The following is a 144,179-nucleotide window of genomic DNA, read 5'->3' on the forward strand; positions in this document are numbered from 1 at the left end:
ACCCGATGATACTGTAAGCACCCACGCTCGGATATCCCAACCACCCAGACTAATCCATGATGCTCCTGCATTAATTTGACTAGAAATTAAAACAAAACAATATGGAAATGAAAGATGCTCAAGCTAAATAATCAAAGAAATTCTGTGATGCTCCTGCATTAATAGGGGAGAGAAGAAAAAGGGGAGAGACATAGAGAAGAGAGGAAGAATACCTGACAAAATCAGAGATAGACCTGCTGGAGCTGGAGGCTGCAATGGAGACAACGACAGTGTTGAGGTAGTGGATGCGACGACGGCGTTGAGGTAACAGATGTGACGGTGGCGTTGAGGTAGCGGATGCGGCGGAAGCACTGACAGCGTTGAGGCAACAACGAGGTTGCGACGGAGACAAAGCTGGAGCAGGAGACGAAGAAAGAGATGGAGGTAAGATGCTGCAGCGAAGGAGACGGAGGTGATAGAGAGAAGGAGACAGAGAGGAAGATGGAGATGGAGGGAAATGGGGGCGGGAGAGATGAGGGAGGCAGAGATAAGGGAGGGAAATGGGGACGAGTAATAAAAACATATTTTTGTTTATTTTTAAAGTTTTATAAATAATTTTAAAATTTAAAAGTTATTTTTTAATTTTTGTTTATATTTTGAAAGAAAAAAAATAAACAAAATATCTTTTTCTATTTTTGTAAATTTTAGATATTTTTTAAACTTTTGTTTATATTTTAAAGAAAAAGAAAAATAAAAATAAATAAAATATCTTTTTATTTTCTTGTAAATTTTTCAGTAGTAAAAAATATACTTTTTAAGAATATTGAAAGAAGAATGAAATAAAAACATACTTTGTTTTTAATTATTAATTATATTTTATATTTTTAGAATATAAAAATATATTTTTTAGAATAAGTATATTATTAATAATTAATTATAAAAGTATATTAAAATAAAAATATACTTTTTAAGAATATCAAAAGAAGAATGTTATTAAAAAATAAAAACATAATAGAAGAATGTTATTAAAAATGAAAATATTTTTTTATTAATTATATTTTATATTATTATATTTTTTTATATTAATAATTTACTTTTAGTAACTGTCAAACCAAGTATATTATGCCAAAAGTTTTTAGTGGCCACCATGTTCGGTTGTCATAAATAATTCACTTTTAGTGGCTACCACATTATGCCGTCACAAATAGTCATCTTTTAGTGGCCACAAGTCTCGTCCCTCACAAATAAGCATAATGACTTAAACCCTTTACGAAACTTTTAGTGGTGGCCACTTTTAGTCATCATAAATAATATACTTTTAGTGACCGCCAACTCTGACTGTCACAAATAATGAACCTTTAGTGGCGGCCTTCACTGGCCATCACAAATAAGTTTGTTAGAGTGTGTTCGCCATCCCCAAACTTTTAGTGGCCGCCATCCGTGGCCGTCACTAATAATATACTTTTGGTGGCCGCCTGTACTAACCCTCACAAATAATCTTATTTTTTTTGTTAGAAATAATCCACTTTTAGTGGCCACCACACATGGCCGTCACAAATAATCCACTTTTAGTGGCCGCCACACATGACCCTCACAAATAATCTTATTTTTGTTAGAAATAATCCACTTTTAGTGGCCGCCACACATGGTCATCACAAATAATCTTTTTTTTTTGTTAGAAATAATCCACTTTTAGTGGTCGCCACACATGTCCGTCACAAATAATCCACTTTTAGTGGCCGCCAGACATGGCCGTCACAAATAATCTTCTTTTAGTGATTGTAAATTCCACCCCTCACAACCGACTGTCATAATAATGCACTTTTAGTGGCCACAAGTCGTGGCCGTCACAAATAATGAGCTCTTTAGTGACCAATTTTTTTGGCCGCCACTAAATATGCTTTTTTACTGACAAACGGTTTATGATCGCCACTAATAGTTGTATTTGTGACAAATATCTTTTGGCCGTCACTAAAAATGGCCACTAAAAACTACTTTTCTTGTAGTGACTACCCGAACAGGAGCGCCTACGGAAGGAGAAAGAATGAAACACAAGATAGAAACTACCTTGGCATGTATACACATGAATTAAAACAGCGGAAGCTAAGCTATACACATGCATGCACTACGAGTACTCTGCTAACTCAGCGGTCACATGATAAATAAATAAATACAGACTTTTGTGCCGATATACACGAGACATGAGGAATGATCTGGCATAGTTAAAAATAAGAGGGTAAATCCCTCTCAAACATCAGAGTTGACGGGGACTGACGGAATTGCCTATACACCATACCGACTCTTTTGCTAGACGCTAACTCCCTTGCCCTTGACCCACGCTGCCACTACCTAGAATGATGAAAAGCAAAGTGAGTTGAGAGACTCAGCAAGCACAAAGAAAGAAAGGCTAAAGGTTGAACATATCCCATAAACTCTCCCCAGAACACCAACCCCCAAGCACACACAAGCCATGAGACGCTCAACACAGTATAAAAGCATAAATAAAAACACGTATCAGTCATTGGGACCCACATAAGACACATGGCACCTAAGTCCCATACTAACCTGTCGCTGCCTTGAAAGGCAACTTAAATCTCCAACAAACCTACGCGCGCCATCTCGGGTCGGTGCTTCTATCACCTGAATACTCATGTCAGTCCTCCCGACACCCGAGTTGTAGAATAACCGAGCCGTAGTCTCCCTAGGAACGGTCCTCTCATCTGAGACTAGTGAACTGTCGGTAACCATGCAATGCACATAAAAATGCAATGGCGTAGTGAGCATTAACTAGATACACTGGCGCCCATACATCCAGGCATCAAGCCATTCTTCGCCCACATAGTAAACCACACGTCAACGGTCAGTGACTAAGAGTGTTCGCCCGACGGTCCACTTCAGGGCCATACAATCGTCTACTCCAACGTCACCAAACAACCGACCCCTGCCCTACTGCTCGATAGCTCTAGCCTATTCACACCCAAGAAATCCACAATCAAACCCACATATAGTAACATCCCGTTTGAGTGATAGGAATGACCGGAACAACTTACCCTTATGGGCCTACGCGAACTTCCCAGGGGGGTCACCCATCCTTGGATTACCCCAGGTTAAGCACGCTTAACTTGAGAGTTCTTTGCCAACATTCAGCCCAAAAAGTATCCAGCTAGTGTTGTTTCCTTTCTTACACTATCCTCGATATATACTAACTTCTCTGCACTCTCGGGGTATTACATTCTCCCCCCTTAAGCACATGACGTCCTCGTCATGCGACCTTACAACCAGTCCCAAATCTCCCCCCTTGCATGATCGATGTGGGATTCGCCTAAGGTGCCTACATGCACCCCCCATAGGGGCCTACACACACCCCCCTCGTGACTCAGCCTCCTCGCTGAGGTTTGCCCACCATCGAGCTCAGAGGCTCGGGGGTCGGCTCTGATACCACCTGTAACATCTCGTTCGAGTGATAGAAAGGACTGGAACAACTTACCCTGATGGGCCTACGCGAACTTCTCAAGGGGGTCACCCATCATTGGATTACCCCAGGTTAAGCACGCTTAACTTGGGAGTTCTTTGCCAACATTCAACCCAAAAAGTATCCAGCTGGTGTTGTTTCCTTTCTTACACTATCCTCGATATATACTAACTTCTCTGGGCTCTCGGGGTATTACATTAAATGTAATACCCGATTTTATATAGTATTGAAAATAAATAAATTTTGATTATTTTGGACAGGACCCCGGGTGGTCCGAGAAGCCCAAGAGTCGGTTTTGAGTAATTAATTATTAAGAATTGTCGAATTGGCGACTGGAAGTGTCTCGGGACTTGAATGTCCAAGGAAGAGGGCAAGGGATTGGTGAGCGTCTCGAGATGAGGATAATGATGCTGGTAGCGGTCCGACCGGGAATAAATTCTGTATAAACACGAGTGGGTGCCAATACCGAATAGTCAGACGGGATCTCTTGGTATAATACCCCATATTTTTGTGAAGATGCCACGTATTTTAAGTGAGTTTAAAATACCAAAAATATGTTTGAATTGGCAACGAATGAACAAATCAGTCGTAGGGAGTACCCTATAGCTTAGATACCTAAGGTTAAAGGTATATTTTTGATGAGCGTCTCGAGGCAAGATTTATGACGCTGAAAGAAATCAAATCAGAAATGGTTTTCGGTTAAGCTAAGTTGTAGCCTAAAAAGACCGAATGATAGTAAGAGGCTTCCGAAAAATTGTGTATATTGAGTAATTTTGAGTTATTAATTTTGGGATTTTAAGTATCTCGATAAATTTGATGTTTGAGGGTGTAATTGTAATTAGAAAATTATCCAAACGAAATAAGGATGAAATTAAGAGCTTATGTGGTAAAAGATTGAAGTTGAGGACTTGAAATAAGGGCCAAAGTGTTATTTGAAAGAAGTTTGGGGTTTTAGCTTGGATTCCAAAAGTTCAATTCATTCTAGTTTTGGATTTCAAAAGCCACTCAATTATGGCTTTGAGTCTTTGGAGTCCATGGCTAAGATTTTGACAAGCGGCATAATGTGATTGGTTGGAGAAATCTATAAAAAGGCACCATGGGTTCTTCACAAATCATTCCAACCAAGTTTGAAGAGTGAAGCAATCTAAGAGGAGGAGCTTGCTCTAGAGAGAGAGAAGGGAATTCGGCAAGAAGGCAGGAAGAAAGTGGCGGAGAACGAGCCTCGTCGGAGTTGCGGGTCTTTGCCAGAATTCGCCAAAATCAGTCAGCAAAAAAGTGAGGTAAGTCCCATTTTTTTGATAATTCGATAGAGGGGGACGAGAGGGTCGCGTAGGTTCAAACAGGGGTCGAATCAGAGTTAAAACGAGGGAGATATGGCCGAAATACCAAACCGAGGCGTTGCTGTCCGAAATCTGCTGCTGTGCGTGAGTTACACGCGCCGAAAAATGCCTGCGCGTGAGGGCACGTGGTCCGACTTTCCAGGGCGCGTGAGGGCGCGTTAGGGGCTTATTTTTCTCCAAATTTTCTAGTTATACCCCTAATTTAATACCCTTCAACCTTATGTAAACATATTTGAATTTAGGTTTACCAAAACGTGTGTTTTCTGTAGAGACCTAGGCCGTTTGCAGTGAAATCGTATTGTTTAAGACATAAACCAACAAGGTGAGACTCCTATACTCCAAATCCTATTTTTTATTCTCTTATGAGAGACTTCTATTGCATGAGACGTGTTTCGTGAAGTTCTTACACAAACGCTTGTTATTCTCTTACGTGAAATCATGTTGCATATATGAACTGTACTTTTCTGAAAAATATATGTTGTTGGCTTTTTTTAACTGTTGCATTTATAAAATTTGTGTGACCATACTGTTGTACCTATTTGATGTTGACCGAGGGTAAAAGTCGGATATCCCTCGAGAGGCGCTATGCGTGCGCCATCGAGAAAGCTCTCATGGGGAAGACCGCGAGCCTAAGGGACAATGGATGTGGTGCTTGCATGAGTGCTATGAGGTCGGGCCGAAGTGACATGGTTAGGGACCTCGCGAGAGGCGCTATGCATGCGCCATTGAGAAAGCTCTCGTTGGAGGAGGCTAACGTGTTCACGAGGCACTTCGGAGTAGTTCTTGTTGTCTTCTCATATATTTTATACCTGATCATGCATCGATATAAACTATTTTTTTTTGGGAGTTTCTCACTAGAAGATTAATCTTCTAATTGGACTATGTCCCTGGAATATTCAAACGTTCCAGATTCGACGAGCGACTCTAAGGGAAAGAAGGTAGCTGAAGAATAAGTTTAATTTGTTGTCTATAGCATGTTTAGAATATTTTCATTTATATGCGAACCTATGTATGTCTTGGATATGTTTAAGACGTTCAGTTATATCTTATGAGAGATGATGTCCATGTAATTCATTTTGTAAATGTCTTGAACAATTTTATGATAAATAAAGTATTATGGTTGTGAACCATATCAGGTTCGATCTAGCTTCCGCATTAGAGATTTTAACACCTATCTTAGCTATTCGATTATTGGGTTTGTTAAGCTGAGAAGGTGTAAATTTGGATTTTTGGGATATTGTGTGATGTATGATAGCTATTGTGATATGAAAACTTTTTATATTCCCGAAATCCTAAGTCATAACACGCTCAAGAAATTTAGGGTGTTACACTTGGAAGTTGAGGGGACCCTAGGGGTGGTTCGGTTTTCTAAGTAAGGCAACTCTTAAGTGTTTTTGGGTCGAATAAAGCTTCCACACGGGCGCAGGGATGAAATCAGGATTCCCGAGTAGGTGCCCGTTATTAATTTTCAAACAATCAAGAATTTGTGTGGGTTAATGATAATTAATTTAGGTCTTGGAGGGCCCAAATGTCATCATTAAAATTTTCAAGTGGAATTATTAGAACTCTCAAGTGATATTATTGAAATTAAGGGGTTAAATGTGTAAAATTGCATATATATATATATAGGCGAGGTGAGCTTCGAGGAAGCTTCGTGCCTTCCTCTGCCATTTCAAAAGCAGAGAGATAGCATGGCCGAGAAGGCCATCCGCGCGCGAGGGAGAGAGTGATCGAGAGAGAGATCACGAGAGTGTGAGAAATTGCGAGAGAGAGACAGAGAGAGAGAGAGAGAGAGAGAGAGATTGAGAGAGATCGGAGGAGGAGGCCGTGGCTGGCAGCAGCGTTGGAAGCTGCCATGGCCAAGGAAGCAGCAGTGACGGAGGAGCTGGTCGAGGCGACCGACGGCGATCGCGGCGTGCGGTGGCTGATGCGACTCCTGAGGCGGTGCTCGGAGGCGACTGAAGCATTGGCAATGGCGGCTTGAAGCTGCTGGTTCGACTATGGTGATGGCTGGTGCGAGCAGGGAGTCGCGGGCCGCGGTGGTAGAGGCCGATGATCGATGGGTGCACGCGGCATAAAGCGGTCTGCGGGTGGCGGCCGGAGAGGCCAGCGACGGTGGTGGCCAGCGCGCAGGTGCTGTGCGCGCAAGCTCGATGATGAAGAAGAAGAAGGAGCGTGCGCATGAAATGGAGAAGGAAGAAGAACAGTAGAAGGAGAAGATTAAAAGAAAAAGAAAAAAAATAAAATAAAAAGAAAGAAGAAAATCTGGAAAAATAGGAGAAAATCTTGAAAAATTTCAGAAAAATGGGGGAAAAGTCTGGAAATTATTTTGGGGCCCAATGAGCGTGTCGAAAGCTCGAAAATGGAGATTTTGGGGCAAGATGGCAGTCAAGAAGCATGGCCGATGTGGGCAGTTGTCCGATTTTCTTCTCCAGATAGTTTGAGGTAAATGAGTTATTTTCTTTGAATTAATTTATTCAGAGAGTTAATAATTAATTGTTGGATTAAACCCTGGGTCGGGGTTGTTTGGAAATTATTGACGCCTGGTGTATGTCGTGGTTAGTGTTGTTTTGTTGTCGGGTGGTTTTGCGGTATACGGCGTAGTTGAGGGCATTGGATGAATGCTGGATGCTAATGGAGTTGAGGTTTGGTGTGTTTGCCTCTAAGTTCGACCGGGAAGGCGGTGATCCTAGAAGAGCTCAAAGTTTAGGCTGGCGTTCGTGCTGAGGCAGAGATGAGACTTCGAGCTAGGTAAGGGATGGCGCCATGTGGAGGTGGCCTTGCAAGTTGGTAAATATGTTTGATAATGTTTTTATGTTACATTGGCATGTAGTGGTTATATCTTGTGTGATGCAAGACCTAGTGTACCTATGGCCATATGGAGGACTAGTGTGGTGGGGGCTGATAGGTTGATGCCTCAAACCTTAGTGGGTTTTGAGGATGAGTGGACCTAGCCTCATTTGCATGCATTCGTCATACATAAACATGATTATATTCATATTTACATGCATTTCACCCTCACTGAGTCTTTATGACTCATGAGGTTTTACCTCATGTGTAGATGTTGCAAGTCCAGATTCAAGCAGGGGTGGTGCAGGGAGACTGTTGTGGAAACTATCATCGTTGCCCAAGATGTGTGGATATGTATTCTCTTGGATTCTCTTATATGTATTTATGTGCTCGAATGTAAACGTTATTGAGTACTAGTGGTATACCCTTGTGAGTAAATGTATGTGTTGTTGAGCGTTAAATGTATTTAATTGTTGTAATCATCATAGCGTGATAAATGATTGTGAGAATGTTCATTGTATATGGCTTAGTTGGAGAAGCCGAGCTTCGGACCTAGTAAAGATTAGTGAGGTATGTTCTCATAAATCCCTAATACTCAGCGAAGTGTTTGTTATGCTAGCTTTGTGCCTGGGTCATCTCTGGCTTGCTATGAGGCGAGTTGAAGAGAGGTGAAGCTCACTCGGGTTTCGGGTCTCGGTCTGCTGAATTTTTCTTGTTTGAGTTGGGACCGATTCCTGAGTGGAGCGAAGGGAAGGACGAAGCCTAGTTCCCACCTAGGGCGTTTCCTATTAAAACATAGTCCAACCCTTCAATTGTGGTATGTCGGGTGAGTAATCCGGTCGATTATTTACCGGTGGCGCCCGTAAGTGGGAGCGGGTCGTTACAGTTGGTATCAGAGCATGGCTAGCTATAAGAGTGGGGAAGGCTAGCGTGCTAAAATGTTATGTATGGTCGGTTAAGTGATTGATGCGAGCGACTACCAGAGTGTTGAGTCGGGGATTGTCTGGCATGATTTGAATGTAAGTCAGAATGTCTTAATTGTTGAGTCGAGGTCGATAACAGTTGGTTTGCAGTCTCAAGATTTTGAAGTGAAATTGATCCGATGACCTTGAAAGTTGGACATGTATTCCAAGGACCCTAGGGATTGGGTCAAGGCGTTGAGGCCTGTGATGATCTAAAAGGTATACAAGTTGAGTAAGAGGAACCAAAAACCCAAGTGTGGGTGTTAGTGTCAAGAAAACTCGAATGTGGCATTTCGGGGATATGAAGTGTTCTAAGGATGAGGACTCCTTGAGATTGAAGTGTTGAGGCTCGTGTGGGGACATGAAGCTGAGGCATGACTAGTCTGGGAAGGGGTTAGTGGAGCGTCCCTATGTTAGGGATTTACCGAGCATGTTCGAGGGAATAGAGTTATCCCTTCGAAGTGGTGCAGTAAGGCTTGTGCGCTTGAGATAGAGTGAGCTAAAGTGGAAGTTAGCTCGGGGCTCAAGGAAATGAGTCGACAGCGGGTGTTTGTATGAGATGGAAATCCCAAGTAAGTCAAGCTGGAATCCAGGGGAATCCAGATTGGGGATTAAAGAGTTGGTCATGAGTTGATATGCGTGTGAGAGCCATTGGGTTAGAAGTTCTAGTTGTGAAGAGCCAAAAGACCATTCATGTGGTTGATGGATGATGGGTCAATCAAAACTCTCATTATGACGCTTGGGGTCTGGTGAGACGCCTAAGGTCGGGAGATGAGAAGTGAATAGACCCTCATTGTGATGCTTGGGGTCGGGATGACGCCTAAGGTCATGAGACCCTTAATGGGAGACGCGGAGGTCACCCAATGAAGGGTATGAACGTGTGTGTGTGTGGTCCGAGGGCGATGAGTTGTGACAACAGGACATCCATAGGCTATACGCACGATGGAAATGCCAACTTTGGATGCCTAGGTGGGCAGGGGCATGGTGAGTGTGTGGAGGCCCCGAATTTTAAATTCTAAGTTATGGAAGCCCGTGCGAGGCGTGCTGGAAGGCCAGGTCGGGCGTCGTGACTAAATGCACTGTGGGTGTGCAAGGAGAGACGGGAGGTCTCGAATTACCTGGAGGGTAATGGTAGGTGCTCTATGGTTATGAGTGTCGGAGCTTGAGGTAGGCTCAGCTTGTCGGGTGTGGATTGAGAGTGTTAGTGTAGGTGCTCTAGACCCAATCAGATTAGGCATGTTGTACACTGACAATTGTAATCATGTTTATTATTTGAATAAGGAGTTATTCAAATTCACAAGAAGTCATTCTATTAGTTTCTTGTTATTATTGTAATAACCGAATGAAACTAGATAGAAGTCCATATGATGTATATTGTGATTAATTTGTAAAGATGTGAGATGATGCATCACAGCTTCTAGAAACCCTAGGATATTTCACTATAAATATCCCTTTATGGGTTGCCCAAAATTGAAGTAGTTTGTGGTGTCGTTTTTCAAGAGTTGAAAAACGTATTACTGTTCACTCTTCCCGTTTCTTTTGGCATCAATACGAAACTAGGACGTTCTTTTTCCATCCATACACAAGCCGCGCAAAGGAGAAGGAGCTAGCACTCCTATTCCACTCTCCTTGCCAACGGACGCGTGCCGTGTATCACGAATTAGAGGCCGGACGCTTGGACAGCTCGAATCCGCGAATGACTCGATAATCTAAAGGTTAGATTTATTTATTTGTATGTGAATGATTTGATTTCAACGTTGATCCAATCACCGGGATCGGGGTAAGGTTCAAAATTTTGAACTACACTGCTTGCCCCGTAGCGATCTTGCTTTACTTTCAGTGGTATCAGAGCTATCGTCGAAATATTTCAATTCCTTACGTGCGGATTCGGTTATGTTGTTATTTATGAAATAATTAAATAATTATTGCGTTTGTATTTTTGGATTGCAAAACATTTTTGGTGAAAGGGCAAAAGTTCATGTATGACACGAAAAAGCCAAAAATGGGGTTCGAGGTGCATACGGATGCACCGGGGCATTGAAAGACGCGGCTAGGCAGGCCCCCGCGCGCGGGCATGGGGTGGCCAAGCGCGAGCGCGAGCCGCGCGCCCACGGACGACCCGCGCACGGCCTTGCGCAGCCCCTACCGCCCGCACGGGCAGCGGCCGCATGACCCAGCCGCGCCCAGCGCGTGCCTGATGCGGGCCAGCCACGCCCAGCACGCCTTTTGGCCCAGCAGCATGTACAACATGCTGCCCAGCCGCCTCCCGGCCCCTCCCGCTCCCCCGGGCTTTGGTTTGACCCTTCCTCGGGGTACACGTGAAGCACCCGGGCCGACCATTCGGTGGCCCAATGCGTTCCGTACCCTCAGGTGGGGCCCGGCCAAATTGTTTGGCTATTTTTATTCGATCCATGAGTGTATGACACATATGGGCCGTGATTAAAAAATGGGCCGGGGCTGTTAATTGGATTAATTAGTAATTATTGGGCTGCTAGTGTATGTTTGACATGCATTGGTTGATCCAAGGCCTGTTGAGCCTTGTTAATTAGACTAATGGATGGAGCCCAAGCCCAACACAATTAAAACAATTTTGTTTTTCCAAAATTATACAAATTTTCAATTTATTGAAAGCGTTTCATTAAGATTGAAATAGATGAAATAATTAATTAACATAATTATGAATGAATCAATTAGATTGATTGCATGGGTGTATGGTATGGATCGAGTCGACCATTTATTTATTGTTGGGAATGAATGCTTGTAAATTTGATTTTTTGAAATAGGGCCTGCGTGTCCTGCCTCTCTTATACTCTAATGTACATTCTCTTCTCATCTCACTCCCCCCGAATGTAACTCGGGGTTTCTGATTCTATGTAATGTATGTAGAATATAATAGAGTAGTTATAGTTGTAGTTTGTATGAAGAGCAAGAGATGGAGCCAAATTGAAGACAAGATTCGAAGACCAACGAAGGCTTGGAGAATGTTCTTGAGAACCAAGATGTGATTCTTCACTTAGGTTTGACTCGCTAGCTTCCCTTCTATGGCTCGAGGAGGCTAGCCGTAGTTATCAATACCATACACCGGTTTGAGTCGTTTATTATGCATTATTATTTGATTAATTGCATGTGATGAGACCTAAGTAAATAAATAATAAATCCTCATTAATATTAGGCTAACTTGCCTTCCATCATTATGAAGCATTAGGTTTCTAGCTGGCACTTGATTTGTTGAGTCATTCAAGGTCATGTGTCACCTATGATTCCTATGCTTCATGGGCCATGAGATGTCCCTGAATGATAGGTCCGACTTAACTAGAAAGATGGGGTTTGTTGAGTCACTCAAGGCCTTACTGGGTATATAGGCAAAGATTGGGAGTCACATAAGATGTGCTTGACAAGGAGTTGTCAACCCAATGAATCTAGGAGTTGCATGGAGATGCAATTGGTAGCAAGTACCTACCTAATCGATCCTAGCACAATTTGTTGAGTCACTCAAGGTTGTGCGAGGGGAGATGGGATCCTAGCCCGCTAGGAAATCTTCCAACATGATTTCCCGAGTTATGTCTTGAGGGTGGCAAACTCGTAGAAAATAGTGGAAGCAATCATAAAATGTTACTTCTTGCAATTTATGATTTCGTAATTTAATATGATTATAATAATATCTCTATTTAGTTGTTGATCCAGAATGTCTGGAAACATGTCGATAGTTAAGGAAATAGTAGCACATTAGGCCTAGACGATGCACAAGGGTGATATGATCATCGCTTGGTATATCGTCTTGGCTTCCATGACCCTAAAACATAGGTCGCAACATAAGAGTTATGATGCATATGAGATCATGGCTAGGCTCAAGGATTATCTGTTGAGAAGCATGTCATGGAGATGATATGTTTTATCAATAGGTTGCTAGAGCTGAACTTGGGTATGGATGCTGAAACTTACCTTAGATTTGCTGCTATAGTCCCTCCCTAAAAGTTATGGATAAGACTCTTGGAGAGTGGCTGTCCATACTAAGGGAGATCGAGCCTAAAATTGATTATAGGCCAAGGGAAGTGTTCTCTTAGTTGAAGGGCCCAAGGCACACAGGGGTAAGCCTAAGAGTAAACAAGCCAAAAGGAAGAAGAGTTCTTCCATAGCGCAATCTGGAAAAGTCCAGAAGACTAAAACCCGAAAGGGCAAAGAGGATGCAACTTATCTCCGCTGTGATAAACCAAGAAGTGTAGAGTAAGAAGAGTTCTACTCAAGGCACTTCAGGTATTTATGTTATTGGAATTAATCTATCTACTTCTAATCAGTCCACATGAGTATTAGATACTGGATCTAATGCTCATATTTACACTTTCGTGTATGGGCTTAGGAGTACGAGGAGATTAATAATAGGAGAAGTGTACCTACACGTGATAAATGGATCAAAAGTTGTTCCATTAATTGTAAGGACCTATTTATTGACATTGCCCACAGGGCTTGTATTGGAATTACATAATTGTTACTACAATCATAGTTTGACTAGGAATATAATTTCTAATTCTTGTTTGACAAGGATGGATATTCATTTTTATTTAAGGACAATAGTTGTTCATTTGATAAAAATGAGTTGTTTTATGGTAAAACAACAGTATGTAACAGTTTGTATGTCCTTGATGTTGATACTCCTATCAATAACATAAATATTAAGCGACTTAAATCAGGTGATTTAAATAACACTTATTTATGGCATTGTCGTATTAGCCATATAAATGAGACTTGCATATCCAACTTGCATAAAGTTGGATATCTTGGCACATTTGATTATGAATCATATGGTGCTTGCAAATCTTGTTTGCTTGGCAAAATAACTAAGTCTCCTTTTAAAGTAAAAGGAGTGAAGGCCACAAAAGTGTTAGGGCTTGTGCACATTGATGTGTGTGCACCCATGTCCACCCAAGCTAGAGGTGGATATGTCTACTTCATAACCTTTACTGATGATAGATCATATTTTGGTTATGTGTATCTTATGAGACACAAATCTGAGGCTTTTGAAAAGTTCAAAGAATTCAGATTTGAAGTAGAGAAACAAACTGGGAAAAGTATCAAAATACTTCGATCAGATCGAGGTGGTGAATACTTGCACAGTGAGTTTCTACATCATCTGAAGCAGAATCTGATTCTCTCACAATGGACTCCACCTGGAACATCAGAGATGAATGGTGTGTCTAAAGGAGGAATAGGACCTTGTTGGACATGGTCTGGTCCATGATGAGTTGCGCTGAACTCCCTATTTCATTTTGGGGATACACACTCCTCACCGCGATCTTTGTTTTGAACAGGGTTCCAAGTAAATCAGTTAGCCAGACTCCATATGAGATATGGAAAGGAAAGAAGCCAAATTTGTCTTTCCTTAAGATTTGGGGTTGTCAAATTTATGTTAAACGTGTTGACAGTAATAAGCTACAACCCAAATCGACGAGATATCTGTTTGTGGGATATCCAAAAGGATATTACTTTTACCACCCATGTGAACAAAAAGTGTTTTGTTGTCGAGCATGTGGTATTCCTTGAGAAGGAATTCTTAGATGCTGTGGCTAATGGGAGAAATGTTAAGTTCGAAGAGATTCAAGGCGAACCACAAACAAATATTTCCCTCCAGGAACCTGAGAAAGATCAGACACAAGATGTTGTGTTAACTCCCAACCTTCTACACAAGAATCTCGTAGGTCGACAAGGGCTCGTCGTGAGCAAGAGAGATATGGATTTCTCATTTCGGCACATGGAGATGTGCTTCTAGCTGAGAACGATGAGCCTACTACCTATGATGAGGTAATGTCTGACATTGACTCTGGGTTATGGCAGATGGATAACAAAACAGTTTTTCTTAAAGGAAACCTGGTCAAGGATGTGTATATGACACAACCTGACGGTTTTGTTACTTATAAACATGCAAATAAGATTTGCAACTTGCAAAGGTCCATTTATGGACTAAGGCAAGCATCCCAGAGTTAGAATCAATGCTTTGATGAAAAGATCAAAAAGTTTGATTTTTCACAAAAGGGAAGTTGATCCTTGTGTTTACAAGAAGGTTAATGGGAGCGTGGTGGTCCTTTTAGTCCTATATGTGGAAAATATATTGCTCATAGGGAATGGTGTTCCCATGATGCAATTAGTTAAAATATGGCTTTCAAAATATTTTCTCCATGAAGGATTTGGGAGAAGCAGCCTATATTCTGGGAATAAGGATCTATAGAGATAGATCCAGGAGGTTGCTAGCACTCTCCCACAGCACATACATTGAAAGGGTGCTAAAGGGGTTTAGCATGGAAGATTCTAGGAGGAGAAGTCTTCCCATGTCACATGGAATACATCTCTCTAAGGCTATGTGTTTGAAGACACAAGATGAGAGAGATAAGATGAGTCGAGCACAATATGCCTTGGCTATTGGCTCGATCATGTATGCCATGTTATGTACGAAGCCTGATATCGCATATACTTTGAGCATATGTAGTAGATATCAAGCTGATCCAGGTGAGAAACACTGGATTGCTGTGAAAAACATTCTTAAGTACTTGTGAAGCACTAAAGAGATGTTTTTTCCATATGGAGAATGAAAGCATACAATGAAGGGGTTCATGGATGCCAGTTTCCAATTCGACCATGATGATTTTAAATCACGTACAGTCGAAATTCATATTCTGCCTATATGGCTGGGCCATGAGTTGGAAGAGTTCCAACAAGAGATAGTGGTAGATTCAACAACTGAAGTCAAATACATAACAACCTTCGAAGCAACTAAGGAGGTTGTATGGAAACGTAAGTTCACTGATGAACTTAAAGTGGTGTCCAGCATTGTTGATCCAATAACAATTATTGGGACAACAATGGAGCCATCGCGTAAGCGAAGGAACCAAGGTCTCATCAACAGACCAAATTTGTATTGCGACATCACCATATGATAATGGAGATTATCAGCTAAGGTGACATATATAGAGAAAGTGTCGACGGGTGATAACGTCGTAGATCCCTTGACTAAAGCTTTGACCCAGGAGAAACATGAAAGTCATGTTCGATCATCAGGTATAAGATACATGAGTGATTGGCTCTAGTGCAAGTGGGAGATTGTTAGTGTAGGTGCTCTAGATCCAATCAGATTGGGCATGTTGTACATTGACAATTGTAATCATGTTTATTATTTGAATAAGGAGTTGTTCAAATTCACAAGAAGTCATTCTATTAGTTTCTTGTTATTATTGTAATAACCGAATGAAACTAGATAGAAGTCCATATGATGTATACTGTGATTAATCTGTAAAGATGTGAGATGATGCATCATAGTTTCTAGACATCATTAAACGTCCCAAGTCGTAGCAATGTCAAGAATGGACATTGATAATTGCGGTAAGACTTGTATGTGCTATGTTTTTGCTATTTGATAGCAACGGGGGTCTTACACCCATAGGCATGGGGATGCCTAGACAAGTACATAGGTGACCAATGTTGGAGAACGTGTCACTGGACATGACTCGCCATGAGAATCCATTTTGGTTATATGTTGATGGAATTCTCATACGAGATGGGTGTAACTAATCCTTGGACTTGAGGTTGTCACGGTCATCTCATAAGAAGACTGATATGCTTTGACATCGTTTCGATGGGCCTAGATAAAGGCTGCATGTGAGCGATCGTTGGGCATATCGTGAGGCTTATGGAGATGAGTGCATAATCAAGATGGGACTCGTCTATCCCTTGATAGTATCTAAGGCGCCTTCAGTGGATATTCATTTTAAATCCATGGCCATGGTGAAAGAGATCAATAAGGAGTTATTGATTTACTTTCTAATTAACTGAAGATATCCAAAAAATCAAAGAAAAACTCATGTGATCGTTATCAAGCAACACATCGCCATACTTGAGATCACATAAGATACATTGACGAGAGGATCGAATTACACGGTAACTATGCTCGTGAAAGGTTATTTGCGGATTATGAATCTTTCTGAATAATTGGGTAGGCATGATACCTTGCTAGAGGTCAATCTTGTCTTATGTGTTTGTACCGACACATTGCCAACATATTTGGAAACCTAATGAGTCATACGCAATAGGCACGGTCCCTGGCTTAAACTAGGAAAGTAGACGTATGGTTAAGTGGGACACTTCGGCAAGAAGTTGTGCCGTCGTAGGTTCTCACGGAAAAAGAACAAATAGACGTAATGACGTCGATATGGCGAGGGGTCGTCATAATGGAAAGAGTTTCCTAAAATGACAATTGATTAAATTAGGAAGGAGTTTCTAATTTAATAATTTTCTATTTGTTTGAGTGGCAAATAGGAAATAAAATATATTTGTGCTTAAGTTAATATTTGGACTAAATTAGATTTGGGTCAAATATTAAATTAAATATTATATTTGGACTAAATTGGATTTGGGCCAAATATTAAAATAAATATTATATTTAGACTAAATTAGATTTGGGCCAAATATTAAATATTATATTTGGATCAAATTAGATTTGGGCCAAATATTAAATAAAATATATTTGGGCTTGAATTAGATTTGGGCCATAATATTTTATTTAACCTATAAAAGGATTGGGCCATTTAATTATATTTCTAGTTTGATTAGAATAAGCCCACTTAAGATTCTAATTAAATTAGAATTAATGGGCTAGTCCAATCCATTAGGGTTTTAGAAACCCTAGGATATTTCACTATAAATATCCCTTTATGGGTTGCCCAAAATTGAAGTAGTTTTTGGTGTCGTTTTTCAAGATTTGAAAAACGTATTACCGTTCACTCTTCCCGTTTCTTTTGGCATCAATACGAAACGAGGACATTCTTTTTTCGTCCATACACAAGCTGCGCAAAGGAGAAGGAGCTAGCACTCCTATTTCGCTCTCCTTGCCAACGGATGCGTGCCGCGTATCACAAGTTAGAGGCCGGACGCTTGGACGCCTCAAATCCACGAACGACTGGATAATCTAAAGGTTAGATTTATTTATTTGTATGTGAATGATTTGATTTCGACGTTGATCTAATCGTCGGGATTGGGGTAAGGTTCAAAATTTTGAACTACATTGCTTGCCTCGTAGCGATCTTGCTTTACTTTCAGAGAGATCGTTGATAATCAAGCTGTGAGATGAGCTAGGTGGTGAAGTGAATCATGATGGACTCAGATTCATGGTTTTGGAAAGTTGGAACTTCCATATATTGATTGAAAGCGGTGAGGTGTGATCTTGTGGGGTAAGATCATGAGGCCTAAAAAATTGGAGTGGTCTGTGATTCTCATAGGTGGTAAGAGATGTAGAGTTTTAAGGAGCAAAGCTCATGGTATGAGCTTGGGGTTATCAAGGCAAGAATAACCAAGTAAGATGGCTTTGGTAAGATGGTGGTGGAACCATCGTAGCTCGGGGAGGCTTTAAGTAGCTTAATGCTACGAGTGCAAGGCTTGCAATGACGGATCTGATGCTATGAACCGTGTGGCAGAGGACTAATGAGTTGGCTCACGTTGAGAGCAAGTGGCCCATGGGCCTAAGCAATTTAGTGAACTGTAGGTGATGGTCAAATGCCGAAGATCTGGAGTAACACCTTAAGAGATTTGGTCAGAAGAGGCCAATAATCTCCTACAAGGGATAGGACATCTAGAGTAGTCGTAAGGAGGAATCTTAGAACACAGTAACGTTCTGATGGAGTAGTAGTCGAGTAGGAAGCTCGGTGGGGTGATGCTACGGGTGCGAAGCAAGTCAGTGTTGGACCTGAGCCATGCTGTTGGGAACTGTTGTTAGGCCAGTGTAAGGGAGCAACACGGTAATGATGATTTGGTGTTGACTCTCCGAGGCACAGGGCAACACGATGGGGAACCAATGTTGGGCTAGTGTATGGGAATGACACGGTAATGATGACCAGGTGTTGGGTCGTCTAAAGCACAGGGCAACACAGTGATTATGCAGATGGTCAGGGGCCTAAGAGTTGTGAAATGCATGGTAGGGGTGACGAAAGCAGCTGCGAGTAATAAGAGAGGTTAGGGCGTTGCACCTGAGTCAGGGGTTAAGCCCTTTATTTCGGTAAAATGTTGTTGAGGCGATTTAGCGAATGTTAAGGTGTTGTAGCACCTTGAGATGTTTGAGAAAGAAACCTAGGAAAAAGAAACGGGTCTAGCATGGGAATAACGCTACGGTTGATACCTACCGTTGACGGGTCTAATGCTAAGGATCACTGGATATAGACGGTTAGTTCACGAGAGGGACTGCAGCCCTCTATGTGGAGTAACTTGTCTGCGATGGAGACGATTAGATGCCGAAGACTTAGGGTATGCTGTAGGTTATGTCTGGGCCAGACCTAAATTTCCGCGAAGGTTGAAGTATTGTAATGGTGCCTTTGGTTATCATGGCAACCAGAAGGTTTGTGAATCGATTGAATGATATCTTGTGGTGTGAAAACAAGATGTGTGGCGATGCTCCTTGTTAAAGGATGCTAACGCAGTTGTGGTTAAATTTAATCGAAGTTGACCGGGTAAAAATTTGAGATGATGGACCTTGTGTGACCTTGCAGTGATGCAAGAAGATGGGTCGATTGGAGGAGTCGATAAATGACTCGAGAATGTTACGTAAGTGCCGTGGAGGGCGAGACTTATGAGTTAGAAGCCAACCATGAGATGGGAATATTGAGGCGTGCGAAAGTTTCAAGTATGGGGATCTCTAATCCTGTGATGTGAGTTATGGCAGGCTGAACGTGTGGCTGAGGCACGGTTTGAAATTCGTGAAGGCTTGCAATTGCACGGTATAGTATTAGTCCTGATGTGTCGATGCAAAAATGAGGAAGTACCCTCATGTAGCACCGGATGGATTTCCGGTTGATGACACAGGATCAGTTGCCAGGTGGTAGCACCTGATGGCAATGATGGGAGCGTGAGGCTCGAGGACTATGATATAAAGACTTGTTGATTGACCATGTACATAAAGGTTCAGCGGGTCCTGGTGATCAGACTAGGCGGATTTTTAAAAAGAGATCCAAGTTGATAAAAGATGGTTGATCAGGGCAGAATTATGCTGCTTAAAGGAGCACTACTCAGTAGCAAGAGCTATAGATGGTAGTGTTGAAATGTGGCTGGGGAAGAACTTGAGATGTTCTCCCAATAAAGGTTGGGCATGGGGCAACAACACTAGATGAACTTCTTAATGCACTACAACTCTATCAGGGTGGATCACCCGGAAAAGCTAGCGTAATGGCGAGTGCCTGAGTAGGAAGGTGAGTCCTACGGCATCGAGTGGAAGTGTGAGTTCCACATGAGTGGGATAAGTGATTTTCAATAGCTGGAGTTTCTATTGAAGCGGTAGTCGATGATTGCAAATGTAGTGCCTGGAGGAAGGTTGTGTTGGTTGTGAGCCGGGCAACCCGGCTAGTGCTAATTGAGTTGGTTAGCTGAAAGTTGAGGGTGAATTTGAGATGTCACCAATGGGTGACTAGAGCTCAAAGGAAGAGCTTGTGGGACGAGATTGGTTTCTAGGAATGGTGTTGAGGTGATGAATTCACCTAATGCCTGTGAGTGATACAGCTAGAGGGATGCCTTAGTGTGTGGGCCATTGATGAGATTCAACTTGGTGGTTAGAGATTAATGGTTGAAAGGAAATCAGCTAGTGGAGCCGATTAGTGACCAGCTGGGGGTAACCGATGGCGACCGAAGACGTTGACTGGTGATAGCGATAGCAGTAATGTAGCGTCTGGCCATGGTGGTGTGACATCGTGAGAGTAGTCAGTCAATGGCGTAGGTGGTTCCGGAGTTGCGATTGCGGTTGGATGTGGTGCAAAGCGATGGCGAGAGGTCGTCTTAGCTGATGATGATGGCATTAGAGCCAATGTGGTTGCTCACTGAGAGGTGTGAGCTGATTGAAGAAAAAATTATAAGAAATCAGGGAGAAGCCAAAGTCTCTCAGGGAATTACCTAGCCGCTATAAGCATAGAAAGTGATGTGAGGAAGACGGCCTAAGAGTGGGGTCGTGCTGGCTGCGATGACTAGTGAGATTCAAGGAGCAGCGAGTCTTTTCAGATGACATGGTGGTGTCATCGTCGCTGTCAGGAAAAAAAAATGTGTTGTTAGGAAGGTCAAAGGTAACCATTATGCATGGTTTAGGTCAGGTGCTGAATGTGGATTGAGAATGAATCTGATTTAAGATGGCTGAAAGGTTTGTGCCTCTAGAGTAAGAGGCTCTGTCGAGAAATGGCGGAATTTGAAAGGTCCTAATGAAATTGAAGCTGGGAGAGTGAATTTGGCTAGAAGACCGCTACAAGAGTGGGGGGTGTAACCATGTTAGCTTGTTGTGGTGCAGACCAAAGGCACGAGTCATCCTATAGGTGCGATGCAATAAGTGATTGTGCAGATAGTAATAAGCCAATCACTTGTGCCACGCACCGTGGGTGATGACGAGGGCTGATTAATGGTTCAGCGACCTTAAGCGAAGTGATAGGATCCTTGACTCGCAGTAGGGTTTAATAGCGAAGGTAGGGCCTAGGATGGGGACATGATTGTAAAAGCTGAAATGGGGTGAAGAATTGAAGAGGGGTTGCTCAGTGAAGAGTTCCCTTGTATGGGTATGAGACCCTTACTAGTGTGCAGTGTCGGCCAGAAAGGAAGGCCAAGGTATTCTATGTACTTATGCGAAGAGCTCTTGGTTGAGAGAAGGTTGTGGTCCGAGCATGGTTAAGCTCGAGGTGAGATTGTAATAGTGCGTGCATCGCTAAGCTCGAGGAGGACTCGAGTAATGCACGTATAGTTGAAATGAGAATAACCTGGCATGGTGTTGAGTATATCGATTATGCATAATCATATCGATAAATGAGGGTCGACTGGTCAAGGTAATAGACCATGTATGAAATGGTCGAAGTTGGCAGGGTGGGGCCAAATGATTATTTCCCAAGTAGTGCTAGCATGGTAAGTTGATCAGTAACGAGAAGTTGCCATGAGGATCAACTCAAGCTATGCGTGTATACGATTAATGTCGCAATGCCAGGGTGGCATAGGTGTCAGGGTGTTTTGGATGGCTCTAGAAAAGACATTGCGGCCGATGATCAGTGCTAAAACGTTGCTGGTTGGACCAGCGTAAAATCGTGGCCATGTGTGATTGGCAGTGGAAAACGTTGCCGTGTGAGATCAGCATAAAATCGTGGTAGACTGATCAGTGAAGCAATGTTAGCGAGAGTTCATTTCGATTGATGGGAAAATGGGAAGTAAACTGCAAAGCGATGAATCGAGGAAGAGAAAATCCATCTGGAGATGGATATCGTTGTAGTAAGCATGACCAGCAACCAGTGGTGCGATTTGGCTGGAAGCCAAGGTGGTATTCGGTTGGTGAATGTCCTCGAGAGGCGGAGGACCAAATGCCTAAGTGAAGCAGGTGGGTATAACCCGAGGTAAAGGAGGAGAAATGGTTCAGCTACGAGATTCTCGAGCAGGGGATTTAGAGAGTAGCCTGAGAACGTGATTATCTTGGGCAAGAGATTAGGACAAAGTGAATTTCGAGGACGAAATTCTTTAAGGGGGGTGGAATGGTTCGGCTACGAGATTCGCGAGAGTGTGAGAAATTGCGAGAGAGAGAGAGAGAGAGAGAGAGAGATTGGAGGAGGAGGCCGCGGCTGGCACCAGCGTTGGAAGCTGCCATGGCCGAGGAAGCAGCAGCGACGGAGGAGCTGGTCGAGGCGACCAACAGTGATCGCAGCGTGCGACGGCTGATGCGACGCCTAAGGCGGTGCTCGAAGGCGACTGAAGCATTGGCAATGGCGGCTTGAAGCTGCTGGTTCGGCTATGGCGATGGCTGGTGCGAGCAGGGAGTTGCGGGCCGCGGTGGCAGAGGCTGCTGATCGATGGGTGCATGCGGCGAGAAACGGTCCGCAGGGCTGCAGGTGGGGGCCGAAAAGGCTAGCAACGGCGGTGGCCAGCACGTAGGTGTTGTGCGCGCAAGCTCGATGGTGAAGAAGAAGAAGGAGCGTGCGCGGGAAATGGAGAAGGAAGAAGAACAATGGATGGAAAAGATTAAAAGAAAAGGAAAAAAAAAGAAAAAATAAAATAAAAAGAAAGAAGAAAATCTGGAAAAATAGGAGAAAATCCTGAAAAATTTTAGAAAAATGGGGGAAAAGTTTGGAAATTATTTTGGGGCCCAATGAGCGTGTCGAAAGCTAAAAAATGGAGATTTTGGGGCAAGATGGCAGTCAAGAAGCATAGCCGATGTGGGTGGTTGTCCGATTTTCTTCTCCAGATAGTTTGAGGTAAATGAGTTATTTTCTTTGAATTAATTTATTCAGAGAGTTAATAATTAATTGTTGGATTAAACCCTGGGTCGGGGTTGTTTGGAAATTATTGATGGCTGGTGTATGTCGTGGTTAGTGTTGTTTTATTGTCGGGTGGTTTTGCGGTACACGGCGTAGTTGAGGGCATTGGATGAATGCCGGATGCTAATGGAGTTGAGGTTTTGTGTTTTTGCCTCTAAGTTCGACCGAGAAGGCGGTGATCTTAGAAGAGCTCGAAGTTTGGGCTGGTGTTTGTGCCGAGGCAGAGATGAGGCTTCGAGCCAAGTAAGGGATGGCCCCATGTGGAGGTGGCCTTGCAAGTTGGTAAATATGTTTGATAATATTTTTATGTTACATTGGCATGTAGTGGTTATATCTTGTGTAATGCAAGACCTAGTGTACCTATGGCCATATGGAGGACTAGTGTGGTGGGGGTTGATAGGTTGATGCCTCAAACCTTAGTGGGTTGTGAGGATAAGTGGGCCTAGCCTCATTTGCATGCATTCGTCATACATAAACATGATTATATTCATATTTACATGCATTGCACCCTTACTGAGTCTTTATGACTCGTGAGGTTTTACCTCATGTGTAGATGTTGCAAGTCCAGATTCAAGCAGGGGTGGTGCCGGGAGACTGTTGTGGCAACTATCATCGTTACCCGAGATGTGTGGATATGTATTCTCCTGGATTCTCTTATATGTATTTATGTGCTCGAATGTAAACGTTATTGATTACTAGTGATATACCCTTGTGAGTAAATGTATGTGTTGTTGAGCGTTAAATGTATTTAATTGTTATAATCATCATAGCGTGATAAATGATTGTGAGAATGTTCGTTGTATATGGCTTAGTTGGAGAAGCCGAGCTTCGGACTTAGTAAAGATCAGCGAGGTATGTTCTCATAAATCCCTAATACTCAGCGAAGTGTTTGTTATGCTAGCTTTGTGCCTGGGTCATCTGTGGCTTGCTATGAGGCGAGCTGAAGAGAGGTGAAGCTCACTCGGGTTTCGGGTCTCGGTCTGCTGAATTTTTCTTGTTTGAGTTGGGACCGATTCCTGAGTGGAGCGAAGGGAAGGACGAAGCCTAGTTCCCACCTAGGGCGTTTCCTGTTGAAACATAGTCCAACCCTTCAATTGTGGTATGTCAGGTGAGTAATTCGGTCGATTATTTACCGGTGGCGCCCGTAAGTGGGAGCGGGTCGTTACACATATCTAGGAATCTAGTCCCTAAGTTGGGTTCAGTATCATTCCGAAAAGAATAGGGGCGATACAAAATACCCCATAGGCACACAACAAATAAAACCCCTAATGAGTCTCATATTTAATTTAAATTAAATCATGCTAATAAAATCTTCGATTAGTATAATTAATACGCGAAACCAAAAAGAATTAAGGGAAGGCGTGGGGTTCATAAAATGGAAAGAGATTGCAAAGGTAGGAGGGAGCTTGCCTCGTTTTAGCAGATTACAACGTTTTTACTCTTGAACACCACCAAATTAATACACGCTGCAAAATAGAATAACCTCTCAAAATTAACAAAATTGGACCTAAAATTAAATTCCAACCATACAAAATGATTAATACATAATTCTCTACTCACTTGGCTAATTAAAACTTGATTAAAGCGTGTTTAATCTTAGATTTCCCCCAAATTTCCTCCATTTGTGCTCATTGTGTGTGCTTCTTCTCCTTCCATTTTTTCCTTGCTATTTGCTAGCTCGGAGATGCTCGATTTGGGCTTTAAATGGTACAAAAATAAGTGGCTGGGGAGGGGCCACATGGCAGTAGCGGAGGCAGCCGCTAGAAGCACTACCGCCTCACATGAAACGGCACCGTTTTGGGTGCCTCTTTGCTGAAAAATCAGCAAAATCCTCCCAGTCTCGCGCACATGCCCCCGCGATTTGAACCCGCACCCCTTACTTGGAAGCCCTCACACGCGACTACTCACGCCACCGCACGCCTTCAACATATATATGCCCTACATTAATTTTAAAGTGACCCATGGCCCTTTCTCCGAAATTATAGCAGTGCCCAAAACTTATAGAAATTGACACTCTTGCCCCATAACCTTCGAATTCAGCACATACACCCCTAATCTTAACTTCCACTTATTTCACTTCCATCCCGAAATTTCCAGAAATCACCCAATTTAATTTGCTTTAATCTTTCTTTATTTCCATAAATGTTCCCAAATAAATTAATTAATTACCCTTAATTTCCTATTTCCTCAAAATAACATAAATTATTATTCATCTCCAAATAATTTAATGTTTTCTTTAAACTCACAAATAATCGTAAATTAATAACTATTAGCTACTCCCGATTAAATTAATAATCATTAATTATTCTCGAATTATCGGGATATTACAGATACCATCCTTTGTGAGTCTTGGAAAATTTTTGGATTGTCATTGAAATTGTCTTAATCCCAGACGTTTGGTTTCAGTTGCACATTTAATTCCCTTTTTACTAAAATCAATTGAATTGGTCTGACAAACCCATTCAACACATACAATTTTTTGTTATTTTTATTCCGTCTTAATAAAGATCTCCTAGTGAATCGACTTGAACTCCCATCAAGTAAATAAATTTGTGCTATAACGCACACTCGTACACTGGCGAGTATAAACACTCTATACTTGCATGTTTTATTTTTTTATTTGTTTTTGTATTTATTTAATTAATTACACAATGTTAAGCGCAATCAAAATTTTGGAGCCATTGCCGGGGAGATCGGTGACGAAATTATTGCTGTAGAAAAAACAAATTATAGTTTAGTTTCTTTCATTTTTACTGTTGTTATTAGTAATGCATGAGACCACAGTCATGTATCCTTATTGAACCATTAACTAATTTTATCATTCATTAGCATCATTATCTACCACTAAATTGTCATTTCCATATTCTTTATGTCTTAGTATTTTAGCATGTTTGTGTTTTCTAATGCATTTGGCTATCCCAATCCCATAAAACAAAACGATTCTAAACCTCTTAGGGATTATTTGCACCTTCCCATGCAACCAACTCCACCATGCATCAAACATCCAATCAGTTCTTATCATCTCAAATTCCACTCGTATACTACCCAATTGTCATCCTTAGATCATTTAAGAAATCATGTCAATTCACAATCGAGTTTAAATGAGGATGATGATCTTAGTGCTAGGTTGGATTCTTTAACCCAGAAGGTGGAGTGGTTAGAGTTAGAAAATTTTCAAAATTCGAGTGAGGTTAGATGCTTGGTGTGCGACTTCAAATCATCAAATAGATGATTGTCCTTCCATACTAGCTCTTAAGAAATTTTTGAATGGGCAACCATCTGATTTTTAGTCATATCACAGTGAGGAGAGGTTTTCTTTTAACCAGAGTTAAGGGGAGGATTCTTATCTGTCGGGCTACGACCCAAATTTTTACAATTACCCCAACTCACATGACCATCTGAATTTTTCTTGGAGTGATGATTCTCCACTTGAATCTCATGAACCTTTTCCTCCACCACCTCACCAATTCGAATTAGAGCAAGGGGTTAGATCCAATGTTTATCAATCTCAGGATGAGAAATTTTTAAAGGACACCCTTCAAGGGTTTATGCAAGGTTAAATGAGCTTTAATGCAGAAATGGCCGAATTTTTAGAACAAACCACTAGGGCCATGAATGATATTAGTAAACAATTGACCGAGCTACCACAGACCTTCAGTGAAAGTAAGTGTAATACCCAGTAATCCTAGTGTTATGAGAATGAGAAAGGAAGTAAGAAAACTTTCAAAAATGCCTTTGAGAATGTGTTAGATCCTTGAGAATATTGGTGCCCTATGAGAGGAGCATTTTGATAATTTGGATAGTGAAGTCCAATAAAAGGGTATTTTGATAAATTAGAAATAATTCCTATGTGGAGTTAGGGATGTAAGTGAATTAAATCCCAATTTGGTATTTATGTGGAGATATATTGGATTAATAATTCACAAAAGGTATTTTGGTAATTTGGAATGAAATTCCATAAAAGAATTAAATTGTGGAAAATATGGAAAATGGAGAATATTCAAGTATATGAGAAATAGTTATGTTTTCCCTAAATTGGTGAATAAATGTGGAAATGCCATATGGATGGATGAGATGAGAACTTGGGAGCCAAGTATGGGTTTAAAAGGTGACACTTGGCAAAGTCTTGTTCAAGTATAAATGGGGTGATTTAATTAAATGCAAAAAGAAATGATTTTGGTCTTTCAAGCATTTAATGGGAAGCATGCTGGTGTTGGATTAAAAGAAAAATCCAGAATAAAATAAATTAGTCATGCATTAATAGTGGAAAATGGTCCCATTAAATTAAATGGGAAAGAAATTAATTATGTCTCTCAAGTGTGATGGTTATGAAATTAGTCTCATTTAAGTAAATGAGAAATAAATGAAAAATTCAAGAGATCTAATGGGTGAGATGTATTCTTGAGAAAGAGAATAAATCCAAGGGTGGGGATTTAAAGAGAGGAAATGGCATGGATTGCCAACATATTAAAAGTGTGCTTTCTTTTAATGGTGGAGATTAAGTCTTGAAAAGGGAAAATAATCCAATGGTTGAGAATTAAAGAGACCATGACATGGATTGTGTTTTCTTCCAAGGGTTGAGATGGAGCCTCAAAAAGAAAGATCAAGGGCTAGGATATGCTCTTGAGTTTTGGGATACCAATGTTAGATTTGAAGAATCAATGGCAAGTACCAAGAGGGGGTGAATTGGTATACTTTAAAAATTCTTTTGATAAGATGAGTTATCGTCTATGAAGACTACGGTTTCATTAAACCTCAAGACTTTGAAATTGCACAATAAGGTATCAACCGTATTAAGACACTCTTGATTTGACAAAGAAGAATACAAGACTAAAAGCTATGAACTATTTCTTAATGAAGAACTTTAAATCTATGGACCAAGAAGGAAATAAAGAAATGCCTAAGAGAATGAAGAGGAAGAGACACAAGCACAAAAGAACACAATGAGTTATAGTGGTTCGGCTTGACTAAGCCTAATCCACTACCTTATCTCCTCACTAAGGATTTTTTAAGCAAAATATTATAACTCTCCTATCACACTTGATAGGCCCTCTAGCACTAAGCTAGGAAGATATAAACCTCTTGCTTGAACCAGCAAGTCCTCTAGGAAAATCTAGGTATTCTAAACCTCTTACAAGCAAAGTAAGCCCACTAGCAATACAAGCTAGGATGATATAAAATGTTACAATATACAAGAGGATCTGAGAGACAATCTTCTCAGTTACAAGTTCTCTCAAAGATTAAGACAAGGCATGAAATAGAATTGATTACAAAATAAACCCAATGCCTTAAAAAGGAGAACAACTTTACCAATGAAGCATAATAACGATTTCAGCACTTTGGAGCTTTTAGATTAATTTCCTTTAACTCTTGAAATCCCCAAATGACTTGTATATATAGCCTCTTGAAAGCCCATGATTGAATCAACCCGTTGTTAGTGGAAAGAGCACTTGGGAGCAAAAGTTGAACTAGCCGTTATGTGTCTCTACGAAGAAAACGGTCGACAGATGCAAAGCATCGGTCGACAGATAGGTAATATTTCAAATTCCGGTCGACAGATTATTTGAATCTGTTGACAATTCCTTGGGCGAGCATTCTGCGGGTCGACAGATGGCTTGATTGCAGAAGAAAGCAACAGGGATTTGCATTTTGTCTGTCAACAGATGCAAGAGCATCGGTCGACAGATTCTTGCAAAGATTTATGGTCGGTAGACAGATGTTTGAACATCGGTCGACAGATGAAGCCATTCTCAAAAGACCTTACTACCAGTCGACAGATGCATAGACATCGGTCGATAAATTAAGGATAGAACAAAGGATCAGTCGACAGATGACAAGTAATCTGTCGACAGATGAAGGTCTTTTAAGAAACACTAATACTGTCGGTCGACAGATGGAAAACCATCGATCGATAGATGATCCAATATTTGAAAACCGGTTGACAGATCTTATTGACCAGTCAACAGATGGCTTACAGAATTTTTAAAGCACAAGCTTCTTTTGGAACAAGATACCTAACGGCTTTTTATAGCCTCTTTAAAAAAGATTACACTTTGATTTTGGAGATGACAAATCACTTTTAATATACAAAATTTTGCAAAAGCGAGAGATTGATTTCATCATTAAAATTAAAACTTTATATTTGAATCAAAGAATTATCATGTGATTCATCATTCTCCCCGTTTTTGATGATACAAAACCTTTACTTAGATTTTGAAAATTTTCCATTTCCAAAGCGATTTTATATACCCATCTCCCATCTCATCTCTCCCCCTTTTTGTCATACTTCAAAAAATCAAAGACAATGAGGTATCCAATATTAAGCAAAGCTCCCCGTTAAGCTAAAATATGGTTTATTTCCAAAGGAGTGGAAATTTCAATTTTTAACCAATCACTCATTGAAATAGGCATAAGTAGGTTTAATAAAAAAAAGCATTCACATAATACAAAGAAATGAACCCTCCATCATAAGGATAAACACAAAACATTGTTTAACAATAGAAGATAGCAAATATCATAAGGATGAACACAAAACATTGTTTTAACAATAGCAAATAATAAATGTGCGATACATAAGAGAAACGTTCAAATGTCTTCAGATGATGAAGAGGATGATGAGGCAGCTGGAAGACGAGATGAAATGAGATTAAAAAGGTCGTCATGGCAACGATGAAGCTCCCGTAGCTCATGTCGAACTTCTTCTCTAAAGCTTGAAAATTTTGACTTAAGTTCGGCTAAGCCATGGATAAGATCATCAGATGAAGATGAAACTGAGGAGGGCCCAGCTAGAGTGACAGTTTTCCTTTTCTTGCTTGCTTTGCCTCAGACCCAACCTCCCCCTTCTTGAGCCACAAACCCTATTCTTATGGCTGTATTGCTATTTATATGCTGTGCGGGGTTCAAATAAATCTTTCGTGCACCATTAAGACTTCCTACTTCTTTTTCAAGAAGATCACTCAATACCATTCCATAGGGCAGTGATCGTTTACTTCCTCTAAATGATTCTATCATGTGATTCACAATGAGAAGTGAAAGATTTGGCCTTCTTTTAGCCATAATGCACTGCATAAGCCATAGATCCATCCTAGTAACTTTCAAAAAATTTCCACTTCTAGGAATCAGCATTTGACAGCAGATTAAATGCAGTATCCTAGTATGCAAATTCATTCTAGTGGTTTCATTTATATGGGACTGGATGGAGTCATCTTCATATACTTCTCTACAAGCTTTAATGAGATCTTGTGTCCAAGAAGTATAATCCTCTCCTCCTTGAGGGATTCCAAAGCGATTTTGAATTAAGGGTAGGTTTACCTCAAAATGGGTTTTGCCTATGTTAGTTCTAAATCGAATATCCGATCTTCGGCCATTAAATAGGTTATCAGCATTTTCATAAAAGGCTCGAATAACATCCTCTAGAATATCCCTATGTGTAGTCAAAAAATTTCACCATCCAAAATCTTTGAAACTGGTGAGGTAGGGAAACTTAATTCCTATCAAAAAGTCGATTTCCAGATAGCATCCAAGTAGTACCTCTCTAGATTCAAACTTTTGAAGATACCTTTCATTTTGACGGTTGCTCTCAAAGAGTTGGGGCTGAGGAAGAGAACGCGGAGGATGACTTGAAGAGGCCTTCTCCTTTCCCTTTTCTGGATTCTTTGTGTGCGTCATGATGATGAATGAGAGAGTGATTGATGAATGGAAGAAGAAATCTTGAGGAAAAGACGATTTGAAGAGAGAAATCGAGAGAGGGGGAGTCGGCTTTGAGAGAAATTAGGGCTTAGAGAGAAAATGGGTGGTCGCCCGTTCTTTTTAAAGACCAATCGAAATGGTCGATAGATCCTTTAATCGATCGACAGATATGCAAAAATGACGAGAACAGTCGACAGATAAACTGAAATTGGTTGACAGATTCTTTATGTATCACAGTTAACTTTAGCCAATTGATAGAACGATCGACAGATAAGAATACGTCAGTTGACAGTTTGCACAATTTTGTATAATCGATCGACAGTTAAATATCATTTGTCGACAGATTTGTACTCTTGGCCATTATAAAGATCAACAAAAAGAACCTCAAGCACACACACAAGAAATTCAGTTAATAATCAGATTTATGAATAATCATTCCTGTATTGATGTTCTACCCTTGTGTTTAGTTTTGATGATGAAAAACAATATCGTGTTTTATCCCCAAAGTCATGAGTCAAGTTTATGGTTTTCAACAAAAATCAATTTCAAATACTTTGTTAAAATGAAAACCAAATGATTTATATTCTTATACATGGAGATGTGAATAAACATGTATTATGATAAAATCTCCTAAAATGTTTTTTGAATTAGCTTTGAAGTCATTGGTCAACATAGAGCTAAAATTGTTCTAAGGCAAAAGACCAACTAGAAATTCAAATGAAAGGTTTTCAATATAAGTTTTTCATATTTTAAAACATGCATGAAAGGTTTTGGCTTGAAACTTAATCGTATGAAAAATCCTTTAGTTCATGCATCATGTCTTGAAACTCATTTTGACATCGTTTCAATATTTTTCTAAGTATAGAAAACTAGCACCTTATAAGGAGACATATATGAAAATGTTTTCTTTTTAGAAAACTAACTCCCGGTAATTCAATAACTAACATTCATTAGTGATAAAATGATTTTTAACGAATTTTTCAAGAAATGAAAAGTGTATATCTTGGAGGTGGTAAAATAGCAAAATCCTAAGTTCCTACTAAAATCCAAATTCTACTTTTTTATTCTTATGGATTTTGATTTTCTTGATATTTTTATTGAATCCAAATGGGGGGTACTTTCTTATTTACATTTATGTATTAAAGTAAATGGAAGATATAAAATATAAATTCAACAAAATGTAAATATGTGGTGATGTTTTGTATTAATCAAGTGTGCTTCTCATGTTATCTGTCAAGTTTCCAGATTTTCCAAGAAGATAGTCGACTATGTTGTTTAGTGCTGTCGACTATGCATAAGGATAGTCAACTATGCTTGTTCAGTCTGTCGACTATATCTTGCATCTGTCGACTATTGTGAAAGGATAGTCGACTATGCTATTTCATCTGTCGACTATGTTTGTTCATGAATTTCAAAATTTTCTTCGTAATTTTTGATCTGTCGACTATGTAAAAGGATCTGTCGACTATGAGATTTTTGTGTTATAAGATAGTCGACTATGCTTTTCTGTCTGTCGACTATGGCTAGCTTTATTTGATAAAATAGTCAACTAACCTATTTGATCTGTCGACTATGTGTTTCACAGAAAATTACAACGGCTAGTTTTTGGCGCATTTAATGCTCGCCCAACCACCACAACGGTCGGATTTTTGGATCTATCTACCATCAACTATAAATATGGGTTGGGAGAATCGATTGAAGGTTGTTGGAAAACATTTAATATCTTCAACCACCGAGCTTTCATTTTTACATCGAGTGATTAATATCTTCTCTCTCTGTATTTACATTTCTGAGGCTTTGTATACACTGTTACATTCATTGTAAGCCTAAATTTATCAGTTGGAGAGAGCTTGTAACTAAGAGTTTGTACTCTTAGACTCTCATCTTCACGATTACTGTAATTGTCCTAGCGTAAGCTAGAGGGCCCATTATATTGGGAGGTTTGTAAGTTTTTCCTAGTCACGGACTAGAGGACCTACTCGGGTTGAGTAGGGGGTTGATAGTAAATTTGCTTCAAAATCCTTAGTGGGTAGCTAAGGTAGTGGATTAGGCTTGGAAAGCCAAACCACTATACATCTTTTGTCTTCTGTGCTTCCTGTTTTTATTTGTTCATGTTAGCATTTTTATCCCTACTTACTTCATTCATTCATTCATAAGATTTCATATTTACTTTTCACAAAACAAGATTGTTTTTACACGGTTGATATCTCTGTTTCTCTACTTCAATTTTTAATATAACCAATTCACCCCCCCTCTTGGTGTGTGCCATAGCACCTCCTGTTCTAACATAACACCCCAAATTTCTTGAGCATGTTATAACTTAGGATTTCAGGAATATAAAATTTTTCCATATCACAATCATTGCCATACATCACACAATATCCCAAAACCCCTAATTTTCACCTTCTCAATTGAACAAATCCAATAATCGAATAGCTAAGATAGGTGTTAAAATTTTGAAAGTGGAAGCTAGATCGAACCTGATATGGTTCACAACCATAACACTTTATTTATCATAAAATTGTTCAAGACGTCTACAAAATATATTACATGAACATCATCAAGTGATAACTGAACATCTTAAACATATCCAAAATTACATAGGTTTGCACATAAACAAAAATATGTTAAACATGATACAGACAGCAGATTAAACTTATTCTTCAGCTACCTCATTTCCCTTAGAGCCGCTCGTTGAACCTGGAACGTTTGAATATTCCAGGGACATAGTCCAATTAGAAGATGAATCTTTTAGTGAGAAACTCCAAAAACAGTTTATATTGATGCATGATCAGGTATAAAATGTATGAAAAGATAACGAGAACTACTCCAAAATGCCTCGTGAACATGTCAGCCTCCTCCAACGAGAGCTTTCTCAATGGCGCATGCATAGCGCTTCTCGGGAGGTCCCTAACCATGTCACTTCGGCCCGACCTCATAGAACTCATGCAAGCACCACATCCGTTGTTGCTTAGACTCACGGTCTTCCCCACGAGAGCTTTCTCGATGGCGCACGCATAGCGCCTCTAGGGGGATATCTGACTTTTGCCCTCGGCCAACAACAAATAGGTACAACAGTATGGCCACACGAATTTTTATAAATGCAACAGTTAAAAAGCCAATAGCATATAATTTTCAGAAAAATACATTTCATATATGCATCATGATTTCACGTAAGAGAATAATAAGCGTTTATGTGTAAGAACTTCACGAAACACGTCTCATGTAGTAGAAGACTCTCATAAGAGAAAAAAATAGGATTTGGAGCGTAGGAGTCTCACCTTGTTGGTTTATCTCTTCAACGGTATAATTTCACAGCAAACGGCCTAGGTTTCTACAGAAAACACACGTTTTGGTAAATCTAACCCCAAATATTTTTATATAGGGTTGAGGGGCATTAAAGTAGGGACAAAACTGGAAAATTTGGAGAAAAATAGGTCTCTCACGCGCCCTGGAAATGTGGGCCATGCGCCCCTCACGCGCAGCTATTTTTCAGCGCGTATATCTCACGCGCTGCATAGCAGTTTCGGACTAAATTGCGTCGTTTTCGTATTTCAGCCATATCTCCCTCGTTTTAACTCCGATTCGACCCCCGTTTGAACCTACGCGACCCTCTCTTCCCCCTCTATAGGATTATCAAAAAAATTGGACTTACCTCACTTTTTTACTGACTGATTTTGGAGAACTCCGACGAGGCTCGTTCTCCGCCGCTTTCTTCCTGCCTTCTTGCCGAACTCCCTTCTCTCTCTCTAGAGCAAGCTCCTCCTCTTAGAGTGCTTCACTCCTAAAATCTCTCTTGAATGGTTTGAGAACAACCCATGGTGCCTTTTTATAGATTACTTGAACCAATGATATTATGCCACTTGTCACAATTTTAGCCATGGACTCCAAAGACTCAAAGATATATTTGAATGGCTTTTCAAATCCAAAACTATAATGAATTCAATTTTTGAAATCCAAGATAATTCCCCAACTTCTTCCAAATGACACTTTGGCCCTTATTTCAAGTCCTCAACTTTAATATTTTACCACATAAGCTCTTAATTTTATCCTTATTTCGTTTGGATAATTCTCTAATTACAATTGCACCCTCAATCATCAAATTTATGAAGATACTTAAAATCTCAAAATTAATAACTCAAAATTACTCGATAAGTATAATTTCCCGAAGCCCCTTACCATCATTCGGCTATTTTAGGCTATAACTTAACTTAATCGAAAAACCGTCTTTGATTTAATTCCTTTCAACGTCATAAATCTCGCCTCGAGATGCTCGTAAAAAATATATCTTTGTCCTCAAGTATCTAAGCTCTAGGTCACTCCCTGCGACTGATTTGGTCACTTGTTGCTATTTCAAACATATTTTTCGATATTTTAAACTCATTTAAAATACGTGGCAATTTCAGGAAAATATGGGTTGTTATATTCTCGCCCCTTAAAAGAATTTCGTCCACGAAATTTGAAACATACTCAAAATTATTGAAGGTTAAATAATTATTGCATTCTGGAATACAATTTCTGGAAGAAAATATAAAAATTCCCTATTCTATTTCCATTTCCTCAAACAGATGAGGATATTTCTTCCTAATTGTTTTCTCAAGTTCCCATGTTGCCTCGTCATCCGAGTGCTTTCCCCCACTGAACCTTCACTAACGTCATCTTTTTATTTCACAACACTTGAGTTCGGTGATCTAAAATTGCTCCAGGTGACTCCGAGTAAGTCAAGTCATTCCTTAACTCAATTGTCTCCACCCGAACTCCGAGGGTTGGATCTGGCACATGCCTTCGAAGTTGGGAGACGTGGAACACATTATGAATCCTAGACAAGCTAAGCAGAAGCTCCAATCGATAGGCCAAAGGTCCGACTCTTTCCACAATCGGATATGGTCCTATATACCTTGGTTTCAGCTTTCCTTTACCGCTTTCATGCGTCACCAAATGCTGGGGTGACACCTTGAGATACACTAGATCCCCGACCTCGAACTCTAGATCCCTTCTTCTTTGATCAGCATAGGATTTTTGTAGGCTTTGTGCAGCTCGGATCCTCTCTTGGATTATTCGAATCTTATCAGTAGTTTGTTGTACAAGCTCGGGCCCCAACATCTGTCGTTCCCTTAGATAGGCGACCAACACTTTCTTCCATACAAAGCCTCATAAGGAGCCATCCCAATGCTGACGTGGTAACTATTGTTGTACGTGAATTCTACTAATGGCAGATGCTCTTCCCAATTTCCTCCAAAATCAAGGGCACAAGATCTCAACATATCTTCAAGTGTTTGAATAGTCCTTTTCGATTGCCCATCAGTCTGGGGGTGATAAGCCGTACTCAATTTCATCTGGGTCCCCATGCATTCTTGCAAACTCTCCCAAAATCTCGAGGTGAACCTCGGGTCTCAATCTGAAACTATACTTACCGGCGCACCATGGAGTCGTACTATTTCCTTTATGTATTGCTCTGTAAATTTTCGTACCGGTTGATCCATCCTCGTAGGTAGGAAATGCACTAACTTTGTCAACCTGTCTACCACCACCCAAATGGCATCATAGCCCCTTTGACTCTTCGAAAATCCTGTCACGAAATCCATCATGATATGTTCCCATTTCCACTCAGGAACTTCCAAAGGTCTCATCAACCCTGCGGGTTTCTAGTGCTCAATCTTTACCCTTTGGCATATATCACATTGTGCCACCCTTCTAGCCACGCTAGCCTTCATCCCTGGCCACCAATAAATTTACCGAAGATCTCTATACATCTTTGTGGCTTCTGGGTGTACAGTATACTTAGCTCTATGGGCTTCATTCAGAATTTTCTGCCTCAACTCCCGAAGGTTTGGCACATACACTCTACCCCGAAACCTGAGAATGCCATTTCGCATCTCAAAATCCGAACTCCTGGGGTGGCCTTTCTCATCTACCCATAGACGTATACGTTGGTCACTTCCACTAGCCTCACGTATCTCGGTCTCCAAATCCAGCTGAACCGCCAAGCCAGCTATTAGGATAGAAGATCCCTTCGGCACTACACTCACCGTCATCAGGCTAAAAGCCTCAATCAGCATCCACTCTTGGGCCATCAACCCGGCCATAACAGTAGGCACAGTCCTACTCAAGGCATCAGCTACCACATTGGCATGCCCCGAGTGATACAAGATGGTGCAGTCGTAGTCCTTCAGGAACTCCATCCATCGTCGCTGTCTGATGTTCAACTCTTTCTACGAGAACACATACCTTAGACTTTTGTGGTCTGTGAATACATTGAACGTCTCTCCGTATAGGTAGTGCCTCCATAGCTTCAGAGCATATAAAACCGCTGCCAGTTCCAAGTCATGCGTTGGGTACTTCACTTCGTGTCTCTTCAACTAGCGTGATCCATATGCGATCACCCGACCATGCTACATTAATACACAACCCAAACCAACCTTTGAAGCATCAGTGTATACAACATATCCACCCGGCCCACTAGGCATTGCCAGCACAGGTGCCGAGGTCAGTCTGTCCTTGATCTCTTGAAAGCTTTCCTCGCACTTTGCAGTCCATTCGAACTTGACCTCCTTCCGTATGAGCTTCGTCATAGGTGCAGCTATCTTTGAAAACCCTTCCACGAATCTTCGATAGTAGCCTGCCAATCCCAAAAAGCTTTGCACTTTGGTCACACATGCCGGCTGCTTCCATCTTTGAACAGCTTCAATCTTGGTCGGATCCACTGAGATTCCTTCGGCTGAGATCACAGGCCCAAGAAACACCACTTGGGATATCCAGAACTCGCACTTCGAGAACTTGGCATACAATTGGTGTTTCCTGAGGGTTCCCAGCACTATCCTCAAGTACTCCTCGTGGTCACTCTCATTCGAAGAATACACCAATATATCATCTATGAAGACGATCACAAACCGATCTAGATAGGGCTTGAATACTCTATTCATAAGATCCATAAACGCTGCTGGAGCGTTAGTTAATCCAAATGGCATTACAAAATACTCAAAATGGCCATACCTTGACCGAAATGCCGTCTTCGGAACACCATCTAGTTTAATTCTCAGCTGATAATGTCCAGATCTCAAATCAATCTTCGAGAACACCTTCGCTCCCTATAGTTGAACAAATAACTCATCTATCCTTGGGAGCGGATACTTGTTCTTTACAGTGGTCTTATTTAGCTGACAGTAGTCAATGCACATCCTTAGACTCCTATCTTTCTTCTTTACAAATAGCACCGGTACGCCCCATGGTGACGTGCTTGGCCTAATGAACCCTTTATCAGTCAACTCCTATAGCTGACTTTTCAATTCTTTCATCTCCGTCGGAGCCATTCGGTATGGCGGAATTGATATCGGCTGGGTTCCTGGTACTAACTCAATTGAGAACTCAATTTCCCGAGGTGAAGGTAGTCCTGGCAGTTCTTCCAAAAACACGTCCTCATATTCTCGTACCACTCGCACCTTATTGGGCTTTGGTACCTCTCTTTCTTCTAACTGAGCATAAGCTATAAATCCATGAGCTCCTCGGCTCAGCAACTTCACTGCCTTTATTGCTGAAATCATCTTTCCAATCTCGGTGTTGCCTTGCCCCTAAAATTTGACCCACCCTCCCTCGGGTTTTCTTATGGTCATTATCTTCTTACGACAGTCTATATTGGAATCGTACTTGGACAAGAAGTCCATCCTCAAGATTATGTCGAAGTCATATACTTCTAACAGAATGGTACTCAGGTTAATTTCGCATCCCCTCACCATTTCAGAGGACTTCATACTCTTACCCATAAGTGTCGAAATCACCATAAGACACCCCATAGACTTGGTTTCTACTGTCAAACTCCCAGCCAAAGCATGCGATATAAAAGAATGAGTAGACCCTGGATCTATCCATGCATGCACAGGAGTATCAAAAATGAAGAGAGTACCTTGAATAACTGCAGGATTTGTCTCTACATCCTCCTTGGTCAAGTTATAGACTTGCCCCTGTCTGGTCCCTTTTCCCTCTTCAATCTTTAGCGGCTGCTCTTTCTTTTTTGGGCAATTCCTTGAGATGTGCCCGTGCTGGTTGCAATTGTAGCAGATCACGCTCATTGGTGTTGCTGCATAGCTTTACCTTCTTGGACCATTCCCTTCGAGCAATTTCTGGAAGTATGCCCGGGTTGTCCACAGGTGTAACAGACAATGCTTTGGCCATCGCACCTCTTGCCCAGGTGCCTCTTCTTGCATTTAAAGCATGCCTTATGCTTTTTCATGATCTTCCCATCCCGAGATCCCATATTCGAGTGGGATTTCTCTTATTGTCCTCCAGTTTGAACATTTGTGGCCTTTAGTTCTGCCACCCTCGTCATATTCTCCTCGGCCATCATAGCTTTGAAAACTATGTCTGCATAAGACTCCACATGGACCAAGCTCATCAGCTGTTGAAATTCGATTCGCAAGCCTTGCAAGAATTTTCGTCCCTTCTGAAGGATCATGAACGAGGAAACAAAGCATGCAGCGGAAGCGGTTTAAAATCAAAACCGTTCCTCGTATTGATAAGAATCTAGGAGACTTACTTTTGCGGCGGATTACCGGACGGAATGGAGCGATGGGAGCTTCTTCGCGTTGTGGAGACGACGGCTGTCCTGCTAGCCTTCGACTTCGTCGCATCAGAACTCAAACGCACCCTTTCGATCTTCCGGAGTATGACTCGAACTCGTGGCCTTTCTTCGGTGAAGAAGAATGAAAAACGACTTAGATGAAAAAACAACTAAAGAGAGATATATATAGGGAGAACCCTAGGGTTAAAACCCTAGTGGGCCAAACCCTAATGGGCCAAGACCTTTTAATTAATTTTCTAATTGGGTTAGCCCAATTAATTAATTAAAAACCCTAATGAACTATTATTTTATTCTAGCCCAATGGACCATTCTGAATAAAATAATTCTCTCTCAATGTAATTCATCCAACAAGCCAAATGTATTAAAAAATACATGAGTTACATCGAGCTACCTCGGGGACCAAAAGACAAATTATTCACGGCTACTAAAATGACCAAAATATCCCTGCTACCTAGTAGCTATATTTTGTCATTCTAAGTGTTCCAATTATCACCATATGGTAACACTGACCCCACGAATAATTTTGCATATGCCATGTCTTTGACCTACTAGTGTAATGACGAAAATACCCCTCTGCGTAACACCCATCATTTAGAAAGGAATAATGTACTAACACCTTTCTAAATGACTTCTACCATCCTTAGATCACTAGTCCAATAATCCGTGACTACTCGAATGTACTTGCTTATCACTGGGAGCTACCCAGAAGCACACACTCTTAAGTCACGTTCCCAGGGCCCTGGATTATTCGATTATTCTTGGACAATCACAAGGGGGTGAATCACAGAAACTATCTTGTATTAGTCTGTCTTAGCTAATTAGAAACCATACTCCCAACTCAAAAGGATATTGATCTTTGACAGACCTCACCTACAATGAATCTAAGAATATAGCTCTAGGTTCACTAGACCACCAACTAATACTCAAGTATTAGAGTACTCGTCCACGTAGTAGCAGTGATAGACTAGCTCCATGATAATTAGTACTTTGTCATTAGCTTCTATCACAGGTCCACTCTACGCATTCCAAATGCGCTTGTACAATTAGAGTAAACGGACTGTTTACTGGCTAAGGCAAGCCATCCTCCATTAGGATCTATTGCACAATGATCTTATCATGATAGAATGCCCAGTTCTATCAAAAGATCAAGAGTTATATTTTCTTGCTTATTAAGTACCCATGATTCATGCCTAACTGTGAAGAACGACCCATCACATGAATCACTTACTTAATAGCATGGACACCTTTCCAACAATTAAATGCAAATAATATATGTGCCATAAACTGAATAAAAGAAACATCATTACCATAAATTAAACAAAACGTGTCTTTAGGGCATACATTTCCAACACCTTCTCCACATCATCCATCCCGTACAACGACATATACTTGATTAATCGCAAAAATTCAGTCTCGTATTGGGCCACAGACATATTTGGCTATTGGCGTAAATTCATAAACTCTCGAGCTCTAGCCAACTTCGAGCAAGTGGGAAAGAATTTTCCATTGAACAATTCCTTAAACCGTTCCCATGACATCTGGGGTGCCTCCCCCAATTCTACATCTGTTGCTGACCCTTGAGATCCTGTCTAGTTAGGTATCGCTCGCTGCATAGACCTCCACCATTGGGAAACTTCCTCTTCCAGCATATAGGTCGCACACTCGACCTTGTCTTCATTTAGGATTCTCAATCTTTGTAGGATCTTTTCAGTCTGGTCCAACCAGTATTCACTAATTGCAGGGTCATTTGCCGGTTTTCCTCAAAATACTGGCGGGTTTTGTTGTAGATACCTTTCTAAGGAATCTACTCTTCTTTGCTCGGGCTGCAACTCCAAAATTCGCCCAGCCACGCCTTCTAGGATTCTCTCGATCCGATCAATCCGGCCTTCACCGAGGTTGGCTCGTGTATCTCTTTGACCTTCCACACCACCTCCTGGGTGTGGGTTGGTGTTGCTTTATTCACCATTGCCTCTCTCGCGCCTGTTACTTCTTGTATTCACCATCTCGCAAGAAAACAGGGCGATCTATTAAATCATCACGGCGTGGCACAATTCAATTTGAATATGCAATAAGAGTATGCCATTAAATATTTCAAAAATCCTAATCTAATTCCCAAAACTTACGGTGGCTTTACTCATCTAGCCACATGCGAACTTTTCCTTAGGTTCGCTCTGATACCAACTGTAACACCCAAAATTTCTTGAGCGTATTATAACTTAGGATTTCGGGAATATAAAAATTTTCCATATCACCATCACTGCCATACATCACACAATATCCCAAAAACCCTAATTTTCACCTTCTCAACTTAACAAATCCAATAATCGAATTGCTAAGATAGGTGTTAAAATTTTGAAAGCGGAAGCTAGATCGAACCTGATATGGTTCACAACCATAACACTTTATTTATCATAAAATTGTTCAAGACGTCTACAAAATATATTACATGGACATTATCAAGTGATAACTGAACATCTTAAACATATCCAAAATTACATAGGTTCGCACATAAACAAAAATATGCTAAACATGATACCGACATCAGATTAAACTTATTCTTCAGCTACCTCCTTTCCCTTAGAGCTGCTCGTCCAACCTGGAACGTTTGAATATTCTAGGGACATAGTTCAATTAGAAGATGAATCTTTTAGTGAGAAAATCCAAAAATAGTTTATATTTATGCATGATCAGGTATAAAATATATGAAAAGATAACGAGAACTACTCGGAAATGCCTTGTGAACACGTCAGCCTCCTCCAACGAGAGCTTTCTCAATAGCGCACGCATAGCGCCTCTCGGGAGGTCCCTAACCATGTCACTTCGGCCCGACCTCATAGAACTCATGCAAGCACCACATCCATTGTTGCTTAGACTCACGGTCTTCCCTACGAGAGCTTTCTCCATAGAGCACGCATAGCGCCTCTCGGGGGATATCCGACTTTTGCCCTCAACCAACAAGAAATAGGTACAACAGTATGGCCACACGAATTTTATAAATGCAACAGTTAAAAAGCCAATAGCATATAATTTTCAGAAAAATACATTTCATATATGCATCATGATTTCACGTAAGAGAATAACAAGCGTTTATGTGTAAGAACTTCACGAAACACGTCTCATGCAATAGAAGTCTCTCATAAGAGAATAAAAAATAGGATTTGGAGTGTAGGAGTCTCACTTTGTTGGTTTATCTCTTCAAAGGTATAATTTCACAACAAACGGCCTAGGTTTCTGCAAAAAAACACACGTTTTGATAAACCTAACTTCAAATATTTTTATATAGGGTTGAGGGGCATTAAAGTAGGGACAAAACTGGAAAATTTGGAGAAAAATAGGTCTCTCATGTGCCCTAGAAATGTGGGCCATGCGCCCTCACGCGCAGCTATTTTTCAGCGTGTATATCTCACGCGCTACACAGCAGTTTCGGACTACATTGCGTCGTTTTCGTATTTCAGCCATATCTCCCTCGTTTTAACTCCGATTCGACCCCCGTTTGAACCTACGCGACCCTCTCTTCCCCCTCTATAGGATTATCAAAAAAATTGGACTTATCTCGCTTTTTTTCTGACTGATTTTGGGAAACTCCAGTGAAGACCTATAACTCAAACGAGGCTCGTTCTCCGCCGCTTTCTTCCTGCTTTCTTGCTTAACTCCATTCTCTCTCTCTAGAGCAAGCTCCTCCTCTTAGATTTCTTCACTCCTCAAAGCTCTCTTGAATGGTTTGAGAACAACCCATGGTGCCTATTTATAGATTACTTGAACCAATGATATTATGCCACCTGTCACAATCTTAGCCATGGACTCCAAAGACTCAAAGATATATTTGAATGGATTTTTAAATCCAAAACTATAATGAATTCAATTTTTGAAATCCAAGCTAATTCCCCAACTTCTTCCAAATGACACTTTGGCCCTTATTTCAAGTCCTCAACTTTAATATTTTACCACATAAGCTCTTAATTTTATTCTTATTTCATTTGGATAATTCTCTAATTACAATTACACCCTTAATCATCAAATTTATCGAGATACTTAAAATCTCAAAATTAATAACTCAAAATTACTCGATATGTACGATTTCCCGAATCCCCTTACCATCATTTGGCTATTTTAGGCTATAACTTAACTTAACTGAAAAACCATCTCTGATTTAATTCCTTTCAGCGTCATAAATCTCGCCTCGAGACACTCGTCAAAAATATACCGTTGTCCTCAGGTATCTAAGCTCTAGGGCACTCCCTGCGACTGATTTGGTCACTTGTTGCCATTTCAAACATATTTTTCAGTATTTTAAACTCAGTTAAAATACGTGGCAATTTCACAAAAATATGGGCAGTTATAATTCCTAATTTGCTTCTAAAATACTCAAGCTTTCCTTTGTCAAGAGGTTTGGTAAATATATCGTCAATTTGATGATGTGTATCTATAAAATCAAGTTCTATATCACCTTTCTGCACATGATCTCTAATGAAGTGATGTTTAACCTCGATGTGCTTAGTTCGAGCATGGAATACAAGATTTTTGGTTAAGGCTATTGCACTTGTGTTGTTACACTTTACGGTAATATTATGAAGCTTTATGCCATATTCTTCTAATTGATGTTTCATCCATAAGATTTGAGCACAACGGCTTCCAGCTGCTACATATTTAGCTTCAGTGGAAGAAATTGCGATGGTATTTTGCTTTCTACTTGACCACGATACTAGAGAATAACCTAGAAAATGGCATGAGCCACTAGTGCTTTTTCTATCAATTTTGCACCCATCATAGTCGGCATCGGTATAAGCTTCAAGATAGTATTCATTTGATTTAGGGTAGAATAGTTCTAGATTAAATGACCCTTTTAAGTATCTAAAAATTTGTTTTACTGCATTCAAATGAGACTCTTTAGGATCAGATTGAAATCTAGCACATAGGCAAACACTAAACATAATATCGGGTCTACTTGCGGTTAAATATAGTAGAGATCCAATCATGCTTCTAAATAGCTTAATGTCTATTTTTTGTCCTATTTCATCTTTGTCTAAGTATACTGAACTGCTCATGGGAGTAGCTATGGGTTTGCTATCTTGAACATTGAATTTCTTAAGAAGATCCTTAATGTATTTTTGTTGAGATATATAGATCCCTTCATCTTCTTGTTTAATTTGTAATCCAAGGAAATATTTCATTTCTCCCATCATACTCATTTCAAACTCCCCTTGCATTAGATTTGCAAAATTATCACATAAAGATTTGTTAGTTGACCCAAAAATAATGTCATCAACATATATTTGAACTAATAAAATATCTTTGTCTTGTAATTTTATGAATAACGTTGTATCTATTTGCCCTCTTTTAAATCCTTTTTCAATAAGGAATTTGCTAAGCCTTTCATACCAAGCTCTAGGGGTTTGTTTTAAACCATATAACGCTTTAGATAGTCTTAATACATGATCTTCAAATTTTGGGTCTTCAAAACTCGGGGGTTGTTCTACATATACTTCCTCATTTATGTAACCATTTAGAAAGGCGCTTTTAACGTCCATTTGATATAGTTTAAAATCTTTGTAACATGCAAATGACAATAGCATTCTTATGGCTTCAAGTCTAGCTATGGGGGCATAGGTTTCATCATAATCTATTCCTTCTTCTTGACTATATCCTTGAGCTACTAGCCTTGCTTTATTTCTTGTAACAATTTCGTTTTCGTCCATTTTGTTTCTAAATACCCATTTTGTTCCTATGGTTGGATGATCTTTAGGTCGAGGTACTAAATTCCACACTTCATTTCTTTCAAATTAATTTAATTCTTCTTGCATAGCAATAATCCAATTTTCATCTTTTAAGGCATCCTGAATGTTTTTAGGTTCTATTTGAGATATAAAGGCAGCATATTGACATTCATATCTAATAGATGCTCTTGTCCTAATTCTTTTAGAAGGATCTCCTAAAATATCATTATTCTCTACATATTTTCTTTCTGTTGGGAATAATGGTTCTTTTTCTTCTTGAGATAACATTTCTTCATTTTGACCTTTGCTATTTGAAGGTTAATCTAGTGAGAGTTTTCTAAGATTTTGACTTAATTCGTTTTCATCTTCTTCTTGAGATTTTTGAACAAAAGAGTTTGTATCATCAACTTTTACTTGAATAGACTCTTCTATTGTTAAAGTCTTTTTGTTGAATACTCTATATGCCTTACTTAGAACTGAGTATCCTAAGAATATGCCCTCATCACATTTTGAATCGAATTTGCCTAAGGCATCTTTATTATTTAGAATGAAACATTTGCTCCCAAAAATGTGGAAGTACGAGATATTAGGTTTTCTCCCTTAATATAGTTCATATGGAGTTTTCTTTAAGATAGGTCTTATGGAAACTCTATTTAGAATATAACAAGTTGTATTTACAGCTTCTGCCCAAAGATTTTTAGGGAGATTTTTGTCACACAACATAGTCCTAACCATTTCTTGTAGAGACCTATTTTTCCTTTCAACTACTTCATTTTGTTGAGGGGTTCTAGCACAAGAAAAATTATGTTCAATACCATTATTTTCACAAAAATATTTGAAGTATTCATTTTCAAATTCTCCTCCATGATCACTCCTAATTTTTTGAAATACATATTCCTTTGTCTTTTTGAACTCTTTTGCAAAAGATTTTGAATTGTTTGAATGTTTCATTTTTGGATGCAAGGAATATTACCCAAGTAAATCTAGAGTAGTCATCTACAATTACAAGAGTATAGTGTTTACCTCCTAGGCTTTGAGTTCTCATAGGTTCAAAAAGATCTAAGTGAAGCAACATTAAGGGTCTAGATGTAGAAACTTCATTAGAAGGTTTGAAGGATATACTTATTTGCTTTCCTTTCATACATGCATCACAAATGTGATCTCTTTCATATTTTAACTTAGGTAACCCTTTAACAAGATCATGCTTAGATAATTTGTTTACAAGATTCATGCTAGCATGACCTAGTCTACTATGCCATAACCAAGTATTCTGAGATATGGAGGTTACTAGACATCTTTCTATACTAGATAAGGATAGGTCAAGAAAAATTATGTATACGTTATCAATTCTATTTCCTACAATCTTTAGTTCATTTGTTTTTAGACATGATACTTCACATGCATAGGTGTTAAAACATACTTTATTTCCATTGTCACACAATTGACTTATACTAATTAAATTGTCTTTAAGACCATCTACCAAAGCAACATTTTCAAGTATAAATTTTGGAAAACAAATAGAGCCAATACCACAGATTTTACCTTTTGAGTCACCATAGACAACATTACCTCCTTGTGTGTAGGTGATGTTGTTGAAGAGTCGTTCATCTCCGGTCATGTGTTTTGAACAACTACTATCAAGAAACTACTTGCTCTTCACAACATTTGTAGCAAGAGCAACCTATCACACAAGCAATCAAGTCGCTTCCTTTGGTACCCAACCCTTTTTGGGTCCATTTACATTAGCATATAACTCTATTTTTGGTACCCAAATTTGCTTATATCTATGTGGATTGTTTCTTATGAAACATTTGTTGATAGAGTGATTATGTCTCCCACAATAATAACATATGATCCTATTCTTTGAAAAGTATGGTTTACGAAAATGATCTTTTGGTTTTTGACACGAAACTTTTACAAAAATGGTTTTGTTTTGATTATTTAGACATGGATCAAAATCCAATCCCTGTTTGTCTCCATAGCTTCTTTGAGCTCCTAGGATCATCTCAAGTTTCTTTTTCCCTTCAACAAGTTTTTCTAAAGATTCTTTTAAGTCAATATTTTGTTTGATGAGAATTTCAGTTTTACTTACTAGGTCCTTTTTCTCATTCACCCAAGAGTCTTTTTCTTCTTGTAATATTCTTACTTCACTATCTAATGATTTAGATTTCTTCCTTAGAACATTGTATTTGAAACTAACTTCTTCAAACTCATTCATGATTTCATTTAATGCATCTTATAGTTCTTCAAGAGTAAAGTTTGAAGGTTTAGAAAGACTTACTTCTTCAATATTGGCCATAAGACAGAGGTTGGAAACTTCTTCATTTTGGTCTTCATCTTCTGAAGAGAAATCATTCTCACTCCATGCGGCTAAGGCTTTCTTCTTTCCTTTCCACTCCTTTTTCTTCAAGGAAGGACATTCGGATCTTACATGACCTGCTTTCTTACATTCATAACATTTAATTTCTTTAGTACCTTCTTCCTTTTGTTCATTATCTTTCTTAAAGCGCCATTTTTGATTGAATTTTCAATTTCTCATGAATCTATTAAACCTCCTAATAAACATTGCAAAGTGTTCGTCCTCACTATCTTGCGAATCATGGTTGTTGGTTTCTACTTTAAAGGCTATATTCTTATTTTTCTTTGATTCATCTAAATCATTTCTTTTCATCAAGATCTCATGAGTCATTAGTGATCCTAACAAGGTATCAAAAGTTAGAGTGTCCAGATCTTTAGCTTCCATTATGGCGGTGACTTTTGGATCCCAATTTCTAGGAAGACTCCTCAAGACTTTTCTAACTTTTTCTGCATTTGAATATGTTTTTCCTAGAGATTCTAAACTTGAGACTATATCATTAAATCTAGTAAACATCTCTTTTATAGACTCGTCATCCTTCATAGAAAATAATTCATAATCATGAACGAGCAAACTAATTTTTGTTTCTTTTACCTGTTTTGTGCCTTCATGTGTTACCTTTAGTTTGTCCCATATTTCTTTGGCAGTCTTGCAAGTAGAGATACGGTTGAATTCTTCGGCACTTAGAGCACATATCAGGGCATTCATTGCTTTTGTATTGATTTCCATATTTCTCCTTTCCTCTGCTGTCCAAGTCTCCATTTTCTCTATGTCGGCTAATGTGATTTGCTTCTTGATGGCTTGCATAAGAGAGGAACCCTGCATAAGATAGATTTGTATTCTTTCTTTCCAATAGTTATAGTTAGTACCATCAAATAGAGGAGGACGAGTGGTACTTTGACCCTCGGAATTGGATGAACTAGCCAAATGAGCCATAGATGGATCTTGTCCCTAGGTTGTTAGACCTGTTTAAACTAAATAGGCACTTGGCTCTGATACCAATTGTTAGATTTGAAGAATTAATGGCAAGTACTAAGAGGGGGTGAATTCGTATACTTTAAAAATTCTTTTGATAAGATGAGTTGTCGTCTGTGAAGACTACGGCTTCATTAAACCTCAAGACTTTGAAATTACACAATAAGGTATCAACCGTATTAAGACACTCTTGATTTGACAAAGAAGAATACAAGACTGAAAGCTATGAACTATTTCTTAATGAAGAACTTTAAATCTATGAACCAAGAAGGAAATAAAGAAATGCCTAAGAGAATGAAGAGGAAGAGACACAAGCACAAAAGAACACAATGATTTATAGTGGTTCGGCTTGACTAAGCCTAATCCACTACCTTAGCTCCTCATTAAGGATTTTTTAAGCAAAATATTATAACTCTCCTATCACACTTGATAGGCCCTCTAGCACTAAGCTAGGAAGATACAAACCTCTTGCTTGAACCAACAAGTCCTCTAGGAAAATCTAGGTATTCTAAACCTCTTACAAGCAAAGTAAGCCCACTAGCAATACAAGCTAGGATGATATAAAATGTTACAATATACAAGAGGATCTGAGAGACAATCTTCTCAGTTACAAGTTCTCTCAAAGATTAAGACAAGGCATGAAATAGAATTGATTACAAAATAAACCCAGTGCCTTAAAAAGGAGAACAACTTTACCAATGAAGCACAATAACGATTTCAGCACTTTGGAGCTTTTAGATTAATTTCCTTTAACTCTTGAAATCCCCAAATGACTTGTATATATAGCCTCTTGAAAGCCCATGATTGAATCAACCCGTTGTTAGTGGAAAGAGCACTTGGGATCAAAAGCTGAACTAGTTGTTATGTGTCTCTGCGAAGAAAACGGTCGACAGATGCAGAGCATCGGTCGATAGATAGGTAATATTTCAAATTTTGATCGACAAATTATTTGAATCTATCGACAGTTCCTTTGGCGAGCATTCTGCCGGTCGACAGATGCATAGGCATCGGTCAACAGATGGCTTGATTGCATAAGAAAGCATCAGGGATTTGCATTCTGTCGGTCGACAAATGCAAGAGCATCGGTCGACAGATGAAGCCATTCTCAAAAGACCCTTACTGCCAGTCGACATATGCATAGACATCGGTCGACAGATTAAGGATAGAACAAAGGATCAGTCGACAAATGACAAGTAATCTGTCGACAGATGAAGGTCTTTTAAGAAACACTAATACTGTCGGTTGATAGATGAAAAACCATCGGTCGACAGATGATCCAATATTTGAAAATCGGTTGACAGATCATATTGACCAATCGACAGATGGCTTACAAAAGTTTTAAAGCACAAGCTTCTTTTGGAACAAGATACCTAATGGCTTTTTATAGCCTCTTTAAAAAAGATTACGCTTTGATTTTGGAGATGACAAATCGCTTTTAATATACGAGATTTTGCAAAAGTGAGAGATTGATTTCATCATTAAAACCGAAACTTTATATTTGAATCAAAGAATTATCATGTGATTCATCAACCAAGACTTAGGGAAAATCTCTCAAAGGAGGAAAGAAAGAAAGAAAGGGAGAAGATGAAAGAAATGAAGAAGAAAGCGAAGAATGGAGAAGAAATGAAGAAGAAATCAAGGTATGTTTCATACTTCTTCTCTTTATTTAGTATTCTTATATGCAAAGCGAGTTCTTGTTGGAATGTCATCTTAGATGGGAGAAGATGATGATGGAAGCTCTCTTGAGAAGAGGATTTCAAGCTTCAAAGAGAAGAAAAGAGGTAAGCGATGGCCCCATGGGAGGGTGGCCTTGCAATGTGTAGTAAGTATGGTTCATAAATGTATATGTTGCATTTGGCATGTTCTTTTATGTTCATGAGACTTATGGCCATAGGGTAGTTTGGGAACATGGTTGAAATGGTGGGTTGATGTCTCTAACCTTGGTGGGTTGTGAGGGCAAAGAGACTTAGCCACACTTGCATGCATTTGGCATCATATAATCTTGTTATGTTCATATTTATTTTGCATTGCACCCTTATTGAGCTTAATAACTCATGAGGTTTTTACCCTTACATATAGGTTGTGGAAGCATGGGAAAAATCAAGACAAGGTGGAATGGCTTGTGGAAGCATGGAAATGAAGATTGAAGTGTATTGTATGGCTTAGGGTAGCCTATTTTGTTGCTTTTGATTTATTTAATGTAATGTATTGGGTTGGTAATGGCTTGTTAAATCCTAAGATCATGTGTGTATTTTATATTTTGGGAGTTTTTGATTTATTTTTAAAATGAGATATTAGCTTATGGCTTGAAGAGGCCTAAGTATGGATGTAAATTTCTCATTTGGTATGAGTTGTAGGAAGCATCAAAGGGGTTAAATAAGATGGTTTTTGTTGAAAATGTGATGCTTTGGGGTGCTAAATTTTGGAAGGAGAAATCTGGAAATTTTGGGTTTGGAAGGCCTAAGAAAAAAAAAAAAAAAAGTAGTGGAGGCAGTAGCAGCAGCTACCGGGGCCCGCGCGTGGCCTGCAGGGGGCCACAGCGGGCAGCAACAAGTGCTGGGGCGCGGGCGCAAGCCGCGCCCGGCAGGAGCGGCTTGCGCACGGCCAGCGCACCGCGTGGGCCCTAGGAGTGCCAGCAGGCCCCGCTGGCCAATTTTTTTAAAAAATTTGGAATTTTGGGGGATTTTGGGGCAATTCTTAATTGATTTTGGGCCCCGCATGAATTTTCAAAATAAAGGGATTTTTCGGGCATTTTTGGGAAAAATGCCAAAATTTTGAAAAATTGAAAATGATGAGTTTTTCCTCCAAAATTGGTACAATCAATGTATTGATTGAGCTTTTGAATTTCAAGGAGCCCGGTGAACTTCTTGGAAAGAAGAAAAATTAAAACAAGTAAGAAAATGGCGATTGGGCATCTTAATGAGATTTTGTTAGCCAATGCGGTGTGGTTAAAGCCCAATTCAGCTAGTGAATCCTAGAGTTGAGAGAAGGGAAGGATGGGCCTAGTTCCTACCTAGGACATTTCGTCTTGAAACATGGTCCGCCCTTCACCAAAGGCTGGGCAGGTGGACGATTCGGGTAATTGTTCATGAGTGGCACCCGTAAGTGGGAACATGGCGTCACAGTAAGCCTAGTGAGTTTCCAACCCAACCCAATCAAAATTTTGTAGGTTAATGTCTTAGGGAGGAATTTTCATCCAGCAATGATATAGGTTATGACTTGGTCTAGCCTATGCTCGACCCTAGGAGTGATGAATCATTTGAAACACCTGAAGACCTTTGGACGGAACAAGCCATTATTGAAGAAAAATTGGACCGAAATGAATCAAGTTTAGAAGAAGAAGCTTGGGAGGAAGAGGAGGATAGAACCTAAGAGTCGAAATGTGAAGATACCACGGGTCTATCCAAACTTGAGCCTAAATGTATGTCCCTTAGGCTGGTCTGTTTAGAGAAGGATCACATAAAAACAGACATGTCTGATATGTTTAAAAAAGTGAGAATTAACATTCCACATTTAAATTTAATAAAACAAACAACTCCAATTTATGAGTTTTCAAATGATGTATGTGCTTTAATTAGAAAAATCAATTTACATCATCATTTTGAAAATAATTTTATAAGCGGTTTAAAGCATTTGATAATTGTTGTGATTCAAAGTGCAACCACTTATTTGATCCTTAACTGGAAGAAAAGGAAAAGGCAATAGAATAAAAAATAAGAATAAAAGGCTAGTGTTTTTGCCTTTATGTAGTTTATTTTAATTTCACATGTGTTTGTGATGCTAACAATAAGACTTTCTTTTGTAAGCTTGAATTTTCTTGAGGAATCTTTTCTCACCTTAACGCTCATCAGGTATTCCCTATCCCTATTTTTTAATTGCAATCCAAGTTAGGGGGAAATCGTATATAAGTGGAATGATTTGGATTATATTAGTGTCACAATTTGTCTTTGTGTTTAATTCAGTTTATGTTTGAGTGTGTTTGGTTTTGTTAATTTTTGATGTTGTGTTTTGTTATAATAATAATAACAATATAATAATAATAATAATAAATAAAATGAACAAAAGTAAAAAAAAAAAAAATTCTTGGGGATCCCTTGCTATCTTTTTATCTTTTATTTAAATATGCCTGCATTTGTTCTAATTATCATAAGCTTTTTGTTAGGAGTTTACTGTGTTCTAATGATGTTAGTCTTGGTCTTGCTAGGAGGAGGCTCTTGTCGCAAGGTCCATGGCCCTGCAAAGACAATTGGGCGAGACAAGTCCTTTGTCAATAGGATTGCCATGAGCGAGGTGCTTAGCCGCAAGCCTAGACAACCTCAAGCTCTCGTTGCCACGAGGGCCTTTGCAGCGAGGAATCTTGCTGCAAGGCCTATTACCACGAGGCCCTTTGCCACAAGGCCTATTGCGGTGAGGCCTTCTATTGCGAGCCATGATGTTGCCAAGCCCTTTGTTGCAAAGTTGATTGCCACGACCCACCTTTCCATAAGGCCCCTTGTCATAAAGCCTATTGCCGCAAAGTTGATTGCCATGAGCCCCCTTATCGTAAGTTGATCGTTGCTGCGAGCCACCTTGTCGTAAGGCCCTTTGCCGCGAGGCTTTGGACACAAGGCCCTCTCTTTGTGTGGCTTAGAGCACTCTGCCGGAAGCTTTAATCCCATTTTTACTTAAAAAATCCTCTTTTTTCTCCATCCCGATCCTTATAGTACAACAATAACTTATTGGGGGATTACAGTACACAGGAATCGAAAGCCCAAATATGTTCTATTCTAAAGTAAGACTTCATTACTAGTAGGATCGCCTTGACATAATGCTAGTTGTCACTTAGGGTCTTTAGGGGTACATCGGGGAGATGGACAGATCCTCATTGCAGACCAAAATATTTTGTCAACGTCAAAGAGTTTGACGTGTCATGATTGCTACTCAATAGTGAATCTAGAAGGTTACACGCATATCTGGACATGATGGTTGACTAAGTGATTAAGGTTGAAATTGTCATTAAGAGTTAATGACGTTGCTGTTAAGAGTTAACAGATTGGGCTAAATGATTAATTAATAAGGAGGAATCATCAAAGAGTTGACATGCATGTATTTAGGAGTTAATGGGGGCCTTAGTGTCATTATGGGATAATAAAAGTGCTATTAATAGTGAGCCTAGATGCAATTTCTGAAAGTTTGTATAAAGGGGCCAAAATTGATCGATAATCTTTTGGAAACTGTTGACAATTTCTGTCGATGATGCTGGTAGAATGCATGACTGTTTGTCATCTTCTGCAATGAAAAAGGGACGCATAGCAGTGTCAGATGATGGTAGGACGAGGACGGACAACGTGCATCCTTGGCACGCTCTCTTCTTCTCTCTCCCTTATCCCCTCCTGATTCCCTTATTGGAGTTCCCCTTTTTTGTGTGTGCCCTAGGGTTTCCAATTTAGGAGATATATATGTTTGCGTTTGTGCAGAAAAAGAGAGAGTCGATTTTTTGTGTGTTGGCTCATTTTTCTCGCCTATCCTTGTTGTACATCTCCCATATGAGAAACCCTAGCTTCCATTGCTCATTTTGCTTCTCTCATGCCTTAATCTCCCTTATTCTCTTTGTCTAACACAAAGAGAGAGTTGAGGTATTCAGCATCTCATCAGAGCGTGGACTCGATAGGCCCCTTGTAATTTTAGGGGACAATAAAGGTTAATCGGGAGCTGTTCGAAAGCAATGAGGTTCTGCCATCGGGAGGATTTTAGCCTCTTCATTGGTCTTCAAGAGTTGAAAGGTATATACACTAAACCCCCTATGGCATGGTTGAGTTTTAGTTAGCATATGGACATTGAAAACGAGTTTTGCAATGTCATTTTTTGTTTGTATTTTCGCTGCCCTCTTTGACATTTTTGAAAAAAAATTTCTAAACCAATTAAAACCTTGGATTGGTACACCTAATAATGGCATTCCTTATCACTAGACAAGTGGAGGAAGAAGAATGGGTAGACATGCTTATAAATAGGCCATGGGATTAACACTCAAAAAAACCAGTGAAAATTAAGCCAAATCTAAGCCAAATTAAGGGGATTGAGAATGTTGATTAAGATCTTGGGGAAGATGGGAAGATTATGCAAGAAAAGGGAGTGAATTTCGTCAAGAATCGAGGGAGAAACAAGGTTTTGCCAAATTTTTTAGCTTCGCCAAAATTTGGGTTGAAGTTGCTAAAAAATGGATAGGAATGGGTGGCTTTAGGTTATATTCGGGTACAGGGGAGAGAGAGGAAGGTGTAGGAACAAACGGGGGTGAAACGGAGTTAAAACGAGCGAGAAACAACCAAAAAATAGAAGGCCTATCAAGTTCATGTCGCCATCACTGGAGAAGACAACTGGTGCGTGTGATACACGCACTAGATCAGGTAGCATGTGAAGAACCTTTGGAGGTGCGTGCGGGCTCGTGGTAATGTAATACCCAGTATTACATGGTGTTGGAAAGAATATGATTTACAGCTTTTGTTTAAAAAAAAAAAACCTTGAGTGGTCCGGGGAGCCTAAAAGTTGGCTTTGAGAAAAGAAGTAATAAATTGTTGAATCGATGACAGGGAATGCCCTGGGACTTGGATGTTTAGGAAAGAGGGCATGAGATTGGCAAAAGTCTCAAGGGGAGGCTAATGATGCTGAAAGCAGTAACATCGGGAATCTTTTCTGTGCAAGCTCGAATTGTGGCCAAAATCGAATGTTCGTAAGAGACATCCAAGAAGTCAGTGGGACCCTGAGAGTGGTCTGATTTTTCAAGTGGGATAATGCTAAAGCATTTTCGGGAGGAATAAAGGTCCCGTGCAAGCGTGGGGACAAAATCAATTTTTATCGAGTAAGGGTTAGTTATTAATTTTTGGAGAAATCAAGTCTTAGGGTGGCTTGAGGGTAATTTGTTTTTCCCTAAAATGAAGAATTAATGAGAAATAATGGATGACTAAGATGGATGATTGGAAGCCAAGATTAGTGTCTAAGAGTGACACTTGGAAAACTCTTACCCAAGAGAATGGGAGAGTTAAATTAATGCAAAAAGAAAAAGAAAATGGTCATTCTAGCATTTATGAGAGGCATGATTGTATTGGAATAAAGAAAATCCAATTGAAAATAGAAATTAGTCTCTTGAAAATGTGGAGATTTATTTAAATTGGAAAATGTTAAAAATGGTCTTTCAAAGGTTATTCTTGAAATTAACCAAGAATGAATTAATTGAGAAATTGGATATTTTATGAGAAAGTGAGACTTGATCCAAGGGTGGGGATTAAGTCTTGAAATTGGAAAAGATCCAAGGGTGGAGATTTGAGTCTTCGAATGGGCATGGATTGCCAAATGGGTTTAGTATAAATCCAAAGGAAGAATGAGGTCGATGGTGGAGATTTAATCTCCAAAGAAATCCATAGATGTGATTTAATCTTCCATAAGCTCATGGATTGTGTTTCTTTGTAGGGTGGAGATTCCATCTCCATTTTTAATCAAGTGTTGAGATTAAATAAGACTAATGGCTTGGATTGTGCTTCTTTGGAGGGATGAGATTTACTCTCATAAGCTAGGAAGGAATGTAGTCACTGGAAAATAAGTTGGATGCCACTATGGAAGGTTTGACTAAGAGGATGGATAATTTCCTATAAATGTTTTCTAAGATTCCACAAGTCTACTGGAGGATTTTCTGCCTGAGGAGCATTGAGATCCTATCTTAGAAGGTAATGGCTCAAGTCTTAAACAAACTAAAACTCATGTAGTAGAGGTAGAAAACATGACTGAAGTTACCTGGAAATTGACAAAACTACCCGAGGATAATAAAGCAGTTAAATGCAAATGAATATTCAAGAAGAAATAGGGTAAATTGGCATTAAAAAGCGTGGTATAAAGTTAGACTCGTAGCAAAGGGGTACAACCAGATTCCAAGTGTTGAATTTACAAACATATTTTCTCCATTTGTAAAATGCAGTTCAATTAAGGCACTACTTGGTATTGTGGCTATCCAAGATCTTGAACTTGAATTGATGGATGTTAAGACAACATTTTTGCATGGGGAACTTAGTGAGGATATCTATATGCATCAACCAGAGGACTTTGAAGTTACAAACAAAGAAGACTATGTGTGCTTGTTAAAGAAATCTCTATATGGCGTAAAATAGTCTCCTTTGTAGTGGTACAAAAGATTTGATTTCTTTATGATTAAGCATAATTTTAATAGATGCAGTTATAACAATTGTGTCTATTTTAAAAGGAGCAAGGACAAGTCCTTTATATATATCTACTTCTATATGTTGATGATATACTAGTAGCATTAAAAGATAAAGATAAGATAAGGAGATTGAAAACACAAATTAACAAAGAATTTGAGATGAAAGATTTGGGAGTAGGGAAAAGATACTTGGAATGCAGATTTCACGAGACAGGGAGGCAGGTAAATTATATCTAAGTCAATAGGGATACATTGAGAAAGTTCTACCTAAATTCAATATACAGAAGGTTAAACCTGTATACTCTGTTGGCTGCACATTTTATACTTTCATCTAGCTTGTCTCCTCAATCAGATGATGACATTGACAAGATGTTAAAAGTTCCATACTCTAGCATAGTGGGTTGTCTTATGTATACTATGGTTTGTACACCCCCTGATTTGACCCATACAATGAGTGTGGTTAGCATATACATGGCTAACCCTTTTAAAGAACATTGGAAGGTAGTCCAACGGATTCTCCAATATTTATGTGGTACCGCTGATACCTGTTTATAGTTCATAAATACTAAAAGTGGAGTTATTGGTTTTATTGATTCTGATTTTGCAGGTGATCCTGATAAGAGAAGATTGCTTACTAGGTATGTATTCACCATTGAAGGTTGTGCTATTAGTTGGTAGGCTACCTTACAATCCACCGTTGCCTTGTCTACTAATGAAGTTGAATATATGGCGATTTTTGAGGCTATTAAAGAAGCCATTTATCTCGAAGTGTTGATTAACGAAATCAATCAGAATCTTCAAAATAGTATGGTCTATTGTGACAGTCAAAGTGTTATTTTCCTCACTAAAGATCATATGTTTCACGAGAGAACAAATCACATTAATGTGCAATATCATTTTATTTGGAATATTATTGCTTGTGAAAAAGTTATTGTGAGAAAAATTATCACTTTTGATAATCTTGTAGATATGTTAACCAAGTCCCTACTTATTGCAAAATTTGAGCATTGCGTGGATTTGATTGGTATTCATCAGGGAGATTAATTCTCTGTGATTTCATTGGAAGAAGGAATTCTATATAATTTCTTATTTGGATTTAGAGTTAAGGTGTAGATTTGTGATAATTATGACTCAAAATCCTAATTCATCAACGATTCAGTTTCCTTAACTAGACCAAGATTAGGACTTCAAATTTGATTGTGATTTGGATGTTGTTAAATTCAATTGTGAATGGGATTTATTTCATCTGGAGAAATATCCTCTTGGCTTATCTCATCTAGAGGAATATCCTCATGAATTATCTTCTAGTCAGGATAGAATTTCTAGTATTCATCTAAGAGATGATTTTAGGTATATAAATAGGTGCCCAAGTCACTAGATTTATTTAGCAATATCTGATTAGTGATATTATGTTCTTTTTGCACGTGGTTTTTTCCAATTTGGGTTTCTACGTAAAATTTTGTGTTCATTTGTGTGATTGATAGTTTGATTATGGTTTGTATTTGATCCAAATTTGTAATGTTGAAAGATAATGAACGAAATTTTCCATCAAAAACTAAGGATGTAAGTTTTGGGGCAGAAATTTTGAGGTTACAGAAACTAAGATTTTGCAACTTCCAAGTTTCCTCTTTTCAAGTCTTAGGCAACTTTAGATCAATGTAGAAAGCACTCTGGAAGTAATGGCAACATCCTGAAACTCTAAGGAAAGAAGCATGCTAAATCTGCCAAATCTAGGAGGAGGATTAAACGTACAAAAATGGAGTTCCAAAAGTTTAAGCTAAAGACACACAAAACAAAAATGAAGATGGCAATTTATATGCTTCACCTCTCTAAATAAGAAGGATGAGTTCTTGGATATCATTGTTTGACACAAAATGAATCAAATGATCGATCTCAAAATAGTTTTTCAGTGCGTACAAGGATAGTTTGAACTTGACTATTGGACCATAATGACGAAGCAAAACTTGATACATTGCCATGAGAAGCTAATTTTTTGGCATTGTCCTTACTTTCCTATAGAAATCATTATTAGATACAAGTTGGGGAAGCCTCTCCCAACTATATCTCCATTTCTTTGACAAAATACTAGTCCTCACTGCATCCTCTATTGGTAAGCACATTAGAATTTTTTTTTCTTTCACATGTGCAGGAAGGTGACCGATTATGTCTGAACTTGATCTTTCCATTTTCTTTATCCAATCAATCTGCAAGTTACTAGCTATTATGTCGAGGCTTTTATACAATTTGCTAGCAGAAAACTAAAAGAACATCAAGAAGTATCCCATAATGATATATCCTTTTATAACATCATTACTAACCCAAATCTAGATCAATATAAAGAAAAAAAGATAAGAATATCAGAGCAAGATTTTTGGAAACCCAGAAATCTTTCACTAATACTTTTATCTTTTTCTTTATACTGATCTAGATTTGGGTTAGTAATGACATTATAAAAGGATATATCATAATGGGTTACTTCTTGATGTTCTTCTAATTTTATGCCAGAAATTCTATAAAAGCCTTAATAGAATAGCTAGTAACTTGTTGATTAATTGTATAAAGAAAATGGAAGGATCCAGTTCAAACATAATCAGTCACCTTCCTGCCTCGGCCCTATAGAGCTAGGCCCGGTCCTCGTTTAAGCCATGCTCGGGATCCATATCAAGATGGCCAATCCGCCTCAAGCAGACCTCAGGTAAAGCCCCGTCATTGTTCTCATCGCCTTGAGCCTGCATTGGCACTATCGAGCCACGCCTTGTATCAGACAGGCGCACAAGACCTCAAGCAAGGCTCGATCCTCCCTTAAAAGGTGCTCGAGATCCAGACCGACATGGTCAGTCCACTCCTAGCGTACCTCGGGCACAACCCCATCATTTCTCTAAGCATCTCGAGCCCGCCTCAACGCTATTGAGCCACGCCCTATATCAAACAGGTGCATAGGACCACGAGCTAGGCTCGGTCCTCCTTTAAGTTATGTTGGGGATCCAAACCGACATGGCCAGTCCACCCCGAGTGGATGTCAGGTACAGCCTCGTCATTGCTCTAGGCACCTCAAGTCTGCCTCGGCCCTATCGAGCCACGCCTTGTATTAGATAGGCACACAGGACCTCGAGCCAGGGTCGGTCCTTCTTTAAGCCGTGCTAGTGATCCAGATCGACATGGCCAGTCTACCCCGAGCAGACCTCGGGCACAGCCCCGTCATTGCACTTGGCGCCTAAAGCCCCCCTTAGCCCAATCGAGCCACGCCTTACATCAGATAAGCGCATAGGAATTCGAGTCAGGCTCGGTCATCCTTTAAGTCGTGCTCGGTACCCAGACCGACATGGCCGATCCACCCCGAACAGACCTCAGGCACAACCCCGTCATTGCACTAGGTGCTTGGAGCCCCCCTCGCCCCATTCAAGCCACGCCTTACATTGTCCTTCTTTAAGCCATTCTCAGGATCCAAATTGACATGGCCAGTCCACCCCGAGTAGACCGCGAGTACAGCCCCATCATTCTTCTAGGCGCCTCGAGCCCGCGTCGGCCCTATTGAGCCATGCCTTGTATCAGACAGGCACACAGGACCTCAGGCCAGGCTTGGTCCTCCTTTAAACCGTGCTCGAGATCCAAATCGACATGGCTAGTCTGCCCCGAGCGGACCTCAGGCACAACCCCGTCATTCCTTTAAGAGCCTCGAGCCCGCATCGGCCCTATCGAGCCATGTCTTATATCAGACAGGCGCACAGGACCTCGAGCCAGGCTCGATCATCCTTTAAGTCGTGCTCCAGATCTAGACCAACAAGGCCAGTCCATCCTTAGCGAACCTCGGGTACAACCCCGTCAACACTCTAGGCGCCTCGAGCCCGCATTGGCCCTATTAAGCCACGCCTTGAATCAGATATGCGCCTAGGACCTCGAGCCAGGCTTGGTCCTCCTTTAAGACGTTCTTGGGATCCAGATTGACATGGCCAGTCCGACTCGAGTGGACCTCGAGTACAGCCCCGTCATTACTCTAGGCGCCTCAAGCCCGCCTCGGCCCTATCGAACCACGCCTTGTATCAGACAGGAGCACAAGACCTGGATCTAGGCTCAGACCTCCTTTAAGATGTGCTCGAATTCCAGACTAACATGGCCAATCCGCCCCGAGCGAACCTCTGGTACAGCCCCGTCATTGTTCTAGGCATCTCGAGCCTACCTCGGCCCTATAAAGCCACCTTTGCATCAGACAGGCGCACAGGACCTCGAGCAAGGCTCGGTCCTCTCAAAGCCATGCTCAAGATCCAGACCGACATGGCTAGTTCGCTTCGAGCGGACCACGGGAATAACCCCATCATTTCTCTAGGCACCTCGAGCTCGCCTCATCCTTATCGAGCCATGCCCTGTATCATACAGGCGCATAGGACCACGAGCCAGGCTCAGTCCTCTTTTAACCTGTGTTGGGGATCCAAATCAACATAGCCAGTCCCCCCCGAGTGGACGTCGGGTACAACCCCATCTTTGCTCTATACACCTCAAGTCTGCCTCAGCCCTATCGAGCCACGCCTTGTATCAAATAAGCGCATAAGATCTCGGGCATAGCCCCGTCATTGCACTTGGCGCTTGGAGCCCCCCTTGGCCCAATCGAGCCACGCCTTACATCAGACAAGCGCACAAGAATTCGAGCCAGGCTCGATCATCCTTTAAGTTGTGCTCGGTATCCAGACTGACATGGCCGGTCCGCCTTAAGCGGACCTCGGGCACAGCCCCGTCATTGCTCTAGGTGCTTGGAGCCCTCCTCGTCCCATTCGAGTCACGCCTTACTCGGGATTTCGCGCCAGGCTTGGTCTTCTTTTAAGTCGTGCTCAGGATCCAAATTGACATAGCCAGTCCGTCCTGAGCGGACCTCGAGTACAGCCACGTCATTGCTCTAGGCGCCTTGAGCCCGCCTCGGTCTTATTGAGCCACACCTTGTATCAGACAGATGCATAGGACCTCTTGTCAGGCTCGATCCTCTTTTAAGCTGTGCTCAGGATCGAAACCAACATGGCCAATTCATCTCGAGTGGACCTCAGGCACAGCCCCATCATTGCTCTAGGCACCTCGAGCCCACATTGGCCCTATCGAGCCATGTCTTGTATCAGACAGGCACACAGGACCTCGAGCCAGGCTCGATCCTCCTTTAAGCCATGCTCCAGATCTAAATAGACATGGCTAATCCATCCCGAGCGAACCTCGGGTACAACCCTGTAATTCCTCAAGGCGCGTCGAGCCCGTATCGGCCCTATTAGGCCACGCCTTGAATCAGACAGGCGCACAGGACCTCGAGCCAGGCTTGGTCCTCCTTTAAGCCGTTCACGGGATCCAGATTGACATGGCCAGTCCATCTTGAGCAGACCTTGAGTATAGCCCCGTCATTGCTCTAGGCGCCTCAAGCCCACCTCGGCCCTATCAAACCACGCCCTATATCAGACAGGCGCACAGGACCTCGATCCAGGCTCAGTCCTCCTTTAAGCCATGCTCGGGATCCAGACCAACATGGCCAGTCCGCCCTGAGCAGACCTCCGATACAGCCCCATCATTGGTCTAGGTGTCTCGAGCCCGCCTTGTCCCTATAGAGCAATGCCTTGTATCAGACAGGTGCATAGGACCTCGAGCAAGGTTCGGTCCTCTCAAAGTTGTGCTTGGGATCCAGACCGACATGACTAGTCTGCTCCGAGCGGACCTCGGGCACAACCCCGTCACTTCTCTAGGCGCCTCAAGCCCGCCTCGACCCTATCGAGCCACGCCCTGTATCAGACAGGCGCATAGGACCACGAGCCAGGCTCGGTCCTCCTTTAACCAGTGTTGGGGAACCAAACCGACATGGCTAGTCCACCCCGAGTGGATGTCAGGTACAACCCCATCATTGATCTAGGCACCTCAAGTCTGCCTCGGCCCTATCAAGCCATGCCTCGAATCAGACAGGCGCACAGGACCTCGAGCCAGGCTTGGTCCTCCTTTAAGCCGTTCTCGGGATCCAAATTGACATGGCCAGTCCACCTCGAGCGGACCTTGAGTACAGCCCCGTCATTGCTCTAGGAGCCTCGAGCCCGCCTCGGTCCTATTGAACCATGCCTTGTATCAGATAGGCACACAGGACCTCGATCCAGTCTCGGTCCTCCTTTAAGCCGTGCTCGAGATCCAAACCAACATGGCCAGTCCACCCTGAGTAGACCTCCGATACAGCCCCGTTATTACTCTAGGCGTCTCGAGCCCGCCTCGGCCCTATAGAGCCACCCCTTGTATCAAACACTCGCACAGGACCTCGAGCAAGGTTCGGTTCTCTCAAAGTTATGCTTAGGATCCAGACCGACATGGCTAGTCCGCTCCGAGTGGACCTCGGGCACAACCTCGTCATTTCTCTAGGCGCCTCAAGCCCGTCTCGACATTATCGAGCCACGCCCTATATCAGACAAACGCATAGGACCACGAGCCAGGCTCAGTCCTCCTTTAACCTGTGTTGGGGATCCAAACCGATATAGCCAGTCCACCCCGAGTGGATGTCAAGTACAGCCCCATCATTGCTCTAGGCACCTCAAGTCTGCCTCGGCCTTATCGATCCATGCCTTGTATCAGATAGGCGCACAGCACCTCGGGCCAGTCCCAGTCCTCCTTTAAGCCGTGCTAGTGATCCAGACCGACATGGCCAGTCTACCCCGAGTGGACCTTAGGCACAGCCCCGTCATTGCACTTGACGCCTGGAGCCCCCCTCGGCCCAATAGAGCCACACCTTACATCAGACAAGCGCATAGGAATTCGAGCCAGGCTCGATCGTCCTTTAAGCTTTGCTCAATATCCAGACCAACATGGTTGATCTGCCCCTAGCGGACCTCGGGCACAGCCCCGTCATTGTTCTAGGTGCTTGGAGCCCCCTCGTCCCATTCGAGCCTCGCCTTACATTAGACAGGTGCACAGGAATTCGCGCTAGGCTTGGTCCTCCTTTAAGCCATGCTCGGGATCTAGATTGACATGGCCAGTCCGCCCGAGCGGACATCGAGTACAGCCCCATCATTGCTCTAGGCACCTTGAGCCCACCTTGGCCCTATCGAGCCACGCCTTGTATCAGATAGGCGCACAGGACCTTGGCCCAGGCTCGGTCCTCTTTTAAGTCGTGCTAGTGATCCAGACTGATGAAAGTAAAGCAAGATCGCTACAGGGCAAGCAGCGTAGTTCAAAAATTTTGAACCTTACCCCGATCCCGGCTATTGGATCAACGTCGAAATCAAATCTTTCACATACAAATAAAATAAATCTAACCTTTAGATTTTTGAGTCGTTCGCGGATTCGAGTCGTCCAAGCATCCGGCTTCTAACTCGTGATACGCAGCACACGTCTATTGGCAAGGAGAGCGGAATAGGAGTGCTAGCTCCTTCTCCTTTTCACGGCTTGTGTATGGACGGAAAAGAACGCCCACATTTCAAATCGATGCCAAAAAAAAACGAGGAAGAGTGAACGGCAATACGTTTTTCAATTCTTGAAAAACGACACCAAAAACTCTCTTGTAATTTGGGCAACCCATAAATGGGTATTTATAAGGAGCTCTAGGGTTTCTTAAACCCTAATGGATATGGGCCGGCCCATTTAATTTAGTCCAATTAGGTACTTAAATTAGATGGGATTATTCTAGTCCAATTAAGATTATAATTAAATGGCCCAATAATTTTATAATATTTTGGCCCAAATCTAATTCAAATCCAAATATAATATTTAATATTTAGCCCAAATCTAATTTGGTCCAAATATAATATTTATTTTAATATTTGGCCCAAATCCAATTTCGTCCAAATATAATATTTAATTTAATATTTGGCTCAAATATAATTTAGTTCAAATATTAACTTAAGCTCAAATATATATTTTATTTCCTATTTGCCACTCCAACAAATAGAAAATTATTAAATTAGAAACTCCTTCCTAATTTAATAAATTGTCATTTTAGGAAACTCTTTCCATTATGACGACTACTCGTTATATCGACGTCATTACGTCTATTTTTCTTTTTTCTGTGAGAACCTACGACGGCACAACTTCTTGCCGAAGTGTCCCACTTAACCATACGTCCACTCTCCCAATTTAAGCCAGGGACCGTGCCTATTGCGTATGACTCATTAAGCTTGCGAATATGTTGGCAATGTGTCGGTACAAACACATAAGACAAGATTGGCCTCTAGTAAGGCATCATGCCTACCCAATTATTCAGAAGGATTCATAATCCGCAAATAACCTTTCACAAGCATGGTTACCGTGTAATACGATCCTCTCGTCAATGTATCTTATGTGATCTCAAGTATGGTGATGTGTTGCTTGATAACGATCACATGAGTTTTCTTCGGTCTTCCGAATATCTTCACTTAATAGAAAGTGAATCAATAACTCCTTATTGATCTCTTTCACCATGGTCATGGATTTAAAGTGAATATCCACCGAAGGCGCCTTAGATACATCATCTTCTATCAAGGGATAGACGAGTCCCATCTTAGCTATGCACCCATCTCCATAAGCCTCATGGTATATCCAACGATCGCCCATGTGCAGCCTTTGTCTAGGCCCATCGAAACGATGTCAAAGCATACCGATCTTCTTATGAGATGACCGTGACAACCTCAGGTCCAAGGATTAGTTACACCCATCTTGTATGAGAATTCCATCAACATATAACCAAAATGGATTCTTATGGCGAGTCATGTCCAGTGACACGTTCTCCAACATTGGTCACCTATGTACTTGTCTAGGCATCCCCATGCCTATGGGTGTGAAACCCCCATTGCTATCACATAGCAAAGACATAGCACATACAAGTCTTACCGCAATTGTCAATGTCCAGTCTTGACATTGTTACGACTTGGGACGTTTAATGATGTCTAGAAACTGTGATGCATCATCTCATATCTTTATAGATTAATCACAGTATACACCATATGGACTTCTATCTAGTTTCATTTGGTTATTACAATAATAACAAGAAACTAATAGAATGACTTCTTGTGAATTTGAACAACTCCTTATTCAAATAATAAACATGATTACAATTGTTAGTGTACAACATGCTCAATCTGATTGAGTCTAGAGCACCTACACTAACAACCGACATGGCCAGTCTACCCCAAGCGAACTTTGGCCACAGCCCCGTCATTGCACTTGACACCTGGAGCCTTCCTCGGCCCAATCAAGCCACGCCTTATATTAGACAAGCGCAAAGGAATTCGAGCCAGGCTCGGTCGTCCTTTAAGCCGTGCTCGGTATCTAGACCATCATGGCCAGTCCGCCCCAAGGGGACCTCGGGCACGGCCCCGTGATTGCTCTAGGTGCTTGGAGCCCCCTCGTTCCATTTGAGACTTGCCTTACATCAGATAGGTGCACAGGAATTCGCGTCAGGCTTGGTCCTCCTTTAAGCCGTGCTCGGGATCTAGATTAACATAGCCAGTCCGCCCCAAGTTGACCTCCGGTACAGCCCCGTCATTGCTCTTGGCGCCTCGAGCCCGCCTCGACCTTATCGAGCCACCCCTTGATCAGACAGGCGCACAGAACCTTAGGGTCAAGCTTAGTCCTCCTTTAAGCCGTGCTCGGGATCCAGACCAACATGGCTAGTCCGCCCCAAGCGGACCTCTAGTACAACCCCGTCATTACTCTAGGCGTCTCGAGCTTGCCTCGACCCTATAAAGCCACGCCTTGTATCAGATAGGTGCACAGGACCTCGAGCCAGGCTCGATCCTCCTCAAAGCCATGCTCGGGATCCAGACCGACATGGCCAGTCCGCTCCAAGTGGACCTCGCACACAACCCCGTCATTTCTCTAGGCGCCTCGAGCTCGCCTCGACCTTATCGAGCCACGCCTTGTATCAGAAAGGCCCATAGATCCTTGAGCAAGGCTCGATCCTCTTTTAAGCCATGCTCGGGATCCATACCGACATGGCCAGTCTGCCCCGAACGGACCTCGGGCATAGCCCCGTCATTCCTCTATGTGGCTCAAGCCCGCCTTAACCCTATCAAGCCATGCCTTGTATCAAACAGGCACACAGGAATTCTAGCCAGGCTCCGCCCTCCTTGAAGTTGTGCTTGAGATCCAAACCGACATGGCCAGTCCGCCCCAAGCGGACGTCAGGTACAGCCCCATCATTGCTCTAGGCGCCTCGAGTCCGCCTCGACCCTATCAAGCCACTCCTTATAACAGATAGGCGCACAGGACCTGGGCCCAAGCTCGGTCCTCCTTTAAGCTGTGCTAGTGATCTAGACTGACATGGCCAGTTTGTCCCAAACGGACCTCGAGTACAGCCCCGTCATTGCTCTTGGCGCCTGGAGTCCCCATTGGCCCAATCGCGCCATGCCTTACATCTAACAAGCGCACAGGAATTTGAGCCAGGCTAAGTCCTCCTTTAAGCCGTGCTCGGTATCCAGACCGACAAGGCCAGTCTGCCCCAAGCAAACCTCGAGCACAGCCTCGTCGTTGCTCTAGGCGTCTCGAGCCCGCCTCGGCCTTATCGAGCAACGCCTTGTATCGGACTGGCGCATAAGACCTCAAGCCGGGCTCGGTCCTCCTTTAGGTTGTGCTAGGGATCCAGACCGACATGGCTTGTCAGCCCCAAGCAGACCTCAGGTACAACCCTATCATTGTGCTAGGCGCCTCGAGCTCACATCGGCCCCTTCGAGCCACGCCTTGTATCATACAAGTGTACAGGACCTCGAGTCAAACTAGGTCCTCCTTTAAGCCGTGCTCGAGATCCAGACCAACATGGCCAGTCCACCCCGAGCGAACCTCGGGCACAGCGATGTCATTGCTCTAGGAGCCTCGAGCCAGCATTGGCGTTATCGAGCCACGTCTTGTATCAAACAGGCACACAGTTCTACTTTACACTCACCTACCACACTACAACTATCATGTAATACAAATGCTTGGAAGTCTAACAAAGGACAAATGAGTTGGTAAAGCACGGTTAAGCAGCGGTCGCATTCCTCCAGATTATCAGCGATCGTCTTACTTCTAAATCGTCCAAAAAGGTCCAGACCCCTTTTATACTTGCTGACATCATACCCTCCAAAGGGTCAGATTCTGCCAATATGACCGCTGCTCCTAATGAAAATCCGGAGCGACCCACCACCTGGGCAGTCCCGACATTTCCATGTTTCAACCTTGGAGCAGGCAGACGATCCCTACCTATAGCCAAATAATATCAATGTTAGTGGCCCGAGCCCTCGGACAAGAACACTCAGCATTTCTTCCATAAGTAAACTTCGAGAAAGGCAGATCACCCATCCTAATACTCTCCTCGTCTCAATGCACTCAACCACGAACCTCTTTGCCTCGGCCGTACTTGTTAGAAAACTACCTTTCCCAAGGCAACAAATGGAAACGCCCCACTCAAACAACAAGTTCCCGCTGTAAAACATCGACCACATCTCTTTAGCCTCCCTCCCAAAATAAAGACGCAAGCAAGCATAGATAGCATGAAGCGAAACTAATTCCCCTTTTATAAACTTAACGGTCGGAAGCCCCTCACCGTCCCCTAGACATTGAATATGGTCAGGCTCTAAAAAACTGCGCCATCAAGGCTGCCATAAATCCTACCTCGGAAAGCACAACACCAAATCCTGTCCTACCCAATAAACCCCTCTCGCGTATTAGCAACACGCTTGGAAGACGAAGCACTCCGTCTCACACTGCCATAGTCGAACTTCCCTCTCTCTCACAATGCTCTCTCTCTCTCTCTCTCTCTCTCTCTCTCTCTCTCTCTCTCTCGCGGACTCCTTCTCTCTCTCGTGTGATGCCTCGACCAAGCTTCTCTCTTTCCCTCTCTGTTTCAGCCATTTCAAAATATCAGAGAGGAGGAAGCTTCCACCCCACTTTCGCGCATACATCATATATATACATATATATACTAATTTACATTTAAACCCATTAATTCTCATTAATTACCCTTGAGAACCCTTAATTCCACTTAGGAATTTAATAATATCATTTGAGCCCTCCAAGATCTAAATTAATTACTCTCAAGCCACTTAGATTCTTGAATTTCTCAAAAATTAATTACCGACATTTACTCGAGAATATCGACTTCGTCCCTACACCTGCGTGGGACCACTATTCGACCCGAAATCACTTCAAGGTTGCCTTACTCGCAAAATCGAACCACCCCTAAGGTCCTCTCAACTTCTCGAAAGTCCACTGCAACCATTCGGTACTGGCACCCATTAGGGCTTATATAGAAATTATTCCAAAAATTATTCTCGATCGAACTGCTTCCAGTGTTATAAACCTCGCCTCGAGACGTTCATCAATCTCTTTCCCTTTTCCCTGGACATCCAAGTCTCAGGGCACTCCCTGCCGTCAATTCGGTAATTCTTATTAATTAATTACTCGAAACCGATTCTTGGGTTTCCCGGACCACCCGAGATCCTAACAACATAATCCAATTTTTTTTTTTTTTATACCATGTAATACTGGGTATTACAATCGGAAGCCCCTCACCGTCCCCTAGACATTGAATATGGTCAAGCTCCAAAAAACTAAGCCATCAAGGTTGCCATAAATCCTACCTCGGAAAGCACAACACCAAATCATGTCCTGGCCAACAAACCCCTCCCACGTATTAGCAACACACTTGAAAGACGAAGCACTCCGTCCCCATAATACATCCAGCACCACAAACTTGCATCATCTATAATCTCGAAGCCTGCGCCACATAATCCCCCAACCCCTCACCAGACGCAAACCTAGCACCTCGAGTCCTAGGATTGGACACTAAGCTCAATCAAGATCCACCACTTCTGCAATCAAGCAGGAAAAAAAAAAAATAGGGGGGGTTGCGATAAGTCCAAAGTCATGATGCTCCAAGCCAAACAAAGGTTAATTTGCGACAAGGAAAATAGGATAAATCCAACTACTTACGATACCATGAAATTGGATAAAACTAAGAAAACATCAAAAGCCTAAGCGATTACAATCAAAGAAAGTAGTAAATTAGCCCAGCTCGGCCAAGGGCTCAGCATCGTCGGCGACACCTTCTACAGCTCATCCCACCTCAGGAATCTCCTTTGAAACCTCGACCCACGCCCCTTCGGTCAAGTCCACAAGATGGCCGCCCTCAACCCTCATGTACGGCCTGTAGGGCTGTAAGTCCAGGCTAGGGAACAAAGTCCGCACTTGTAGAAGAGCTTCCTCGTAACCCTTCAGATACTCATCTATGACATCCAACACCAAAGTCCTACCATCCTCTACCATCGATTAGTAGCCCCGAGCACCGCCCGCAAATGGGAGACCTCCACTCTTGAATCACGAAGCACGAAGCATTGCCCTGGCATCCTCAGGATGGCAAATAAGACAACCCATGACCTCATGGCAATGAGTCTATGACGCCTCTAACTCCTCCAACCGCTGATGCAAGTCAGACGTCTCCTTAGCCACCATCTCTCTCGCATCGCCTTCTGTCACCACTTGGATACGTTCTACCTACTCTCGATGCAACCGCTTGAGGGCAGCGACCTCTGAGCGAAATCCAAGCTCCACTGCCCGGTACTCTGCCAAAACCCCTAGGACCCGGTCCTCCACTCTACGGTATGCTGCCTGACGGTCCCCGGAGGCGAGGGACACACCGATAGATGACACCCTAGCGGAAGACTATGCCCTTCGGGTGCTTCCTAACCAGTGGTCGTTCCTCATCATGAGTAATCAGAAAAGCGAGCCCGGTAGTAGAGGATATCAGGCCAGTGATTGGAAGAGTGGCGTCTCCTCCAGCCTCGCCGCTAACATTCCCCTGATGACCAGTAGGGCTAACCTTTGACATCTTTTCGATTCAAGGAGGAAATTGCCTCTATCAGTGAGAAAGGTTGGAAGAGCAGCACACCTTTCGGAAAGAAATAGTGAGAGCGTAGAAGCGAGGAGACATACCTTTTAAGGCCGTTTCGCTCATCGCGTCCGAAAGCAAAATGCCTTTAGACGTCTAGACAAAGCGTCAAAGGGCACTCCACCTATCACACACCCATCACGCATTCAAATTTCCCAAGAAAACCAAAGGCCATCATACACACCTACAACAAGTGCCTGCCCCACATCCCAAAGCCCCGCGCGGTGTACACCACAAGGGAACATCTCCCCGCCAAGGTCGGCCCCTACTCTACGAGGATCGAAACACAGGTCATAAGTTTAAACCCTGGGAAAAAATTTGTAGAAGAGAGCACAATCGTCCTTCCCTACTAGGACAGTGTACATAAGCAGGAACTCGACCATACTCCAAGCGAAGCCCGACAATACGAGATTCCGTCGACGCACATCCTTAGTGGCCAACACCTTTCGCCTTCTCGAAACTACACGTAGCATAACCAAGCTGCCACCTGTCACGCATCCAAGGGATTACCAGTCAGTCCAAATAGTACCCTCACCTTCCAGAAAAGGGGCCCTCGAATCTCAAGGCCATGTGCGGTGCAGACCGACACATAGAGAATATTCCCCTGCTTACTCATCTAGGGCCAACCTTAAAATGGCCCAAAGTCGTCACCCTAACAAAAACAAAATCGACTCAACCGACCACCTCGGTCTCGCCTAATCCGACCTTCCAAACTATTGAGCATAGCAGAAATCACTTAGGCTTCCTTTTTCTATCTCTAATGCTCGTTGCTCGAGCATCTGACCTGTGGGGCTACGGACCGTCCAGGCCCAATCTCGGCCCTTCCCTCAGACCTAATCTTAACCCTCTCCTTAGGCCCAATCTCGACCCTCTCTTTAGGCCCAATCTGGTCTTCCCCTTGGATCCGGCCTTGGTCAAGCACCACACTTGCCACAACATCATTGCAATCCCACTGGATATCCGCGCAACAGCCCTAGATCCTACCCTCATTAATGGCGGATCCCATCCACATTAATAAGGGTCCTGTTGATAGAACACATATTCTCATATTATTTAGCCCTCAAATTTAGTCTTTTTTGCACATTAGTTGTGTCCTTTTTATTCATCTTGGTTTTATTTTATAGAAATTGGGCTTCACACTATTTTACTTTATTTTTCCAGGTTTATGGGCTATGGGAGCATGATATGGGGCATGAAACGTCTTGATGGCAATGAGATATCTTGGAAATTGGAGAAAGAGAAGTAAGGGCAATTTTAGCAGATTTAACCTCCTGCAATTCCTTCAGTATTTTGGCCAAGATAAAGTTCCAGAATGAAGATGATGTCTTCAGAGATATTGTATAGGACTTCTAGGGCTTTCTGTAATGGTATGGTTTGTCCAAATCAGAGTTCGTTTGGGCCTTCAAACAGCACTTCAAAGTCGGGGCGAGGAAGTTGGGTCAAATTAGGAAAGCTGCACAGATGCTGATTCCTTAAAAGGGCCATATCTTGGGCGTCCGATATCCAAATCAAGTGATTCAAAAGCCCAAATTCATCTAATCTTCCTGATCTACAATTCTTATGAAGAGGCCGAAGCCCATAACGCACGCTAACCTATCCGAAATCGGCTGTGAAGTGGCAGTAACCTAGGGTTTCCTCCTTAATCTCTACTTAAGCACCTTAAGTGGCCGATTTGGAGAGCATTCTTGGAGAGGGCGTGAACAGTAGCCAGATTTCATTCTCCCCATTGTTCTTGTCAAGATGGAGGGCTAAGGTTCTGTAATCAGTTGCAATACCATCCTTGTTCCCGGTTTGAGTCTTTGGTTTTAATGGAAATCATTTTTTAGTTTTAACTTTGTTGTTCTCTTGTTTCTGTTCTCTCTTAAATCTGTGTATGTGTTGATGCCATTTGGATGAATGCATGCATTGTCTTTGTTTGAGAATCCAAGGTTTTTGTGCTCGGTTGAGGCTTTAACTAGAAGCAAGAACAATCAGTCTCGAATCTGTGCAATAAGGGGAATCAAAACTGATAAATCGAACTAAGAGGTTTCTGAAATCTGTTTATTGGTTTTCTTTCCAATCTTTGGCTGTTGTTACAGGATTATTCTGGTTTTTGATTTGAGAATTGAAACTAAACAAATGGTTTATTGAGAAGGCGATGAAAACTGGGATAGAAGGTTGGTTTGCAATTGATTGCATCTTGATTTCTTGTGTTCTTGCTTGTTTAGTTTTCTGTTTTTTATCAAAAACTTCCCCCCCCCCCCCCGTTTAGCCTTGTTTTGACAGATACGCTTGAGGTTCGTTGGGAGACGACTTAGGGTTGCACCCTTGCTGCAAATCAAAATTCTTATTCAACTAATCTATTGGTGTTCGACAGCCCCGATCAGATTTTGGCGTCGTTGCCGGGGAACCAATCTCGTTTCTGTCAAAAGAAGACTGATTCAAAAAAAATTATATATATATTCCTTGATAATCTAATAGCAGATATTGTGGTTGCTACTTGGTATATAGGTTGGAAACTAGCTGGTTGCGGGCTACCAGTCCAAAGCGAGTTAACCATACTCGGCACTGCTAGATACAACGCCACGTACCAAGTTTATGCCACAAATCAAGAAGTGAACATGCCTTCAGGAATAGCTGCTGATAGAAAACTCTTATTCTCTGTTTTGTAGTGAGACCAGCAAGCTGCATCCAAGTGCAAGACATAGCCAAATTCAGCAGTTTTGACAGCAAACTCAGCAAGTGCAAGGCAGAAACTTCTTATTCAGCAGATTTTGACAGCCTCCATGACAGATAGCAAAATTTAAGGATTGAGAACAAGATACCGGTTCTATCCTATTCCTTTCTCATCCTTACTTGATGTTCTTTCATGTCTTTATGCCTCCCTTGATGTTTTCTTGCATTTAGAGTGGTCTTTGAGGCAAAATAGGAGCTGATTTGATAAAAAAATGATTTTGACAGTTACTGTTCACTGCTTCCAACTTTCTCCGATTTTTCTGAAACTTGGTGTCCAAAGAAATGGGGGTGTGAGGATTATGAGTCACTGATATGCAGTGAGGAGATCGTTTTTTGGCCAAATTCCAACATTTAGACCACTTTTTGGTCCATTTTGTGTTTCTCAGTGGCTAATTTTGTGTGGTTTTTAGTGTTTTTAGGTCCCTCAGTGTTTTAGTGTTGAAATTTTGTGAAAAATTGCATAAAAAAATCATCTAAGGGCTTCTTATTTGACCTGTTTTAGTGTTTTTGTGTTTTTTTTTTTTTTGTGTTTTTGAGTTTTTGGTGTGCATAGGCCAGTTTGTGTGCTGTTTTTTTTTTTGTGAGTCATTTTGAGTGTGTTTTTGTGCTGATCTTTAGTGCATGACCAGGTCCTCTAAGGACATACCAATTGACCTAGACCTTGAAATAGAAAGGACCCTTAGGAAGCAAAGAAAGGCTAGAGAGTTAGAGCTTCGGATACCTGAGAATCCTCCTGCCTCTTCTGCCACTGCATCTGATATTCCTTCTGTTTCTATACCTACCCCTGACTTCAGCACAATGGCAGGTAATGGGAATGAACACAATAGGAATGGAAATAATGGAAATAATGTGAATCATGGTCATTTGGATGGTAGAACCATTAGAGAATTGGCTGCCCCTGATGTGCACTACCAGTCTTTATGCATTCAATATCCCCAATTGGATGCAACCTTTGAATTGAAATCTGGGCTAATCCATTTGCTTCCCAAGTTTCATGGCCTTGCAGGTGAAGATCCGCACAAGCACCTCAAAGAATTCCATGTTGTCTGCTCCACAATGAGGCCACAAGGAGTTGATGAGGAGCAGATAAAACTTAGGGCCTTCCCATTTTCATTGGATGGAGCTGCAAAGGATTAGTTATACTACCTACCACCTGCTTCCATCACAAGTTTGGATGGGCTAAAAAGGATCTTTTTGGAGAAGTTCTTTCCAGCATCCCGAACAGCCACCATTCGGAAAGAAATTTGTGGCATAAGGCAGAATCATGGGGAGACATTACATGAATATTGGGAGCGATTCAAGAAACTCTGTTCTAGTTGTCCACACCATCAAATCAGTGACCAGCTGCTGGTCCAATACTTCTATGAAGGTCTTATTCCAATGGATAGGTATTTGGTGGATGCAGCTAGTGGAGGAGCCCTCTCTGAAAAGACACCAGCAGCTGCTCAAGAGCTAATCTCCAAGATGGCACAGAATGCCCAACAGTTTGGTACCAGGTCAGCCACTCCCATGAGATAAGCCAATGAGATTGGTGTTGCTGCCATCAATGACCAACAGAGGATAGGGAACAAACTGGAGGAATTGGCCTCCATGGTTAGACAGCTAGCCCTTGATAAAGGACAGTCCAAATCTCAGCAGGTATGTGGTATTTGCTCATTATCCTCCCATGGTACTGACCAATGTCCTCAACTACAGGAGAATACAGAAGCTTGTGCTGGCATTTTTCCAGGAAGACCCTTCCAGCCACAACATCATCAGCAACAAAGATATGATCCATATGCTGCCACCTATAATCCAAGGTGGAGAGATCATCCGAATTTGAGGTATGGGGGTCCTTCCAACCAGCCATTCCAGCCACCACAGCAGCAGCAACCTCAGCAGCACAGATTCAATGCACAAAGACCAAGTCAATCAATGCAGCAACCCCAACCAGCTCCTAAATCCGAATCAAGCTTGGAAGATATCATGAAGCAGCTCGTTGCCAACAATCTCCAGTTTCAGCAAAGGACCGACACTGCCATACAAAATTTGGAGACATAGATTGGACAACTGGCAACCAACATCAGTGAGCTACGGAGTCAAGGTTCGGGTCAGTTGCCTTCACAGCCAGTTTCAAATCCAAGGGGCAATGTAAGTGCTATCGTTCTCCGCAGTGGCAAAGAGTTAAGCAACCCACCCTCTCCACAACCAGAACTTGGGCAGCAACAAGAAAGCCAAAGGGAAGATCAACCTCCTCCCATTCAAAAGGACAAGCAGCCCACCACTATTGATCAAGATAGAGGAGAGACTTCTGACAACCATCCATTGCCATTTCCTCACCTAGCCACTCAAAATAAAAAGAGGGCAGAAGCTGAGTTGGACAAGGAGATCATGGAAACTTTCAAAAAAGTTGAGGTGAACATACCACTCTTGGAGGCCATCAGACAGATTCCCAAGTATGCCAAGTTTCTCAAAGACTTGTGCACCCACAAAAGGAAACTGAAAGGAAATGAAAAAATCAACTTGGGGAGAAATGTGTCAGCATTGATTCAACCTGCCATGCCTCAGAAATGCAAAGATCCAGGGACTTTCACCATTCAAGTGATTCAAAAGCCCAAATTCATCTAATCTTCCTTATCTACAATTCTTATGAAGAGGCCAAAGCCCATAACGCACGCTAACCTATCCAAAATCGGCTGTGAAGTGGCAGTAACCTAGGGTTTCCTCCTTAAGCTCTACTTAAGCACCTTAAGTGGCCGATTTGGAGAGCATTCTTGGAGAGGGTGTGAACAGTAGCCAGCTTTCATTCTCCCCATTGTTCTTGTCAAGATGGAGGGCTAAGGTTCTGTAATCAGTTGCAATACCATCCTTGTTCCCGGTTTGAGTCTTTGGTTTTAATGGAAATCATTTTTTAGTTTTAACTTTGTTGTTCTCTTGTTTCTGTTCTCTCTTAAATCTGTGTATGTGTTGATGCTGGTTGGATGAATGCATGCATTGTCTTTGTTTGAGAATCCAAGGTTTTTGTGCTCGGTTGAGGCTTTAACTAGAAGCAAGAACAATCAGTCTCGAATCTGTGCAATAAGGGGAATCAAAACTGATAAAACGAACTAAGAGGTTTCTGAAATCTGTTTATTGGTTTTCTTTCCAATCTTTGGCGGTTGTTAAAGGATTATTCTGGTTTTTGATTTGAGAATTGAAACTAAACAAATGGTTTATTGAGAAGGCGATGAAAACTGGGATAGAAGGTTGGTTTGCAATTGATTGCATCTTGATTTCTTGTGTTCTTGCTTGTTTAGTTTTCTGTTTTTTATCAAAAACTTCCCCCCCCCCCCGTTTAGCCTTGTTTTAACAGATACGCTTGAGGTTCGTTGGGAGACGACTTAGGGTTGCACCCTTGCTGCAAATCAAAATTCTTATTCAACTAATCTATTGGTGTTCGACAGCCCCGATCACCTGTCGCCACCATGCTATGAACCTCCACCGACGCCAGATACCCAGTCCTATCACCTACAAGTGCACGTCTCATGCATGTAGGAGGACATCTCCTTCTATATCAGCCAGCTCTCTTCAAAGCCAATGTATGTTCTCATTTCTTACCTGCTAATACACAGTCTCATCTTACTCTCTTACTCACTCGACCGTTAGAGTCCTTGCAGGTGTCAGCCGCCCCCCGGAAGGACCCGTCACTGAAGCCCGCACCCTGTCTCCGATCGTCCCCTTATTTTGGTTAGGAAGGAACACTTGTTATAATTATACTCCTATTTTAATTTTAAAATTGGTTTAATTGAATATTTATGTATAATTTGTGGTTATATGCAGGTTTAGATGAAAATGAAATTTAAAGAGGAACAAGGGGTAAATTAGAAATTTTAGAAAAAAACAATATTCCCCTTTAATTTTTAACAAAAGAAATTAAATTAAAAAGAATTTACAATATATATATATCTATATAATAAGAGAGGATGGTTTTTGAAAATGAGAGACAAATGTAAGGGGGATATTTTTTTTGATGGTTGAGATCAATGGCTCAGATCAATTCTTTTTCCCCCCAAAACCATCCCATCTTCCCTCATCTCATGCACACACTCTGCCCAACCCGCTAACACACCCACTCACTGCCTCTCTATCTCCCTCTCTCTTTCTGTCTCTCACAGTCACCCACCCACGCCATCATCACCGCCCCCCCCGGTCGTGCCCCACCGACAGCCGCTCAATCGCTGTCACCCCCCACCGCTCAGCCCTATCGCCGTCACCCCCCATCGGCTGTACTGCCTCTCCCAATTTGAGATCTGGGTTTGTTGTGAAGCTTACTTCAAATAAAAACAACCGCTGGAAGCAATCGATGGAGGCTTGTAGCGATGGACGACAAAGACATTCAGTCGGCGGATGAGAAGGCTAGATGAGGTCGTTGGCAGCAGCAGTCAATGAAAAACATAGGAGGAAGCCAAGTAGGGGGGCCGATGATTGAGAAATCACGATGGTCGATGGCGCTCGATGGTGACCGACGGGTGAGTTGCAGGAAGAAGACCAAGCAGCCACGATGTAGAAGGGCCTAATGGATAAGAAAAACGAACCTGGAGCGATGGCCGTCAAAAGTGGCGGATGGCAGTGACGAGGAAAGCAGCGATTCGAACTGCGACGGTGGCTGGACGTGGTCGACAATGGCCGTCGCCCCCACCTGGCTGGCCACAGAGCCATCGCCCCCTGCCAATGCCAGTCGGACCACCTTCGCCCCCTCTCCCACCACCCGACCACCACTCCTACTGTAAGTTGCCTTATATTTTCTTACAGTGTATTTCTTTAAGATGGAGTCGGAGATTCTAAAATCCACTTTCGTGTCATCTTCAAATCGATTTTATCATTTATATATATGTGTATATATATATATGTGTGTGTGTGCGGGGCCGTGTGGCTTGACTTTATTAAGGTTATTTGGATTCAAATTTGGGTTGACAGAGTTACAGTAAGGGATGTGAAATCGAGGTGGGGACGGCAGTGGTGCTGACCTGTTTGTGTATGTATATATCACTGTGTGTGTATGCTTCAAGCTCAGTGTGTGTGTATTACTCACTATGTATATTTCTTTGCCTGATGCTCACTGTGTGTGTGTATTACTCACTATGCGCATGTAATATATGATTCAATTTGATTATGTATGAATTATTTCAGGGATTGGTTAAATTAATATATTAAGATTTATAATATATATTGGTATATATTGATATTGGTATATATTGATAGTTCAAATAATATATATTTCTGTAATCCCGATTCAATTTTGTTCACAATATATTATAAATTAAAATTAAGTTGTATATATTTCTATAGTCCTGAAAATTGTTAATTAAATGTAACGTAAATTGTTAATCAAATTTGAGAGATCATACTTTTAAAAATTAGAATGAGTATGACACTGATATACATGATACTCTTAATTCTAAATTTTTTATATTTAATTTATAATTTTAATGTTGAATTTTGTTTTTCATCTTTATTTCATGTAATATACCTTTAGTTTTAATTAAATTTATATTCTGATACTCTTAACCCTCATAATTTATGTAGGATGATTTTTTTTATTTTTTTATTTTAAATTTAAAATCATGTTAAAAATAAAACATCAAGCCCAATTTGCCCAAAGCCCACTTTACCTTAAAAACATAATGTTTTATTATTATCATCATCATACCTTAAAAACATCAAGCCTAATTTGCCCAAAGCCCACTTAATCCAACATCAATGGTGAATCAAATTGGAAAATTTCAATCTAAATGCTAATTTTACATTAACTGTGAATACATGGCATCAGAAAATAATAAATGTTATTTTATTTTTAATTAAACTATTCTTAAAAGTATTTAAAAGTAAATTGTTCTTACCCATGTGTCATAGTCAATGGTAGTGGCAGCAGTTGTCATGAGAGTGAGGATGATTTGTTGTGTACCTCTCTGAAAAATTTGTTTGAAAAGGAAGGGATTGTTTGTTTGGAAAAATTTAAAAAGGAAGCGAGGGTGATTTTTAAACTCACTTAAAAAAAAATACCATTCAAATGTATGTGTTGTGTGATTCTAAAAAGAAAGGAATCATTTTAATATTTATGTATAACATTATTATGTTTTTTTTTTTTTTTTGCACCTTTTTAAGGGAGCATAATATTCTATTGTTAGGTTTATGTGTCTCAAATGGGTTGCTTTATTATTTGGGGCTTTGTACTCTGGTTTGTTTTGGCTTCTTGTTTTGTTTTGGTTTCTGATTTGAGAGTGGTCGAGAGGATCTTGTGCGTGTACTGTGTAAATCCCTTGTATATATTAGTGGATTGACTAGAGACGGAGCCTCTATTGTAAGTAGGATTCTTTCGAATCCGAATACGTATATCGTTGTGTTCTTGCGTTCGTTTTCTGTTTCTATTTTTATTGCGCTTGCTCTTGGTTGGTTTGGCCGATTGTACAGGTTACAATACATTAACATCTATATTGTATTTTAAAAAATTCAGGTGAATATATATGTGTGTGTATTACTTTAATTTCCTCTATATTTGGACTTTACATTTGATAATTATTCATACTAAGTTTTGTTTTTAGTTTTAATTTTATTTCTATAAAATTGTGCTTCGATTTTAATTTTATCATTTATTCTAAAGATACATCTATTCTAAAGATTGGGTTGGCCTTTTATCATTTTGGTTTATATATTTTTTTTCTCCTCTTGATTGTAACCCATTAAATATTTTCTATCCATGATAGTTATTTATTTAAATAAAATATTAAATTTTATTATTTGATTTGGTAGCAACTGATTTGGAAATAACATTTCATTGTCAATGAAATCCATGTTAACTCTTATTATATAACCAAATATTTTTAGGTTGAAGTACAATAATTATGGACAATATCACTATTTTTTGTCAAGTAAATTTTTTTTTTCTTCATATAAATTTAAGTACCTCTCTTATAATATAAGGCCTATTTTTTTTTTTTTAAACTTATCATATCTAATTTTCTTCTAATAAAATATTTTTTTTCTCATACTTTATAGGTGGATGAAGACTTACACCGAACCGTAATATCAATTCCGTTTACTAATTTTTTTTTTATTTATGCGTATAAATTTTTATCTATCACTCTAAAGTGTTTATATGTATAGGTTCGATTTCTTTAAGAAAGAAATATTAATGTTATTATTCACGATGAGTGTGACCTTGATACTATTCACATTCGTGAGGTAAGCCTAAAGGTCACTTGAACATTGTATATACACTAGCATATACCCATGCCTAAAGGCATGGTGTAAGTAATATTAACAGTGTGTGTGAGAATACGTATATGTCTGTGTGTGTATGTGTGTGTGTTCGCGACCATGAAGGGAGGAAGCGGCCATCAACAGTGCGGAGGGGCGGCCATCAACGGCAACGAGCAGGGGAGGGGGGTGGCGGGCGCCATGGCTGTTGGGGAGGGGGGAGAGGGGGTGCTGACTCATAGGGTTTGAGGAACTCGGGATTCGAAAAGTCAGGGAACCTGGGTTCCCCGAACCCAACGTCCGCCATGGGTGGTTGCCAACGCCCCCCTGCCCGCCGAGCGCTGGTGGCCGCCTCCAACCCCCTTCGGCCATCAACGTTCCTCGAACCTAGCAGCTGTCATGGGTGGCCGCCAAAGCCCCTCCACCCAGTCGCTGATGGCTGCCACCAACCCCACCTTGCCCGTCGTTGACGGCCATCTCCCCCCATCGTTAATATAATTTACATCGTGCTACCATACCTTTTATTTAAATACACGTGCCTCTATTCTAAATATACATTTATTTCGCGTCTTTACACAATGTATTTTAATTTTAATATTATTTACATTATATCTTTAGACATGTTTATATTCATTTTTTGATAATTTCGTATTTAAGAACTATATACATTGTCTTCAGATACGTGATATAAGTGAGTTTAGACTTTTAGTTTAGTACATGTTCGAGTTCAATGCTTGATTATTTCATGTTTAAATTTAATGTTCGATTTTTTTTTAGTTGCACCGTGCCTTTAGACACAGGTTATCCCTTGTAAATATATATAATATATATATACATATACATATGTTCATGCGTGCATGCCCTATAATATAACATATATATAGTATATATAATATAATATAATGCGTGAATTGGATGCGTGATGGTGGAGTTGAAGACAAGTTCAATTTAAAGCCCACATGTTCAAGCCTAAATTGAAGTCCAGTATGAAGGCCCACTATTTGAAATTAAAAGCTCAGCCACAAGTGTAATTGTGAAGCCCAATTTGAGGCAGCCATGAAGAATTAAATTGAAGAATTGGCCCAGCAATTGAAGCCCAGCAGCATGGAAGCAGGCGCACAGCAGCTTGAGAAATGCGGTCCCCTCACTGTAAATTCATTCGAGTGCAAGGGCATTTCAGAGGTGCATTATACATATATATACACGGCTATAGCGCTGAAAAAGGAAGTCTCGCAGCGGCAGTTTCAGACAGTAACAAGGGAGCACAGTGAGTAGGAAGAAGTAGGAATTCTCGGACGCTAAGGGGGGCGCTGTTCGTCTTTAAATTTCTGTCATTCTGTTATGTTCTTCAATTTCTTCTTCAGTTCCGTGTTATTTCAATTCTTATTTTTCGATTCACTGTTCTTACATTTCAATGCATTGTTCTGCAGTTTCATTTCACGCCCAGTTTCTGCAATTTAATTTCTGTCTATTTCAACACTGGAATTTCTTTTCTGTATTCTTAATTTCAATACTTTAAATTCCAATATTTAATTTCTGTATTTTAATTATTTTTATTTAATTTTAAGCACTTAAATACTTGCAATTTTAATTTTTGTCAATTAAATTCTATTTGTTGTATTTGAGTGAAGCTTCAAAACGGTAGCGTTTTGGCAAGGGTAAGAGGGCCTTTTTGGCAACCCCCAAGGCTGCCCAAAACGACAGCGTTTTGGGACCTCGGTGGAGGGCCAAAACGGCAACCGCCTTGCCATTTCATTTGGCGTGCTTCTCTTTGTCTTTTAGCATGCCTCTTCCCCGATCGTCGATGCTCTGCTTCACCTTTATACGATGCAATCTACACCGCTTGAGTCTTCTTTAAATCAGCTACAGTCGCCTCGGGATCCAATGGAAGACGGCCTCCGATTATCTGCATCAATTAGGGTTTGTTGATCATTCTCTGTTTTCATTCTTTCTGTATAGATGCTCTGTTTGTTTTTCCTCTCTAAGTTGTAAGCCTCTAATCTTAGCTTGTTGTTACAGGGCTGGTTTAATTTCTGAGAGATTATTTTATACAGTGAGATCTGAGAGTGTTCTTTGTTTGTAATCAGTGGATGTAAACGTTTTCATCCCTATAGTGCAGTGAACTCCCTTTGCTGGAGCTCAACGTGAACGTAACCCTCGTTAATGGGTAAACCATGGTAAATTGTTTGTGTTTATGTTTTTGATTTATTTTATGTTTCAGTGTATGATTCAGTCCATTTCTTTGTGTATGAAATAGGTTTGTTTGTTTAAGTTATAAAGGGTTGATCTAGGGTTGAGTTCCGTCTCTTCCCAACAGTGGTATTAGAGCCTTTATACTTGCAGTACCTACGACTAAGTTTTGTCTTAGTTAGGGTTTACTGTTGAGCTGTCATTTTTCCTTGGGTTCCTAGGGTTTTTTGAAAGTCTCTCGTCAGTCTATTATTTTTGCTGAGTGAGTCTTGGTCAGTGTCTAGGGTTTCCTAGGGTATCTTCGTGCAAGGTAAAGATGACATCAACCCGATTTGAAATCGGTACATTCGATGGTAAAAGCGATTTCAGTAGTTGGAAAAGAAGATGAGAGTCCTGCTCTCTCATCATAAAGTGCTTATTGCATTTGAATCCAATGAAGAAAAATGGACAGCAGAACAGCTCGCAAGAGCTGCTGAGGTAAGGGAAGAAGAATTCAATCTTATTTTTCTATATCTTGGTGATAGTGTTATACGTAAAGTAGATGGAATGAATACCCCTCTTGAACTATGGAATAAATTTGACTCGTTATACTCTGTTTTGTCTGCTCCAAATTTAGTTTATTTAAAGGGTATGCTATTTAACTTTAAGATTAATGTTTCTAAATCTATGGATGAAAACATATATAGATGAGTTTACCAAACTTAGTTTACTGTTAAGAGGAACAGATCAATCCCTTGGTGATACAAGTGAGGCTATGATCCTTTTAAACTCACTGCCTGATGAATATAATGTGGTTAAACATGCTTTACAATATACTGGTATTGTGCTTAGTCTAAACCTTGTTATTTCTGGAATTAAGGAAAGAGAGTTAGAACTAAATTCCTCTAAGAAACCAGCTAACAACTTGTTTGTTAAAGGTAAACCTGATAAAAGAAATAACACAGGGAATAGTAATCAAACTATGGGTTCAACATCTAAGGGTAAAGGTAAAAAGGGTAAGTAAAAGCCTAAATGGAAATGCTACCATTGTGGGAAAGAGGCTCACATAAAGAAATACTGTTATGACTTGTTAAAGAAACAAAAAGGGGGGGGGGGGGGATGCATCGGTAGTTGCAATCAGCTCTAATAACCTAGCTGAGGTTCTTATTGTTTCTAGTTCAACAATTGCTAATGAATGGATAATGGACTCTGGTTGTTCATTCCATATATGCCTAAACATTGAGTGGTTTCAAAATTTTAGTAACAAAGAAACAGGAACTATTTATATGGGTAACAATCAAACTTGCTGTGTTCAAGGCATAGGAGATATATCTTTTAAAATGCATGATAACAGAATTAAGATACTCACTAATGTTAGATACGTGCTTGGATTAAAAAGAAACCTCATATCTCTTGGTACCTTAGATGAATTAGGTTATTCATATAAAGCAAAAAATGGGAATATGCATGTCTTTAAGGACAAACACCTAATTCTCACTGGTACTAAAAAACATGGTCTATATCTTTTAAATGATTATTCATTATCCCCTGTTAATGTTTCAACTACATGCATGGCTAAAGCTAATAAGACAGATCTCGAGCACTTGAGACTTAATCACATGAGCCAGAAAGGTCTGAAGGCACTGTCAAACCAAGGTTACATTGGTTCAATGCCTACAGATCCTTTGAACTTTTGTGATTCATGCATCCTAAGCAAGTAACACAGGATGAGTTTCCATAAAGGAACTCACCTGGCGAAGGTATGCTTAGAGTATGTGCATGCTGATTTGTGGGGTCCCTCTCAAAAGCCTACTCTCGGTGGGAACAGATACTTTCTATCCATTGTGGATGACTTTACAAGGAAGGTTTGGGTTTTTCCTCTTAGAACTAAGGATCAAACTTTAGACAAATTTAAGACATGGAAAGCCTTAGTAGAAAACCAATCTGATAAAAGGGTTAAAACTCTAAGAACTGACAATGGACTAGAATTCTGTAATAGAGACTTTGATGAGTTTTGTGACTCTCATGGCATTGTTAGGCATAAAACCATGAGAAACACACACCAATAAAATGAGGTGGCTGAGAGAATGAACAGGACTTTGTTAGAGAAGGTTAGGTGTCTTCTGCTTACAGCTGGCCTACCAAAAACTTTCTAGGGAGAAGCCTTCTCCACTGCTGCCCACTTGATAAATCGTAGCCCTTCCACTGTGTTAAACTTAAAGTGTCCTAAAGAAAAATGGACAGGCAGAAAACTAAATTTCAATTACCTCAAAGTTTTTGGTTGCGAGGCATATGCCCACCAATCAGTGGGAAAGTTGGATCCTAGATCCATCAAATGTGTTTTTGTGGGGTACCAAGATGGTACAAAAGGATATAGGTTGTGGGATAGAAGTTCAGGTAGATTTAAGATAATAATAAGCATAGATGTTTTATTCAATGAATCCATTTTTCCCTGTAAATCATAAAATTTGGAAGACTATCCCACACCTAGCACCCCAGATGATTTCCTTATAACTGGTAATACCCAAAATGAGGTGGAGCAACCGGCAATTGTTCCTAATCTGCCAGCTACTTCCTTCTCAGATGTTTCAAACCCTGAAGTTGACATACCCTCTGATCATGAAAGTGATCATGTGGAGCCATCTGTAGCCCCTGAAGGTAAGGTAGAGCAATATGACTCTCCTTAACAGAAGCTAAGGGACTACCAGCTAGCAAGGGACAAAAGTAGGAGGGCTATAAGGCCTCCTACAAGATATTCCTACTCAAATTTAGTTTACTGTGCCTTAGTGGCAAGTTTGGAGATGAGGAATAGTGAGCCTACCTCTTATGAGGAGGCTGTCAGCTCCCATGACTGCTTGAAATGGAAGCAAGCTATGGACGAAGAGATGAACTCCTTGATAACCAACAACACTTGGGAATTGGTCCCAAGACCTCATAAACAAAAGCTAATAAAGTGTAAGTGGCTGTTCAAAGTCAAAGAAGGTATGTTACCCTCTGATCCCTTAAGATTTAAAGCTAGACTAGTAGCTAAAGGGTTTACCCAGAGGGAAGGCATTGATTATACAGAAATATTTTCTCTTGTTGTTAAATTTAAAACTATTCGAATGATGCTTGCATTAGTTGTTTAGTATAATTTATAATCAGAATAGCTGGATGTTAAAACTGCCTTCTTGCATGGGGACTTAGAAGAACTAATTTATATGGATCATCCTGTTGGTTATGTTAACAAAAAACATCTTGATTATGTTTGTTTGTTAAAAAGTCTTTGTATGGGTTAAAACAATCTCCACGTCAATGGTATAAAAATTTTGACAACTTTGCAACTAGGATTGGTTTTGACATAAGTGAATATGATAATTGTTTTTATTTTATGTTATCTGAAACTCCTATTTACTTGCTGTTGTATGTTGATGACATTTTATTAATTAGCAAGTCTAAGTCTAAAATATGTGAGTTAAAATCTCTGTTAAATACCAACTTTGATATGAAAGACTTAGGGTCTACTAAAAGAATTTTAGGAATGATTATTGAAAGAGATAGGAGTAACTCTTTTCTGAAAATCCATCAACATGATTATTTATTAAAATCTGTACAAAAGTTTGGCATGTTTGGTTGTAAACCAGTAAATGTTCCCTTGGCTAGTCACTTCATTTTATCAGAGAAACAGTGTCCTATATCTGATTCTGAAATGCTTAAAATGGAAAATATCCCATATGCTAATGTCATTGGAACCATTATGTACTCAATGATTAGTACCAGGCCTGATTTAGCATTTTCAATTTCTCTACTTAGTAGATTCATGTCTAACCCTGGTAAGATTCATTGGGAAGCTTTAAAGTATTTGTTAAGATACATCAATGGCTCTACTGATATTGGGTTAAATATTTATAAACTAAAATGTGATGTTTTTGATCTTATTGGATATGTGGACTCTGACTTTGCTGGTGACAGGGACTCTCGAAAATCTACAACTGCTTTCTTCTTTACCTTAGGAGGTAATTGCATCAGTTGGAAGTCACAACTGCAGCCTTTGGTTGCACTGTCTTCCACTGAGGTAGAATGTGTGGTTGTCACCGATGCTTTCAAAGAAGCCATCTGGCTTCAAGGTTTGCTAAAAGAAATTCATATGTTACAAGGTAAAGTTGTAGTATTTTTTGATAGTCAGAGTGTCATTCATTTGTGTTAGAACCCTGTATATCATGAAAGAACAAAACATGTAGATGTAAAGTACTATTTTGTAAGGGACCAAGTAGCTAAAGAAAATGTAATTATTCAAAAGGTCCCAACAGAAAACAACCCAACTGATATGGGGACAAAAATTATGACTGCAGCCAAGTTCAAACATTATTTGGACTTACTGCATGTCACAGTTGGTTGAAAGAACAACCAACATGAGTAATGATGGCATAGGTTGCAGCTTGCTGCACTCTTAGTGGATTGTCCCTTTAATGATTGAAGCTTCAAGGTGGAGATTGTTATATTTGAGTGAAGTTTCAAAATGGCAGTGTTTTGGCAGGGCAGGAGGGCCTTTTTGGCAACCCCTAAGGCTACCCAAAATGGCAGCGTTTTGGGGCCTAGGTGGAGGGCCAAAACGGAAACCGCCTTGTCGTTTCACTTGGCATGCTTTACTTTATCTTTTAGCCTGCCTCTTCCCCGAACATCAATGCTTTGCTTCACCTTTATATGATGCAATCTACACCACTTGAGTCTCCTTTAAATCAGCTACAGTAGCCTCGAGATCCAATGGAAGACGGCCTTCGATTATCTACATCAATTAGGGTTTATTGATCATTCTCTGTTTTCATTCTTTCTGTATAGATGCTCTATTTGTTTTTCCTCTCTAAGTTGTAAGCCTCTGATCTTAGCTTGTGGTTACAGGGCTGGTTTAATTTCTGAGAGATTGTTTTGTACAATGAGATCTGAGAGTATTCTTTGTTTGTAATCGGTGGCTGTAAACGTTTTCATCCCTATAGTGCAGTGAACTCTCTTTGCCGGAGCTCAATGTGGACATAGCCCTCTTTAACAGGTGAACCGCAGTAAATCGTTTGTGTTTATGTTTTTGATTTATTTTATGTTTCAGTGTATGATTCAGTCCATTTCTTTGTGTATGAAATAGGTTTGTTTGTTTAAGTTATAAAGGGTTGATCTAGGGTTGAGTTTTGTCTCTTCCCAACACTATTATTTATATACTGCAATTTACTTTTTCTGTATTTTATTTTCCCACACTTTAATTTTTAGTATTAAAAAATAAAGATGTGGGGCTAATAATTCTCAGTCCAAGGCGAGAACAGTGTTCAAAGCCAAAATTTCCCAAGTTAGCCGAATTTCATTGTAAGTTGAAGTATTAAAATTAATTTTTAGATTTTTTCCAAACATTTGAATTTGGATTGAGCTATATGCCTAATCCGGAACCCTCATGCCATGTATGTGGGTAGCCCAATCTGAAAATATCTTAATACCTTTCGGTTTATGGTGGTTGCTTAAGTTAGAGTCAGCATGCCATGTATGTAAGTTACTACAATTAGAACCATCATCATCCCAAAACGTAATCAATAGCAAATGTCTTAAAATTAATATAACCCAATGATACCATCATTTTTGAGTCTTGAAAAATATTTAGATTGTCACTGAAATTGTCTTAATCCGAGACATTTGGTTTTCAGTTGCGCATTCAATTCCTTTTTTCCTAAAATCAGTTGAATTGGTATGACAAACCTATTCAGCACATACAAAATTTTGCTGCTTTTATTTCCGCCTTAATAAAGATCTCCCAATGAATCGACCTGGACTCCCATCCAGTAAATAAATTTGTGCTACAACGGGCACTTGTACACTGGCGATTATAAACACTATATGCTTACATGTTTTATATTTTTTTAGCGCCGGTGCCAAGGAGATCGGTGACAAAATTATTGCTGCAGAAAAAAATTATAGGTTAGTTTCTTTTGTTTTTGCTATTGTTATTAATAATACATGAGACCGCAGTCAGGTATGCTTATTGAACCATTAATTTGATTTTATCATTCATTAGCATCATTATCTACCGTTGAATTGTCATTTCCATATTCTTTATATCTTAGTATTTTAGAATGTTTATGTTTTCTAATGCATTTGGCTATCCCGATTCCATAAAACAAAACAAGTCTAGACCTCTTAGGGATTATTTGCACCTTCCCAAGCAACCAACTCCACCATGCATCAAACATCCGCTCAATTCTTATAATCTCAAATTCGACCTGTGTACTACCCAATTGTCATCCTTAAATCATTTAAGAAATCATGTCAATTCACAACCGAGTTTCAATGAGGATGATGATCTTAGTGCTAGGTTGGATTCTTTAACCCAGAAGGTGGAGTGGTTAAAGTTAGAAAATTTTTAAAATTCGAGTGAGGTTAGATGCTCGGTGTGCGAGTCTTCAAATCATAGAACAGATGATTGTCCTTCCATACCAGCTCTTAAGAAATTTTTGAATGGGCACATATGATTTACAATCACACCACAGTGAGGAGAGGTTTTCTTTTAACCAGAGTTGGGGGGAGGATTTTTATCTGTCGGGCTATGGCACCTAAATTTTTCTTGGAGTGATGATTCTCCACTTGAATCTCATGAACCTTTTCCTCCACCACCTCACCAATTCGAGTTAGAGAAAGGGGTTAGATCCAATGTTTATCACCCTCAGGATGTGAAATTTTTAGAGGACACCCTTTAAGGGTTTGTGCAATGTCAAATGAGCTTTAATGCACAAGTGGCCGAATTTTTAGAAAAAACCACTGAGGGTATGAGTGATATTAGTAAACAATTGATCGAGCTACCACAAACCTTGAGCAAAAGTAAGCCTGGCGAGTTTCCAACCCAACCAAATCAAATTTTTGTAGGTCAATGTCTTGGGAAGGAATTTAAATCCAGCAATGAGATAGGTCATGACCTGGTCCTGCCTACACTTAACCCTAGGAGTGATGAACCATTTGAAACACCTGAAGATCTTAGGATGGAACAAGCCATTATTGAAGAAAAATTGGACCGAAATGAATCAAGTTTAGAAGAAGAAGCTCGGGAGGAAGAAGGCGATAGAACCCTAGAGCCGAAATGTGAAGAGACCACAAGTCTATCAAAACTTGAGCCTAAATGTATGTCCCTTAGGCTAATCTATCTAGAGAGAGATCACATAAAAATAGACATGTCTGAGGTATTTAAAAGTGAGAATTAGCATTCCATGTATAAATTTAATAAAACAAACAACTCCGGTTTATGAGTTTTCAAAGGATGTTTGTGCTTTAATTAGAAAAATCAATTTACATCATTTTGAAAATAATTTTATAAGTGGTTTAAAGCATGTGATAATTGTTGTGATTCGAAGTGCAACCACTTATTTGATCCTTAACTGGAAGAAAAGGAAAAAATAATAGAATAAAAATAAGAATAAAAGGCTAGTGTTTTTTGCCTTTATGTAGTTTGTTTTAATTTCGCATGTGTTTGTGATGCTAACAATAAGCGTTTCTTTTGTAAGCCTAGCTTTTCTTGAGGAATCATTTCTCACCTTGATGCTCATCAAGTATTCCCTATCCCTATTTTTTAATTGCAGTCCAAGTTAGGGGGAAATCGTATATAGGTGGAATGATTTGGATTATATTAGTGTCACAATTTTTCTTTGTGTTTAATTCACTTTATGTTTGAGTGTGTTTAATTTTGTTGATTTTTGATGTTGTGTTTTGTTAAAATATTAATAATAATAATAATAAATAAAATAAACAAAATTAAAAAAAATAAAAACATTTCTGGGGATCCCTTGCTATCTTTTTATCTTTTATTTAAATATGCCTGCATTTGTTCTAATTTTCATAGGCTTTTTGTTAGGCTATATTCGGGTACAGGGGAAAGACAAGAAGGTGTAGGAACAAATAGGAGTGAAACAGAGTTGAAACGAGGGAGAAACAACCAAAAAATAGAAGGCCTGCCGAGTTCGCGTCGCCGTCACTGGAGAAGACAACCGGTGCATGTGATACACGCATTAGATCAGGCTGCACATGAAGAACCTTCCGGAGGTGCGTGGTAATGTAATACCCAGTATTATATGGTGTTGGAAAGAATATGATTTCTAGCTATTTTTTTTTTTAAAAAAAAAACCTTGAGTGGTTTGGGGAGCCTGAAAGTTGGCTTTGAGAAAAGAGGTAATAAATTTTTGAATTGATGGCAGGGAATACCCTAAGACTTGGATGTCTAGGAAAGAGGGCATGAGATTGGCAAACTTCTCGAGAGGAGATTAATGATGCTAAAAGCAGTCAGATTGAGAATCTTTTCTGTGTAAGCTCGAATTGTGGCCAAAATCGAATGTTCGTAAGGGACATCCGAGAAGTCAGTGGGACCCTGGGAGTGGTCCGATTTTGCAAGTGAGATAATACTAAAGCGTTTTTGGGAGGAATAGAGGTCATGTGCAAGCGTAGGACCAAATCAATTTTTATCGAGTAAGGGTTAGTTATTAATTTTTGGAGAAATCAAGTCTTAGGGTGGCTAGATGGTAATTTGTTCTTCCCTAAAATGAAGAATTAATGAGAAATAATGGATGGCCAAGATAGAGGATTGGAAGCCAAGATTAGTGTGTAAGAGTGACACTTGCAAACTCTTACCCAAGCGAATGGGAGAGATAAATTAATGCAAAAAGAAAAAGAAAATGGTCATTATAGCATTTATGATAGGCATGCTTGTGTTGGAATAAATAAAATCCAATTGAAAATAGAAATTAGTCTCTTGAAAATGTGGAGATTTATTTAAATTGGAAAATGTTGAAAATGGTCTTTTAAAGGTTATTCTTGAAATTAGCCCAGAATTAATTAGAAATTGGATATTTTATGAGAAAGTGAGACTTGATCCAAGGGTGGAGTAGTCTTGAAATTGGAAAAGATCCAAGGGTGTAGATTTGAGTCTTCAAATGGGCATGGATTGCCAAATGAGTTTAATAATCCAAAGGAAGAATAAGGTGGATGGTGGAGATTTAATCTCCAAAGAAATCCATGGATGTGATTTAATCTTCTATAAGCACATGGATTGTGTTTCTTTGTAGGGTGGAAATTCTATCTCCATTTTTAATCAAGGGTTGAGATTAAATAAGACTAATGGCTTGGATTGTGCTTCTTTGGAGGGATGAGATTTGCTCTCATAAAGTTGAATCTAATGGCTAGGATTTAATCTTGAAGCTATTAGATATAAGGGTGCGTTTGATTGGAGGGTGAAAAGTGGAGTGGAATTCCAATTCCATGGAATTCCAATTCTCACCCCACCCCCTAAGAATTCCAATTCCTAGATTTCAAGGAAAATCTTCACTTTTTGAACTAAAATGGAATTCAAATTCCATGGAAAAAAAAGGTTTTTTGGTAGAATTTTTTGGAATTTGAATGGAAAATGAATTCCACCCTCGTTTTTCACCCCTATCAAACGCACCCTAAAAGGAAAATGGAATAGAGAAATTAGAAGAAGTCTTCCAATGTGAAGGAGAGAAAGAAGAAGAAGAAGAAAAGAAAGAAGAAAAGGAAAGAGAGGAAGAAAGGAAGCAAGGTAAGTCTTCATGCTTATCTTCATCTTTTAGCCTTTTGAGTCTAAGGAGTGTAACATTTTTAGGAATTTCTCCTTAGGTGGGGAGAAAGATTTTGGCAAGGATCTTTCTTTGAAGCAAAAGCTTGAAAGCTTTTAAAAGATTAAGGTAAGGCATGGCCCCATGGGAGGGTGGCCTTGCATGCCTTGTAAGTGTTTCATATAAGTTTTCATGTGATTGCAAGCATATGCAATTTGTGTACACTAGTGAACCTTTGGCCATAAGAAGGACTAGGAGATTGGGAAAGGGTAGGTTGTTAGCTCAACCTTGGAGGATTGTGTGGGCAAGGAAGACTATCTATACCATGCATGCATCTTGCATTTCATGATTATTTATGCTTACATTTACTTTGCATTGCACCCTTATTGAGCTTTAAAGCTCATGAGGTTTTTTACCACATCTTGTAAGTCTCTCATGTGCCAAGAGAAAGGGGATTTTGCAAACTTGGAGCTTTGGAAGCATTAAGATGGATTTATAATTTTTGTAATTATATTTTGATGTGTGTTGTGTATGCATTACAAGGGTTGGGTAAACTTTTTTTTTTTTTTGAAAAATAAAAAGGATTTATGATGTATATATTTATTGTACTTAATTTCTGAAACATTTGGGTTAAAAAGCCCAAGAGAAAAAAAAAAAAAGGAAAAACAAGGTGAAGAAAGGCAACAGGCAGCAACCAGGAGCGTAGGAGGCGCGCGGGTGCTCACCCGCAGCAAGTGCAGCCAGCGCCTCGCTGGTCCATGGGTGCACCAACAAGCCCCACCGGCCAAAAATTTTTAAAATTTTGAAAATTTAAGTTTATTGAGCCATTTTTTAAATAATTTTAGGCCCCGGAGGAATTTTTTAAATAAAAGGATTTTTGGGCAATTTTTGGTGGAAATTCTGAATTTTTGAAAAAATAAAATAAGGGAGTATTTTCACTTGGAATTGGGGAATTTGATGGGTTATTTTGGAATTGTTAGCTTAGGAAGAATTTGGAGAATTTTTCGAAAGAAGAGATTTGGCCCTAAATTTTCTATGGATTTCTGGGAAAAGAAAATGGGTTCGATGTGTGCTAAGCTATAATATTTCCTCTAAGAATCAAGACTTTGGGCTATTTTGTGAAGCTAAAATCAAGACCCAAAGTATTTTAAAATGAAGGTAAATTCAACCTTTTTTGAGTTGCTCGTAAGTCTCAAGTTGTTGAGCCAGATGCCAACATTGTTTTGAGGGGTTGGGCAAGTCATCCTTGGCTTGTTTTGGTCTGAGTTAAAGAAGAATGAAACTCACTTAGGATTTTGGATATTTTTAATGGGTTTCCTCAAGTATTTTGTTTTTGAATCCTTGACTGGAGCAAACAGAAAGACAAAGGCTAGTGCACACCTAGGGCATTTCTCATTGAAACATAGTCCATCCCTTCATTAATGGCTTGAGGGGTGAGCAATCCCATCGATTATTCACCAGTAGCACTCATGGTGGGAGCAGGGCATTACAAGTAAGCCCAAAAATTTTAGAAAAAATACCAAAAAATAGAGAAAAATAAAATAAAGGTGTTTATAGAAAAAAATAGGGCGCACTTACTTTACAAAAATTCTTGTTTCTTGCACAAAAGCAAGCCCCGGTAAGTGTGAACAATACTGTGCAGGTAAACCAACAAGGTGAGTGGTTCCTGCATATAACTTGCTTCATCCCGGCCATTTGTAGTTTCATTTCGTGTGGTTTGCATATCATGTGTTTCCTTGGAAGAACATGTTACTTCCATCTATCATACACCACAGTGCTTGGCTAGTTGATATAGGTCATCATGTGTGATCAGGGAGCGATCGCATGCTCGTTGCGGTGGGGTTGGGAGTTTGGACACGATAACCAGTGGGGATGATTGCAATATCCCGACTTGCCTACTGTAGGGGGAGATTTCCTACTGCCTGTTGCATTCACACTCACAAAATTTTTTTCTAAACCCTTAGTAAGATGTTTCATATCTTATATCGACATTCAAACGTGTTGGGTTGCCACCAAAATTGAGAGCAATTAAAAGAGTGGCATCTTGAGAGAAGAGGGTTTATCGAAGACAAACAAAGAGTTAAAGAGTTAAAGGGAAAGAGAGAAGATGGTTTATCGAAGATTTATAATTGTTAGGTGTCATCTCCTAATTTTATAGTGGTTTTTAATTGATAGGCATTGGTTTTATATACAACTCAATACTAAAGACATTTATGCTGTTAATTTGAGAAATGATTAATCTTTAAATGCCAATAGTAAAATAAAATATAACAAATAACAACAAAAGTTTGCTATCCATCAATTAAACCTCCACAATTTGGGTGACCCAAGAAGTCTCTTAATTTTAATTGTGTTTAAAATTAATTAATTATCAATTAAGTAATGGATTTGGGCAATCATATGAAGAAAAACAAAAGTAATAGATTTGGACATGGGTAGAACGATGAGTTCAAATGCTTGCTAGATGTAATTTTATGATTTCATTTCAGGTTCACTATTCAATTATAAGCTATGGTTGGGCTTGTGAATGCAACTCACAATTAAGAAACAAATTGAAGAGAAAGGGAGAGAGAGAGAGAGATTGTGCTTGACAAAAGGGTGAGGAAGGAAGATGAGGGTTTATTGTAGAAAGAAAGCTACCAAAGATTGATCTCATCGGAGAGAAAAGCCACTGAAGAAATTGTCGGTTGAAGAAGCAGAAGACGGCCCTTCCTCCCCCACAGGTGATTTCTTCCTTTTCTTTCTCTTTCCTTTTCGCTAAGATTTTGTACTATTCTAGGGTTACGACCACATATGGTTGGAAGATCAAAAAGGGCTTTTCTTTCTAGAGCCTGAAATTAAACCCTATCTGAACCTGAACCATAACCAGATTAGCGACATATCCTAAAGAAAACATCAGACTCCATCATGGCTAGACTTCAAAATCTGGTGAATGGTTAATAATTTAGATTCGATTGTTATTAGTTTATTCAAATTGATATGAAAGAGAACAGGTGAATTAATAGTTTTGCTTTGTTATATGTATGCTTTTGAGATCTTGTACCATGTTGCATATCCATCGTTATTTTTTTTCGATTGTGAAGTAGTTTATTCTACAATAACTTGCCATGAATTCTTACCTTTGAAGTAATGTTATTACTTGAGTTAAAATGAAAAACCTTTTTTGTGAAAGATTCAGAAAGAACATTTCTGAAAGTTGATTGACAAATATTACTTTGTGTCTGGATTCTTAGGCATGTTAACAAATCTGGAAAAAACTTCCTCAGAGCTTCATGCTCATAGGGAAACTTAACTAGAATCTCAACCTCACCTTGCCTTTTGTTCCAAAAGAAACTAGGTCATTAAAATTTTTTCTCATCCTCATAATGTCTTTCCAGAACCCAATAATATTCCTTAACCAACAATCATTACTCTTTTCCAATATAATGTGAATCTCACCCCTGAAGATGATGTTACACTTGCTTGAATAATGTCACAATTTAAACTAAAACACCATAGAAAAGAAGACAAATAGAAGAAATGTTGTGGAAGCTAAAGGGGAGAATAAGCTATGTACAAAGAAAATAAAAAAGAAAGAAAAATTCCTCCTATTTGAGCACAAAGCCAGCTATTAAACAACCTTTCCACAGTAATAACTCTTGTTTTATTGAATTTTCTTTGCTAATAGAATCATAATTCTAACTTATGTCTTAATGGATTGGTATGAGATCAAATTCTTAACAATTTTGAAATTTTTTTGCTTAAAAGGAATACTATTTTGATAAATAAGTACCAAAGTAGCATCCAAGACAAGATAATTCTCAATCCAACATACAAATTTCAATAGTAGTAGCCGTAACATGTAGGGGCATAGACTCACAGTTCAACTAGCTAGTTGTTCAATCCAATATTTAGGAAATTTTGCTAAGCATTGGATAATAAAGAACATGTTGAAAACCAATGTATATTAGATTCAAACTAACAATTTAATCAAGGATTTTAAATTAAGAAAAATAAAGAAAAATAAAAAAAAATGAACCTGTTATTGAACTCTTGTACAAATAAATAAGAAAAGGCATAAAAAAAATAACAAAAGTTGGTAACTTTCATCTCAATTGGCATATGTGTAGTGTTGTGATGGCATGGATAACCTTCCATCTCAATTCCTCATCCTTTATATTACTTAGAGGTGCACTAACTGTGGTCACATTTACTTGTTAACTTTCTCATTGGATAATTCCTTGCAAAAGTTTCTTTGGTTTCATATCAACCTTCCACTTGGGTAATTTATAGCCACTTTGATGATTTCTCATCACACATTTCAATTGAAATTTCTAGGAATGTATGATATTGTATGGTGAAATACTTGTTCACACCATCTCCAACCTGGAGAAATACGATCACCATTTTAATGTCATAGCATTCCAACAAAATTCCCACTATATTGCTTGTTATGTCCAGGAGTTCCTTATGTGTTCCCCCATCTTATTCTCAAATTGCTTTATTGTTCACCAACATATATCATTGATCCTTCGTCGAGAATCATAGAGATAATTAGGAGCAGTTGTGGTAACAGAGATTAGGAGTAGTTGGATATTATTTATAGTTAATTTATAGTTATGGAAAAGTACTGGTGTAGTGGTAACTTCTGTTTATAAAACTGCTAGATAGCTTTATATATAAAGTTATGCCAGATTACCAAGATTAAAATTGTGGAAGTATTTTCTCTCATCTTCTCCCTACAACTCTTTGCTTCCCTCTCTTATTCTCTAGGCTTTCTCCCTAAAGTTCTCTATTTTCTATCTTCATTTCTTCTTCTTCTTCTTCTCCTTGTTTGTCACTAGAAATCATAGATTAAAAACCTAGGATCTGGACAATTTGGTATGAGAGTAGTTAGTTCTCGAATTGCAGGCTGCAATTATATGCCTTGAAACTATGGCGGATGGTACCCGAATGATGCAATTTGAGGCACAAGTCAGTGAGGTTAACTCCTTGGTGATAAGTTTGCAAACTCGAATGGAGGTATTGGAGGTTGTGGTGAGCGAAAGCCAGAAAGGAATGTAGTCATTGGAAAATACGTTAGATGCCTCTATGGAAGGTTTGACTAAGAGGATGGGCAATTTCCTATAAATGTTTTCTAAGATTCCATAAGTCTACTAGAGGATTTTCTGCTTGAGGAGCATTGAGATCCTATCTTAGAAGGTAATGCCTCAAGTCTTAAACAAACTAAAACTCATGTAGTAGAGGTAGAAAACATGAATAAAGTTACTTGGAAATTAACAAAACTACTCGAGGATAATAAAGCAGTTAAATGCAAATGGATATTCAAGAAGAAAAAAGGTAAATTGGAGTTAAAAAGAACGGTATAAAGTTAGACTCATAGCAAAGAGGTACAACCAGATTCCAAGTGTTGGATTTACAAACGTATTTTATCCAGTTGTAAACCAGAGTTCCATTAAGGCACTACTTGGTATTGTGGCTACCAAGATCTTGAACTTGAATTGATGGATATCAAGACAACATTTTTACATAGGGAACTTAGTGAGGATATCTATATGCATCAACCAGAGGATTTTGAAGTTACAGACAAAGAAGACTATGTGTGCTCGTTAAAGAAATCTCTATATGAACTAAAACAGTCTCCTCGATAATGGTACAAATGGTTTGATTTCTTTATGATTAAGCATAATTTTAATAGATGCAATTATGATAATTGTGTCTATTTTTGAAAGGAACAAGAACAAGTCCTTTATATATCTACTTCTATATGTTGATGATATGCTAGTAGCATTAAAAGATAAAAATAAGATAAGGAGATTGAAAACACAACTTAACAAAGAATTTGAGATGAAAGATTTGGGAGCAGGGAAAAGATACTTAGAATGCAAATTTCAAGAGACATAGAGGAGGGTAAATTGTATCTAAGTCAATAGGGATACATTAAGAAAGTTCTACCTAAATTGAATATGCAAAAGGCTAAACCTATACACTCTGTTGGCTGCACATTTTATACTCTCATCTAGCTTGTCTCCTCAATCAGATGATGACATTGACAAGATGTCAAAAATTCCATACTCTAGCATAGTGAGTTGTCTTATGTATACTATGGTTTGTACACGCCCTGATTTGGCTGATGCAATGAGGGTGGTTAGCAGATACATGGCTAACCCTTCTAAAGAAGATTAAAAGGAAGTCCAACGGATTCTCCGATATTTGTGTGGTACCGTTGATGCCTGTTTATAGTTCAGAAACACTAAAAGTGGAGTTATTAGTTTTATTGATTCTGATTTTGCAGGTGATCCTGAGAATAGACGATTGCTTATTGGGTATGTATTCACCAATTGAGGTTGTGCTATTAGTTGGAAGGTTACCTTACAGTCCATCATTGCCTTGTCTACTAATGAAGCTAAATATATGGCAATTACTAAGGCTATTAAAGAAGCCATTTTACTCGAAGTGTTGATTGGTGAAATTAATGAGAATCTTCAAAATAGTACGATCTGTTGTGACAATCAAAGTTTAATTTTCCTCACTGAAAATCATATGTTTCATGAGAGAACGAAGCACATTGATGTGCAATATCATTTTATTTGGAATATTATTGCTTGTGAAAAAGTTACTGTGAGAAAAATTAGCACTCGTGATAATCCTGTAGATATGTTAACCAAGTCCCTACCTATTGCACAATTTGAGCATTGTGTGGATTTGATTGGTATTCATCAGAGAGATTAATTCTCTGTGATTTCATTGGAAGAAGGAATTCTATATAATTTCATATTTGGATTTAGAGTTAAGGTGGAGATTTGTGATAATTATGACTCAAAATTGGAATTCATCAATGATTGGGTTTCCTTAACTAGATCAGGATTAGGACTTCAAATTTGATTGTGATTTGGATGTTGTCATATTCAATTCTGATTGAGATTTATTTCATCTGCAAAAATATCCTCTTGTCTTATCTCATCTAGAGGAATATCCTCATGAATTATCTTCTGATTAGGATAGAATTTCTTGTGTACATCTAAGAGAAGATTTTAGGTCTACAAATAGGTGCCAAAGTCACTAGATTTATTTAGTAATATCCGATTAATGATATTATGTTCTTTTTGCACATGATTTTTCCCAATTTGGGTTTTCTACGTAAAATTTTGAGTTTATTTGTGTGATTGATAGTTTGATTATGGTTTGTATTTGATCCAAATTCATAACATTGAAACATAATGAACGAAATTTTCCATCGAAAACAAAGGATGAAAGTTTTGGGGTAGAAATTTTGAGGTTACAGAAACTAAGATTTTGCAACTTCCAAGTTTCAGCTTTTCAAGTCTTGGGCAACTTGAGATCAATTTAGAAAGGACCTTGGAAGTAATGGCAACATCCTAAAACTCTAAGGAAAGAAGGATGCTAAATCCTCCAATTCTAGAAAGAGGATTAAACGTACAGAAATGGAGTTCCAAATGTTTAAGTTGAAGACACACAAAACAAAAATGAAGATGGAAATTTATATGCTTCACCTCTCTAAATAAGAAGGATGAGTTCTTGGATATCATTGGTTGACACAAAATGAATCAAACGATCGATCTCTAAACAACTTTTCAATGCATACAAGGATAGTTTGAACTTGATTATTGGACCACAATGATGAAGTACAACTTGATACATTGCCATGAGAGGCTCATTTTTAGGCATTGTCCTTGCTTCCCTATAGAAATCATTATTAGATACAAGTTGGGGAAGCCTCTCCCAACTATATCTCTATTTCTTTGACAAAATACTAGTCCTCACTACATCCTCTATTGGGAAGCACATTAGAATTTTTTTTTTGTTTCACATGGGTAGGATGGTGACTGATTATGTCTAAACTTGATCTTTCCATTTTCTTTATACAATCAATCTGCAAGTTACTAGCTATTATGTCAAGGCTTTTATACAATTTGCTAGCATAAAAGTAAAAGAACATCAAGAAGTATCCCATTATGATATATCCTTTTATAACATCATTACTAACCCAAATCTAGATCAATATGAAGAAAAATATAAGAATATCAAAGCAAGATTTTTGGAAACCCAGAAATCTTTCACTAATAATTTTATCTTTTTCTTTATACTAATCTAGATTTAGGTTAGTAATGACGTTATAAAAGGATATATCATAATAGGCTACTTCTTGATGTTCTTCTAATTTTGTGCTAGGAAATTCTATAAAAGCCTTAACAGAATAGCTTGTAACTTGCAAATTGAGAGTATAAAGAAAATGGAAGGATCAAGTGTAGACATAATCAGTTACCTTCCTTTACATGTAAACTAAAAAAATTCTAATGTGCTTCCCAATAAAGGATGCAGTGAGGACTAGTATTTTGTCAAAGAAATAGAGGTATAGCTAGGTGAGGCTTCCTGGGCTTGTATTTAATAATGATTTCTATAGGAAAGCAAGGATAACGCCTAAGAATGAGCTTCTCATGGCTATGTATCAAGTTCTACTTTGTCATTGAGGTCCAATAGTCAAGTTCAAACCATCCTTGTATGTATTAAAAAGTTGTTTTGAGATCAATCATTTGATTTGTTTTGTGTTGAACAATGATATCCAAGAACGCATCCTTCTTATTCAGAGAGGTGAAGCATATAAATTACCATCTTTTTTTATTTGTGCGTGTGTGTGTCTTCAACTTAAACATTTGGAACTCCATTTTTGTACGTTTAATCCTCTTCCTAGATTTGGAGGACTTAGCATGCTTATTTCCTTAAAGTTTCAAGATTTTGCCATTATTTCCAAGGTCCTTTCTACATTGATCTCAAGTTTCCCAAGACTTGAAAGGATGAAGCTTGAAAGTTGCAAAATCTTCAATTTCAGTAACCTCAAAATTTCTGCCCCAAAACTTACATCCTTAGTTTCTTATGGAAAATTTCATTCATTATCTTTTAATGCTATGAATTTAAATTGAATACAAATCACAATCAAACTATCAACCATACAAATGAACACAAAATTTTACATGAAAAACCCAAATGGGAAACCACAGGCAAAAAGAATAAAATATCACTAATCGGATATTGCTACAATAAATCCAGTGACCTTGTGTAACACTTGATGTTACTAGTGTTAAATGAATGAGAAATGAAGTGAGAAACTTCCAAAAATGCCCTTAAGAAGGTAGTTGATTCTTGAGAATAAGGGTGCCCTAGGAGAGGGGCATTTTGGTAATTTAGATAGTGAAGTCCAATAAAGGGTATTTTAGTAATTTGGAGTGAAATTTCATAAAGGAATTTAATTATGAAAAATAGGGAACACGGTAAATATTCAATTATATGAAGAGATAATTAATTTTCCCTAAGTTTGGTGAATTAATGTGGTAATGCCACATGGATGGCTTGGATGGAAACTTGGAAGCCAAGGTTAGTGTCTAGGGATAACACTCGGCAAAGCCTTGTTCAAGTAAAATGGTAGGATTAAATAAATCCAAATGTTAATGGAATTAGTCATTCATGTAATGATGGTGTTGGATTAAAAAGAAAATCCAAATGAAAATGGTAAATGGTCACCATTAATGGTTGGAAAATGTGAGATTTATTTAAGAGGAAAAGAAATAATTATGTCTCTCATGTGATGGATATGAAAATAGTCTCATTTAAATAAATGAGAAAGAAATGAGAAATTCAAGAAATCTAATGGATGAGATTGATTCTTGAAAAGAAAATTGATCCAAGGGCCACCATTAAGTCTTGGGAGTTAGCATGGATTTCCAAATGGGTGGAGATAATTATAAAGAGAGAGGAGATGGATGGTGGAGATTTAATATTGGCTAAAGCACATGGATTGTGTTTCCTTTGAATGGCTAAGATTTGTTTTTATTAAAGCACATGGATTGTACTTTTGGTAAAAGGCTAGGATTCATTCTCTTAAATCCATAAAGATTCAAGGGTTAGGATCCATTCTTGAAGTGGGGAAATTTAGTATAAAATGGCAAGTTGGGAAGTCAAGTATCCCTTTGGCTATTTGAACAAAGAAAGGAAAGAATGGAGAAGGAAAGAAAAGAGGTAAGCTTTCTTTTTGATTTATGCTATGTAATGGGAAGAAGAAAGGAAAGAAGAGTCTTCTTACTCCTTTATTTCTAGTTTTCAAGAGAGTAAATAATGATCAAAAGATTTATTTTTTTAAGGGATGGGAAGCATGAAAAGTCTTAAAAGCAAAGTTGGTGAATCTCTTAAAAGAAAAGAGGTAAGGGATAGCCCCATGGGATGATGGCTTGCAAGTGGTAAAGTATGTGCTTAAACTTTTAAATGTGTGCATTGGCATGTTTTCTTTATGTTTAAAGACCTATGGCCATGAGGTTGTGTAGGGTAGGGTAGTTTAAAGTCTCAAACCTAGGTGATTGTGAGGATGTGGAAGCCCTAACCATGTTGCATACATGCATTTGGCATCACATGATATATTTTTATTCATACTTATTGTCATTGCACCCTTATTGAGCTTAATAGCTCATGAGGTTTTTACCCTCAAATATAGGTTGTAAAAGCATGGGAAAAATCAAGGTAAAGATGAAATGGCATATGGATGCATGGGATAGAAGACTCAAGACCATTTTATGGCTATGGGAAGCTTATTCTTGTTGGATTTGATTCATGTGTTGTATTTTTATTTGGATGTTGTTATGTGAGCAACAATAGGGTTGTGTAAAGCTAATTTGTGAAATGGAATGAAATTTTGGATGTATGTTGAGATTTATTTTGGTATTGTAAAAGAATGGGTTTTTGGTTGGAAACGTGAAGTTAGTGAGATATATTTAGAAAATTAAGTTTTTGAAAATTTTGGGTTAGAAGCCAAGAGAAGAAAAAAAATAAAGAAAGAAAAATGGAGGGAGGCAGCAGTAGTGGCAACAGGGCCGCCAGGTGGCCCGCAGGGGGCCACAACGGCAGCAGGAGCGCTGGCGGGCGCGCGGGCATGGGCAAGCGCGTAGGCACGCAGCTAGTGCACCGTAGGGCCGCACACCAGCAGGTCTCGTCGACCAAATGTTTTTAAAAAGTTGGAAATTTAGGGGGTTTTGGGAGCATTTCCTAATTGATTTTAGGCCTAAGATGAATTTTCAAAATAAAGGGATTTTCAAGCATTTTTGAGATAAATCCCAAATTTTTTTGGAAAATGAAAATTTTGAGTTTTTCCTCGAAAACTGGTAAAAAAACAATGGGTTGATTAAAATGGTGATTTTATGGAGTCTGGTGAAATTCTTGAAAAGAAGAATAATTAAAATAAATTAAAATGGCGATTGGGCAAACTTAATGGAAGTTAATTAGCCAAGTATGGTGGTTAAAGCCCAAATCTGCTAGTTGATCCTGGGGTTGAGGGAAGGAAAAGACAAAGCCTGGTTCCCACCTAGGGCGTTTCATATTGAAACATAGTCCGCCCTTCACCAATGGTTGGGTATGTGAGCATTTCGGATTATTGTTCATAAGTGGCACCCGTAAGTGGGAGCAAGGCGTTACACCTTGGCACTTATTTATTGATCTAAAATCATCTCATAGATGTAAATAGGAAATTCTATCCTAATAAAAAAAATAATTCGTGAGGATATTTCTCCAAATGAGATAAATCTCAGTCAAAATTAAATTTGATAACATTCAAAACGCAGTCAAATTTGAAGTCTTAATCCCGATCTAGTTAGGAAACCCAATCATAGATGAATTAGGATTTTGAGTCATAATTATTGCAAATCTCCACCTTGACTCTAAATCCACATATGGAATTATCTAGAATTTTTCTTCTAATGAAATCACGGAGAATTAATCTCCCTGACGAATACCATCTTAATCCACCTAATGCTTGAATTTTACAATAGATAGGGACTTGCTTAACATATGTATAGGATTATCATGAGTGATGATTTTTCTCACGATAACTTCTCCACAAGCAATAATATCCCAAATAAAATGATATCGCACATCAATATGCTTCGTTCTCTCATGAAACATATGATCTTTAGTGAGAAAAATAACACTTTGACTGTCACAATAGACTGTATTGTTTTAAAGATTCTCACTGATTTCACCAATTAACCCTTTGAGCCAAATAGCCTCTTTAATAGATTTAATAATCACCATATATTCAACTTTAATAGTTGATAGGGAAATAGTAGGCTATAAGGTAGTCTTCTAATTGATAACACAACCACCAAATGTAACGACCTGAGTTTTCAGGGCAAAGAGCAATGTGGCTGCGTGTTGTGCTCACAATAGTTATCTTCAAGAAGAGATAGAAGAATTAAGTGTGGTTCAAAGGAACTTCAAGGGAAGAAGCTAACTCGGAGAGGGTTGGAGATTAAAGGAGGTTCAAGTTAGGGGATGATTAGCGATCAATTTTGAAAAATCTTGTTATAATTACTCTTATTTTAATTTTAAAATTGATTTAATTGAATATTTATGTATAATTTTTAGTTATATGTAGATTTAGATGAAAATGAAATTTAAAGAGGAATTAAGGGTGAATTAGAAATTTTAGAAAAAACAGAATATTCCCCTTTAATTTTTAACAAAAGAAATTAAATTAAAAAGAATTTACAATATATATAAGTATATATAATATATAATATATTATAATACATACATACATATATATACATATACATATGTTCATGCGTGCATGCCATATAATATAACATTTATATACTATATATAATACAATATAATGCATGAATTGGATGCGAGTTGAATACAAGTTCAATTTAAAGCCCACATGTTCGAGCCCAAATTGAAGTCCAGTATGAAGGCCCACTATTTGAAATTAAAAGCTCAGCCACATGTGTAATTGTGAAGCCCTCAAAGCCCAATTTGAGGCAGCCATGAAGAATTAAAATGAAGAATTGGCCTAGCAATTTTAATTTCTGTCAATTAAATTTTATTATTTATATACTATAATTTACTTTTTTGTATTTTTATTTTCCCGTACTTTAATTTTTAATATTAAAAAATAAAGATGTGGGACTAATAATTCTCAGGCCAATGAGAGGACAGTGTTCAAACCAAAATTCCTCAAGTTAGCCGAATTTCATTGTAAGTTGAGGTATTAAAATTAATTTTTAGATTTTTTCCAAAAACTTGAATTTGGATTGAGATATATGCCTAATCCGGAACCCTCATGCCATGTATGTGGGTAGCCCAATTTGAAAATATCTTCATCCCCAAACTTAAGTGTACATTATATATATTTCGGTTTATTGTGGTTACTTAAGTTAGAGTCAGCATGCCATGTATGTCAGTTACTACAATTAGAACCATTATCATCCCAAAACGTAATCAATAGCAAATGTCTTAAAATTAATTTAACCCAATGATACCATCCTTTTTGAGTCTTGAAAAATATTTAGATTGTCACTGAAATTGTCTTGATCCGAGACGTTTGGTTTTCAGTCGTGCATTCAATTCCCTTTTTCCTTAATCAGTTGAATTGGTATGACAAACCCATTCAGCACATACAAAATTTTGTTACTTTTATTTCCGTCTTAATAAAGATCTCCCAATGAATCAACCTGGACTCCCATCTAGTAAATAAATTTGTGCTACAACACGCACTCGTACACTGGCGATTATAAACACTATGTGCTTGCATGTTTTATATTTTTTTCTTTATTTCTTTTTGTACTTATTTAATTAATTGCACAAACTTAAGCGCAGTCAAAATTTTGGCGCTGTTGCCGGGGAGATCGATGACAAAATTATTGCTGTAGAAAAAAAAAATTATAGTTTAGTTTCTTTTGTTTTTGCTGTTGTTATTAATAATACATGAGACCGCAGTCAGGTATGCTTATTGAACCATTAATTGATTTTATCATTCATTAACATCATTATCTACTGTTGAATTGTCATTTTCATATTCTTTATGTCTTAGTATTTTAGCATGTTTGTGTTTTCTAATGCATTTGGCTATCCCGATTCCATAAAACAAAACGAGTCTAGACCTCTTAGGGATTATCTGCACCTTCCCAAGCAACCAACTCCACCATGCATTAAACATCCACTAAGTTCTTATAATCTCAAATTCGACCCATGTACTATCCAATTGTCATCCTTAGATCATTTAAGAAATCATGTCAATTCACAACCGAGTTTCAATGAGGATGATGATCTTAGTGCTAGGTTAGATTCTTTAACCCAGAAGGTGGAGTGGATAGAGTTAGAAAATTTTCAAAATTCGAGTGAGGTTAGATGCTTGGTGTGCGAGTTTTCAAATCATCAAACAAATGATTGTCCTTCTATACCAGCTCTTAAGAAATTTTTGAATGGGTAACCATCTGATTTTCAGTCACATCACAATGAGGAGAGGTCTTCTTTTAACCAGAGTTAGGGGAAGGATTCTTATCTATTGGGCTACAACCAAATTTTTACAATTACCCCAACTCACATGACCATCTGAATTTTTCTCGGAGTGATGATTATCCACTTGAATCTCATGAACCTCTTCTTCCACTACCTTACCAATTCGCATTAGAGCAAGGGGTTAGATCCAATGTTTATCAACCTCAGGATGAGAAATTTTTAAAGGACACCCTTCAAGGTTATATGCAAGGTCAAATGAGCATTAATGCATAAGTGGTCATATTTTTAGAACAAACCACTAAGGCCATGAATGATATTAGTAAACAATTGACCGAGCTACCACAGACCTTTAGCGAAAGTAAGCCTGGCGAGTTTCCAACCCAACCCAATCAAAATTTTATTGGTCAATGTCTTAGGAGGAATTTTCATCCAGCAATGAGATAGGTCATGACACGGTCCAGCCTATGCTCGACCCAAGGAGTGATGAATCATTTGAAACACCTGAAAACCTAGGGACGGAACAAGCCATTATTGAAGAAAAATTTGACTGAAATGAATCAAGTTTAGAGAGATATCACATAAAAACAGACATGTCTGATTTGTTTAAAAAAGTGAGAATTAACATTCCACATTTAAATTTAATAAAACAAACAACTCCAGTTTATGAGTTTTCAAAGGATGTATGTGCTTTAATTAGAAAAATCAATTTACATCATTTTGAAAACAATTTTATAAGTGGTTTAAAGCATCTGATAATTGTTGTGATTCAAAGTGCAACCACTTATTTGATCCTTACCTGGAAGAAAAGGAAAAGGCAATAGAATAAAAAATAAGAATAAAAGGCTAGTGTTTTTGCCTTTATGTAGTTTGTTTTAATTTCACATGTGTTTGTGATGCTAACAATAAGACTTTCTTTTGTAAGCTTGACTTTTCTTGAGGAATCATTTCTCACCTTGACGCTCATTAGGTTTTCCCTATCCCTATTTTTTAATTACAATCCAAGTTGGGGGGAAATCGTATATAAGTGGAATGATTTGGATTATATTAGTGTCACAATTTGTCTCTGTGTTTAATTCAGTTTATGTTTGAGTGTGTTTAGTTTTGTTGATTTTTGATGTCGTGTTTTGTTATAATAATAATAATAATAATAATAAATAAATAAATAAAATAAACAAAAGTAAAAAAAATAAATAAAATCTTAAGGATCCCTTATTATCTTTTTATCTTTTATTTAAATATGCTTGCATTTGTTCTAATTGTCATAGGCTTTTTGTTAGGAGTTTACTGTGTTCTAATGATGTTAGTCTTGGTCTTACTAAGATGAGGCTCTTGCCGCAAGGTCCATGGCCTTGCAAAGACAATTGGGTGAGACAAGTCCTTTGTCGCTAGGACCGCCATGCGCGAGGTGCTTGGCTGCAAGCCCAGATAGCCTCAACCTCTCGTTGCCACGAGGGACTTTGTCGTGAGGAATCTTACTACAAGGCCTATTACCGCGAGGCCCCTTGCCGCAAGGCTTATTGCAGTGAGGCCTCCTATTGCGAGCCATTATGTTGCTAGGCCCCTTGCCACAAAGTTGATTACCACGAGCCACCTTTCCACAAGACCCTTTGTAGCAACGCCTATTGCTGCAAAGTTGATTGCCATGAGCCCCCTTACCACAAGTTGATTGTTGCTGTGAGCCACCTTGCCGCAAGGCCTTTTTCCGCAAGTCTTTGGACACAAGGCCCTCTCTTTGTGTGGCTTAAAGCACTCTGTCGAAAGCTTCAATTCCATTTTTACTTAAAAAATCCTTTTTTTTCTCCTTCCCGGCCCTTATAGTACAACAATAACTTATTGAGGGATTATAGTACACAGAATCAAAAGCCCAAATAGGTTCTATTTTGAAGTAAGACTTCATTATTGGTAGGATCGCCCTGACATAATGCTAGTTGTCACTCAAGGTCTTTAGGGGTACATCAGGGAGATGGAAATATCCTCATTGTAGACCAAAAATGGAGAGATCCTCATTTGACGTGTCATGATTACTACTTAGTAGTGAATCTAGAAGGTTACACGCATATCTGGGCGTGATGATTGACTAAGTGATTAAGGCTAAAATTGTCATTAAGAGTTAATAACGTTGCTGTTAAGAGTTAACGATCGGGTTAAATGATTAATTAATAAAGAGGAATCATCAAAGAGTTAACGTGCATGTTGTTAAGAGTTAACGGGGGCCATAGTGTCATTATGGGATAGTAAAAGTGCTATTAATAGTGAGCCTAGATGCAATTTCTGAAAGTTTGTATAAAGGGCCAAAATTGATCGATAATTTTTTGGAAACTGTCGACAATTTCTGTCGATGATGCTAGTAGAATGCACGACTATTTGTCATCATCTACAATGAAAAATGGATGCATGGCGGTGTCGGACAATGGGAGGATGAGGACGGACAACGTGCATCCTTGGCACGCTCTCTTCTTCTCTCTCCCTTGTCCCCTCCTAATTCCCTTATTGGATTTCCTGTTTTTTTGTGTGTGCCCTAGGGTTTCCAATTTGGGAGATATATATGTTTGTGTTTGTGCTGAAAAAGAGAAAGTTGATTTTTTGTGTGTTGGCTCATTTTTCTCGCCTATCCTTGTTGTTCATCTCCATATGAGAAACCCTAGCTTCCATTGCTCATTTTGCTTCTCTCTGCCTTAATCTCCCTTATTCTCTTTGTCTAACACAACGAGAGAGTTGAGGGATTCAACATCTCATCGGAGCGTGGACTCGATAGGCCCCTTGTAATTTTGGGGGACTATAACGATTAATCAGGAGCTGTTCGAAAGCAACGAGTTGCTGCCATAGGGAGGATTTTATCCTTTTCATTGGCCTTCAAGAGTTGAAAGGTATATACACTAAACCCCCTATGGCATGGTTTAGTTTCAATTAGCATATGGACATTCAAAATGAGTCTTGCAAGGTCATTTCTGGTTTGTATTTTCGCTACCCTCTTTGACATTTTTGAAAAATGTTTTCTAAACCGATTAAAACCTTGGATTGGTACTCCTAGTAATGGCATTCCTCATCACTAGACAAGTGGAAGAAGAAGAATGGGCAGAGATGCTTATAAATAGGCCATGGGATTAACACGATCAAAAAAACCAGTGAAAATTAAGCCAAATCTAGGCCAAATTGAGGGGATTGAGAGTGTTGATTAAGATCTTGAGGAAGATGGGAAGATTCTGCAAGAAAAAGGAGTGAATTTCGTCAAGAATCAAGGGAGAAACAAGATTTTGCCAAATTTTTGAGCTTCACCAAAATCTGGGTTGAAGTTGCTGAAAAATGGATAGGAACAGGTGGATTTAGGTTATATTTGGGTATATTAGAGAGAGAGAGAGAGAGAGAGAGAGAGAGAGAGAGAGAGGAAGGTGTAGGAACAAATAGGGAGTGAAACAAAGTTGAAATGAGGGAGAAACAGCCAAAAAATAGAAGGCCTGTCGAGTTTGCGTGTGATATACACACTAGATCAGGCAGCACGTGAAGAACCTTTCAAAGGTGCATGCGGGCTCGTGGTAATGTAATACCCGGTATTACATGGTGTTGGAAAGAATATGATTTCCAACTATTTTTTTTAAAAAAAAAAAAAAACCTTGAGTGGTCTGGGGAGCCTGAAAGTGGCTTTGAGAAAAGAAGTAATAAATTATTGAATCAATGACAGGGAATGTCCTGGGACTTGGATGTCTAGGAAAAAGGGCATGAGATTGGCAAACGTCTGGAAGGGAGGCTAATGATGCTAGAAGCAGTCAGATTGGGAATCTTTTATGTGCAAGCTCGAATTGTGGCCAAAATCAAATGTTCATAAGAGACATCCGAGAAGTCAATGGGACCCTGAGAGTGGTCCGGTTTTTCAAGTGGGATAATGCTAAAGCATTTTTGGGAGGAATAGAGGTCTTGTGCAACTGTAGGGACAAAATCAATTTTTATCGAGTAAGGGTTAGTTATTAATTTTTGGAGAAATCAAGTCTTGGGATGGCTTGATGGTAAATTGTTCTTCCCTAAAATGAAGAATTAATGAGAAATAATGGATGACTAAGATGGATGATTGGAAGCCAAGATTAGTGTCTAGGAGTGACACTTGGCAAACTCTTACCCAAGAGAATGGGAGAGTTAAATTAATGTAAAAAGAAAAATAAAATGGCCATTCTAGCATTTATGAGAGGCATGATTGTATTGGAATAAAGAAAATCCAATTGAAAATAGAAATTAGTCTTTTGAAAATGTGGAGATTTATTTAAATTGGAAAATGTTGAAAATGGTATTTCAAAGGTTATTCTTGAAATTAACCAAGAATTAATTAATTCAGAAATTGGATATTTTATGAGAAAGTGAGACTTGATCCAAGGGTAGGGATTAAGTCTTGAAATTGGAAAAGATCCAAGGATGGAGATTTGAGTCTTCAAATGGGAAAGCATTGCCAAATGGGTTTAGTATAAATCCAAAGGAAGAATGAGGTCAATGGTGGAGATTTAATCTCCAAAGAAATCCATGGATGTGATTTAATCTTCCATAAGCACATAGATTGTGTTTCTTTGTAGGGTAGAGATTCTATCTCAATTTTTAATCAAGGGTTGAGATTAAATAAGACTAATGGCTTGGATTGTGCTTCTTTGGAGGGATGAGATTTATTCTCATAAAGTTGAATCCAATGGCTACGATTTAATCTTGAAGCAATTAGATATAAAAGGAAAATGGAAGAGAGAAATTGGAAGAAGTCTTCCAATGTGAAGGAGAGAAAGAAGAAGATGAAAGGAGAGGAAAGAAGAAAATGAAAAAGAGGAAGAAAGGAAGCAAGGTAAGTCTTCATGCTTATCTTCATCTTTTAGCCTTTTGAATCTTAGAAGTGTAACTTTTTTAAGAATTTCTCCTTAGGTGGGGAGAAGGATTTTGGCAAGGTTCTTTCTTTGAAGCAAAAGCTTGGAAGCTTCTAAAAGATTAAGGTAAGAGATGGCCCCATGGAAGGGTGGCCTTGCATGCCTTTTAAGTGTTTCATATATGTTTTCATGTGGTTGCAAGCTTATGCAATTTGTGTGCACTAGTGAACCTTTGGTCATAAGGAAGACTAGGAGATTGGGAAAGGGTAGGTTGTTGCCTCAACCTTGGAGGGTTGTGAGGGAAAGGAAGACTATCCATACCATGCATGGATCTTGCATTTCATGATTATTTATGCTTACATTTACTTTGCGTTGCACCCTTATTGAGCTTTAGCGTTCATGAGGTTTTTACCTCATCTTGTAGGTCTCTCATATGACAAGAGAAAGGGGATTTTGCAAGCTTGGAGTTTTGGAAGCATTAAGATAGATTTATAATTTTTGTAATTGTATTTTGATGTATGTTATGTATGCATCAAGAGGGTTGTGTATGCCTTTTTTTTTTTTTTCAAAAAAAAGGATTTATGATGTATATTTATTGTACATAATTTTTGAAAAATTTGGGCTAAAAAGCCGAAGAGAAAAAAAAAAGAAAAAAAAAAGATGAAGGAAGGTAACAGGCAGCAACCAAGTGCGCAGCAGGCGCACGATTGCTCACTCGCGACAGGTGCGACCAGCGCCCCGCCGGCCAAATTTTTTTAAAATTTTGAAAATTTAAATTTATTGCGCCATTTTTGGAATAATTTTGGGGCCTGGAGGAATTTTTGAAATAAAGGGATTTTTGGTGAAAATTCTGAATTTTTGGAAAAATAAAATAAAGGAGTATTTTCACTTGGAATTGGGGAATTTGATGAGTTATTTTGGAATTGTTGGCTAAGAAAAAATTTAGAGAATTTTTCGAAAGAAGGGATTTGGCCCGAAATTTTCTATGGATTTTTGGGAAAAGAAAATGGGTTTGGTGTGTGCTAAGCTACAATATTTTGTCTAAGAATCAAGACTTTGGGCTATTTTGTGAAGCTAAAATCGAGACCCAAAGTATTTTAATATGAAGGTAAATTTGACCTTTTCGCGAGGTGGCCGTAAGTCTCAAGTTGTTGAGTGAGATGCCACCATTGTTTTGATGGGTTGGGCAAGTCGTCCTTGGCTTGTTTTGGTCTGAGTTAAAAAATGATGATGCTCACTTAGGATTTTGGATTTTTTTGATGGGTTTCCTCGGGTATTTTGTTTCTGAATCCTTGAGTGAAGCGAAAGGAAAGACAAAGGTTAGTGCCCACCTAGGGCATTTCTCATTGAAACATAGTCCATCCCTTCATTAATGGCTTGATGAGTGAGTAATCTAGTCGATTATTCATTAGTAACACCCATAATGGGAGCGGGGCATTACAGGTAAGCCCAAAAATTCTGGGAAAATACCAAAAAATAGAGAAAAATAAAATAAGGGGGTTTATGGAAAAAATAGGGTGTACTTGCTTTACAAAAATTCTCGTTTATTGCAAAAAAAAAGCCCCGATAAGTGTGAACAATATTGTATAGGTAAACCAGCAAGGTAAGTGGTTCTTGTATATAACTTGCTTCATCCCGGCCATTTATAGTTTCATTTCGTGTGGTTTTGTGGGTTGCATATCGTGTGTTTCCTTGGCAGAACATGTTACTTCCATTTATCATACTCCATAGTGCTTGGGTAGTTGATATAGGTCATTATGTGTGATCGAGGATCGATCTGTAACACCCCTTCTCCCAAGCTACTCTAATCCTTGGGCAACCTAGAAGAGAGCTCGTCATGAATTCAGAAAAGATCCGACAACCACTAACAACCATATAATATATATACACCACGTGTATGTCACAAGACCTAAAATGTAAAAAGAAAATTTTAGGGGTTACAACCCAATTCTAAGTTAGGTTACATGTTACAAGGTAAAACCTATACAATCTTTAACCACACATTTCCCTAAGACCTTTGATTTGAGAGCAGACCCGCGCACACATCTTACTGCCCATCCATCCTGCTTGACCCCTCGCCAACTATTGCTTTACTTTACCTGGAATGGTGAAGAGTACAAGGTAAGCTACAAAGCTTAGCAAGTATAAGAAATAGGAAGGAACAACATAGCAGATAGTAATATGACAGGGGTAAGGTGAGTGGTATCTGAAAAGCATCTAGATGTGGAGGATATAGATTATGACACATGGACCACACACCCACCCATGATAATAATGTCATGCATAATACACAGGAAAGCCGGTAAAAACATAACTGACCAACGACCTCACATAACAATATAAAATGTATCAAAATACATACCAGCCTGTAACTGATACCTGCAACCAGAGAATCTGTGATAATCTGTGGACCATAGGTCCTATCTCATATACTCGGCTATAGCCATACATTTATATAATCTCACCTAGGGTCATCACCTCTGGGTGTGCCCCTCAATCGTCACCGCAGGAACGTAACCACAGTCAGGCTAGTGCCTACTGGTTTTGGGGGATATATCCCGACGGTACACAACCGCAGCTCGCATCATCTGCCCATAGCTTCCATGCAAATGCAATGCAACAACTTGGTGGCCACACTCAATGCTCATGCAACAGTAAATATCAGTGCTTCATGAGAACACATGTAATGAGAAGTTAATGTTCACACATAATAACATGCCCATGATGCACAATTACCACACCTTGAAAGCATGTCATGACAGGGAGTAACATTCTCTATGGCCATTATTCTCATCTCATAATCATGGATATCATAGTGATTGAATACCACCAGAAGTAAGGAAAATTCACACTCAACTCACAAGAATACGAAAAGTAAAGAAGAATATCTTTGGGCTTGCGAAGCAGCAAAAGGGCTCCAAATATACAGGCCATGGCTAGGAGTAATATTTGAATTTAAACATTATTCCTATTTCATGTCGTGATCATTATTGACAGTAAATCACTCTGAGAATATGGAAGACTTTACTCTTAGGCTTCAGGAGTAAAATAGAGTAAATTGTTAAATGTCTGAAGTGTTGGCAGGGCATGGGAAAGGGACAAGCTTCCCATGTAAAATCTTAAAAAATTCACCATTCCTTAAGAAAAGTGGAGAAGAACAAGCTCCACATAGCTGTCAAAACATTCCCCCAAGTTATAATCCATTAACCCATAAAAATCAACCGTATGACTCACCCCTCTGTTTATGTAGTTGCTTTTATTTATTTCCCCTGTATTCAACCTCAACAATACCTTTAAGTTCCTAAACCACTCTCACAATTCTCTTCTTGTCACTATGAAGTGCTTATATCAAGGTTCTATTAAAATTTCTCATAACCCAATACCACGTTTACAGTGAGTTATATTTCAAAGAATAAGAAAGAAGGAAGAGAACTTGCCTTCTCAAGCTTCCTATGATGCTCGATAGCAACCAGAAACTCCTTGGATGGTGATATTTGGCTTGGGGTTGGAGAAGAGGAGGAGGGTTTGCAAAGAAGAAGAAACTTTCGAGAGAAGTTTTAGGTTGCTGGTGTGAGACGTTGATATTTTTCCCAAAATTTCCTTTTTTTATATTTTCTCCAAAAGTGATACTTATCCATCCGATTATTTTCATAATTTCTTTAAAATTTATTTCTTATGTCATAATTCTAGAATTTTCTATGACTTTCCAGAGTTAACGATGACTTAGAATGTATATATATATATATGTATCGCTGAGAGGGATATCCGAATGTGTTATGAGGCATTCGAATGTCAAGGAGTTAAAATTCAAAAGTTGAGAGAGTCATTCGAATGTATCCTAGGACATTCGAATGTCTTTCTTAAAGATATAAGGTCCCATGCAAAGAGATTCGGATGATATGGCTTGTATTCGAATGAATTTGAGAAAGATTTCAAGTTATGAGAGTGACATTCGAATGAGGCAGGGGGACATTCGAATGAATTTTAAATAGTAACTTGAATTACTGAAGGAATTGGAAGTTCATTCGAATGCAACAGTGCCCTCATTTGGATGAATTTTTCAATTTTCGCTGGGCTCATTCGAATGTGAATGCAGCTCATTCGAATGTGAGGCTTTAATTTACAAAATCGGATTTTGGACAGCTTCGACACCTGTTCTAACTTTTTCCATAACTCTCTCGTCCAAACTCCGATTGAGGTGATTCAAGATGATATAGAATGAAGAAAGAAATATCTAAAACTTTCATGTTTTGAGTTTTGAGATATTCGAACTTAAACGTGGTTGAAATTGGGTTACAAAGAGAACACACACACAAGAACATAGGCCATTCGAATTGTTTAGCTCCTCATTCAAATGCTCCACTCCCCATTCGAATGGCTCCCTATAGCATTCGAATCTCTTCACTAAAACTCAAAAACTCATCCGAATGAAACCCAAGACTCACACATTCGAATGCCTAAGCTCTCATTCGAATATCCTAGTTTACATTCGAAAATCTGAGCTACAATTTCACACACATTCAGCTGCAACACCAAAAATCTAGCTTAATCACTTAATTTACACACTTAACCCTTATTAAACACTTAGAAAATTGTCACCAAACAACATATTAAACATCAAGGCTTATCAACAAAATCCTTCGAACATGATACAAGAATAACTAATTCGGGTCGTTACACGATCACATGCCCGTTGCGATAGGGCTGGGAGTTTGGACATGATAACGAGTGGGGATGATTGCAATATCCTGGCATGCCTACCGCAAGGGGAGATTTCGTACTACCTGTTGCATTCGCACTCACAAAATTTTATTTTGAACCCTTAATAAGATGTTTCATATCTTATATCGGCATATTCAAACGTGTCAGGTACGCCCGAGTCAAGAAAAGGAAAGGGTAAAAAGGTGGCTAAAGTTTAAATTGATTTTCTGTTATTCTTTACTAAAACATGTACTACAAATTTTGTATAAAAATGGACTACTGTGAATCTTTGGGTTTTCTATCATTTTCTTAAATTAGATGGATATATGAAAAACTTGTATTTGTACCAAAAATATAGTGGAAATCCTAGTTAATAGGCTTTTAGGTTTGATCATTTACTTCCGTTGATTAAGGATTTCTCTAACGCCCTCGTGTAATAATAGCATGTATCTAGCAACATTGTAATGTTTAAAGGCAAGGCATTACATTTCTTGTTCGAAAGTAGAGAATTAATTGGCTTTAGATAGAAATCAAATCTATCGATAGTTGATTTCAATATGATATAATGGTCCCAAACCATATTAGATTAAATAGATTTTAGAAATTAGCTTTGGAAAACCCATAATTTCTAGGTGCCAATCACTCTTTCTTTTTAATTAAATTTTTATTTGTCATTTATTTTAATCTAATTTAAATTAATTAGAGTTTAAGTAACAACATTAACATTGCAAGAGTGTTTGAGAAAAATAATTAAACCACGTGAATCTCCAAAATCATTTTAAAACTATTAGAGTTTTCATGCAAATAATCCAAAATATAAAAAAATCAAGTACAATTTACCTAAAAGATGAATGTAAAGTGGTTTTATTCAAAAATTTTGGCTTGTTAAATTATCCTTACAAGTAAAATTGCGGCGAATTGACAGCTACTTATAGCACAAACTGATATTAAGTAATAACCACTCATTGTATTGTACACACACCCCTTGAAAATTAATTTAAAAAATGATCATTTTGGGAAAATCTATTTAATTGCTACATACATGTCATTGTGTATGTACACTATTTAAATGTGGAGTTGGGTTGCCACCAAAACCGAGAGCAATTAAAAGAGTTGCATCTTGAGAAAAGAGAGTTTATCGAAGACAAACAAAGAGTTAGAGAGAGAGAAGATGGTTTATCGAAGATTTATAATTGTTAGGGGTCATCTCCTAATTTTATAGTGGCTTTTTAATTGATATGCATTGGTTTTATATACAACTCAATTCTAATGACATATATGCTATTAATTTGAGAAATGATTAATCTTTAAATGTTAATAGTAAAATAAAATATAAAAAATAACAACAAAATTTTGTTATCCATCAATTAAACCTCCACAATTTGGGTGACCCAAGAAGCCTCTTAATTTTAATTATGTTTAAAATTAATTAATAATAGATTAAGCAATGGATTTGGGCAATCATATAAAGAAAAAAAAAAGTAACAGATTTGGACATAGGTAGAATCGTGAGTTCAAAATGCTTGCTAGGTGTCATCTTATGATTTCATTTCAGGTTCATTATTCAATTATAAGCTAAGGTTGGGCTTGTGAATGCAACTCACAATTTAAGAAACAAATTGGAGAGAGAGAGAGAGAGAGAGAGATTGTGCGAAACAAAAGGGTGAGGAAGGAAGATGAGGGTTTATTGTAGAAAGAAAGCTACCAAAGACTGATCTCATTGGAGAGAAAAGCCACTAAAGAAATTGTTAGTTGAAGAAGCAGAAGACGACCCTTCCTCCCCCTCAGGTGATTTCTTCCTTTTCTTTCTCTTTCTTTTCTCTAAGATTTTGCACTATATTAGGGTTACGACCACATATGGTTGGAAGATCAGAAAGGGCTTTTCTTTTTGCATCCTAAAATTAAACCCTATCCAAACCTAAACCATAACCAGATTAGCGACATATCCTAAAGAAAACATTAGACTCCATCATGGCTAGACTTCAAAATCTGGTGAATGGTTAATAATTTAGATTCGATTGTTATTAGTTTATTCAAATTGATATGAAAGAGAACAAGTGAATTAATAGTTTTGCTTTATTATATGTATGCTTTTGAGATCTTGTACCATGTTGCATATCCATCATGATTCTTTTTCGATTGTGAAGTAGTTTATTCTACAATAACCTGCCATGAATTCTTACCTTTGAAGTAATGCTATTACTTGAACTAAAATGAAAAACCTTTTTTTTGTGAAAGATTCAAAAAGAACATTTCTGAAAATTGATTGACAAATATTACTTTGCGTCTAGATTCTTAGGCATGTTAACAAATCTGGAAAAAACTTCCTCAGAGCTTCATGCTCATAGGAAAACTTAACTAGAATCTCAACCTCACCCTTCTTTTTGTTCTAAAAAATCTAGGTTATTAAAATTTTTTCTCATCCTCATAATGTCTTTCCATAACCCAATAATATTCCTGAACCAACAATCGCTACTCTTTTCCAATATAATGTGAATCTCACCCCTGAAGATGATGTTACACTTGCCTGAATAATCTCACATTTGAAACTAAAACACTAGAGAAAAGAAGACAAATAAAAGAAATATTGTGGAAGCTAAAGGGGAGAATAAGCTATGTACAAAGAAAATAAAAAAGAAAGAAAAATTCCTCCTAGTTGAGCACAAAGCCAGCTATTAAACAACCTTTCCACAATAATAACTGTTGTTTTATTGAATTTTCTTTGCTAATAGAATCATAATTCTAACTTCCATTTTGATGGATTGGTATGAGATCAAATTTTAAACAAGTTTGCAATTTTTTTACTTAAAAAGAATACTACTTTGATAAACAAGTACCAAAATAGCATCCAAGACAAGATATTTCTCCATCTAGCATACAAATTGCCATAGTAGTAGCCATAACATGTAGAGGCATAGACTCATTATTCAACTAGCTAGTGGTTCAATCCAATATTTAGGAAATTTTGCTAAGCATTGGATAATTAAGGACATGTTGAAAACCAATGTTTATTAGATTCAAACTAACAATTTAATCAATGATTTTAAATTGAAAAAAAATAAAGAAAAATAACAAAAAAATGAACCTATTATCGAACTTGTGTACAAATAAACAAGAAAAGGCACAAAAAAATATAACAAAATAAAGAAAAGATCAACGTGTTGTTTCAATACAAACTAGAATAACATGATACAAATTAAAATACATTTGATAAGAATATGTTTGTGGATAAAGTCTATACGTGAATTCTAAACATGTAAAATGTTGTGGGGATGTACTACCTTTCTCTTATATTGTGGATTGGGGTTCAATTAATGCATCAGCAGTTAGGGGGGTCTTTAATGTCATCTGCCTTTAATGACATAACCTTTGCCTCTACCTAGTCCTCAAGTGCCTTTATGTCATTGGTCCTACATTGAACCTCATGTATTACAGTGATACACCATTTGGGGTCGTTGGATGTCTCTCTGGCCTATGTGCAGTGTTGTGATGGCATGAATAACCTTCCATCTCAATTCCTTATGCTTTATATTACTTAGAGGTGCACTAACTATGGTCACAGTTGCTTGGTAACTTTCTCATTGGGTAATTCCTTGCAAAAGTTGCTTTGGTTTCATATTAACCTTCCACTTGGGTAATTTATAGCCACTTTGATGATTTCTCATCACACATTTCAATTGTAATTTCTAGGAATGTATCATATTGTATGGTGAAATACTTGTTCACACCATCTCCAACCTGAAGAAATACGATCACCATTTTAATGTCATAGCATTCCAACTAAATTTCCACTATATTGCTTGTTGTGTCAAGGAGTTCCCTATGTGTTCCCCCATCTTATTCTCAAATTGGTTTGTTGTTCACTAACATATATCATTGATCCTTCATTGGGAATCATAGAGATAATTAGGAGCAATTGTGGTAACAGAGATCAGGAGTAGTTGAATATTATTTATAGTTAATTTATAGTTATGGGAAAGTACTGGAGTAGTGGAAACCGTTGTTTAAAAAAATGCTTTCTAGATATTTTTATATATTAAGTTATGCCATATTACCAAGATTATCAAGTAAATTGTGGAAGTATTTTCTCTCATTTTCTCCATACAACTCTCTGCTTCCCTCTCTTATTCTCTCGGCTTTCTCCCTAAAGTTCTCTATTTTTTATCTTCATTTCTTCTTCTTCTTCTTCTTCTTCTTCTTCTTCTTCTTCTTCTTCTTCTTCTTCTTCTTCTTCTTCTTCTTCTTCTTCTTCTTCTTCCTGTTTGTCACTAGAAATCATAGATTAAAAATCTAGGATCTTGACAATTTGGCTTCAGAGTGGTTAGTTCTTGAATTGCAGCATGCAATTATAAGTCTTGAGGCACGAGTCAGTCAGGTTAACTCCTTGGTGATAAGTTCGCAAACTCGAATGGAGGCATTGGAGGTTGTGGTGAGCAAAAGTCAAGAAGGAATGTAGTCACTGTAAAATAAGTTGGATGCCACTATGGAAGGTTTAACTAAGAGGATGGATAATTTCCTATGAATGTTTTCTAAGATTCCACAAGTCTATTGGAGGATTTTCTTCCTGAGGAGCATTGAGATCCTATCTTAGAAGGTAATGGCTCAAGTCTTAAACAAACTAAAACTCATGTAGTAGAGAGAGAAAACATGAATGAAGTTACCTAGAAATTGACAAAGATAATAAAGCAGTTAAATGCAAATGGATATTCAAGAAGAAAGAAGGTACACTAGGAGTTAAAAAGCGTGGTATAAAGTTAGACTCGTAGCAAAGGGGTACAACCAGATTCCAAGTGTTGAATTTACAAACGTATTTTCTCCAGTTGTAAAACGCAGTTCCATTAAGGCACTACTTGGTATTGTGGCTATCCAAGATCTTGAACTTGAATCGATGATGTCAAGACAACATTTTTACATGGGGAACTTAGTGAGGATATCTATATGCATCAACCAGAGGATTTTGAAGTTACAAACAAAGAAGACTATGCATGCTTGTTAAAGAAAACTCTATATGGCCTAAAACAATCTCCTTTATAGTGGTACAAAAAGGTTTGATTTCTTTATGATTAAGCATAATTTTAATAGATGCAGTTATGACAATTGTGTCTAATTTAAAAGGAATAAAAACAAGTCCTTTATATATCTACTTCTATATGTTGATGATATACTAGTAGCATTAAAAGATAAAGATAAGATAAGGAGATTGAAAACACAACTTAACAAAGAATTTGAGATGAAAGATTTGGGAGTAGGGAAAAGATACTTGGAATGCAGATTTCACAAGATAGGGAGGCGAGTAAATTATATCTAAGTCAATAGGGATATATTGAGAAAGTTCTACCTAAATTCAATATGCAGAAGGTTAAACCTGTACACTCTGTTGGCTGCACATTTTAAACTTTCATCTAGCTTGTCTCCTCAAATAGATGATGACATTGACAAGATGTTAAAAATTCCATACTCTAGCATAGTGGGTTATCTTATGCATACTATGGTTTGTACACACCCTGATTTGCCCCATGCAATGAGTGTGGTTAGCATATACATGGATAACCCTTTTAAAGAACATTGGAAGGCAGTCCAATGGATTCTCCGATATTTGCATGGTATTGCTGATACCTGTTTATAGTTCAAAAACACTAAAAGTGGAGTTATTGGTTTTATTGATTCTGATTTTGTAGGTGATCCTGACAAGAAAAGATTGCTTACTGGGTATGTATTCACCATTAGAGGTTGTGCTATTAATTGGAAGGCTACCTTACAGTCCACCGTTGCCTTATCTACTAATGAAGTTGAATATATGGCAATTATTGAGGCTATTAAAGAGGCCATTTGTCTTGAAGTGTTGATTGGTGAAATCAATCAGAATCTTCAAAATAGTATGGTCTATTATGATAGTCAAAGTGTTATTTTCCTCACTAAAGACCATATGTTTCACGAGAGAATGAAGCACATTGATTTGCAATATTATTTTCTTTGGAATATTATTGCTTGTGAAAAAGTTATTGTGAGAAAAATTAGCACTCGTGATAATCCTGTAGATATGTTAACCAAGTCCCTAGTTATTGCAAAATTTGAGCATTGCGTGGATTTGATTGGTAGTCATCAGGGAGATTAATTCTCTGTGATTTCGTTGGAAGAATGAATTCTATACAATTTCATATTTGGATTTAAAGTTAAGGTGTAGATTTGTGATAATTATGACTCAAAATCCTAATTCATAATGATTGGGTTTCCTTAACTAAATCTGGATTAGGACTTCAAATTTGATTGTGATTTGGATATTGTTAAATTCAATTATGAGTGGGATTTATCTCATTTGGAGAAATATCCTCTTGGCTTATCTCATCTAGAGGAATATCCTCATGAATTATCTTCTGATTAGGATAGAATTTCTAGTGTTTGTCTAAGAGATGATTTTAGGTTTATAAATAGGTGTCCAAGTCACTGGATTTATTTAGCAATATCCGATTAGTGATATTATGTTCTTTTTGCACGTGGTTTTTTCCAATTTGTGTTTTTTACGTAAAATTTTGTGTTCATTTATGTGATTGATAGTTTGATTATTGTTTGTATTTGATCCAAATTCGTAACATTGAAAGATAATGAACAAAATTTTTCATAAAAAACTAAGGATGTAAGTTTTGGGGTATAAATTTTGAGGTTATTGAAACTAAGATTTTGCAACTTCCAAGTTTACGCTTTTCAAGTCTTGGGCAACTTGAGATCAATGTAGAAATGACCTTGGAAGTAATGGCAACATTTTGAAACTCTAAGGAAAGAAGCATGCCAAATCCTCCAAATCTAGGAGGAGGATTAAACGTACAAAAATTGAGTTCCAAATGTTTAAGCTGAAGACACACAAAACAAAAATGAAGATGGCAATTTATATGCTTCACCTATCTAAATAAGAAGGATGAGTTCTTGGATATCATTGTTTGACACAAAATGAATCAAATGATCGATCTCAAAACAACTTTTCAGTGCGTACAAGGATAGTTTGAACTTGACTATTAGACCATAATGACGAAGCATAACTTGATACATTGCCATGAGAAAGCTCATTTTTGGGCATTGTCCTTGCTTTCCTATAGAAATCATTATTAGATACAAGTTGGGGAAGCCTCTCCCAGCTATATCTCCATTTCTTTGACAAAATACTAGTCCTCACTGCATCCTCTATTGGCAAGCACATTAGAATTTTTTTTCTTTCACATGTGCAAGAAGGTAACTGATTATGTCTGAACTTGATCTTTCCATTTTCTTTATACAATCAATCTGCAAGTTACAAGCTATTATGTCGAGGCTTTTATACAATTTGCTAGCATAAAAGTAAAACAACATCAAGAAGTATCCCATTATGATATATCCTTTTATAACATCATTACTAACCCAAATCTAGATCAATATAAAGAAAAAAGATAAGAATATCAGAGCAAGATTTTTGAAAACCCAGAAATCTTTCACTAATACTTTTATCTTTTTCTTTATACTGATCTAGATTTGGGTTAGTAATGACGTTATAAAAGGATATATCATAATGGGTTACTTCTTGATGTTCTTCTAATTTTGTGCCAGAAATTCTATAAAAACCTTGACAGAATAGCTAGTAACTTGTAGATTAATTGTATAAAGAAAATGGAAGGATCAAGTTCAGACATAATCAATCACCTTCCTGTACATGTGAACTAAAAAAAATTATAATGTGCTTCCCAATAGATGATGTAATGAGGACTAGTATTTTGTCAAAGGAATAAAGGTATAGCTAGGTGAGGCTTCCCCAGCTTGTATTTAATAATGATTTCTACATGAAAGCAAGGATAATGCCTAAAAATGAGCTTCTCATGGCTATGTATCAAGTTCTACTTCGTCATTGAGGTCCAATAGTCAAGTTCAAACCATCCTTGTACGTATTGAAAAGTTGTTCTGAGATCAATCATTTGATTTGTTTTGTGTTGAACAAAGATATCTAAGAACTCATCCTTCTTATTCAAAGAGGTGAAGCATATAAATTACCATATTTTTGTATTTGTGTGTGTGTCTTCAGCTTAAACATTTGGAACTCCATTTTTGTATGTTTAATCCTCCTCTTAGATTTGGAGGACTCAACATGCTTATTTCCTTAAAGTTTCAAAATTTGCCATTACTTCCAAGGTCAATTCTACATTGATCTCAAGTTTCCCAATACTTGAAAGGATGAAGCTTGAAAGTTGCAAAATCTTCAGTTTCAATAACCTCGAAATTTCTGCCCCAAAATTTGCATCCTTAGTTTCTTATGGCAAATTTCATTCATTATCTTTTAATGCTACAAATCTAGATTGAATACAAATCACAATCAAACTATCAACCATAATTTTACGTGAAAAACCCAAATAGGGAAACCATAGGCAAAAAGAATAAAATATCACTAATCGGATATTGCTACAATAAATCCAGTGACCTTGGCACCTATTTGTTGATCTAAAATCATCTCATAGATGTACATAGAAAATTCTATCCTAATCAAAAAATAATTCATGAGAATATTTCTCCAAATGAGATAAGCCAAGAGAATATATTTCCAAGTGAGATAAATCTCACTCAAAATTGAATTTGATAACATCCAAATTGCAATCAAATTTGAAATCCTAATCTCGATCTAGTTAGGAAACCCAATCATAAATGAATTAGGATTTTGAGTTATAATTATCGCAACTCTCCACCTCGACTCTAAATCCACATATGGAATTATCTAGAATTCTTTTTTTCTAATGAAATCACGGAGAATGAATGTCCTTGACGAATACCAACTAAATCCACACAATGATCGAATTTTGCAATAGGTAGAGACTTGCTTAACATATCTATAAGATTATCATGAGTAATGATTTTTCTCACGGTAACTTCTCCACAATCAATAATATCCCAAATAAAATGATATCGCATATCAATGTGCTTCATTCTCTCGTGAAACATATGATCTTTAGTTAGGAAAATAACACTTTGACTGTCACAATAGACTGTATTGTTTTAAAGATTCTCACTGATTTCACCAATTAACCATTTGAGTCAAATTGCTTCTTTAATATATTTAATAATCACTATATATTCAACTTCAGTAGTAGACAGATAAACAGTAGACTATAAAGTAGCCTTCCAACTGATAACACAACCACCAAATGTAACGACCCGAGTTTTCAGGGCAAAGAGCAAGGTGGCTGCGTGTTGTGCTCACAATAGTTATCTTCGAGAAGAAATAGAAGAATTAAGTGTGGTTCGAAGGAACTTCAAGGGAAGAAGCTAACTTGGAGAGGGTTGGAGATTAAAAGAGGTTTGAGTTAAAGGATGATTAGTGGTCAATTTTGTAAAATCTTGTTATAATTATACTCCTATTTTAATTTTAAAATTGGTTTAATTGAATATTTATGTGTAATTTGTAGTTACATGTAGGTTTAGAGGAAAATGAAATTTAAAGAGAAATTAGGGGTGAATTAGAAATTTTAGAAAAAAAGAATATTCCCTTTTAATTTTTAATAAAATAAATTAAATTAAAAATAATTTACAATATATATATAAATATATTATATTATAATACATATATAAATTTAATACATACATATATATATATACATATACATATGTTCATGCGTGCATGCCATATAATATAACATATATACTATATATAATATAATATAATATAATGCGTGAATTGGATGCGTGAAGGTGGAGTTGAAGACAAGTTCAATTTAAAGCCCACACGTTCAAGCCCAAATTGAAGTCCAGTATGAAGGCCCACTGTTTGGAATTAAAAGCTCAACATGTGTAATTGTGAAGCCCAATTTGAGGTAGCCATGAAGAATTAAATTGAAGAATTGGCCCAGCAATTGAGGCCCAGCAGCATGGAAGCAGGCGCACAGCAGCTTGAGAAATGTGGTCCCCTCACTGTAAATTCATTCAAGTGCAAGGGCATTTCAGAGGTGCATTATACATATATATACACGGCTACAGCGCTGAAAAAGGAAGTCTCGCCGCTGTTCTTTAAAATTTCTGTCATTCTGTTATGTTCTTGAATTTCTTCTTCAGTTCCGTGTTATTTCAATTCTTATTTTTCGATTCGCTGTTCTTACATTTCAATGCATTGTTCTGCAGTTTCATTTCACGCACAGTTTCTGCAATTTAATTTCTGTCTATTTCAATACTGGAATTTCTTTTCCCTATTCTTAATTTCAATACTTTAAATTCCAATATTTAATTTCTGTATTTTAATTATTTTTATTTAATTTTAAGCACTTAAATACTTGTAATTTTAATTTCTGTCAATTAAATTATATTTGTTGTATTTGACTGAAGCTTCAAAACGGTAGCGTTTTGGCAGGGTAAGAGGGCCTTTTTGGCAACCCTCAAGGCTGCCCAAAACGGCAGCGTTTTGGGACCTGGGTGGAGTTCCAAAACGGAAACTGCCTTGCCATTTCATTTGGCGTGCTTCTCTTTGTCTTTTAGCCTGCCTCTTTCCCAATCGTCGATGCTTTGCTTCACTTTTATACAATGCAATCTACACCGCTTGAGTCTCCTTTAAATCAGCTACAGTCGCCTCGGGATTCGATGGAAGACGGCCTCCAATTATCTGCATCAATTAGGGTTTGTTGATCATTCTCTGTTTTCATTCTTTCTGTATAGATGCTCTGTTTGTTTTTCCTCTCTAAGTTGTAAGCCTCTAATCTTAGCTTGTGGTTACAAGGCTGATTTAATTTCTGAGAGATTGTTTTGTACAGTGAGATTTGAGAGTGTTCTTTGTTTGTAATCGGTGGATGTAAACGTTTTCATCCATGGCTGTTGGGGAGGGAGGTGGCGGGCGCCATGGCTGTTGGGGAGGGGGGAGAGGGGGTGCTGACTCACAGGGTTTGAGGAACTCCAGATTCGGAAAGTCAGGGAACCTGGGTTTCCCGAACCCAACATCCGCCATGGGTGGTCGCCAACGCCCCTCTACCCGCCGAGCGCTGGTGGCTGCCTCCAACCCCCTTCGGCCATCAACGTTCCTCGAACCCAGCAGCTGTCATGGGTGGACGCCAATGCCCCTCCACCCAGTCGCTGATGGCCGCCACCAACCCCACCTTGCCCGTCGTTGACGGCCGTCTCCCCCCATCGTTAATATAATTTACACCGTGCTACTGTGCCTTTTATTTAAATACATGTGCCTCTATTCTAAATATACATCTATTCCGCGCCTTTACACAATGTATTTTAATTTTAATATTATTTACATTATATCTTTAGGCATATTTATATTCATTTTTTGATAATTTTGTGTTTAAGAACTATATACATTGTCTTCAGATACGTGATATAAGTGAGTTTAGGATTTTAGTTTAGTACATGTTCGAGTTCAATGCTTGATTATTTCATGTTCAAATTTAATGTTCAATTTTTTTTTAGTTGCACCGTGCCTTTAGACACGGGTTATCCCTTGTAAATATATATAATATATATATACATATACATATGTTCATCCGTGCATGCCCTATAATATAACATATATATACTATATATAATATAATATAATGCGTGAATTGGATGCGTGATGGTGGAGTTGAAGACAAGTTCAATTTAAAGCCCACATGTTCAAGCCTAAATTGAAGTCCAGTATGAAGGCCCACTATTTGAAATTAAAAGCTCAGCCACATGTGTAATTGTGAAGCCCAATTTGAGGCAGCCATGAAGAATTAAATTGAAGAATTGGCCCAGCAATTGAAGCCCAGCAGCATGGAAGCAGGCGCACAGCAGCTTGAGAAATGCAGTCTCCTCACTGTAAATTCATTCAAGTGCATGGGCATTTCAGAGGTGCATTAGACACATATATACACGGCTACAGCGCTGACACATATATACACGGCAGTTTCAGACAGTAATAAGGGAGCAGAGTACATAGGAAGAAGGAGGAATTCTCGGACAGCAAGGGGGCCGCTGTTCTTCTTTAAAATTTCTGTCATTCTGTTATGTTCTTCAATTTCTTCTTCAGTTCCGTGTTATTTCAATTCTTATTTTTCGATTCGCTGTTCTTACATTTCACACACAGTTTCTGCAATTTAATTTGTCTATTTCAATACCGGAATTTCTTTTCCCTATTCTGAATTTCAATACTTTAAATTTCAATTAGAGCCATGTATGTCATGTATGTCAGTTACTACAATTAGAACCATCATCATCTCGAAATGTAATTAATAGCAAATGTCTTAAAATTAATTTAATCCGATGATACCATCATTTTTGAGTCTTAAAAAATATTTAGATTGTCATTGAAATTGTCTTGATCCGAGACATTTGGCTTTCAGTCACGCATTCACACTACAAAAAAACTAATTTTTTGTGGCGATTTTTTTGCGGTGGTTCAGAAAATCGCCGCAAAATATCGTATTTTGTAGCGGTTTGCAAACCGTTGCAAAAAACGTTTTTTGCGACGGTTTTTTTTACATTTTGCGACGGTTTCCAAAAATCGTCGCAAAATTCCCTAAGACATTTAATTTTGCGGCGGTTTTTTAAATTAACAAAATAATTAAAAATAAAATAAAATTAAATTAAATTTTGCGACGATTTTTTAAAAACGCCGCAAAATTCGTTAAAAATTTTAATTTAGCGGTGATTTTTGATAAATCGTCGCTAAATTCAAAAATAATTAAATAATTTAAAATTAAAATTAAATCAATATTCGTGGGCGATTTTCAAAAACTGTCGCTAAATTTAAAAATAATTAAATAATAAAATAATTAAAATTAAAAGAATAAAATTAAAAAATTAAAATTAAATCAATATTCACCGCGATTTTCAAAAATCATCGCTAAATTCAAAAATAATTAAATTCAAAGAATAAAATTAAAAATTAAAATTAAATTAATAATTGCAGCGATTTTTAAGAACTGCTAAATTCAAAGAATAATTAAATAATTTAATATTAAAATTAAATTAACATTTGTCGTAAATTCATTAAAAAATTAAAAATTCTTTAAGAAAATAATTAAAAATTAAATTAATAAAAATATAAAATCTTAAAAATAAATTTAAAATTTAATTTAAATTAATCACAAAATTCATTAAAAAATGTAATTTAAAAAATAAAAAGAAATTTAGCAAAATTTTAATAATTTTTAAAAAATATATAAAATCTTCTTTTTATTTTTTAATGAATTAATTTGTTTAATTTAACTCAATTAATTTATTTTTAATTTATTCCTTTATTATTTTAAAAATAATGAATTAATTAATGTTTTTTTAATTTATATTAAAAAATATAAAATATAATTCTATAAAATAATGACTGTATTAGTATATAAATTATATGTGCGCACATAATACAAGGGTGCTTCGCAGATTAAGTGGTTCGTGCATGCATACGCGCAAGGGAGGTCTGGGGATCGAAACTTGGGGAGGGGAAGGGCTAGAATTAATTTCCAGCAGCAACGCCACGTGGCGCGCGGAGGGCTAGGGCTAGCGCGTGATTGATCCCGCTAAAATTTAAAAATTAATTTTCTTATTTTAGCGGCAGTTTTGAAACCGTTGCTAAAATTAAAAAAAATAATTTTTTGCTAAAATTAAAAAATTAAAATTAATTTTTTTTTAAATTTTAGCGGCGATTTTAAAACCGCCGCAAAAAATTTTACTTAGCGGCGGTTATTTCAGCGGTTGCTGAAAATCGCCGCTAAATGCTTCACGACACTTGATTTAGTGGCGGTTTTTAAAATCGTTGTTAAATTACGTGAACCACTGCAAAATGCAAAAACATCGCCGCAAAATGCAAAAAAAATCGCCGCTAAATGCTGATTTTTTTGTAATGTCAATTCTTTTTTTTTTCTAAAATCAGTTGAATTGGTATGACAAACACATACAAAATTTTGCTTCTTTTATTTCTATCTTAATAAAGATCTCCCAATGAATCAACCTGGACTCCTATCCAGTAAATAAATTTGTGTTACAACGCACACTCGTACACTGGCCATTATAAACACAATGTGCTTGCATGTTTTATATTTTTTTCTTTATTTGTTTGTGTACTTATTTAATTAATTGCACAGAGTTAAGCGCAATCAAAATTTTGGTGCCGTTGCCGGGGAGATCGGTGACAAAATATTGCTGTTGAAAAAAAAAATTATAGTTTAGTTTCTTTTGTTTTTGCTGTTGTTATTAATAATACATGAGACCGCAGTCTTGTATGCTTATTGAACCATTAATTGATTTTATCATTCATTAGCATCATTATCTACAGTTGAATTGTCATTTCCATATTCTTTATGTCTTAGTATTTTAGCATGTTTGTGTTTTCTAATGCATTTGGCTATCCCGATACCATAAAGCAAAACGAGTCTAGACCTCTTAGGGATTATTTGTACCTTCCCAAGCAACCAACTCCACCATGCATCAAACATTCACTTAGTTCTTATAATCTCAAATTCGACCCATGTACTACCCAATTGTCATCCTTAGATCATTTAAGAAATCATGTCAATTCACAACCGAGTATCAATGAGGATGATGATCTTAGTGCTAGGTTGGATTCTTTAACCAAGAAGGTGGAGTGGTTAGAGTTAGAGAATTTTCAAAATTCGAGTGAGGTTAGATGCTCGGTGTGCGAGTCTTCAAATCATCACACAGATGATTGTCCTTCCATACCAGCTCTTAAGAAATTTTTGAATGGGCAACCATATGATTTACAACCACACCACAGTGAGGAGAGGTTTTCTTTTAACCAGAGTTAGGGGGAGGATTTTATCTGTTGAGCTACGACACCTAAATTTTTCTTGGAGTAATGATTCTCCATTTGAATCTCATGAACCTTTTCCTCCACCACCTCACCAATTCGAGTTAGAGCAATGGGTTAGATCCAATGTTTATCAACCTCAGGATGCGAAATTTTTAGAGGACACCCTTCAAGGGTTTGTGCAAGGTCAAATGAGCTTTAATGCTCAAGTGGCCAAATTTTTAAAACAAACCACTAAGGCCACGAGTGATATTAGTAAACAATTGACCAAGCTACCACAAACCTTGAGCGAAAGTAAGCCTGGCGAGTTTTCAACCCAACCAAATCAAAATTTTGTAGGTCAATGTCTTGGGAAGGAATTTTCATCTAGCAATGAGATAGGTCATGACCTAGTCCTGCCTACGTTTAACCCTAGGAGTGATGAACCATTTGAAACACTTGAAGACTTTAGGATGGAACAAGCCATTATTGAAGAAAAAATGGACCGAAATGAATCAATTTTAGAAAAAGAAGCTAGGGAGGAAGAAGGCGATAGAACTTGAGAGCCGAAATGTGAAGATACCACGAGTCTATCCAAACTTGAGCCTAAATGTATGTCCCTTAGGCTGGTCTGTCTAGAGAGAGATCACATAAAAACAGACATGTCTGAGGTGTTTCAAAAAGTGAGAATTAGCATTCCATATTTAAATTTAATAAAACAAACAACTCCAGTTTATGAGTTTTCAAAGGATGTATGTGCTTTTATTAGAAAAATCAATTTACATCATTTTGAAAATAATTTTATAAGTGGTTTAAAGCATGTGATAATTGTTGTGATTCGAAGTGCAACCACTTATTTGATCCTTAACAGGAAGAAAAAGAAAAAGCAATAGAATAAAAAATAAGAATAAAAGGCTAGTGTTTTTGCCTTTATGTAGTTTGTTTTAATTCCGCATGTATTTGTGATGCTAACAATAAGAGTTTCTATTGTAAGCCTGGCTTTTCTTAAGGAATCATTTCTCACCTTGATGCTCATTAGGTATTCCCTATCCCTATTTTTTAATTGTAGTCCAAGTTAGGGGGAAATCGTATATAGGTGGAATGATTTGGATTATATTAGGGTCACAATTTTTCTTTGTGTTTAATTCACTTTATGTTTGAGTGTGTTTAATTTTGTTGATTTTTGATGTCGTGTTTTGTTATAATAATAATAATAATAATAAAATAAAATAAACAAAAGTAAAAAAAATAAAAAAATTCCTGGGGATCCCTTGCTATCTTTTTATCTTTTATTTAAATATGCCTGCATTTGTTCTAATTTCCATAGTCTTTTGGTTAGGCTATATTCGAGTACAGGGGAGAGACAAGAAGGTGTAGGAACAAATGGGGAGTGAAACGGAGTTGAAATGAGAGAGAAACAACCAAAAAATAGAAGCCCTGCCGAGTTCGCGTCGTTGTCACTGGAGAAGACAATGGGTGCATGTGATACACGCATTAGATCAGGTTGCACGTGAAGAACCTTTCGGAGGCGCGTGGTAATGTAATACCCAGTATTACATGGTGTTGGAAAGAATATGATTTCTAGCTATTTTTTTTTAAAAAGAACCTTGAGTGGTCTGGGGAGCCTGAAAGTTGGCTTCGAGAAAAGAAGTAATAAATTTTTGAATCGATGGAAGGGAATGCCATAGGACTTGGATGTCTAGGAAAAAGGCATAAGATTGGCAAACGTCTCGAGGGGAGGTTAATGATGCTGAAAGCAGTCAGATCGAGAATATTTTCTATGCAAGCTTGAATTGTGGCCAAAATCAAATGTTCGTAAGGGACATCCAAGAAGTCAGTGGGACCCTGAGAGTGGTCCGGTTTTGCAAGTGGGATAATACTAAAGCATTTTCGGGAGGAATAGAGGTCATGTGCAAGCGTATGACCAAATCAATTTTTATCGAGTAAGGGTTAGTTATTAATTTTTGGAGAAATCAAGTCTTGGGGTGGCTTGATGGTAATTTGTTCTTCCCTAAAATGAAGAATTAATGAGAAATAATGGATGGCCAAGATGGAGGATTGGAAGCTAAGATTAGTGTCTAAGAGTGACACTTGCAAACTCTTACCCAAGAGAATGGGAGAGATAAATTAATGCAAAAAGAAAAAGAAAATGGTCATTCTAGCATTTATGAGAGGCACGATTGTGTTGGAATAAATAAAATCCAATTGAAAATAGAAATTAGTCCCTTGAAAATGTGGAGATTTATTTAAATTAGAAAATGTTGAAAAAGTTCTTTCAAAGGTTATTCTTGAAATTAGCCAAGAATTAATTAGAAATTGGATATTTTATGAGAAAGTGAGACTTGATCCAAGGGTGGAGTAGTCTTGAAATTGGAAAAGATCCAAGGGTGTAGATTTGAGTCTTCAAATGGGCATGGATTGCCAAATGGGTTTAGTAATCCAAAGGAAGAATAAGGTGGATGATGAAGATTTAATCTCCAAAGAAATCCATGGATGTGATTTAATCTTCTATAAGCATATGGATTGTGTTTCTTTGTAGGGTGGAGATTCTATAAGACTAATGGCTTGGATTGTGCTTCTTTGGAGGGATGAGATTTGCTCTCATAACGTTGAATCCAATGGCTAGGATTTAATCTTGAAGTTATTAGATATAAAAGGAAAATGGAAGAGAGAAATTGGAAGAAGTCTTCCAATATGTGAAGGAGAGAAAGAAGAAGAAGAAGAAAGGAAAGAAGAAAAGGAAAGAGAGGAAGAAAGGAAGCAAGGTAAGTCTTCATGCTTATCTTCATCTTTTAGCCTTTTGAGTCTAAGGAGTGTAACATTTTTAGGAATTTCACCTTAGGTGGGGAGAAAGATTTTGGCAAGGATCTTTCTTTGAAGCAAAAGCTTGGAAGCTTTTAAAAGATTAAGGTAAGGGATGGCCCTATGGGAGGGTGGCCTTGCATGCCTTGTAAGTGTTTCATATAACTTTTCATGTGGTTGCAAGCATATACAATTTGTGTGCACTAGTGGACCTTTGGCCATAAGGACTAGGAGATTGGGAAAGGGTAGGTTATTGGCTCAACCTTGGAGGATTGTGTGGGCAAGGAAGACTATCTATACCATGCATGCATCTTGCATTTCGTGATTATTTATGCTTACATTTATTTTGCATTGCACCTTTATTGAGCTTTAAAACTCATGAGGTTTTTACCACATCTTGTAGGTCTCTCATGTGCCAAGAGAAAGGGGATTTTGCAAACTTGGAGCTTTGGAAGCATTAAGATGGATTTATAATTTTTGTAATTATATTTTGATGTATGTTGTGTATGCATCACAAGGGTTGTGTAAGCCTTTTTTTTTTTTTTTTTTTGAAAAAACAAGATTTATGATGTATATATTTATTGTACTTAATTTCTTAAACATTTGGGCTAAAAAGCCCAAGGAAAAAAAAAAGGAAAAACAAGGTGAAGGAAGGCAACAGGCAGCAACCAGGAGCGTAGGAGGCGAGCGGGTGCTCACCCGCGGCAGGTGCAGCTAGCACCTCGCTGGGCCACGAGTGCGCCAACAGGCCCCATCGGCCAAAAATTTTTAAAATTTTGAAAATTTGAGTTTATTGAGCCATTTTTGCAATAATTTTGGACCCCTGATGAAGTTTTGAAATAAAAGGATTTTTGGTGGAAAGTCTGAATTTTTGAAAAAATAAAATAAGGGAGTATTTTCATTTGGAATTGGGGAATTTGATGGGTTATTTTGGAATTGTTGGCTAAGGAAGAATTTGGAGAATTTTTAGAAATAAGAGATTTGGCCCTAAATTTTCTATGGATTTTTGGGAAAAGAAAATGGGTTCGATGTGTGCTAAGCTATAATATTTCCTCTAAGAATCAAGACTTTGGGCTATTTTGTGAAGCTAAAATCGAGACCCAAAGTATTTTAAAATGAAGGTAAATTCGACCTTTTTTGTGAGGTGCTCGTAAGTCTCAAGTTGTTGAGCAAGATGCCAACATCGTTTTGAGGGGCTGGGCAAGTCATCCTTGGCTTGTTTTGGTCTGAGTTAAAGAAGGATGATATTCACTTAGGATTTTGGATTTTTTCAATGGGTTTCCTCGGGTATTTTGTTTTTCAATCCTTGATTGGAGCAAAAAGAAAGACAAAGGCTAGTGCCCACCTAGGGCATTTCTCATCGAAACATAGTCCATCCCTTCATTAATGGCTTAAGGGGTGAGCAATCCCATCGATTATTCACCAGTAGGACCCGTGGTGGGAGCAGGGTGTTACAAGTAAGTCAAAAAATTCTAGAAAAAATACCAAACAATAGAGAAAAATAAAATAAAGGTGTTTATGGAAAAAAACTAGGGCGTACTTACTTTACAAAAATTCTTGTTTATTGTACAAAAACAAGCCCCGGTAAATGTGAATAGTACTGTGCAGGTAAACCAGCAAGGTGAGTCGTTCCTGCATATAACTTGCTTCATCCCGGCCATTTGTAGTTTCATTTCGTGTGGTTTTCATATCATGTGTTTCCTTGGCCGAACATGTTACTTCCATCTATCATACACCACAGTGCTTGGCTAGTTGATATAGGTCATCATGTGTGATCGGGGAGCGATCATATGCTCGTTGCGGTGGGGCTGGGAGTTTGGACATGATAACCAGTGGGATGATTGCAATATCCCGACCTGCCTACTCTAGGGGAGATTTCATACTGCCTATTGCATTCACACTCACAAAATTTTATTCTGAACCCTGAGTAAGATGTTTCATATCTTATATCGACATATTCAAACGTGTTGGGTTGCCACCAAAATCGAGAGCAATTAAAAGAGTTGCATCTTGAGAGAAGAGGGTTTATCGAAGACAAACAAAGAGTTAACGAGTTAGAGGGAGGGAGAGAAGATGGTTTATCGAAGATTTATAATTGTTAGGTGTCATCTCCTAATTTTATAGTGGCTTTTTAATTGATAGGCATTGGTTTTATATACAACTCAATACCAACGACATTTATTCTGTTAATTTGAGAAATGATTAATCTTTAAATGCCAATAGTAAAATAAAATATAACAAATAACAACAAAAGTTTGTTATCTATCAATTAAACCTCCACAATTTGGGTGACCCAAGAAGTCTCTTAATTTTAATTATGTTTAAAATTAATTAATAATCAATTAAGTAATGGATTTGGGCAGTCATATGAAGAAAAACAAAAGTAATAGATTTGGACGTGGGTAGAATGGTGAGTTCAAAATGCTTGCTAGGTGTCATCTTATGATTTCATTTCAGGTTCACTATTCAATTATAAGCTATGTTGGGCTTGTGAATGCAAGTCACAATTTAAGAAACAAATTGAAGAGAGAGAGAGAGAGAGAGAGAGAGAGAGAGATTGTGCGCGACAAAAGGGTGAGGAAGGAAGATGGGGGTTTATTGTAGAAAGAAAGCTACCAACGATTGATCTCATCGGAAAGAAAAGCCATTGAAGAAATTGTCGATTGAAGAAGCAGAAGACGACCCTTCCTCTCTCTCAGGTGATTTCTTCCTTTTCTTTCTCTTTCCTTTTCTCTAAGATTTTGCACTATACTAGGGTTACGACCACATATGGTTGGAAGATCAGAAAGGGATTTTCTTTCTGGAGCCTGAAATTAAACCCTATCCGAACTTGAACCATAACCAGATTAGCGACATATCCTAAAGAAAACATCAGACTCCATCATGGTTAGACTTCAAAATCTGGTGAATGGTTAATAATTTAGATTCGATTGATATTAGTTTATTCAAATTGATATGAAAGAGAATAGGTGAATTAATAGTTTTGCTTTGTTATATGTATGCTTTTTGAGATCTTGTACCATGTTGCATATCCATCATTATTCTTTTTCGATTGTGAAGTAGTTTATTCTACAATAACGTGCCATGAATTCTTACCTTTGAAGTAATGCTATTACTTGAGTTAAAAAAAAAAACCTTTTTTGTGAAAGATTCAGAAAGAACATTTCTGAAAATTGATTAACAAATATTACTTTGCGTCTAGATTCTTAGGCATGTTAACAAATCTAGAAAAAAACTTCCTCAGAGCTTCATGCTCATAGGGAAACTTAACTAGAATCTCAACCTCACCTTGCCTTTTGTTCTAAAAGAAATTAGGTTATTAAAATTTTTTCTCATCCTCATAATGTCTTTCTAGAACCCAATAATATTTCTTAACCAACAATCATTACTCTTTTCCAATATAATGTGAATCTCACCCCTGAAGATGATGTTACACTTGCCTGAATAATCCCACAATTTAATCTAAAACACCATAGAAAAGAAGACAAATAGAAGAAATGTTGTGGAAGCTAAAGGGGAGAATAAGCTATGTACAAAGAAAATAAAAAAAAAAGAAAAATTCCTCCTTTTTGAGCACAAAGCCAACTATTAAACAACCTTTTCTCAGTAATAACTGTTGTTTTATTGAATTTTCTTTGCTAATAGAATCATAATTCTAACTTTTGTTTTAATGGATTGTTATGAGATCAAATTCTAAACAAGTTTGCAATTTTTTTGCTTAAAAAGAATACTATTTTGATAAATTAGTACCAAATTAGCATCCAAGACAAGATATTTCTCAATCCAGCATACAAATTTCCATAGTAGTAGCCGTAACATGTAGGGGCATAGACTCACAGTTCAACTAGCTAGTTCTTCAATCCAATATTTAGGAAATTTTGCTAAGCATTGGATAATTAAGGACATGTAGAAAACCAATGTATATTAGATTCAAACTAACAATTTAATCAAGGATTTTAAATTATGAAAAATAAAGAAAAATAAAAAAATGAACCTGTTATCGAACTCTTGTACAAATAAACAAGAAAAGGCATAAAAAAATATAACAAAAGTTGGTAACTTTCATCTCAATTGGCATGTGTGTAGTGTTGTGATGGCATGGATAACCTTCCATCTCAATTCCTCATCCTTTATATTAGTTAAAGGTGCACTAATTGTGGTCACAATTACTTGGTAACTTTCTCACTGGATAATTCCTTGCAAAAGTTTCTTTGGTTTCATATCAACCGTCCACTTGGGTAATTTATAGCCACTTTGATGATTTCTCATCACACATTTCAATTGAAATTTCTACGAATGTATGATATTGTATGGTGAAATACTTGTTCACACCATCTCCAACCTGAAGAAATACGATCACCATTTAATGTCATAGCATTCCAACTAAATTCCCACTATATTGCTTGTTGTGTCAAGGAGTTCCTTATGTGTTTCCCCATCTTATTCTCATATTGCTTTGTTGTTCACCAACATATATCATTGATCCTTCGTCGGGAATCATAGAGATAATTAGGAGCAGTAGTGGTAACAGAGATCAAGAGTAGTTGGATATTATTTATAGTTAATTTATAGTTATGGGAAAGTACTGGAGTAGTGGTAACTGCTATTTAAAAAACTGTTAGATAGCTTTATATATGAAGTTATGCCATATTACCAAGATTATCAAGTAAATTGTGGAAGTATTTTCTCTCATTTTCTCCCTACAACTCTCTGCTTCCCTCTCTTATTCTCTAGGCTTTCTCCCTAAGGTTCTTTATTTTCTATCTTCATTTCTTCTTCTTCTTCTTCTTCTTCTTCTTCTTCTCCCTGTTTGTCACTAGAAATCATAGATTAAAAACCTAGGGTCTTGACAATTTGGTATGAGAGTGGTTAGTTCTCGAATTGCAGCCTGCAATTATATACCTTGAAACTATGGCGGATGGTACCCGAATGATGCAATTAGAGGCACAAGTTAGTGAGGTTAACTCGTTGGTGATAAGTTTGCAAACTTGAATGGAGGTATTGGAGGCTGTGGTGAGCAAAAGCCAGGAAAGAATGTAGTCACTGGAAAATAAGTTGGATGCCTCTATGGAAGGTTTGACTAAGAGGATGGATAATTTCCTATAAATGTTTTCTAAGATTCCATAAGTCTACCTGAGGAGCATTGAGATCCTATCTTAGAAGGTAATGGCTTAAGTCTTAAACAAACTAAAACTCATGTAGTAGAGGTAGAAAACATGAATAAAGTTACTTGGAAATTAACTAAACTACTCGAGGATAATAAAGCAGTTAAATGCAAATGGATATTCAAGAAGAAAAAAGGTAAATTGGAGTTAAAAAGCGTGGTATAAAGCTAGACTCAGCAAAGAGGTACAACTAGATTCCAAGTGTTGAATTTACAAACGTATTTTCTCTAGTTGTAAAGCGGAGTTACATTAAGACACTACTTGGTATTGTGGCTACCAAGATCTTGAACTTGAATCGATGGATATCAAGACAACATTTTTACAGAGGGAACTTAGTGAGGATATCTATATGCATCAACCAGAGGATTTTGAAGTTACAGACAAAGAGGACTATGTGTGCTAGTTAAAGAAATCTCTATATGGCCTAAAACAGTCTCCTCGATAGTGGTACAAATGGTTTGATTTCTTTATGATTAAGCATAATTTTAATAGATGCAATTATGATAATTGTGTCTATTTTAAAAGGAACAAGAACAAGTCCTTTATATATCTACTTCTATATGTTGATGATATGCTAGTAGCATTAAAAGATAAAGATAACATAAGGAGATTGAAAACACAATTTAACAAAGAATTTGAGATGAAAGATTTGGGAGCAGGGAAAAGATACTTGGAATGCAAATTTCAAGAGACAGGGAGGTGGGTAAATTGTATCTAAGTCAAAAGGGATACATTGGGAAAGTTCTACCTAAATTCAATATGCAGAAGGCTAAACCTGTATACTCTGTTGGCTGCACATTTTATACTTTCATCTAGCTTGTCTCCTCAATCAGATGATGACATTGACAAGATGTCAAAAATTCCATACTCTAGCATAGTGGGTTGTCTTATGTATACTATGGTTTGTATATGCCCTGATTTGGCTCATGCAATGAGGGTGGTTAGCAGATACATGGCTAACCCTTCTAAAGAACATTAAAAGGAAGTCCAACGGATTCTCCGATATTTGTGTGGTACCGTTGATGCCTGTTTATTGTTCAGAAACACTAAAAGTGGAGTTATTGGTTTTTTTTATTCTGATTTTGCAGGTGATCCTGAGAAAAGAAGATTGCTTACTAGGTATGTATTCACCAATTGAGGTTGTGCTATTAGTTGGAAAGTTACCTTACAGTCCACCATTGCCTTGTCTACTAATGAAGCTGAATATATGGCAATTACTAAGGCTATTAAAAAATCCATTTTACTCGAAGTGTTGATTGGTGAAATCAATGAGAATCTTCAAAATAGTACGGCCTATTGTGACAATCAAAGTTTAATTTTCCTTACAGAAACTAAGATTTTGCAACTTCCAAGTTTACGCTTTTCAAGTCTTGGGCAACTTGAGATCAATTTAGAAAGGACCTTGGAAATAATAGCAACATCCTAAAACTCTAAGGAAAGAAGCATGCTAAATCCTCCGAATCTAGGAGGAGGATTAAACGTACAGAAATGGAGTTCCAAATGTTTAAGCTGAAGACACACAAAACAAAAATGAAGATGGCAATTTATATGCTTCACCTCTCTAAAAAAGAAGGATGAGTTCTTGGATATCATTGTTTGACACAAAATGAATCAAACGATCGATCTCAAAACAACTTTTTAGTGCATACAAGGATAGTTTGAACTTGATTATTGGACCACAATGACGAAGTACAACTTGATACATTGCCATGAGAGGCTTATTTTTAGGCGTTGTCCTTGCTTTCCTATAGAAGTCATTATTAGATACAAGTTGGGAAGCCTCTCCCAACTATATCTCTATTTCTTTAACAAAATACTAGTCCTCATTGCATCCTCTATTGGGAAGCACATTAGAATTTTTTTTTTCTTTCACATGTGCAGGATGGTGACTGATTATGTTTAAACTTGATCTTTCCATTTTCTTTATACAATCAATCTGCAAGTTACTAGCTATTCTGTCGAGGCTTTTATACAATTTGCTAGCATAAAAGTAAAAGAACATCAAGAAGTATCCCATTATGATATATCCTTTTATAACATTGTTACTAACCCAAATCTATATCAATATGAAGAAAAAGATAAGAATATCAGAGCAGGATTTTTGGAAACCCAGAAATCTTTCACTAATAATTTTATCTTTTTCTTTATACTAATCTAGATTTAGGTTAGTAGTGACGTTTTAAAAGGATATATCATAATGGGTTACTTCTTGATGTTCTTCTAATTTTGTGCTAGAAAATTCTATAAAAGCCTTAACATAATAGCTAGTAACTTGCAGATTGAGAGTATAAAGAAAATGGAAGGATCAAGTTCAGACATAATCAGTTACCTTCCTTTACATGTGAACTAAAAAAATTCTAATGTGCTTCCCAATTAAGGATGCAGTAAGGACTAGTATTTTGTCAAAGAAATAGAGGTATAGCTAGGTGAGGTTTCCTCGGCTTGTATTTAATAATGATTTCTACAAGAAAGCAAGGATAACACCTAAAAATGAGCTTCTCAGAGCTATGTATCAAGTTTTACTTCGTCATTGAGGTCCAATAGTCAAGTTCAAACCATCCTTGTATGTATTAAAAAGTTGTTCTGAGATCAATCATTTGATTTGTTTTATGTTGAACAATGATATCCAAGAACTCATCCTTCTTATTCAGAGAGGTGAAGCATATAAATTACCAATTTTTTTTATTTATGTGTGTGTGTCTTCAGCTTAAACATTTGGAACTCCGTTTTTGTATGTTTAGTCCTTCTCTTAGATTTGGAGGACTCAGTATGCTTATTTCCTTAAAGTTTCAAAATTTTTCCATTACTTCCAAGATCCTTTCTACATTGATCTCAAGTTTCCCAAGACTTGAAAGGATGAAGCTTGAAAGTTGCAAAATCTTCAGTTTCAGTAACCTCGAAATTTCTACCCCAAAACTTACATCCTTAGTTTCTTATGGAAAATTTCATTCATTATCTTTCAATGCTATGAATTTAGATTGAATACAAATCACAATCAAACTATCAACCACACAAATGAAAACAAAATCTTACGTGAAAAACTTAAATAGGGAAACTGCAGACAAAAAGAATAAAATATCACTAATCGGATATTGCTACAATAAATCTAGTGACCTTGGCACCTATTTATTGATCTAAAACCATCTCATAGATATACATAGGAAATTCTATCCTGATAAAAAAATTATTCATGAGGATATTTCTCCAAATGAGATAAATCTCAGTAAAAATTGAATTCGACATCATCCAAAATGCAGTCAAATTGGAAGTCCTAATCCCAATCTAGTTAGGAAACCCAATCATAGATGAATTATGAGTTTGAGTCATAATTATCGCAAATCTCCACCTTGACTCTAAATCCACATGTGGAATTATCTAGAATTTTTCTTCTAATGAAATCACGGAGAATTAATCTCCCAGACGAATACCATCTAAATCCACCCAATGCTTGAATTTTACAATAGGTAGGGACTTGCTTAACATATGTACAGGATTATCATGAGTGATGATTTTTCTCACGATAACTTCTCCACAAGCAATAATATCCCAAATAAAATGATATCGCACATCAATGTGCTTCGTTCTCTCGTGAAACATATGATCTTTAGTGAGGAAAATAATACTTTGACTGTCATAGTAGACTGTATTGTTTTAAAGATTCTCACTGATTTCACCAATTAACACTTTAACCCAAATGGCCTCTTTAATAGATTTAATAATTGATTAGTGATCAATTTTGTAAAAATTTTATTATAATTTCACCCTTATTTTGATCTTAAAATAGTTTAAATTGAATATTATTATGCATTTTGTGATTTTGTGCATGTTTAAAATATTAATATAAAAATATATATAAAATATAAAAAAATAAATATAATATATATAATAATATAATAATATAAAAATATAGAAAGCCCAGGCCCAAGCCCAACACAAGTAAGGCCCAAGCCCAAGCCCAACACAAGGAAGACCCAAGCCCAAGCCCAACACAAGGAAGGTTCAAGCCCAAGCCCAACACAAGCAAGGCCCAAGCCCAAAAATATGAAAAGCCCAAGTCTCACAAATTGATGACATCATTGCTTACATCATGGGTTGGAGTGACATCATCGCTTACATCATGGGTTGGAGTGACATCATCGCTTACATCATGAGTTGGAATTACATCATCGCTTACATCATTAATTAGATATTTTGTATTATTAAATTATATAATTGAATAGTTTCCATTACATTTTCTAGCCTATAAATAGAGCACTTAGGGTGCATTTGTAAGGATTGGATTTTCTTATAATGAAAGTATAATTGTGATATTTAGATTTCTCTCTTAAATTTTCAACTTTAGTTTCTAGATAGTTTTGTTCTTAGAATTTTTCTCTTAAATCTTTAACCTTTGTTTCCATATAGTTGTATTATGTTATTCATATTGTCTTTTTATTATATACCGCCTATATGGTCGGTTCAAAATAGTCTTTCAATTATTGTCTTTCAATTACATACCGCCTATATGGTCGGTTCAAAATAGTCTTTCAATTATTGTCTTTCAATTACATACCGCCTATATGGTCGGTTCAAAATAGTCTTTCAATTATTGTCTTTCAATTACATACCGCCTATATGGTCGGTTAAAAAATAGTCTTTCAATTATTGTCTTTTCATTATATACCGCCTATATGGTCGGTTAAAAAATAGTCTTTTAAATACTGTCTTTTAATTCCCGTTATTTAAATTCTTGCCAATTTATTTTAAAATGAAGATGAGTAGCTAAATCCATTCTTGGGTTAAGGCAAGGACAGTGTCCAACGCCAATGATTCCCAAAGAAAGCTGCGCTTAAAATATGTAATATTAATCTGATTCAATTTGAGCAGTGTGCGTATAGTGTATCTTTAAGTTTGGATTGAAGCATAAGCCTAACTTAGAATTTTCATGCCACGTATGGAGATTGCTAGATCTGGAAACGTTTTTCATACCCAAGCTTAAATGATTAATCTATATCTATAAATTCTGTCTATGGAATATAGTTCAATTTATGGTAATTGCTTAACTTAGAATTTCCATGCCATGTATGGATATTGCTTAAACAAGAATTACCATTATCTTGAACTAAATTTACTAACAGAGCTGTAAAACTTAATTCAGATGAATATTGCTGATCTTTTCTATCAAATTGGGAATTAATTGGTTTTGACACTGAAATTGCCTTGACCCAAGCTACTTAAATTCAGTATTAGTTTAGCTTTAATTATTGTCTTTAGATCATCTTAATTACCTCTTAAAATCAAATATTTTGTGATCTTCATTTTCATCAATAAATAATCTCCCTGTGAATCGACTCGGACTCACCGAAATATAAATTTAAAATTGTACTACACGCACACTCGCACACTAGCGGGCCCCACTGGCCATTTTTTAAAAAAAAAATTGGAAAAATTGGAGAATTTTGGGGCATTTCTTAATTGAATTTGGGCCCCGGAGGAATTTTCAAAATAAAGGTATTTTTCGGGCATTTTGGAGATTAATGCCGAAATTTTGAAAATTTGAAAATGATGAGTTTTCCTTCAAAATTGGTGATCCATCAATGGATTGATTTAAATGGTGATTTTGGGAGCCCGGTAAAAATTCTTGGTCGGAAAAGAATTAAATTCAAATGAGAAAATAATGATTGGGCGTTTTCACGAGATTTCTTTTAAACCAAACGCGGTGTGGTTTAAAGCCCAATTCTGCTAGTAAATCCTGGGGTTTTAAGGGAAGGAAAGGACGAGCCTAGTTCCCACCTAGGGCGTTTCTTCTTGAAACATGGTCTACCCTTCATCAAAAGACCGGGCAGGTGGACAATTCGGGTAATTGTTCACGAGTAACACCCGTAA

Source organism: Diospyros lotus, chromosome 3 (assembly GCF_014633365.1).
Source record: "Diospyros lotus cultivar Yz01 chromosome 3, ASM1463336v1, whole genome shotgun sequence".
Taxonomy (NCBI): Eukaryota; Viridiplantae; Streptophyta; class Magnoliopsida; order Ericales; family Ebenaceae; genus Diospyros; species Diospyros lotus.